Below are 144,179 nucleotides of genomic sequence, written 5' to 3'. Positions count from 1 at the left end.
AATTTACCAAATAAATATATACATATAGCAAAATTATAAATTCTATTTAAAAAAAATTCTATTATAAATTAAAACATTACATTAATTAAAAATCTTTAAGCTTAAATTTCCCACTCCAATGGGTGCAACAGTGGGGAAAGTGTTTGATAGTGGTGGGGTAAAAAGTACTATTCCCACTGCAGTGAGTGCAACAGTAGGGTAAGTGTTAGATAGTTAGGGATACAATTTACTATTCCCACTCCAGTGAGGGCAACATTGGGGAAAGTGTTGGATAGCGGAGAGGTAAAAAGTACGATTCCCACTTCAGTGAGGGCAACAGTAGGGAAAGTGTCGGATAGCGGAGGCGTAAAACGTACTATTCCCACTGCAGTGAGTGTAACAGTAGGAAAACTGTTGGATAGCGGAGGGGTAAAAATTACTATTCCCACTCCAATGAGTGCAACAGTAGGGAAAGTGTTGGTTAGCCGCGTGCAAAAATTACTATTCCCACTCCGGAAAGTGCAACAGTAGGGAAAGTGTTGGATAGCAGCGGGATAAAAATTCATGTTCTCACTCTCGTCAGTGCAACAGTAGGGAAAGTGTTGTATAGCAGAGGTTTAAAAATGTATACTCTCACTCCAATGGGTGTAACAGTAGGGAAAGTGATGGATAGCGGAGGGGTAAAAATTACTACTTCCACTCCAGTGAGTACAACAGTAGGGAAAGTGTTGGATAGTGGAGGGGGTAAAAATTACTATTCCCACTCCAGTGAGTACAACAGTAGGGAAAGTGTTGGATAGCCGAGGGGTAAAATTTACTATTCCCACTCAGATGAGTACAGCAGTGGTGAAAGTGTTGGATAGCGGAGGAGTAAACATTACTATTCCCGCTCCAGTGATTGCAACAGTAGGGAAAGTGTGGAATACCAGAGGAATATAATTTACTATTCCCATTCCAGTGAGTGCAACAGTAGGGAAAGTGTTGGATATCGGAAGGACAACATTTTCTATTCCCACTCCAGTGAGTACAACAGTAGGGAAAGTGTTGGATAGCCGAGGGGTAAAATTTACTATTCCCACTCAGATGAGTACAGCAGTGGTGAAAGTGTTGGATAGCGGAGGAGTAAACATTACTATTCCCGCTCCAGTGATTGCAACAGTAGGGAAAGTGTGGAATACCAGAGGAATATAATTTACTATTCCCATTCCAGTGAGTGCAACAGTAGGGAAAGTGTTGGATATCGGAAGGACAACATTTTCTATTCCCACTCCAGTCAGTGCATCAATAGGGAAAGTGTTGGATTGCAGAGGGGTACAATTTACTATTCTCACTCCAGTCAGCTGAAAATTAAAGCTAAACCAAATTTTTTTAAAAAAAAAGTAAATATGTTAAAAATAAAAACATAATTTACCGTTTAAAACTTATCACAAATACCTACAAATATTATATAAAATAAAATATAAAAATAATTTTCAAACAAATAAATATTTTTATTTAGAAAATATTTATTAACAAAAACATTAGTTAATACATACATTTAGTCTATTCAATTCCTACAGTATAACACCACACAACTGACAACCAAAAGGAAAAATAAAAAAATTGTATTTGCATAATTAACATAATTAGCAATTAAACAATATTTTTACCTAAAAAACAAATTTAAACACTTAAAATGTGATTACCTTCCAACCCTTTACACCTATAATCCCTACAACCCCTACCTCAAATTAAACTGTAAAAAGATGAATTGCACAATTTAAAAGCTGTTTCAATTAAATAACTAATAGTATTAAACAACTCATTATAAAGAAAGTAAAATTAATTTACTCCACACCCTTCACCCCTATAAACCGAAAAGCAACACATGAAAATAATTAAACAATTACACTAATTAATTATCAATTATAATTTATTCATAATGATCAACTAGTGATTAATTATTTGAAAATAAATTACTTCCCACCCTTAAACGCTTTAAACCCACAACCCACACCTAAAATTAATTGATTAATTACCATAATTAATTGTCAATCAATAAAGTAAAATAAATTAACAACTAATTAATAATTAATTAAAAATAAATTACTTCAAAAGCTTTACCCCTTTAAACCCACAACCCACACCTAAAATTAATTGCATAATTACAATAATTAATTGTCAATTAATAAATTAATATTAATTAACAACTAATTATTAATAATTAAAAATAAATTATGTCCCACCATCACCCATGTAAACCCCAAAACCTGCCCCTAAAATTAATTACACAATTACCATAATGTATTGTCAATTAATTAATTAATATTAACTACCAACTAATTAATAATTAATTAAAAATAAATGACTTCAAAAGCTTTACCCCTATAAACCACACAACCCACACCTAAAATTTACCCCAAAAAAATAAAAACAGAAATAACATTATAAAAAGTCAATAAAATATGAATAAATAAATATATTCTTTAATTTATTATAATTTAATTACTTCCCACTCTATTCCCCCATAAACCCACAACCCGCTAAGGAACTAAAAAAAACAAAATTTAATTAAAGTAAAATGTATAACTAATAAAAATGTCACACATATATTAAAGAACATAAAGAATGTGCATGCAAAAAAATACATCACATACATTTAAAATATATAGTAAAATACAGAGCACTAAGATATTTAAACAACTATAATTTTGCAAATGATGTTAATGACTTCTATTTATTTTAAATCGACATTTCTTAACTTAAAGTTGATATTCTTGATCACGATATTTTTGCTTTCGATATTTCTGTCACGATATTTAAAAATCGATATTAGTGTAAGTCGACATTTAAAACTCGATATTTTAGAGGATTAAACGAGGTTACTATGTAATCGATTGTGCTCATAGAAATCCTGTTCAATAAATGTCAGTGGTAAATTTGGCATGTTGGGTGTTGTCTTAAAAAGTGATCTGCTTCTGGTGGTGGCTTTATTGAAGGTGTTGGTATAGCATTTTGCTTGTATTTATTTCATGGAAGATCTTTAGTATCATGTGGCCATCAGGAGTTCTGTTTCTCTTCCATTTTCTTACCTGTTTATGAATCGATCATTTATTGTCAGCAAGATCTTTAGAATAACAGGGTACTGAATGCTTTGGCTTGCATGCTGGAATTGGAGTCTGGATATTCCTATATACTTTCAAAAAAGTGTTCAGAGGGGTGTTGATACTGTTGGTGGTGTTGATTGTGTGAAATTTGACTTCAAGAATTAGGTTGTGAATGGATGACTCTTTGAAATTCTGAAGCTTGGGTATTTTCTTTTGATACCTTGTTAGCAGAGCTGTAGGGAGTCCTTCGGCAGACATTTGCAAGGCTGCAGCTAGGTAGTTGCTTGCTCATTCATGTAATATTATTGGTGGCATAGGTGCAGTAGGCATTCTTGATGCAAGGTCTGACTAAGGGGTATATTCACAAGAACGTGTGTTAAACATCACCAAAAAATGATAACGCACCTTTACACATTGCAGCCTATCATAGGAAAATAACCCCGTGTCAACATGGAATTCACAACACCGTGGTAGCATGCGATAGTCCGCCGAAACCACAGCCAATGTCCGTGATACAACCACCTTGAAGGAGATAAAAACATAAATTGCAACGCGAAAAAACACCTAATGGGCCAAAGCCCGATGAGGAAATCAACAATAAGCAGCACCTGGCCTGCAATACACACATGGCAGATGGGAAAAATCACTATAAAAGTAGAAAAAACACACAGACACAAACTGACCAACACCAAAGCACCATGGAGGCAACCGGAGCAGGCTCAGAGGACGAGTGCAACCCCACAAGCACACCGGATGACCAGCCTGGGACCTCGGGGACAGGTAAGGGCAAGGACAAGAAGAGGAAGACGAAGTTCAGTCCGCCGTAAAACAGGATCCTCATAATGGAGGTGATAGAACACCATCAACAACTTTTCGTCACCTCCAAAGTGTCATTGGGCACCAAAAATGGGATATGGCGGGACATCATGGACAAGGTGAATGCCGTCGGGGAGCACAAAAGGTTAATGGACGAAGCAAAGGGGCGATGGATTGACATCAAGTGGAAGACCAAGGAGAAACTCGCAGCCAACCAGAAGGCAGCAATGCAGACTGGAGGTGGGAGCCCAGCGCCACAGCTCGTGCTGGATGGCCATGGAGGAGCTGGTGTCGACAGTCATCAATGTGGAGACTGTGTCCGGAATTGAGGGACCAGGCACTGCTTCCCAGTACACAACACAACTGCAACAGGGTGAGTGACCACCAGGTACTGGGGGTACTGGTGAAGAGGCCCACAATGGCACACATGCACAATCAAGCAGATCACAGTGCACACCCACAATGACTCTGGGTCATGGCCCTGATCTACACACTGTCACAATGTACAATGCCATGCTGTCTGTATGTCAACATGTTCCATGCGGCCACACACATGTGGACATATTGTAATACACCATCTCCCCTTCACATTGCAGAGGCAAGGTCAACACCTCTGCACAGCAGTCCCAGCCACTCTTCACTGATGACGAGGAGGACAACCGCAGCATTTACACCCAAGCCCTCCAAAACATCATGGACATGATCCACAACTCACCTCCAGGATAAGGGCAGCCAAGCTGCATCGAGGAGACCCCACCCACTACCCAAACCACCCAGCAGGAGTCCCCCAGGAACAAACCATGGCCTTCCACCGCCATGTGCTTGAGGGCCAGAGGGAGACGGCTGAGCAGGTGCGGATGGGGTTCGGTGTCATGACTAATAAACTGGATGCCATCCATGGGTGTCTAGGTCCCATGAGGTCCCAGCTCCTATCACTAACGGACACCCATGGCCTGATCCATGGTCTCCAATGAGCCCTGACTGACATCGCTGGAGTCATGACGCAGAGAGAAGACCACCTGTCTGCTAAGACTGGCTCCAGCGATTCCAGACGGGAGCTGGCACACATGCGGAGGCACATGGAGGACATGGTGCGGATGTAGGCGGTAAGGATCGCAGCCACCGCTGCCCATCAGCAAGATGTAGCTAGGATCTACCATGCCCTGCAGATCCTCATCATGGCATTGCTGCCACAAGGCATGACGCCTATGAATGCTGCTGCCCCACACTGTCCACATCTCCGCCCCGGGTAAGTCAATGCCTCACAGTGTGGCAGGTGTATCCACTCCGGCTCCTGATGTGTCAGTGGCACACAGTGCCGCAACCAGTACTGCAACACCCACAGGGGGGTAGAGCACACATCCAAGGATGAGGACATGGCTGTGATTGTTGTCATAAGGAGGCACTAGCATTCATTTCCGCCAACTGGCCTGTTTCTGCTTGGTGCCGCACATGGCCCGATGACCTTCCACCGACCGCGATACACTCTGCTGTACTCACCTTGGACCACGACATGGACTGCCATAACCTGTTTGATGAACAATGGCACAGCAACCAGACTGATGACTGTACCCTTCCTCTTCCGCAGTGCTTGGCATCTACGGATGGACTCTGGCTGGCCTTCCACGGGCCATATTGTATAGTGTGCTTGGCATGGTCCTGCACCTCTCCAGCTGCAACACTCCGCTCGATGTGCAATAAACATCCAGTACCGCACTGGTGTGTCATGTCTTTCTTCATCCATGTACAAATGTGTGAATGAATGTAGGGAAAGTGATTCCCCTTAAGCCAATGATGCCCATCTAGTGGGATGCCCATCACAGTGTACTACATTGCCTATTTTGTTCCGTGTGCCATGGACACTGCAACAGGGACACACGCATTAGTCACTTCCTGGTCTGGATATGGACTGAACCATGCCCAGAGCCCCCGAGTCATAGTTGCAAGCCCTGCGCTGGTATGGTGTATGCCAGGCCAGACCATTCCGCTTACGCTCCAAGGGGGGTCCACATAGATACCTGTCTCAGGCATACACGCTGGTGGTGTGCAGGTCTCTGGTCTAGTTGTCAGCATGTCATGGCCACTCCCTGAGGGCAGGTTTGCACACACACCACACCCATCCGGCACAGGCATCACAGGCCATGTGACCCGCAAATATAAGGGGCCGACAACTTCACATTCCCCTCTGCTGGAGGTGACTGGATGACGGTCGCTCCACGGTGCTCAATCATAAAGGGCCCATGAGATGTTGCGCACAGTGTTAGTGGCACCCAAAACCTTGCGACTGTCACGGGCCTACCAACATGTGGCGCTGATTTGTGTTGCACAAGGTTAATGGCACCTAATGCCTTGCTGCCGTCACGGACCTACCACCACATGACGCTGACTTGTGTTGCACAGGGATAGTGGCACCGAACTAGCTGAGTGGGTGTGCAGCCTGCGATGATGACATGTGCACTGATGTGGTCTCCATCATTGATGACTTAGGACTCATCATCATGTGTGGAACCTGCTGGGCCACAGGGCATGCCGCATGATGTGGACTATGCCATGGTGGTGGGAACGGGCCTGGAGCATGCACGGGCACGTGGTGGGCCTACTGGTGGACATACCGGCGTAAGCCATTGAGCAGTGGGGCCTGTGTGCACAGGGGCGGTGGTGTCTCTCTCTCTCTCCCTTCCTTTCCTTCCCTCTCTCTCCCTTCCTTTCCTTTCCTTCCCTCGCTTTCTCTCTCTGGCTCACTTTCCTTCTCTGTTTCTCTGTGTCTCGCTCCTCTGATGTGCGCATGACACACGTCCTGCTTTTGTGCTTTGTTTTCCAGGCTGTGACTTCAAAGTTGTCCCTGACGGACCCAACAGGATTGTTACGCATTGTTGTTTTCTGTTGTGTTTCAATAACGTTTTTGGTTGTTACTTCAGTGCTGTGTGACTTTCTCGTTCTTCTGGCCACACATGTGTGTATTTATTTTGGCAACGCGAGTCATCATACGATTTTTGTGGCTCTTGTGTCGTGCACAATATGTGTATGTCGGGGGAAGGGTTCAGGGGGACTTGGGTTATTGGCGGGGGATGTTTTAGCCCTCATGGGTATCGGTGCTGCATGGTCATTGTCTCCATGGCATCTGTGGGTCTTCAGGTGTGGCTCTTGGCTGGACTCCCTTTCATGCTGTGGGTAGTCGTCCTGCTTAGCACCAGCAGAAGGCAGGTGTTAATTCCCTGCTGCTACTGCGGCTTATTGCCTGTTTTGTGGCACTTCGCAGATCTGGCATTTTGTTGTGAAAGTGGTGTTGTGGTTTTTTTCATGTGTTTTTGCACAGAAACGCCTACTCTGCATCTCATTAGGGTTAGTTGGTGATGTCCACTGTGGAGATACATTTTGGGGCAATTATCACGGAAATACTGCTGATGTCCGCAGTTTGCACCAGCTTGTGAATGGGGTGTTAAATCTATCTCCACTTTTGATGCGGTAAGGTGGGGATAAATCGGAGATAAGTCCTTGTGAATATCCCCCTGTAGTTGGATATTGGTGATAAGTGCCATAATGCATGTAGGTTATGTTAAACAAGGGGTCCAAAGCTGTACAATCTTTAGTGCGCTTCAATAGGGCAAGGAAAAGGAAAGTTTGTTGTTTGTGTATTACTTACTAGTAATCTTTTGCCAGCATGTACTTTTCTTGCTTGAAATGCCAGACAAGTAGTACAGTCTGTCACGGGGTGACTTCTACAAGGGATTGCAGAACCCTACCTCGACTTTGCAGACCTGCAGCTGGGCATTGCGCTAGCCAGCGCTTCTTCTCCTGGGCTCTTCGGTCCCCCCCGCCGCCGCCTACACCTCGCGGCCGCCGAGCGGGGTGACTACATGCCCCAGAGTTCCTAGCAGTCCTGCCTACACACGCCGGCTAACGCGCACGGAGGCGCATAAATCACCGGCGCTCCCCTGCAGGAGCGGGTGACTTCTACAAGGGATTGCAGAACCCTACCTCAACTTTGCAGACCTGCAGCTGGGCATTGCGCTAGCGAGCGCTTCTTCTCCTGGGCTCTACGGTCCCCCCCGCCGCCGCCTACACCTCGCGGCCGCCGAGCGGGGGGACTACATCCCCCAGAGTTCCTAGCGGTCCTGCCTACACACGCCGGCTGACGCGCACGGAGGCGCATAAATCACCGGTGCTCCCCTGCAGGAGCGGGTGACTTCTACAAGGGTTTGCAGAACCCTACCTCGACTTTGCAGACCTGCAGCTGGGCAGTGCGCTAGCGAGCGCTTCTTCTCCTGGGCTCTTCGGTCCCCCCCGCCGCCACCTACACCTCGCGGCCGCCGAGCGGGGGGACTACATTCCCCAGAGTTCCTAGCGGTCCTGCCTACACACGCCGGCTGACGCGCACGGAGGCGCATAAATCACCGGCGCTTCTCCCGCGTCGCGGGAGGGCCCGGGCAAAGGGCGGGCCCTCTTAGGCCCTCAGAGGCCTGAGGAGACTGGACTGGGCCGGACCCCCTGGCTGAGTGACTATATACCTCAACTGTTGCAGAGTAAGTTGCTCCATATATTCTTCTGTCCGGCTGTCTTTTGGCTATACATTACCATGTCTACCATCGTGACAAGCCCGGACATTGCTTTGTCTGAAAGACCTGGGGGTTTGTTGAATGGAACCTTGGATAATTATTTTATTAAAACATTTGCTGATGGTTCTAAGGAACAATTCCTAGCAGAACGGCGGGCTGAGCGCCGGCGCTCGATTGAACGTTATAAGATTAGGACTCTGTCAGAGCCAATCCCTGCTGTTAATTTCTATAATGAGCTTTGCCCTCATACTATTAATGATATTTCATCTATGGACAGTGTGCCCCTTTTGCTTAGAGAATGTTTGGCACCCTCTAACTGTCCCAATCAATCTGTTGTTGGTATCTCACCTCATAATTCTTTTAGTACACCCTGTGCATCTAAGGTGTTGATTTCACCAACACCTATGCCTGATAAGATAGTACGAGGTAAGACTAAGAGGACCATGCAACACAATATCTATGGCACACCGCCAACCAAAAAGAGACGCAAGAGGATGGAACTTTCCAAAACAAAGCTGAGTCATTCTGATTTTGGGAAAAAGCATAAGCCTACTAGCACCAATGTCACGGGCACCACAGCTGTCATGGAAGATGTAGGAACAGTGTTAGCTCCCTCACCATTGCCTCCACCTCTATATTCAGACAGTGAGGCTAACAGCGAACATGATCGAATGGTTGATGGGCCACAATCAGCTCATACTAGTGACCTATTGGATAGTATTGAACTCATAATGAGAAGTTATATACTAGCAATAGTAGAAAGACTAAAAAGTATGGAGGATAGATTAGGGAAAATAGAGGCAGACCTGGGAAGAAAGGGAAATTCCATCAGGTTAGTAAAAAACAAAGAGTCAACAACTGTACCAATCTCTTCTCAAGCCACTACATCCGCCCATAATCCTCTACCTGAAGTCACTAAAGTAGCATCTTCTGCCACCATTTCACTCACTAATACAATACCAGCTGTACCATCTGCCATCAATCATCCATTTACAAGGACAACACCTGCACCCAAGTACCCCCACATTCATAATACAAATCAGCTAAAAGTACCTATAACAAAGCCGATAACAAAATCTAACCGCACTCCCGCCATTTCTGTTAATAAGCCTGTAAGGGATATGGGTATTCCATCAACTGGGCCACTGAGAATGGAGGAGGAAGGTTATAGGCATCCTAGGGGGGCACAAGGCAGGAGACCACCAACAGAACTCCCGCCGGAAGCTGTACCATATGTGGTGGTTCTCACCGGGGTACCAGGGTTGACTGAGAACAAGCGGGAAGGTTTCTTCCAATTGAAGAACAAGATAATGCATTGGCTGACTTTATACAGACCAATAGCTAGCAACATTAATGGCGATATAGTCCATGTTCGCCGCCTCCAGTGGCTAGGCGGAAGACCTAAGGACATTGGGGGAGACATGGTTGTAGTTAACTTTAGGGACCAAAATGCAGTTCAATATATACTAAACTGGCCACAGGGCAATGCTAACAACTGCATCACCCCCCACCCTTTAACATATTTTTATCCGAGATTTGTAGTATTTCCATCCCAAACTATACATAGTCATGCTCTCTCCACCAATTACTTTCCAAACATGGAGAACACTAGGAATTCTGCTTATGTATCATCCAGTACCAGCTCTTGACACACCTGGGTGGAACACCGTACCCCCCAGATTTAACACAACTGCACATCGTAGAATGGATTATCGCATGCCATTCACGCCACTGGAGACAATGAACAGGTACGACATATTCAGTGGTCTGGATGAATGCGATTGAAGTCTACAGAATAGAGGGGAAGGGAGTGGAGGTGCTATTTTTCCTGGTTTGGATGGAGCCGAGGTGGATGAAGGGAAAGGAGTTTCCAGGGTAGATATTTTGGAGAAGTGTGGCTCAATGGTTGGAGCGGCAGACCCTGATGCAGAGGTCTAGTCTGAGACCAGGGTTCAATTACCCGCCTCGGCGGGCCTTGGGCTCAAAATTCCACGGACCTGATAATTCTCGCCTCGGTGCCTATTCCAATCATGGAGTCCCACTCTGCAACTCTGAGCAATAGCTTGCTTAATCTCCACAAAGGCCCCCACAACGCTAAGGATGCCTGGCCTCCACCTTGGGGGTGCCCAGGAGTGGACACCTCACAGGGAAAGCCAGGATGGGTTCCACAGCGGTATTCGTACAAGCGCCTTGAGACCCTTGCGGGTGAGTAGTGTGCTATACAAGTATCAATTTACAATTTATCAATTTTATTTATATTTTAATCACTGCAATTAGCTCAGCAGATGAAGCATTAAATTCATCCCATTATCCCCGGCACGAATCGGGAATCCCAGACTTCAACAACGACCCCAATATAGTGGGAGAGATAGTGAATGTCACACCCAACTATTCTATTGAAAATGATAATCAATCTAGTTGCTCAGTCATGTATGAATCAATCAATAACGCTATCAGAGCCAGGGAAACTGAGATTGCTATACCCAATCTCTGCACAGGTAACGCCAATTTCACTAGTTCTCCGGTCGAGGAAAGAGAAATAGTGACAGAGGATTGCAGGATATTAGCCAGAATCAGTTGGGGCAAAATCAAAATGCTCTCCACGGGGCAGCTTGCTTGTGGGGTAATAAGGTCCACAACGTATTACAGATACACATGGGGGGTCAGTTCTTGGCATCCTGGAATGTGGCAGGCCTTAAGAATAAGATGGCTTCCAGGGATTGGGCCATCTTTATTGACAATTATATGATAGTCACTATGCAGTAAACTTGGCCAGTTGAACCACAATATAGACCAGGGTACCTTCATTTTGCGATAGTAGCAACCCATTCTAGTAAGGGAAGACCAATGGGGGGCCTGACCACATGGGTCAAGCAGGATGACAGATATACAACAACCCAACTTGTAACCAATTCCAAGGACATATTGGTGGTTAAGTTAAAATCCCCCATTTTCGGTGAACTCATTATCTTTAATGTATATGCCAGGGGAAAACCAGGGGGGAAAATGTCAGAGGTAGTTGAGGCACTGGGACATTATGTTAGAACCTGGAGGGGAGGTGCTAATGTATTAATATGTGGAGATTTCAACTGCTCCTTCGAGCCCCTGGATGACAACGACCTAGAGCTCACAGAGCTTGAAGATACTTGCTGGCAAATTCCCCCATTAAATATACCCCCAATAAAAAGGTGGACCCAAGCAGCCCTTCAACTCAAGACCTTTAGTCTTGAATGTGGGCTAAGAGCAGCAAATGGGAGAACGCGTGGGGATAAGCAGGGTAACCCAACATTCAATATTGGCTTGAGCACAAGTAGAATCGATTATATATTAGTGACTCTTGAATTTTGGTCCTCTGTCTGCGACATGACTATAATTCAACGAATAGAGAGTGATCACAACCCGCTCAGCCTTGAGATATTGCTCTTTAAGGGACAAGAAACACCGAAAGTCGATACAGTAGATAATGATATCGTCATGACAAATGATACAAGGCGGCTAAGATGGTCTGAGTGTCTGGGCAATCCCCATTCTATTAATGAAATGAATGTTTTGGTTAAAGAAGCAATTGCAGAAATACAGGGTCAGTTATCCCACGAAGATAGCGACATCAGGGTAGTCCATATTCACTCGACCCTTTTTCTTAAACTTAGCAAATTTTTTAGTATTCCTAAGAAGAACCTTTCTGGCAAAGGAAGACGGAAACCCGAGTCATGGTATGATAAAAATTGTAGGTCAGCATATAAATCCTTAGCGCTAGCAGTGCGATCTACTGACAGGGAGGTCATACAGGGCGCTAGAAAACATTATAAAAGGATGCAATATGTTGCAAAAAAAGCCTGGGACAATAAATATTGGGAAGAGCTGTTCGAAGCAAGTAAGTCTAGAGATATGACGGGCTTTTGGCACCTTGTGAGATGGGGCAAGGGGAATCAAAAACCACAGCCAGAAAATCACGTCCCTCCAGAACGCTGGATAATGTATTTTAAGTCCCAGTTTGCTAACGTAAACAGCGTACCTATAACAGCTCTGGACATTATCAGCTGTTCCATACCTACTAGCCCACTAGTGTTCACAAGGAAAGATGTTGAATATGCCCTCAATTTAATACCCAAAGGCAGAGCCCCGGGCCTAGACAAAATTCCAGCAGATCTCTTTTTATATAATAAAGAAGTCTGGGTCCCGTACATAGAATTGTTAGCAAATGCCATTGCGAGAGGCACCGCCTTGCCGGACACATGGCGGGGTGCCGAAATTATACCTATTTTTAAAAAGGGAGACCGCGCAGATCCAGCTAATTTTAGGCCGATTAGCCTGATCGCCTGAATTCAAAAGGTTGTGGCTAGGATGATACTTCTTAGGATCCAGAACTGGATAGAGGAATCGGGGGTCATGTCTAATTTACAGGCTGGCTTCCGACCCTCTACCAGTACAGTTGATCAAGTTTTTAGGTTTTCCACAATATACTGGAAATGGGTGATTTTAGGGGGCGGTACACTCTACGCAGCCTTCGTCGACCTGAAGGCAGCGTTCGACCTTGTTCCACGAGACAGGCTATGGCGAGCGCTTCATGAACAAGGCATGCCTTCTGAACTGCTCGCAGTTTTGATAAAATTCCATGATAAAAACTACGCGCAGGTGAGATGGGGTAACCAGAGTCAGGTGACCGATAGATTTCCGACAGCAAGAGGCGTCCGACAAGGATGTGCATTGGCACCCACATTATTCACGCTATACATCAACCGGGTCATAGAATATTATAGGGACTCTTACACAGATGCACCTAAACAGAACGGTATCTCGGTCCCCCTGTTAATGTTTGCCAATGATACCCTTCTAATATCTAAAACACAGGAAGGGCTCCAGAAAGCAATCGGCTGCTTTGAAAAATTCTGCAACGACTATGGTCTATTTGTCAATGTATCAAAGACAAAATTCATGGTAATGCATAAACATAGGAACATCAGGGGCAGAGTTTTCATGAACGGGGAACTTTTAGAACAGACGGATAGCTTTAGTTATCTGGGCATAACACTAGGTTCCAGGCTTCAGTGGAAGCCACATATGTCATTCTTAACTTCCAAGCACGCACAGTTGACTGGTGTTCTATTAAGAGAGTTTAAGTCCTCAGCTATCAAACCAATGGCCCCAGTACTTAAAATTTACGACACTAAAGTGAGTATGTGCTGCTCCAAGAACCTGTAGGTGAACATTTGAAACCTGTTGAGTCGGGTGCAGAGTTATGAATGGCGCTTTTTAGTTCAATTTGCATCACTGCGTATTCAGACTCAGCCCTGGGCATATCTAGGATGGAAATTGTGTGTGCCTGCCCCCTGGTTGGGTTGTTGTTCCCCCTTACTGACTTGATAAAGTTTTCTCCTTGTTGATTCTCAGATTGGCAAGCCCTTGTTGTTTCGCAAGACACCATACATCTCGATCCCTCTCTCTATTTGGTTACTTTGGTTACTTTGGAAATAGTTGGTGATTATAGCCTTACACGTTTTACCCTTTGGTTTGCTAATATTAGGAAGGCATAGTGTAAGCTGTCACATCACCATGCTACTGATTTGTTAGAATCTTTGAAAATCTTGGGCCTGCTGAGGTGTAAGCTGCTTGACAAGACGTTGGGCAAATTCAACTGTCTCTGCTGTAGGGCCTCCATGATGGAAGCTTCTTTGGAAGATATGAAAGGGATTTCCTTGTCAGGCATGATATTGTCCTATTTGGAATGAGTGGATTGATTTTGAGTGCTGAAGAAGGATTTGATAACGGTTGTACTTTCGTGGACCTCTCTATGTCCAACCAAGTGGCGTCAGTGACTGATACCTGCATGGGCCTGCTGAGACAGCTGCGGAGACTTGCCCCCTCCTCTCGACTCCAGCTCTGCAGATGATAGTATCATCCACCATCCTGTCCAGATTAGGCTACGGGAACGCCCCCTACATCGGCCTACCGGAAAAACTAACCAACAAATTACAGGTGACCATGAATGACGCAGTTAGGCTGATCTTAGGCTCCCCAGAAGAGCACATGCGACACCTCTCTTGTGCAAGATTCATTGGCTCCCAATCAAACAGAGGGCCAAATAAAGGGTCTTTGTATTGCCCACAAAGCGATCTACGGGCAGGCCCCGACCTACATTAAAGAGCGTCTCACAAACTATGTGCCTGGCCGTAAACTCTGGTCCGCCGAGAGCTGTCTGTTGGCAGTTCCCCGGTTTATCACAAAATCCAAGGGAGGCAGATCCCTCTCTGTCCTGCTCCCGCAACTCTGGAATTCTCTACCCGATGACCGCCGTAAGGAATGTGCTCTCCTCCCCTTCAGGAAACGCCTCAAAACGCTGCTGTTCAGGGAGGCATTAGATTCTATCAAATCTTCTATAACACGTGCTCCTGGGGACTGCAGTGGGTTCTTTGCTTCAGCCTCCTCTCTTAAAGCGCTAAGAGACCTGATGGTGATTATGCGCTATAGAAGCAGCAGTTAACATAACATAATATAACTTTCTTCATGTAACTGATCAGAGTGCTTGAACTGATGCATATCAAATGCAATCTAGCTGTCCTGTCCAGTCAGGGTGACGCATCCTCCTCACCATTTTGAGGTCCTCTCTGCAGATTGTACTCTCTTCTATTTTCCTGCTCAGGAAATTATACACATTTATATTGTGTCTTTATATTCTTCAGCTGAATGTGATGAGTGATCCGAGCTCAATGGGTTACAATTGTGAAACGGTTGTGAGTGATGTGTAGCAATGGTAAGACAGGAGAGTCATGTGAGTTTGAGGCATATCACTGGTGATATTGGTGAATGATATGGAAGGGAGAGGGATTAAGACTGGTGAGTGATGTGAAAGCGCTATGTTAGCGATAACGAAACTATTGAGTGTTGCGCGATAGCGCCTGGTAGCGATAGAGAGTGGTGAGTAATGCAAGTGTGATGGTTTGTGATAGAGAGGATCCGGTGAGTGATGTGAGAATGTGTTGGATAGCAAGGCGAGACTGTGGTGAGTGATGTGAAAGAGTGTTGGGTAGTGAAGTGATGAAGAGACTATGGTGATTGATGAGCTGGACAAAAATGGTAAGCGATGTGTATAAGCCACGTTGTGCGTGGTGATGAGGCGACCTGGTATTAATGATGCTCAAATGTGGGAAGTAATGAAGGTGAGACTTTGATGAGTGACATGACAGTGTGACAGGTAGCAATGGTGTGACTATGGTATGTGATGCATGGTGATGGGTAGCACAGATGAGACTGTGGTGAATAATGTTAGAGAGTTGGGAATCAATGGTGAGACTGTGGTGAATGATGTGAGACTGCTAACTCAATGGTCAGACTTGTTAGTGCTGTGACATTGTGATGGGTAGTGATAGAGCGCGCAGGTCAACCGACTATGATCTTTACCATATGCACAATTGGGCCCATAAATTCAATATACCATATTTACTAATCGGGTAACCTACACTCCACTACCAGTAATGCAGATTCTACTAACTAATTCCTTTTTACCTTGGTCTTACCAATCCTTGTCCTTGGCACCTATGACCACTATGGATCAGGGAGCTAGCTGCAAGATAGGCAGTCTAAAACAACCATGTATAAGATTTGCACTCTTTATAATAACCACAGACTCAGGAAGTTTTGAAAACCTTTATATAGTCTTCATTAATATTAGAGAGCATGACGTTTACAGCAAGCAAGCTATCAATTACCAAAATCATGAAAATCGTATAACCATGCAGAAAATAGATTATGCCAACCATTTAGTACTCTAAAGGGAAGGTAAGAACAGGGAACATGCTAGTAAGAAATGTTAGAAATTAGACTTGGTGTAGGGTGTCTAAAGGACGGGGAAAAAATAAGGAACATGCTAGAATGTAAGGAACTTGAAATGACGAAATTTTGCAATAACCATGTATCTACAAGGAAGGTAAGAACATTTGGAACACGCTAATACTTCAGAGCAACCACTTTAATTCGGCTATAGGAAGGGTAAAGACAGGGAACATCTATTTCATGAGACGGTACTTTAGTATCCAACTATAAGGTAAGGAAAAATGGAACATGTTAAAAAGACACTTTCACGACTTCAGTATTTTATCACAAGGGAAGGGGAAAGAAAGGTACATATGCAATTATAACTTTAGCAAAGATTGCAGGAAAAGTAAAAGGAAAAATGGATGCAAGTGTGTTTCCCTCACAGATTTATATTTACCTAGAACAGTGTGGAGACCAACCCTGGCCACGGGTCAGTTAAGGACAGTAGGAACCCCAAGGAATGCAGTCACCAGTAGGCCAGCAGGTGCAGAATAGAAACCCAGGACAGAAAAACCAGATTAGGATCAGGACAGGACCACCAAAGTTGAGACCAGCACCCGCAGTTCAGTTGCAACGCCTGCGCTACACCTTCTCTGCAGCTATTAGTCAAAACCCCGATTGGGTTCTCGAATTCCCCAGCAAAGTGCTTCGCCAGCACTTAAGGTTCTCAAAACCCTGATTGAATCTATGAGTCTGCCTGACAGAGTGCTCCGCAGCACCTCTGTTCTCGACCAGCTATTGAGTGCGTTGGGTCAGTGACAGGTCAGCTATTCGGACAAGTCGGACGAATTCCCTAGCTAAACCTAGGCTAGTTATACTGTTTTCAGGTCAGTGTTCCACCCCGCAAATGTTGCAAGGGTAAGAATCCCCAATTTCGATTGGACAAAAGAAAGGACAGGTCATCACACCTCCTAGGATTTGACTTTCTCAAGCCCCTTATTAGAATTTTAATACCCACCCAGCGAATTTTGGGTTCCCATGACACATGCTCCTCACATAACAATAGTGAATTTAACTTTGCATACAATGTGTACAATTTAGTTTCTTTGACTAGGTGAGAGAGCTTCTTCCCAGGAGCATCTTGGCTGGGACTGCCACTTGGTAAAGTTCCAAAGGTCATTGCTGTGCAGACTCGCAGATCTCACGCAGACTCAGTTTCAATCAAAATGGAGTACAGCAGGGGATATCAGGCTATATTTTCGTAATGTACCATGAAATGGAAAAGAAACAGTTTTAGAACATGAAAAAAGAAATGCACTGTATACCATGAATCTCTATACTACTCCCATTACTTTACAATAACTATAGCTTTAGTGATTAATGCAGAACGAACAGCGTAGTAAAAGCAGCAATGCTAGCTTCAGGCATGTGAGAACACAAAGCAGCCATCTTAATTCTACTGCGCAAGTGCAAAGAGTTTCCCACCAGAACTGCGAGTACGTCACGTCACATGGGTATGACCGACGCATGCGCAGAAGAAATTCCCGCGTAGCAGCAGCCATTTTAATCTGCAAGCGTATTATTATTAGTAAACACATAGGCAAGCTTCACTGGGACACCCAAAATGTCAGAATAAGGGGTAAATTAATAAGACAAACAGATTAATTAGTTTATTAGGGTTATTTGAGGTTCATGAATACAAGCAAGGCGCATTACGTGCGAATCCTTGCTCCATCAATCCCCTCTTTGATGATATTTTATATCATCACCAATTAATGGAACCAGATGCCAACTTCTCACATCTCACCCAGTTCAATCTCTTCAAACTTTCTCTTTAACTTTTTCTCAGTATCTTTATTAGGGTGAGAATTTTTCACCCTTTTTAAATCTGATTATTCAATTCTTCTAATTCGAGCTCATCAACATTTATTTTCCCTCCTCGCTTATTCACAGTATATTTCTTTTTGTGTTTTCGACATTTGCAGCAAATTATTATTATAAACACTAATAGGCCTATTCCCACTATTGGCATCAGTATTTTACTCACAAGACTCTTACCTAGGTTAGAAAACCAACTACCTACAGCGAAGAGACCATCAGTAAGTCTCTTCCATGCACTATCAACCTCCAGTGGTTTAAGCTCTTTTTCCAAATTTGTAATGTTTCTCACATACCCTTTAATTTCCACACTTTTGTTGGGTATGTAAGTGCAACAATGTTGCGCTTTCAACATTCTGCAGACTCCGCCCTCTTTTGCCAATAACGTGTCCAGGGCAAGCCGATTTTGTAAAACTATAGATCTGACCGCCACCAGGTCGGTATTGACTATCAGGAACCCTCCAGCAGTGTCAGTTGATAACGGATCTGCCACTGTTGACAATTTGCAAATTCTGTGTGTATTCAGAGCCACTCCCACTGTATGTATCAATGCACTACAAATATCACCTACTATTTAACCAACACTTTCTCTTTTACTACGTACTAATTCATTAGTTCTTCCAGTGCTTCCAGTGATTTTCCCCACATGGTATATCTTTGGGAAGACAATACCAAAATAACAGCTTCCGTAAATGGTCGGGCAATTTGAAATAAGCCTTGTTCCCACATATATAATAAATTCCAGGAAACACAGGCTCTGACCCCTCTTTGAAACCCCAACCCCCAATTACCTTGTAATTGTGTTCGCATTCACTGGAACCAATGAATATATTGTTATAATAACTGGTTCTTTCTCTTTGAAGACAAAGTTTCCCTTTCTTTTTGAAATCCAGCAACATAGCAGCATTAGCCCCACCATTTGAGGTACTCTCTATGCTTTCAGCCCATTTAGGGGTTTTCTGATTTTTGTCTTTTGCTTTCTTTTGGAAACTTTCTCTTCTTTTCTCTACCATATTTAGAAACATTTTCTCTTTTTCGTGTAATGAACAGGTCAAGTTATCTTTGTGTGCCTCATCTACATTTATTTTACCTACAGTTAGAAAATATTCACTCATGTACTTTGCTACATCTCTTGTCGTATGTACAGGGTTTAGGTGTCGTCGCACAAAAAATATCACATCAAAGTTTGAGTAATAATACTGTAAAGGTCCTCTTCTATAGAATAAGCTAGTTAGTATACTACAGGAGATTCCATAGGTTAATGGCAAGTGGTGGTACGTCACACTTTCAGGAACCGAAGTGGGCAGCTTCATACAGACATAACAGTCGTCTACTTCCATAGCTTCTACATAATGTACTAACAGGTTTGCGAAAACATTTCAATTAGTTTTGTTCTTGATCTTATTATGATGTAATCCTTCCTCATCTGGTACTTCTAAATCTCATTTTGTTTGCTTAAGGCTAAGTGTCTTCTCTGGTGCATCTAATCTTTGTGGTGTATTTCTAGTGTGTGATTCTACAGTGTCTTTTGGTAGGTGATTATTTGGGTAAAGGTTCGGGCCTTTACTCATCATAGAAGGAATAGCTATTGTTAGTCCTATCGAAGATATCAGTACTATTGCTACACTACATAAACATGCTTGGCAGCATGTTTTTAAACAACTTCGTCTCGGTCTCCCATTCACAGAGGAATCAGACATTTTGACTCAAAAGAAGCTTCAACCCCTCTTAGTAACTCTGTACAGCTTGCTTACTCAGGGTAACTTTTCAAGTTGGTTTCGCTCCTTCTTCGGCCTGGTCAATAATCAATTCTTCATCACTTTCGTCACTTATTTCCAGATTTTCAAATTCTTCCAATACAAAGTAAGTTCATTCAGGACTCTGATACTTGTTATTCAGTTTCTTTATACGGGCACTTCTTCTCTTTGCTTTTATCGAAGCTGGGTCAGTTTGACTTGAGACTTCATTTATCTGCTCAGGTTCTTCGTTTATTGTCTTTAATCGCAATCTTAGTCTTTTTACAAATCTAGGTACCGAGTCACCTTTTCTGAGTTTTTAACTGGCACTGTGTCTTGACTTTCCTCAAACACTCTTTTATTTTCATTCAGTTGTGGCACATTTGTTTCAAGTTCGTCTTCAGTATTTCTCCCTAACTGACTAGGTCCAGGTCTTATATTGGTTTCTTCTGCCTGGTCCCTAAACTGGCCTTGTTCAGGTGTATGCTGGATTTGTCTTTGTTCTGTATCGTTCTCTTCTTCCTGAACACAATTGTCTATTCCTATCTGGTCCTGTTCAAGCACTTCGAACTTTTGATTTTCTTCTGCTTGAACCTCCGCCCTAATTTCTATCTGTCCCTCTTCTGGCTCAGGAGTTCTTGGAGGAGTGTCGATTACCTGTTCTTTCCCTATCTGGTCCTCCTAAGAATCATATTTGATTTGGATTTCGATGATCTGAGTATCTTCTTCTATACCTGTCTCGTCCTCACTATCCCACTGTCTATCTAAATAGGTTTCTCTTCTTGTTCTCACAGGATCTATAGTCAGGGTCGACTATGGGGATCCAATCATCTTGACTGGAGCTCGGTTGTTCTTCTTCTTCAGCTACTTCAGGACCGATATCTTGGGACCCCTCAGCTGCACAACCTTCAGCCTCAGTTTCTTCAGGTTCAGTCACTTTCTTTGTATGGCTGGCATGGATCCAGCGAGGTACTCCTGCACACTTCACAGCTGTGGTGGTAACCAGAATCACTTGTCGTTGCTTTCCCCACCTTGGTGCAAGGCAACTTTTCCAAGTATGTTTCTTTATTACGACCCAGTCACCTGGATTCAGGTCATGTGCTGGAGTCGTTGGCCTGGCGACAGCATCTTCCCCAACCTGGTGAGAGATAGAACGCACTTGGTCAGACAGTTCTTTGCAGTATTCTAGTACCAAATCTTATCAGTTTGTATCCTTGCACCCATGCTTGCCGCATTGCTCTTCCCATCAGTATCTCATGGGGACTCAAGCCCGTGTTCTGGTCTGGAATACTTCTAAGTCCCATCAACACAAGGGGCAAAGCATCTGGCCATTCCATTTGAGTGAATTCACAAATTTTTCCCAATCTTGATTTGATAGTGCCATTCAGCTGTTCTACCACTCCAGAAGCCTCTGGGCGATATGCACAGAGCAGTTTTTGCATGATTTTGAATGCTTCACAAATCTGTTTTATCACTTCATTATGGAAATGCCTTCCTCTGTCAGATTCAGTTGTGACTGGAAAACCGTACTGAGGTATAAGTTCCCTAAGTAACAACTTAGCTACAGTGAGGCTATCATTCCTGCGTGCAGGGTAAGCTTCCACCCATTTTGAAAATAGCATATAATTACAAGTAGGTATTTCATTCCTCGACAAGGGGGTAACTGAATAAAGTCAAGTTGTAGTCGAATAAAGGGGCCCTCTGCCTTTCCAATCTTTCCTGGTAACACTACAGTTTTCTTTCCGGCGTTAAATTGCTGACAAATCAGGCACCTTTGGCAGAGTGCCTCTGCTATGTTTCTGAATTTTGAATTGAACCATGTCTGCCGGAACATGCGAATCATCGCATCTCTTCCCAAATGTTTGTCTCCATGTATCAACCTAGCCATAGGAGCAAGCAGACAGTCTGGCAACACAGGCATACCATCCAAGTAAACAATGACACCGTCTTCCACCCTCCTCTGACAACCAAATTTTCTCTAATTTTCCTTTTCTTGTGGCTCGGCTGTGTCCTGTAGGTCTCTCACTTCCTCCCATGTATTTATTCCTTCCAGCATCATAAGTTGGCAGCTGTTTCCGTTTTCCCCCAACCTTTATATTGATTGCTATTCGGTACCTTGCACAATGTTGGGCTAACTGGTCAGCATATCGATTACCTCCTGTCACTTTGTCACTTTGTCATCGCCAGATTTGTGAGCAGCACACTTGACCAGAGCCAATTCTTTTGGTAACTGGATTGCTTCCAGTAAATCCTGCACATAATTTCCATTTCTGATAGGGGTGCCTGAGGAAGTCAGGAACTCCCTTTGCATCCACAATTGTCCAAAATCCTGCACAACCCCATAACCATACTGGCTATCAGTATATATGGTTATCTTCGAGTTCTTCCCAAATTTACAATCTTTTGTCAATGCAACCAATTCAGCTACTTGTGCAGACTTGACTCCATGTAAATAAGATGCTTCCACTGGACCTCATAAAGTACACACTGAGTATGCAGCACTTAGGCCTCCTTCCTCATGTCTCATGCATGAGCCATCTACAAACAGCTCATAATCTTCATTATTCAAAGGCTCTTCGTTTATGTCTGGGCGTGGTTTTGTACTAAACTCGGTTAGATCAATGCAGTCATGTTCAACTTCTTCTCTCACTTCTGCTGAGAATGAGTTAGGCAGTAAGGTTGCCGGATTCAGAATATTACACCTAGCAATGGTTATGTTTCCTGCACCTACAAGGATTCTCTCATACTTAGTCAGCCGACTTGGTGTGAGACACTGAGTTTTAGTTCTTGTCAACAGAATCACAACAGAATGTGGAACATACACAGTTACTGGATGTCCCATCACAATGGACTCAATCTGTTCAAGACTCATGCATGTTGCAGCTACAGCTTTCAGACATCCAGGTAATCCAGCTGCTACTGGGTATAATGTGGAAGAAAAATATGCCACTGGACGTCCAGTTAAACCATGAATTTGGGTCAGGACTGAAAGTGCACAATTGTCTCGTGTGTCACAGAAAAGTGCAAAATCTTTTGAATAGTCAGGCATTCCTAATGCAGGAGCTGTAGACAGACATTCTCGCAATTTTACAAAAGCAGTCATGCTTTCGTCATCCCATTCCACAGGATCTTTTACTCCTTTCTTTGTCATTTTTATCAATGGTCTTGCTAGGACTGCAAATTCCACAATCCACTGCCTACAGTATCTACACCTCCAAGAAACATTCTGATTTCTTTCTGGGTGTTTGGCAATTCCATGTTTCGAATTATTCTAATTATTTCTCTGGTAACTTTCCTGATACCTCTCTCTATCTGGTGCCCCATATATTTTACTGATGAGGTACAGAACTGTAGTTTTTCTGGTGACACTTTATGTCCTCCTTCACCTAAATGGTTCAGTAAGGCAATGGTGTTGTCAACACAGTCTTTCCTGCTCTTAGACACCACCAAGAGGTCTATATATTGCACCAGGACTGAATTTCCGGGCAATACCAGAGTTTCAAGGCACTTTTTCAAAATGTGATTAAAGATCGAAGAGCTTTATGTGTACCCCTGAGGAACACGATTCCAGACGTAGACATGGCTGTTGAATTCAAATGAGAAAAGGAATTTGCTGTCTGGATGTAATGGAATTGAAAAGAATGCCTGACATAAGTCAATGACGGTAAACCATCCAGCATTCCATGGTATCTGGTATAGAATCACTGCAGGGTTTGGCACGACAGGACAGCAAGGAACAACGATTTTATTAACCTTGCGCAGGTCCTGTACGACCCTGTACTTACCACTAGGTTTCTTTATGCCAATTATTGGTGAGTAACAAGGACTGCTCAACACTTCTTGCAAAATGCCTGCTTCTAGTAATCATTTGATTTCAATAGCAACTCCTGCTTTAACTTCTGCACTCATTTTGTACTGTTTGGTATTTGGGTAGACTGCATCTTCTTTTATGGCTATTTTAATTGGGTCAACATTTGCCATTAATCCTACATCTTTTCCAGTAAAATCCCATACCTCCGGTTTCACTGTCTCTTGGAGTTCTTCAGGTAAGTCTTGTATTGTCAGTCTTTTAATTTCTGAGTCGGGTCTTGCTAACATTAATTTGTATATTCCGTCTTCATCTGGGGTCTGAATTTCAACACCATTTGGAGTGCAAAAGATGGTACAGTTCATTTTGCACAACAAATCTCGTCCTAGTAAGTTCACGGGACTGGAATCACAAACAACAAATCTATGCATTTCTTTAAAATTCCCTATTTTAATCTCCATAGGTTCTGTAACTGGGGTACTAATTAGCTGATTAGAAACGCCCACTACTTGGATCGCTTCTCCCGAGAGGGATAGGTTTGGAACGTCTGCTGTTCTCACAGTAGAACAGGTAGCACCAGTGTCCAACAGAAAGGTGACGTCATTTCCTTCAACCTTTCCTTCAATGTATGGCCCTGACTGGTGAACCGGCAAGGAGGCACCAAGCACGCACTCCTCGTCCTCCCCCCTCAGGCACCGTCATTAGGTATCGTCAAAGAGGAATGTGTCATTTAACAGAAATTGTGAAGTTGCTTCATTTCTATCCTACCTTCCTTCCCAAGCTTCTGTGTCTTCACTCTGTTGTGCTTTGCGCCTTTAATTTGGCCTAGGTGCACGAGGCAACTGATTCTGTTTTACCTGCTGCTGTGTCTTCCGTGGAGTCTCATTCTGCATCTGTGGATTTAAATCATTAATTTGCACATTACCATTCTGCACAGCCCTACACTCGTCCCTCCAGTGTCCTATCTTTCCGCACCCGTGGCAGGGAAATTTCTTCCTTGCCTCTTCTCGGCTCATTTTTACTCTCGGCTTTCCCCCAACCCCGGGGCCTTGACTCTGATTATTAGTCATTTTGCTTAACTGCTGTTCCTGGAGCTCTGCTAATTTTACCTGTGCCCACATGACCTTTTCTTTCAATTCTTTTCGTTTGTTTTCTAGCTCATCCTCACAGTACTTAGCATATTTAAGAACTTCGTCAATTGGTTTAGCTTGCCAACAGATTTTATTGTCTTTGATTCACAGGGAGATCTCAGGCCTTAACCCTAACACAAATCGATAAATGAAATGGGTCATGTCCTTCATCTCTATGTTATCCAGGCCACTGTACGTCTTGAAAACCTGTAACAGTCGTTCATAATAGGAGTGTGCAGTCTCATCTCGATTATGGGTACTTTTATCTCTTCGGGTCCAATCAGTTTCTTTTGCAGGCACCTTTCCTTTCAGATACAACATTACCTTATTGTATTTTCTCATAACATCCCCTGAAGGAGCCCCTGTCTTTGGGTCTCTGGTGTATTCTTCACTAGGCCAATCAACAGCAATTTTACATTCTGTCCATAAATCTACGGGAACTACAACTTCGAAGAAACCATCTAGATCTTTCAGGAGGCATTTTTGAACTTTCACAAATCTCTCGACCTGTCTGTACCATTCTACAGGTTTTTCTCGCAATTTTGGGAAGTCATTTGTAAAGGACACAATATCCTATCGGGACCATGGAACATGTACATATCCTCCACCTGGCACTTCTCTCATAGGATATAATTTTTCCACCTTTTCTGCTTCTTTTAGAACATATTCAGAGATCAATTATTTTCATCTACTATCTTCCTTTTTCTTGGCCCACCTGGCTTTCCATTTTTCTAAATTTCCCCATTTTTGTAACAGGTTTAGCAATTCTCTTATTTGTACCTTTTTCCCTGACACATTCATGTTCCCCTAATCTTTGTCTGAGAATTCTGCTCTGTAGGGTTTTTGCAACACTTTAGATCAGCTAATGTCTATTCCCATACTAGCTGCAGTGTCCATTAATTTCTCATGGTACACTCTGGTATTACGAGTTATACTTTTGCAAATAAATAGTAACTCTTCTTCACTAAGGGGTGTTTAATCTGTCCAAACCCACTTTCCCAGCCATTAGTTCCTCTAATTCTATTCTCAGCTTGTATATATCCAATGGTTTTGGCTGAGGATTTGGTTTCTCTAATTCTCGGGTCCATCTGTCGATTTCTTCAGGAGTCACTACCGTAGCACTTCTAGTACCGGAAGATGACTCAATTTGAACTTCTCTCGAAGTAAAAGGAGTGTTCTTTCTCTGTGAACTCCCTTCTGGTTCCCTTATCGGTAAATCCATCAAGGAAATCACAGATTCACATTCACTTGCCTGATCGTCTATTATCAAGGGCTCTTTTCTCGGCTGTACTACAGTTGGGGTTACAATTGGAGTTTTCGGACTAGCTTGCTTATCCCCGTACAAAGGAACGACTAGGCCAATAGTTAATGGAATTGTCAGAGCTTCAGGACTGGTATTTAATTGGGAAATGTTCTGATTTACTTCTGTTCTTTGGTTAACTAAAGTCTCTCGTTCTCTGTCCTGCAGTACCTTATCCATGGAGGTCTCATGTACTATCTGCAGAATTAAAGGAGGGCCATAACTCGGGGCACTTGGATTTGTCATACTTGGTCCCTCGCCATAATTAGGTTTCAGGAATGGGTTTCTTGTGCTATGGGATCTTGGATCCTCATTATAAGGTGGTGGATTCTTCATTAACAAATCCTCCAGATATTCATCGTCTGAATCACCAGTGGTCATTTAAATGCTGTGTTTTCCCACGGGCTCTTCTACTGTTATTACAGGGTTCAGTCCTTCTACCATCATGTTCTGTCTCCATTCTTTCATTCTTTTTTCTCTGGTTTCTTACTTTACCTTCGGATAAAATTTAGCTAACCCTTTGTCAATTCTGGGTCTGTCTCGCTCAAAAGCCTCTATTTCCCATTCTTCTAATGCCTCATATTGCGTTAGTCTAGGTCTGGGATGCAAATCATTCATTCGGGTCCTCAGATTAAACAAAATTCTCCCATTAAATGTACCTTCTAAGGGAAATGCTAAAATTCCGTCATCTTTAGTGTATTCCACCCAATTTTCCAACCATACGCAAGCATGGTAGCCTCTGTCGAATAACATAAATGATGCGGGAGTATTAGGTGGTGGAATAATAACTCCTTCTCTAGTTTTGATAGGCTTGTCTTTCTTGAAATAATTCTTTACTTTGTCTACAAATGTCATTTTTGTCTTGCCTCAGTACATAATGCTATTTCTAGCATTTTTCCACTGATCCCTCACAAAACCTTGATATCTCGGGTCAGGTCGAATTTCTGGATGAGTTGGATACCACATATATTTTCAAAAATCACTTACTTTGTTTACAAAATCACTTCTAATACTAGCGCGTCTTTTATTTTTCTGCAACCAACCAAATATGCGGTTTCAAACAATTTCAACCAATGAGTGCACAGCTTTCCTCGTAAACGAGTTCCCACACTCCTGGGCTCACTCCTCCTTTACAATGCTATCTCAACTACACGCCCGCTGTCTTGACCAATACCAGCGCAGCACTGAGTGACGTCAGCGCAGCTCCGCAACTGACTCCCTCCTTCACAAGGTACCGTAAAATTCAATTCTTTATTTAAAGTGCAAGTGCTCTGTTTATTTTACAACGCAAAAACATTTGCCACTGTTCTTGAGTGTCTAGAAAGAAAAGATTTGTTTCACTGCAAGTAAATCCCTTCTGTTTACTTTTCATATACTGCGAGTAGATCCCTTCTGCCTACTCTTCACACAAGCATTAGAGAACCTGCTACTCCTTTGACTCATCCACTCTGGGATATATACTAAGTCAAAAGTTTCACCAGCCAACCCCTTTGCTAACAATCAAGCTCAGATGAACCAGCTACTCCTTCCGTGTGACCCTTACTAGGTTATATCACAACAGAAGTTTTGTCTGCAAACTCTTTGCTATCATTTATTCATACATTTATACAGAAAACCCTAATTAGTGCTTCTAGTTCTGCCCAACCTGCACCAATTTTCCTTGAGCCACTGACCTCACTGCGACGTGGCTTCTATTCTACCACTCGCTATTCTGCCCCCGGGGATTCCAGACAAACATATAACAATCACTAACGAGTTTTGGTAATACATAGATCAATATAGCAGCATATCGGAGAAAATTTTAAAACATTTCATAACATTTCAAACTATTAAAAAACACAATTTTTAATTTGATCGATCGATTCTTTATTTAGCAGCAAGTTTTAATTTTTCACAGTTAGCAGCAGTTTACCTACCTACCTATCTTAACTAGTCCCTAACCATCCCTCTGCTACCAGAAAATTACTGATAGAGCGCGCAGGTCACCGGACTATGATCTTTACCATATGCATAATTGGGCCCATAAATTCAATACACCATATTTACTAATCGGGTAACCTACACTCTACTACCAGTAATTCAGATTCTACTAACTAGTTCCTATTTACCTTGGACTTACCAATCCTTGTCCTTGGCACCTATGACCACTATGGATCAGGGAGCTAGCTGCAAGATAAGCAGCCTCAAACAACCGTGTATAACATTTGCACTCTTTATAATAACCACAGACTCAGGAAGTTTTGAAAACCTTTATCTAGTCTTCATCAATATTAGAGAGCATGACGTTTACAGCAAGCAAGCTATCATTTACCAAAATCATGAACATCGTATAACCATGCAGAAAATAGATTATGCCAACCATTTAGTACTCTAAAGGGAAGGTAAGAACAGGGAACATGCTAGTAAGAAATTTCAGAAATTAGACTTGGTGTAGGGTGACTAAAGGACGGGGAAAAAATAAGGAACATGCTAGAATGTAAGGGACTTGAAATGACGACATTTTGCAGTAACCATGTAGCTATAGGGAAGGTAAGAAAATTTGGAACACGCTAATACTTCAGAGCAACCACTTTAATTTGGCTATAGGAACGGTAAAGAAAGGGAACATCTATTTCATGAGACAGTACTTTAGTATCCAACTATAAGGTAAGGAAAAATGGAACATGCTAAAAAGACACTTTCACAACTTCAGTATTTTATCACAAGGGAAGGGGAAAGAAAGGAACATAGGCAATTATAACTTTAGCAAAGATTGCAGGAAAAGTAAAAGGAAAAATGGATGCAAGTGTGTTTCCCTCACAGATTTATATTTACCTAGAACAGTGTGGAGACCAACCCTGGCCACGGGTCAGTTAAGGACAGTAGGAACCCCAAGGAATGCAGTCGCCAGTAGGCCAGCAGGTGCAGAATAGAAACCCAGGACACGAAAACCAGATTAGGATCAGGACAGGACCACCAAAGTTGAGACCAGCACCCGCAGTTCAGTTGCAACGCCTGCGCTATACCTTCTCTGCAGCTATTAGTCAAAACCCCGATTGGGTTCTCGAATTCCCCAGCAAAGTGCTTCGCCAGCACTTAAGGTTCTCAAAACCCTGATTGGGTCTATCAGTCTGCCTGACAGAGTGCTCCGCAGCACCTTTGTTCTAGACCAGCTATTGAGTGCCTTGGTTCAGTGACAGGTCAGCTATTCGGACAAGTCGGACGAATTCCCTAGCTAAACCTAGGCTAGTTATACTGTTTTCAGGTCAGTGTTCCACCCCCCAAATGTTGCAAGGGTAAGAATCCCACATTTCGATTGGACAAAAGAAAGGACAGGTCATCACACCTCCTAGGATTTGACTTTCTCAAGCCCCTTATTAGAATTTTAATACCCGCCCATCGAATTTCGGGTTCCCATGACACATGCTCCTCACATAACAATGGTGAATTTAACTTTGCATACAATGTGTACAATTTAGCTTCTTCGACTAGGTGAGAGAGCTTCTTCCCAGGCGCATCTTGACTGGGACTGCCACTTGGTAAAGTTCCAAAGGTCATTGCTGTGGAGACTCGCAGATCTCGCGCAGACTCAGTTTCAATCAAAATGGAGTACAGAAGGGGACATCAGTATAGCTTTAGTGATTAATGCAGAACGAACAGCGTAGCAAAAGCAGCAATGCAAGCTTCAGGCATGTGAGAACACAAAGCAGCCATCTTAATTCTACTGCGCAAGTGCAAAGAGTTTCCCACCAGAACTGCGAGTACGTCACGTCACATGGGTATGACCGACGCATGCGCGGAAGAAATTCCCGCGTAGCAGCAGCCATTTTAATCTGCAAGCGTATTACTATTAGTAAACACATAGGCAAGCTTCACTGGGACACCCAAAATGTCAGAATAAGGGGTAAATTAATAAGACAAACAGATTAATTAGTTTATTAGGGTTATTTGAGGTTCATGAATACAAGCAAGGCGCATTACGTGCGAATCCTTGCTCCATCAGTAGCATTGATGAGTGATGTGAGGTAATAGTGCTATGGGTAACGATAGTGATACTGAGGGTAGTGATATGAGACTGCTGAGTAGAGATGCTGAGACTGTTGAGTTATATGAGGGCATAATGGTGAGACTTTGCTATGTGAAGTGTATTGGATAGCAATGGAAAGACTGGTCAGTGATCTGAGAATGTGATAGGTAGAGATGGCAAGTGATGTAAGAGTGTTATGCTGTAAGAGTGGTGATTCTCTTGTCAAAGAAAAAGCACCATTTCTGGTTTGTTCAAGTACGCATTTATTGTAGTCTTCATGAAGCAGAGACCCCATTCACTATTAACCACTTCCAACTACCATCAAATTCCAAGAGCCAACCTCTTTTGGCAACCACCCACATTCCATGTTCCAAGCATCATCATATGGATACCACACACTATTCCTGATTAGATACAGAACACCACAGATGCGTAGTGATAATGGTGATAGTAATGGAAGAATGTTTAATCTACAACCACTGATAAATATTCAGAGAAACATAAGTGAATTTGCTAAATTGTGGTTAGTCAAACAATGCAGGTCTCAAAATTCAGAGCCCAAGAACATAGTTTTACAACTATGTTTGAGCAATTAATGAATTCCTAAAATGACTGGTTAACTGGGAGTTACAATTAGATCAAAAGTTTTTTTTATGCATGTTTGAAAATCGTACTTTGGACTTCTTGTGTTGGTCTCTCAACTGGTTCTAAAGATAAGGGTGCACCATTCCCTGCCTTTACTTTTACTTGACACTCCATGATGGTTGGAATATTATACATTATGAGGCAATTAATGTCCTTAACTATCCAGTTCACCAGCTTCACAGGATAGGAAAACTGAAATTGAGAATTTATGGGTATATTTATAAGCCCCTATCACCACCACAATGTCACTTTTAGTGAAGCTGTGGTGGTGACAGGGGCTTCTCCTTATTTACAAGGCAGTGTTAAGCCACTTAATTTGGCTTAATGCTGCCTTGTAAATAAGGAACCCTTTCACACTGTACTTAGCGTGTAAGGGGAGGGCAATGGGTGTTGCTGTGGGACTTCCACTGGGAGACCCATTGATTTTGATGCTGCCCCCTATTTACAAGGGTGGGGTAAATAGTAGGCTGCGTCAAATTTAAGACCAGGGAAAACCTTTTCTTAATAGAGGCAAAATTAGGAGAAAAGGTTAATTTCTCCTCATATTTGCTTTTACTATGGGGCATATTTACAATGAAGTGCCGGAGCGCTGCGTTAGTCAACTTGGCTTCATGCGGCGCTCTGCCACTTCAGAAATGCAGGGCTGCACCATATTTACAAGAATATGGCACAGCCCTGCATTTCCTCCTGCGCTGGTGCTACATTTAGCAGCCTAGCTCTAATGCAGGCATCCTTGCACCATAGTGCAATGGTGTCTGCGCTGAGGGGAAGATTGTTTATGTGCACAAAGGTCTTTAAATGTCGGTTTGTAACTTTTCTGTGTGCTGCTTAATGCAGCAGACATAGTAGTTGCAAAACGTAATTTTTTGGGTGGATTGTTTATGTGCAGAAAGGGGACCTTCCTGCACATAAACAATGAAGGGCGTTTTGCTGTTTCTATGTGTACTGCACAACGCAGCACACATAGAAACAGCAAAAATTAGGAAAAATAAAGCATTTCTCCTCATTACGCCTTGCTAAGACCAGCTGGCATATTTACTAGAGAAGTGGCAGAGTGTGGTGCTAGCCTTCTGTGCTTAATGCCACGATCCGCCACCTCTGAAATGCAGGGTTGCCCAGTATTTACAAGACTACAGTGCAGCCCTGGGATTCCCCCTGCACTTGTTCTATTTTAACTGTTTAGCACGCACTCTTGCACCATAGTGCTAGGGGGTCTGCATTGCAGAGCAATGGTTGTTAATGTGCAGGAAGCTGTCCCTTCCTGCACATAAACAATCAGAAATGGTGCTTTGTAACTTCTGTGTGTGCTTTATGCAGCACACATAAGAGCTGCAAAAACTCCTGTTTTTTCAATGATTGCTTATGTGCAAGAAGGTCAACATTTCGGCACATAACAATCAATTGTGTTTTGTTGTTTCTATGTGTGCAGCACACATGGAAACAGCATAAACGAGGAGAAATAAAGCATTTTGCCTCGCTTTGCCTGTTTAATGCCAGGTTTTCCCTGGTCCTAAATTTTGCGCTGCCTCCTATGTACGCCACCCTTGTAAATAGGCAGTGTCATAATCAATGGGTGTTGCGGTGGAAGTGGCTTAACGGTGCCTTGTCACCACCAAACTAAAAGTGATGTTGTGGTGGTGATTGGGGCTTGTAAATATACCCCTATGTGTGCTGTGTTTTGCAGCACACATAGATGCAGCAAAACGCCATTGACTGTTTACGTGCAGGAAGGTCCCTCTTCCTGCACATAAACAATCCAAAAAAAGACGTTTTGCAACTTGTATGTGTGCTGCATTAAGCAGCATACATAAAAGTTACAAAACGCAATTTAAAGATTGTTCTTCCCCTCAACGCAGACACACTTGCACTATGGTGCAAGAGTTTCTTTGTTGGCGCTAGACTGCTAAATTTAGCATCAGCGCAGGTGAAGTGGCAGAGTGTGGTATTAAACCAAGGAGGCTAATGCTGTGCTCTGCCACTTTGTTGAAAATATGCCACTCAGGGCCAGATGTAGCTTGCCAATTACCGGTTGGTAACGGCCGATTTTGACCGTTACTGACCGGTAATTAGGAATTGACATGTAGGGGGCCATTGATTTACAGAATCGGTAATTTTACTGATTCGGTAAATATACAGAGTCGGTAAAATACAGAATCGGTAAAATTACAGATTCTGTAAATCAATATGTAGGTGGCACTGTAATCAGTGCCACAGGCCCTTACCGAATCGTTATTTACCATGGAATACTATTCCATGGTAAATAACGAATTACAGTGTACATGCACATCTGTGCATGAACACCTGTGCCATGTGGCACACAGACATGCCCTAAGGGCATGTCTGTGTGTCACATGGCACACAAGCTCGAAACAGGGGTGCAACAGGGGGTCAAAGTGACACCCTGTCCCCCTTGTAAAATCGGTAATTTTACCGATTCGGTAATTACCGAATCGGTATTACCCATTGATTCCTATGGGCTTCAAAGCCCATAGGAATCAATGGGAAATACCGATTCGGTATTTACCGAATCGGTAAATACTGAATCTTACAGATTCGGTAATTGTAATTTAAAAATTACCTACATCTGCCTCCTTCCAATTTACCGATTCATAAACACCGAATCGGTAAAATTCGGTATTTATGAGTCGGTAAATTGGATTTACCTACATCGGGGCCTTAGTCTGTTCAAAAGGTAAAATGGCATGAAAAAGGATAAATCCAGGAGTCAATGTTAATTGCTTGATGTGGGGGCATGACATTGATGACTCGCTAATTTCCCCTGTCTTAAGGGTTCTTTAGCTCTTCCTTGAGGCCTTTCGTAAAAATCCTGACCAATGTATACTCAATCCAATCAGAATTCCTTGACATAGCCTTAAACTTAATTATGCAGGTTTGAAATTCATGAAGCTTTGGCAAAATTCTAGAAGTTCATCCTGATTGGAATATTGTTGAGCTTCACCTTTGATTAAAGGCACTTAAGAAGGCATCACAGTTATCAAGCAATGGAGTTCCTTGGCAAGTTGATAAGTTGCCCAAGCCAAATCATTCCTCGTCATGGTTTTATTCACAAACCCCACCTTGGCACAGTCAGAAGCATAAATGTGTGTTTGAAAGGGAAGTGCACAGAAGTGGATATTCATCATGCTTGTTTACATAACCATTCCTAGTGGTGATCAAGAGTAGCTTGCTGGAGTACTGTCGAAGAGGATAGTAGAGAGACGTTATCAGTAGGCATTACCTACACTTGAGCTGTTAAAGTATTAGTATTAGTTATTCTTGGACCTGATCCATTGTCTCACATGGCTGATGCTTTTGAGGCATCCCAATCTATCAAGCTCTGTTCTAGAAGTAGTTGAAGTTGTTGTTTCATGGTTTTTTTGAGGTAGGGTTCAAGGCTCTGATTGTGCTGACTTCGTGTTCATGACACCAGAGACTAGAGCTAAAACAAACAGAAAACCAAAATGAAAAATTATTCCTAGAGATAAAATTTCAGGGATAAGATAACCTCTGGTTTAGGCAGCAGGCTGGGTGATCAAGCAGAAACCTCAGCAGGAGACGATTGTAATGAGTAATCCTGACTTCGTTGAAATTATAATGACACATTGTTATATGAAATCCAATTAAGACAAAAATATCTTTACAATACAAACACGTCCCAAGTGCTCAGACAAGGGTGTGGTGCACATCTCGGCGGCCCAAAGGCAGAGCACAGCTGAGCGGCGCTTGTCACAGACTGCTCATGGCTCACAACAGCTTTCGGAAAGACTGTGGTGTTCTGCACCCACTGCAGTAAGGACTGCAGCTTACAGGAGTCACCGATGACAAAGGAGTGCGGTGCTCGGACACCTTATCCAGGTAAGCTCAAAGCCTCAGATACAGTGCCGTGCCAGCCCTGCTATGTTTCGGAAAACCATGTATATTGGTGATAAGCGCCGTATGCATGCGGCTTATGTGAAAGACTTGTAGTCCTCGACTCTTTAAATAAATCCTGAATTACTTTTGAAATTTGGCAACTATGTTACACAAATGGCAGAAGTTACCGTCTTCACAACTATATATATAAAAATATTGGACAAAGGTTGGGAGGGGACACCTTACTGGAAAATTATAATAGAGGGCTCAGAGATTCTCATCTTAATTTTATTTTATTTTTTAAATAATGCATCTGTAGCACTAGTCCCCTGCCAGGCTATATGCAGCCAAACTTAGTGCCGACTGTCTTTGCTGGCGATGCCAAGAACCTGAATGTGATATTGTTCATATGCTGTGGGCATGTCAAACAATTCATACTTCTTGGTTCAGGATTGAGAAATATTTGAAAGTTTCCTCTCTCCCATTACGCTTTCCCTAATAGTACGAATATCACATTTAAGTTTCAAACATACCCTCATGTCCATACACACTTATAAATCGTTTTTCACGGCCCTCGGCCTGCTCAAAGTCAACATATCATGTTTTTGGAACACAGGTGTACTTCCGACCATCGAATTCTGTTTTAAAGATATGTATAAAGTGGCAAAATTCAGTAAAATGATTTATGAACTAAATGATAACTTGCTACAATTTGATTGTATTTGGGGTCCTTTTCTGGATTAAGGATGACTTTAACATGGTTACCCCATATGTTTCTTGGATCATAAATACGTAGGATGTTTTGTTAGCTCAAGTGGTATTTTACAAATTCATTGTGCTATGTAGAGATGATTGATATCAAATGCTACCCTATTCTTACTTGGATTATCTTCACATGTATCATTTGTATTTTATGTATGAAGATAGTTATATGCTGAATATACCCTGTATCTTTTTGAAATGCCAATACATAATTGGAGCAGAAAAAAAAAGAAAGGTGGTAACCCTACCTCTGCCCCAGTCAGCTGTGAACTGCCTTTCCCCTTCTCATAGTAGCAGTGCTCTGTGGAGGATGCTCTCCCTGAGGAGGGCCCCATCCACTCTTGTAAGGGGCCTGGCAGTCTCGATTGACTCCGAAACAAATTAGTAGTGATTTTGTTTCTCTTCACTTGTTGTAGTGTGGTGTCAGCTCACACTGTAGCTGCTTACGAAAAAGACACACAGCACAGACAAGCGGAGGGGTCCCCCTTCCTGTATAGAGAACTGGGGGCTCCCGCATCTGGGGGCTAGGAGAGGGTCCTTTCCAGCCCAGGTAGAGGCCACAATATACAAAACATCCCTAGATGTGTTTAGGTGTTGCCTTGCCTCGCAGTCCAAATGATGGTCCTACTTTCTAATGGAATTGGTTCATCCTAAGGAAATTGTTGAATCGTGTAAAAAATGACAGTCAGAAAAAGAAAATACATTTTTCACCCACCGCGTTCGAATGAAACTTAAAAAATATATGCAATGAGCTCCCTGAGTACGGAAAGGTAATTAAAACAGGAGGGACGGAAAAGGAATGCTTAATCAGTGAGTCACAAGGATGAAAGCTCTTTATTATCTGGCCTCAATTAAAAAGGGAAATAAACAGGCAACAACTCGATTATTATAAAACCAAATGGCAAGCGATGCTTCTTTTTAAACTTTTCAGAGAATGAAAACATACAAGAGTTAAGCAAAGTTAATGTGTAAACAGCACCATGAGCACCAACCTCACGTACTAGTAACATTCAAACAAGGCTGCTTACTTATGGCCCAGGAAGGGCGATTGGCCGGCATACTGAATTGTGATCATCTCACCATGGCAAGCAGTCCAGTTACCAGGTGAGGGCGTGTCGAAACCACAAGGAACAGGGATTGGCAAGAGGCCAACAGGTCTGGTTTATAATTGAAAGTACCTCTTTAATCACTGATTAGTTTAGGCCCTGAATAAGCCGTCACACATGTACTCTGTCACTGGTCTTTGCACACTTACTTCTATTCATCCACCCAGTGACTTATTGTTGCATTTACACACTTGCCCATCCTCAATAATACAAACAAATAAACACCCCAAGCATATGCATGGTATATAAAGTGAATTAAAATCGGTGTGCATACACGTGCACTACAAAAAGAAAACTAATAAAAAGGGAAGTGGGTAGCAGTCTTACAATGGTTCTGCATATTGTGTGTCATTGTTTGAAAGTACCAACTTAACTGCCACACTTTGAAGCATGCGTTGGCCAATTTAGAGTGGTAAAAACAGTATGTTCAGTACCACACCATGATAACCGTCCAATAAACATCACAGTGGGTGGCATTCTTCGAATGTTAACGTTTATAGTGATGTTGTTGCCAGCATGTAAATGCATACATCGAGATGCATGAAAATGTGTGGCAGGCAATACAGGAATGAGCATCATCTTGAAGGACACCCACCCCAAAATTGCAGACGTGCATCATCACACATGCTCGTTGAGAAACTGCATAATGCTGCAAGCTAGTGCACGCGTTGTGACATACATATATTTAATGATGCATTGCGGCCATTTTATTATACGGTTCAAACATGGCAAACAGCCATGTTACAACATGAAATTAAAATGTGAAAAGAAAATGCAAAAAGGGGCCCAGCTACCAGGCCATTTAAAAAAAATGTATATATATATATGACCTGGTAGCAGTCAAATGCTGCAGGGCCGCTGGGCCCCTTTTTTCATTTTCTTTTCACATTTTAATTTCATGTTGTAACATGGCTGTTGTATATATATATATATATATATGCTAATAGACACTCTGGGGCTCAATGCGAGCTTTCGATAGAATTTGCAAAATGACAACCATCCAAGGGAAGAAAAGTAAAGACTGCATCATCCATAATGCAACGTGTTGCCTCATCCTGAGCGACCCAATCAGGGTGCACGATGGTGTTAATTAGGATGCTACAGCCTCATGTTCCTTTAACCGTGACTGCCTCTGATGAAGAGTTAACCTCGAAACGCGTCAGGTGACGGTTTTGCTGTTAAGACGGAGTACGTTTCAACTTGCACCGATAAAGGCTTTTAAATGGGGAAAGAAGCGTCTGTGGTTTCGAGTGCGGCTCAAGTTTTTGGATACCCCAACGAGCACGGTGTTTTGGGCGGCGGTCCTGCCGTCGAGCTAGTACCACCCAAGAAGTATGGAGCGACAGATCCCGATGGTACGGGGCTCGATGTTGAACTACACACTTGGATTGAGGCTGAAAGACACTCCGGGGCTCAATGCGAGCTTTCGACGGTTTCGCTGTTAAGACGGAGTACGTTTCAACTTGCACCAATAAAGGCTTTTTAATGGGGAAAGAAGCGTCTGTGGTTTCGAGTGGTGCTCAAGCTTTTGGATACCCCAACGAGCACGAAATATATATATATATATATATATATATATATATATATATATATATATATATATATATATATATATATATATATATATATATATATATATATCTGAGGATCATGTTGCTGAGGGGCGGAGCTCATATTCGCACCTATCCAGCGCGAGTGGGTGCATTTTAACTGCATAGCGTCAGGACTTCCGTTCACACCACCGCAGGCGCTGACGAGGCCACACCGGCCGAAATGCATTCGCCATCATTCTGTCATTAAAGGCTCTGCCATTGAATTCCCCTTTGAGGCTCCTGCTTCTTCCATTGGAGGGAGACGATTACTTCATATAAACCGCGCGCTTTCCAGAGGCGCGTCTCAGGAGCCCCCCCATCCCAAGTGGCCTGGAGATTCTGGAGTTTGCCTAGGCACTGTGTGTTTCTTCATGTTCTGAATCTCTCCAGACTCGCCGGCAGTCCAAGGATTTGCAGCGTCACAGCGAGACATTTGTTCTCAGCCAGGGCGGGTTGTATGCACCTCCTGCTCACGCTATTATTTTTTGTTTGGACTTACGGTTGATGGGGTCTTGGGGACTCAAGGCGGGACCCTTTTTGTTCCAGTTTGCGGGATGAACGCTGTGCAGAGCACCTCTCCCACAGCTAGTTTATTGGATCCCACCAATACCATCCCCCAGCACCACTCACCTGGGAGCCACTGTTGCATCCTGGGAAATGGAGTCCGAAGATTGAAACGGACCCTACGCATCATCACCTTCACCTGAGGATCTTGTTGCTGAGGGGCGGAGCTCATATTCGCACCTATCCAGCGCGAGTGGGTGCATTTTAACTGCAGAGCGTCAGGACTTCCGTTCACACCACCGCAGGCGCTGACGAGGCCACACCGGCCGAAATGCATTCGCCATCATTCTGTCATTAAAGGCTCTGCCATTGAATTCCCCTTTGAGGCTCCTGCTTCTTCCATTGGAGGGAGACGATTACTTCATATATATATATATATATATATATATATATATATATATATATATATATATATATATATATATATATATATATATATATATATATATATATATATATATATATATATATTCACTGAAAAAACCATAGGTTATAGACCATATATAGTTAGGAATTAGCATTTACAAAACCTTGAAAATTCACTGCAAAAACCATAGGTTAGAGACCATATATAGTTAGCTGGACATTTTATTGACATAAAACCAATGAAATTCCATATATAGTTAGTTGCACTAACTATATATCGCGCACCCGCAATCCACTGCTGATGATGTCACATATTACATCATTCATGACATGGTCAGTGACATCACTGATGACATCACTGATGACATCTCAAATGACATCACTGATGACATCACTCGGGCGGGCAGGCACAGAGTGTGATTCTCAGGGAAGAGCAGCGCAGATGGGGGGAGGTTTATTGCCCATGCATAAGACAGAGAGCGGGGGTGACCAGTGCCTGGGGAAGATGCTTGCGAGGGTGAGGAGCCATGCTACGAATCGACAGCGTGCAGAGAGTGGGTCTGGTCAAGACATCTAAAATGGCTGCCGTGCACCACAAAAGTGTGGCATTTCAAAAAAGGCAAGATGGCGCAAACAATGTTTTTCAACACTTCCTCATTTCCTTCGAATCGAACGTTAACAGACGTTGGAGCATATTACCAAAGTTAAGCGATATTTATCGCTAACGATGCTTACCAACGAATTTTTTACCGCTAAGCATCGTCAGAAATTATCGAAGATAAACCTTGCTATTATCAAGGTTTATCGCAAATGCGATAATAAACGGCCGCAATGCATCAATATCGCTAAAAACTCAGCGATATTCATGCATTTCCGAGCTAATGCTCTTAGCCATGTTATCCACCTCCCATTGGATAACATGGCTAAGAACTGCTCAGGGCAGGTGTTACTTTTTGGAGATATTCGCGCTTAGCGCGAATATCTCCAAAAGGAGATAAATATCTTGCATGTTGTAATGCAAGTTATTGTGGTATATGGAACTCATACCATAATCTCTCAGGAAAGCAGAAACTGATCCTTTTGGGACCGCCTAAAAAGGCCTAGGGGGTGAGGAGTACTCTACTTTGCCCCCTTTTCACGTTCCGAACTATTTTATTTTACTCTCTTCTGTAATTACACAAAATAGCAGCGATAAGATGCATCGGAGACACACAGGGGCATATTACCAACAACTAGCGAAAATTTTTGTCTCTAACTTGTTTAGAGACAAAAATTATCGCCGCACATCGGCGATTTTTATCGCAGATAAACCTTGCTATTAGCAAGGTTTATCGCAAATGCGATAAAAAACGGCAGCAATGCATGAATATCGCTGAAAAGTCAGCGATATTCATGCATTATCGAGCAAATGCTCTTAGCCATGTTATCCACCTCCCATTGGATAACATGGTGAAGAACTGCTCAGGGCAGGTGTTAGCTTTTGGAGATATTCGCACTTAGCGCGAATATCTCCAAAAGTTGGTAATAGGAGATAGCGATGTTAGCGACTGTTTCCAGTCGCTAACATCTTGGCACGCCCACTTTGCATGTCATTAGTGATAAATATCACTGACATGCAAAGCGGGGCCCAAGATAGTCGCTATCTCCTATTAGCTGTCACTAACTGGTGTTAGCGACAGCTTGGTAATAGGGAGATAATTTTATCTCCGCTTTCTTGGCTTTTAAAGCCAAAAAAGCGGAGATAAACCCCCTTGATAATATGCCCCACAGTGAGAGAAAGGAGGCCGGAGATGAAGAAGAGATGTCAAATACACATTGGAGATAATATAGTGGCAGAAGGGAAGTAAATATGAGTAAACTTACCATGTAACATAAAAATGTTGCACTCTATACTATAAGTCTCATTTTATACTACAATCACTTCGCTACAACCTCATAAATTAAAAATAAAAATGAATAATGTCTCAAACAATTTTTGATTTCTAAATATAAATTTATTCTTCAGAATTTTCTAAATTTGAAAGAACTAGTAACATGTCCTCATCAGCAATGTCCTCATGAAAAGTCTGCAATGATGATTCTTGTAACTCTATGGTCTCCAAACATTCGATAAATTCGCCATCAAGAGATTGATCAAAAAAATCATTCAAGTCATCTCCTCCTTGTGACAATATTTCATTATTGGTGCTGTCAATTTCAATCAATGTAGTGGAATCATTCAAGTCATCTCCTCGTGACAATATTTCATTATTGGTGCTCTCAATTTCAATCAATGTAGTGGAATCATTCAAGTCATCTCCTCCTTGTGACAATATTTCATTATTGGTGCTGTCCATTTCAATCAATCTAATGGAATCATACAAGTCATCTCCTCCTTGTGACAATATTTCATTATTGGTGCTCTCAATTTCAATCAATGTAGTGGAATCATTCAAGTCATCTCCTTGTGCCAATATTTCATTATTGGTGCTGTCCATTTCAATCAATCTAATGGAATCATACAAGTCATCTCCTCCTTGTGACAATATTTCATTATTGGTGCTCTCAATTTCAATCAATGTAGTGGACAATTCAAAAGAAATTGCCACGGTCTCTTCATTGTGAGCCATTTTATTTTGAAATTGCTTGCTGTAAATTGCAGAAAAAAATAATCACTTTCATTTATCGTTTTTAGTAATACATAATATAAAACTAACTTTATCAAGTATTTAGTATAACAGAAGGACTGCAAATAAATAACAGAAAACATTTTTCAAATTATCTTCAAGTGTACAACATAGTTCCCCTTACAAATTAACAACTCACCTTTTTAAAAGTAGGAGAAGTGTTAGTACTGTGTAAATCAAACACCAGAAATTCACCACCAAAAATTCCTCACAAATGTACCTCAGACAGTAGTATCACAAAATGGCTGTGGTTTCCTCTCATTTGAAATATATACATAACCAATTAACTTTCATCACACACAAATACAAAACCAAACTAACATTTTAATTGGTTCTAAATTTCAACACTTTCAAATGTGTTTTCCCCATGCAATTTTCCATAGGACATTTACATACGTCTACAGCCTGAATGGCTGAACGGAATTACACCAAACTTGGCAAAATGGTACATCAAACCTAAGAGGTCAGGAAGGATCTACTATGCCCCCTTATGGTCATTTCCCCCTTCACTTTGGCCTCCTCTTGTCTCTCAATCCTACCGAGAGACAAGATGGCGGCCGCTACGGACTGTTTGGAATGTTGACAGACGCCGGAGAACCAATCAGCTTCGCAAAGCTCCGTAACGCGAAAAGTACGCGAAGCGGAGCGCTGTTACAGATATATATCTTTTTTTGAACGTTAATTTCTCAAAATCCACTGGAGCACATATATTGAGACCTAGCAAAGGCACATCGGGCTACCAGTCCCTAATATTTTGCCAAGTTTTGTGCAAATCCATTCAGCCGTTCGATTATTATTATTTATTTATTTTTGCCCCGCGGGGCCCTTTTAAAACCTCCACATCAAACGTAGGGGGTCAGCGAGGATCTACTATTCCCCCTTATGGTCATTTGCCCCTTCGCTTTGGCCTCCTCTTGTCTCTCGATCCTACCGAGAGACAAGATGGCGGCCGCTATGGACTGTTTGGAATGTTGACAGACGCCGGAGAACCAATCAGCTTCGCTTCACAAAGCTCCGTTGCGCGAAAAGTACGCGTCCTGGAGCGCTGCCCGGTCCGCTGTTACAGATATATATCTTTTTTTAAACGTTAATTTCTCAAAATCCACTGTAGCACATATATTGAGACCTACAAAAGGCACATCGGGCTACCAGTCCCTACAATTTTGCCAAGTTTCGTGCAAATCCATTCAGCCGTTCGGGCTAAAAGTGAGGCCAACCGCCCTATGGAAAACTCAATGTTAAAAACACGTTTTGGGACCCCCCTTTTTTCTCAGCCCCCCCCTTGACGAACCCCCCCAAATTTTCAAGGGCTGCTCAGAAACAAAATGTGCCATTTTCCTGAAAATTTCAGCCAATTCCGTCCACAAACGCCAAAGTTATTAGACATAGAATTTTCAAAAATCCCATAGAGAAAAAATCCTAACTATATATACCTACTGGCGACCGCCAGTAGGTAATATATATACACACACATATATATATATCTATATCTTTATGTATGTATGTATGTGTATATATATATATATATCTATATATATATATATATATATATATATATAGATATATATATATTCACTGAAAAAACCATAGGTTATAGACCATATATAGTTAGGAATTAGCATTTACAAAACCTTGAAAATTCACTGAAAAAACCATAGGTTATAGACCATATATAGTTAGGAATTAGCATTTAAAAAACCTTATTTTACTCACACAAAACCATTGAAATTCCATATATAGTTAGTTGCACTAACTATATATCGCGCACCCGTAATCCACTGCTGATGATGTCACATATTACATCATTCATGACATGGTCAGTGACATCACTGATGACATCACTGATGACATCTCAAATGACATCACTGATGACATCACTGATGACATCTCAAATGACATCACTGATGACAACATCCAGTGATTATGTGTTTCTGTAAAGTTTAAATATGTTTTACATATTGAAGAATGAGTGGATGTATAAGTGTCTGAATGAAGGTTTTAGTAGGTGCGTGATTGACTGTATGAGTGAGTGATTAAATGCGTCTTACTAAATGCACGGGTTAGTGACTAAACTGTCTGAAAGTGTGCATCAGCATGTCTGTTGTTGTGCAAGCTGCTGCATGTGTTGATCAGTAGCTATATAAGTAGCTATATGGGTTATTGATTGGTTGCACAAGTATTTGTATGGGAGACTGAGTGTGTGTATGACTGGCTGGGAGGTGTGTGACTGTGCAGATCAATGTGTACTTGTATCAGTGATTCTATAAGAGAGTAAGTATGTGTTAGTATATGTTTTAAAATGTAAGGTACTCTATGTTTAACTGTGTAGATTAGAAAATGGAACTGTGATTGATTCTTTACAGGACTGACTAGGTGTGTGAGTAACTCCATGGATGAGTGGCAGAGTGTGAGTGTCTGTATAGGTGTATGAGTGCATATGATAGTGTTGTAAAGATGAGTGATTGTATGTATGAATGATTGTATGGGTGAATGAGTGAATGTGTGTGTAGACGTAGGAATCAGTGAGTGCGTATGTAGTAACTAGTATTGGTGTGTCAATGGTTTCAAAAATTATACTCTGTATTTAACACTGGGTGTAACAGAGGTTATATTAAAGTGTGAGGAGATGCATTGTATTGTCACATTAATGATATCATCATTGATGTGACCATTGATGTCAAATGAGATATCATCAGTGATGTCATTTGAGATGTCATCAGTGATGTCATCAGTGATGTCACTGACCATGTCATGAATGATGTAATATGTGACATCATCAGCAGTGGATTACGGGTGCGCGATATATAGTTAGTGCAACTAACTATATATGGAATTTCAATGGTTTTGTGTGAGTAAAATAAGGTTTTTTAAATGCTAATTCCTAACTATATATGGTCTATAACCTATGGTTTTTTCAGTGAATTTTCAAGGTTTTGTAAATGCTAATTCCTAACTATATATGGTCTATAACCTATGGTTTTTTCAGTGAATTTCATTGGTTTTTTAACAGCTAATATCTGTAGCTGTAAAATTTATTCTTCTTTAAATCCAAAAATATATTTTATATGTTTATGAATAATTATTTTTTTAAATATTTTTTTTTCTTCGTTCCCGCTTCGCGAATCGGGAACCTTACAGTAAAAAAATGTTCAGAAAAATAAAAAAAAAAGTTCTTTTCAGAACTACCTCCCCGTTATTAAAAAATTGGTACAATATTTGGAACTGTGCCAACCTCTATTTCTCTTAGTTCGCTTCCTAGTTCGCTCGCTGGTACGCGAACTGGAAGCGAACCAAAAACAGTAAGTATAAGAGAAGGAAACACACACTTATGTTAAAAGAAAGACAGCTATAGGGGAGTAAACTAGAGATACTATTACCCATAATCCACTACTGATGATGTCACATATTACATCATTCATGACATGCTCAGTGACATCATCAGCAGAGGATTGCGGGTTTTTTGGCAACATGCCTTATCGACGGTTTAATAACGCTGCCTTTTGCTTTATATAAGTTTTCAAATTGTATGAAATATATACCAATAGGTCTTTATGAACCTTTAGGTAGTGCTTTTGTTCATGAGGTCTGGTCGCTTCCATACACATACAGATGTTTCAAAGATGATCAAGAAGTTTATCTGAATGGAGAGGAATGCACTGAGACGCCAGATCATTCACTAATGTGTAGGCACATACAGTTACACGATTCATGCAACAAACACCGACCAAATATGGCTTGCGTGATGCAAGGCACGCCAGTTCCTGCTATCATCCCCACGTTCAAGTTGTTGGAAAATGGTAGTTATTTGATGCTCAATAATGAAGATTGTTCTGAGTTAATTAAAAGTATTCCTTTTATCGTAACAGTAAGTGAACGGGTTATTTGCTGCAGAAATGTTCTATTTCCTCCCACACATGAACATAGGGAGTTTTCAATCTGGCCACAAATACCAACCTTGGGACACGTTTCAACGGCATGACAAGAATAAGAGCTCTTTTGTCTCAGAGAGAGGTGGCCTTGAGTTCGGCCCGTGAAACTTTCGTACTTCACATAGCGAACACCCGTACACAGGTTTGCCTTTCAATTTCAGCAACATATTTCCGACTATCTTTAACGCATCCTCCACAAAATCCCTGGCACACTTTTTTAAAGTTGTTACCAGTGGTCTCGTGACTTCATTTGAGAAAATCTTTGGAGTCATCCCTGCTCCTTTTCATTCCATTTTCTCCACTCTGGTTCGTGGATTGCATTTTTACTTGCATTACCAGCGGACGCTCTTGTGCTTTTTTACATTTTTAAATATGGATGTCCCTCCTATGCAACCTCCGACCCTGCAGCTGCTGACACTATTCCGCAATCGCATGCTAGAATATTATGGCACAATGCCGTTGGCGATATTAAGCACGGCATATGGATTATCTTTTCGGTTCTCCTACTTCACCTGTGTCCAGCCTGTATTTCACTGCCTGACCTGTGATTTCGATTGGGCCATTGATTTGTGTCTCTGCGGACCGGTTTCTCCTGACGTCGACTTTAATCAGCTGATGACTCCTATCATTACTCACGAGTTGATTTGTCCTGGCGAAAGGATTATGGCTGTGGCATTGATGCATGGACTACTTGGTCCCTGGAATTTACTGGCGGCAGCACAGTCTTTCTTGGAACACAGCTTTCTTGAAAACCCACCGAGCTGTCCTCTGATGGTGATAGAGGATCCGGTGCTGGGAGAGCACGTATGTTCTTTTCCGCTTTTAAATTGGATGGCTGAACTGTTTTCGGATGAAGACGGTGACTTCCTGTTGGAGGCTGTTGCAGCTTATTTTGCATACACAGTTATGTCATAGACCTTTTTCATGTTTCATATGCTGAGTACTAGCATTTCATTGACAATTCATTGACTTAATTGTCAAGTTTTTATTATTTACCTTGCCTATTGGCTTAAGACTCGATAAAGTACTTGGCTGTTTTATTTTTCTTTAGCATTGAATTTTCCTAGTTTTTAATGCTTTACCTTGCGGACCGTCCACATATAAACTTGCAATCTGCTCTCATGAGATGGCACTTCTATTATCTTATTCAGTTCGTTTCCGGATCATGGGGAGGTGTCATCTAGGTCCTGGATATCTTTACACCGTGTTAAGTTAGCATGGGCTCATTACCGGTTTAAACGCCATTTTTCCTTTTTTGCAACTTCTGCACACGACATTTAGTTGTTGCTTTAGCTTTCCACCTAGTAGTTCATCGTGGTTTACATGAGAATAATATGTTATTGGTCTACTATCTGCTTTACTTGTTAAACTATATCTGTACAGCGAGTGCTAAAGTTTCAAGAACAACACGGTACAGAATTGTTATGAGGTCTGATCTCCACGACTTCATACTCATAACATAAGTGCAACTTCTGCCAATTCTGGGCATGAGGCGGGTTTTATATTGCTTTGCCGAACACACATACACAACAGTTGATGCGGTTCACATGAAGAGAGAGCTGGTGTATGCTGATGTGATTCCTTCAAATCTAAGACACTAAAGTATGGGCACGCCCTAAACCAACACAAAGAGACCTTCTTAGCAAATAATATAATATGTGTATTAGGGAGGGTGAGATATAAGCAGCCGCGGGCCGTGGAGGGAGTTACGGTGAGGCAGGGAGGCGGGGAGGGGGAGAAGCAGGGTGGAGCCCTCTCTACCTTGCCCCTCCCCCTCCCCGCCTCCCTGCCCCACCGTAACTCCCTCCACGGCCCGCGGCTGCTTATAAGTGTTGCTAACTCTTATTCATTTACAGCATGTTAACATACTGTCACCATTCGCTTTTTATGTACTAGTAACTATGCTGGTAATTTTGCTACTGATAATATGTGTACTTGTATTCTCCACCCTGCTTCTCCCCCTCCCCGCCTCCCTGCCTCACCGTAACTCCCTCCACGGCCCGCGGCTGCTTATAAGTGTTGCTAACTCTTATTCATTTACAGCATGTTAACATACTATCACCATTCACTTTTTATGTACTAGTAACTATGCTGGTAATTTTGCTACTGATAATATGTGTACTTTTATTATCTAAGGTACTACGCCTGAGAAGACGGCATTAGTAAATAAACATTTCAAATACACATGTATTCTTCTTAACTCCATGTTCTGGTTTCTAAGAAATATATAACGACCGACTGTTCATGAGTTCCACGTATCCTGAGGTACTATAAGTTCATATTCTGGATTGTCTAAACATTGAGAGTTTGTTATATCCAATGTGACACTGTACCTAGCTTGCTAAATAGTTTTTGATTACTAACGTGAGTTTTGGGACACCCTAATTCGCCGAGGTTCCAATCCTCTGTCCACAGTTCTGTGTGAGAACAGAAACCCTGCGACAGGGGCACCCCCGACCCTTGCTGGAGCTTCATCACACTTGCGATACAACTCCAGCAATGCGCCACCTTTACGGCACAGATACATCACGCATCTGTGCTGTTTTTGCCCCGTGATGCGCCGCATTGTAAATGCAGCACACCATAGGTGACGGAACAGCGGCACAGAATGACTAACACATCCCTGGTGATGCGCCAGTCATCATAAATCTATCCCTATGCTTCTTATCTTGTTAGAGATGAACCGCCATATGTATCATCAAAGTTATTTGCATTTCCTAAATAGCGAACTTTAAGGAATAAATAGCGATTCTTTACCATTCCTAGTTTGCGATGAGCTATTTGCTAATTAGCCGAATGTAGCCCAATGAAGCCCAATGTAGCCCAATGTAGCCCAAAGATGGCCGCCAGACACACAAAAAAACAAATGTAGCCCAAATATCAGCCAGATGTAGCCCAACTATAGCCCAGTGACAGAATGACCAATCAGCTTCGCAAACCTCCGTTACGCGAAGCGGAGCGCTGTTACAGATATATATCTTTTTTTGAACGTTAATTTCTCAAAATCCACTGGAGCACATATATTGAGACCTAGCAAAGGCACATCGGGCTACCAGTCCCTAATATTTTGCCAAGTTTCGTGCAAATCCATTCAGCCGTTCAATTATTATTTTTATTATTTTTTTTTGCCCCGCGGGGCCCTTTTAAAACCTCCACATCAAACCTAGGGGGTCAGCGAGGATCTACTATGGCCCCTTCTAGTTATTTCCCCCTTTGTTTTGACCTCCTCTTGTCTCTCGATCCTACCGAGAGACAAGATGGCGGCCGCTACGGACTGTTTGGAATGTTGACAGACGCCGGAGAACCAATCAGCTTCGCTTCACAAAGCTCCGTTGCGCGAAAAGTCCGCGAACCTGAGCGCTAACCGGTCCGCTGTTACAGATATATATCTTTTTTTAAACGTTAATTTCTCAAAATCCACTGGAGCACATATATTGAGACCTACAAAAGGCACATCGGGCTACCAGTCCCTACAATTTTGCCAAGTTTCGTGCAAATCCATTCAGCCGTTCGGGCTAAAAGTGAGGCCAACCGCCCTATGGAAAACTCAATGTTAAAAACACGTTTTGGGACCCCCCTTTTTTCTCGACCCCCCCTGGACGAAACCCCCCCCAATTTTCAAGGGCTGCTCAGAAACAAAATGTGCCATTTTCCTGAAAATTTCAGCCAATTCCGTCCACAAACGCCAAAGTTATTAGACATAGAATTTTCAAAAAACCCATAGAGAAAAAATCCTAACTATATATACCTACTGGCGACCGCCAGTAGGTAATATACATAAAGAAATCCACAATCCTGAATTGCCTTCGTCACGGCAGGAACCAGGTACGGACTACAGCGTGCTTTAGTAGTTTAAAGTACAATTTATTGCAGAGATATCTACTCCTTACATAGTAGCAAGTTCCCAGCATTAAGTGTTTCGACAGTAAACACTGGCATGATCTCATGCATATACACATATATATATATATATATATCTATACTAATATAATAAAGAGAGAGCCCAAACCTTTGAGGCGGGTAATCTCAGGAACCACAGCACCAATCACAACACCCAATACAGCGTTAGAAAGGGCAGGTGCAGCAGAAGGACATAGGCTATGCAGACGCCCACCATATACATTTAAAGGGTAAAAGAACCGTGCCAGCAAAGTAGTCCTGTGTGGGCGTGTCTGCGTTGTGCTGTGGGCATGTGCTGGGAGCGTGACAAACGCTGGGAGCGTGTGGTACATTCCGCCCTTCATGCCATGTCTCATATCGTGTGCTAATCCCATCCTGCTCCCTTTAAATACCCCTGCACCCCATAATCATAACCCACCTTTGCTCCTTAAAATACCCCAACACCCTTAAACACTAACCCATCTTAACCCTATAAATACCCCTGTACCTCAAAATCCAAACCTACCCCTAAACCCTAAAAATGCCCCTGTACCCCAAAACCCAAATCTAGCCCTGAACCCTAAAAATACCACTGTACCCTAAAACCACCCCCGAACCCTTAAATACCCCTGTACCCCAAAACCTAACCCTTACCCTGAACCCTTAAAATACCCCTGTACCCCAAAACCTAAACCTAGCCCTGAACCCTAAAAATACCCCTGTACCCCAAAACCCAAACCTAGCCCTGAACCCTAAAAATAACCCTGTACACCAAAACCTAAATCTACCCCTGAACCCTAAAATACCCTGTACCCCAAAACCCAAACATAGCCCTGAACCCTAAAAACGCGTAAATGTATGCGTGGTAAAAGCATATAAAATGTAATGCCATGTGTTATAATGGCATTGCGGAGTCATGGTAGTTTCGTAATGAAAGTATGCGGAGTGATGGTATGCGGAAAGAAAGTTGCGGAATAATGGGTGTTTACCCTCCCCGGTAAGTACATTGGTGGCATGGTGGCCCACATCTCCAGCAACATACTCATATTTTTTCACCACCCATTTGAAAAATGCACAGGTCTCTCTCATTGATGGCCAGCACCGACATACACTTTTAGACACACCTCCCACCACAAGTTCTAGAATTGCGAACTTTAGAGCTGGGGAGCTATGTTCGAATCTCGGTATCAGCTTAACATCCTGTGATTCGAGGCAAATTGCTTTGCCTCCTCGTGCCTACCACAAATGAATGTGTTCTTCTGTAATGTAAATTGTGCTCATGCCATGTTGTCAAGTTTGCGCTATATAATATTGCAAAGAAAAATAAAGTAGGGAAACTCGAGTTCACACACTACTGAACGTGCACTCTTAAGTGCATCAGCAGTGCACTGTGAATCGGAGCGTTTCACAGGCCTGTCACAGATAAGAAATGCTATGAAACGAAATCCTATAAAACAATATACTACTGGCCGGCAGCAATTCATACCCAGACAACGTCGTGACGGGCTGCTAGTGTATATATATATATATATATATATATATATATATATATATATATATATATATATATATATATATGTATATATATATATATATATATATATATATATATATATATATATATATATATATATGCCAAAAACCTCTGTCTCGCTCGCGCTGTAGCCTTTCTCCTCGGCTGCGAACAGGCACAAACCAAGGAATTGGATGCAAAGTTATTTTATTTTCAGTGCTGTCGTTTATATATATATATATATATATATGCTGAAGACTCAGTCCGAATCACCGAGCCCCCTGTCATAGGAGCGTTACGATGACCAGAAATGAGGAGTTGACCCAGGAGATGCAGGTGAGCAATTAGATGTTTATTTCAAGAGAAGCGCACCCTGCCAGCATGACGTTTCGGCCTGCCCAGAGGCCTTGATCACATGATGCCATGGGGGGCGGAATCTACTTTTAAAGTGCAAGTGCAATTAATAAATTACCTATGATTGGTTGATACGACACAAGGCACAGTTGGCAATGAAAAAAGATTATGCATATGGAACAACAATACAAGTTGAGGAGCATGACACTGATAAAAGACAGTGAACTTCATTAAAAATTCTCTGACTGTACAATGCTAAAATCACTTTGTTACATGACTTAATTCATGATAACACCAAAGACCTGTAAAGCAGCAATTATGCCGATAGTGCAAATACGCAAATAAGTGCCGTACAAGATAATGACATACCCCTCATGTGAATGGTCTAAATAGATGTATAATACAAGAGAGCATGACTGTAATACATATTCAGTAAGAGAACTGGTTTGATGAATACATTTTTTACCAGTTCCCATAAATCCAGACCAATGCGATTTTTTGCCCTTGATTAAATTAGTGCAAAATACGCCGTTGTGCAACACTGTATATATATATATATATATATATATATATATTTTCCGTTTTTTTTCCCCACATCCGTTGTTTCACCGGGGATTGCAGCGCTCTCACAACAAGTGCGTCTCCCTGCCGCGGAACCATGTCGCTCAATTATTTCACCACAAATTCCTCAGTTGGAAGAAAAACATGACGCACTCCCGTAGTCTTATCAGCATACGTTGTTTAATCTTTATCACATTTTCATTACAGGGAAAAGCGAGATGACCTATGTGTTTTGGTATCCCAGATACCTCAAACCCGTAGGTCATCTCGCTTTACCCTGTAATGTAAATGTGTTAAAGATTAAACAACGTATGCTGATAAGACTATGGGAGTGTGTCCCATTTTTCTTCTAACTGAGGAATTGTGGTAAAAAAATAAATAAATATATATATATATATATATATATATATATAGATAGATAGATAGATAGATAGATAGATAGATAGATAGATAGATAGATAGATAGATAGATAGATAGATAGATAGATAGATAGATAGATAGATAGATAGATAGATAGATAGATAGATAGCTATAGATATATAGCACTGTTTTAACATACAGGTCTCAGCACAGAGCAAAGGAGAAATTTGGAGGGAAAACAGAATTGTCACCAAGGAATGAGAGGGACAAACTACAGAGGTTGGACTGCAAATTCCCACAATTCAACACGCTAAGTGAAGGCAATCATGAGCAGAGTAAACCACAAGTTTAAAACACAACAAAGGTGATCCTTCGGGATCAAGTTCGCACTATATAAAACTTTATAAATAAACTGACTCTGACTGACTTACTGACCCTGGGCTCTGCCTAACCAGGACCAGTGATATGCTGAAAAACACTTAGAATACAGTGAAACCACCTACATACACTAAGGTACACTATGGTTTGGGGTACCCGTGTGATTGACATGACCAACCCTATAAGGCCCTTGAGCATAATAGGGCAGGAGGATTAAAACTACCTCTAAGTCAGAGGTACAGAAAGAGGCACGTGAAGTGCAGAAAGAAGCAACAGAGGTGCCGAAAGAGGCAAGAGAGGTGCAGAAACAGGCAAGAAAGCTACTGAAAGAGGGAACAGGGGTTCAGAAAGGGGTAAGAGAGACACATAAATTTACACGAGAGGTATAGCAAGAAGCAAGAGCAGTGCAGAAAGAAGCAAGAGAAGTGCAGAAAGTAGCAAGAGAGGTGGAGAAATAGGAAAGAGGGAGTGGAAAAATGCAAGAAAGAGGGAGGAGAGGTGCACAAAAAGGCAAGAGAGATACAGAAAGAGGCAGGAGTGGCGCAAAAAAGGAAGAGAAGTGCAGCAACAGAAGTGCTGAAAGAGGCTCAATGGGTGTAGGCAGGAAAAGTGCAGAAAGAAGCAACAGAGGTGCAGAAACAGGCAAGGGAGTTGCAGAAACAGACAGGAAAGGTACAGAAAGAGGGAAGAGTGGTGCAAAAAGAGGCAAGAGAGGTGCAGAAAGAGGGAATAGGGGTGCAGAAGTGACAAGAGGAGTGCAGAAAGAAGCAAGTGAGGTGCAGAAAGAAGCAACAGAGGTGCAGAAAGACGCAAGAGAAGTACAGAAACAAGTCAGGAAAGTACAGAAAGAGTCAAGAGAATTGCTGAAAGAAGCAACAGAGGTTTAGAAAGAAGCAAGAGAAGCGGAGAAAGAGGCAAGTGGGGTACAGAAAGAAGCGAGAGCAGTGCAGAATGAACTAACCGAGTTGCAAAAAGAGGCAACAGGGTTACAGAAAAAGGTAGGAGAGGTGAACAAAGAGACAAGAGAAGTACAAAAAGAGGCAGGAGGGGTGCAGAAAGAAGGAGGAAAAGTGCAGAAACAGACTGGGAAGGTGCAAAAAGAAGGAACAGGGGTGCAGAAAGAGGCAAGAGAGGTGCAGAAAGGGAAAAGAGGGGTGCAGAAAGAGGTTAGAGGGATGCAGAAAGACACAAGAGAAATGCAGAAACAAGCAAGAGAAGTGCAGAAAGAGACAAGAGAACTGCTGAAAGAAGCAATACAATAGAGGTGTGAAAAGAAGCAAGAGAAGTGCAGAAAGAGGCAAGTGAGGTGCAGAAAGAGGCAAGGGAGATACAGAACGAGGCAAGAGTGGTACAGAAAGAGGGAAGAGAGGTGCAGAAAGAGGCAAGAGAGCTGCACAAAGAAGCAAGAGAGGTGCAGAAAGAGGCATGTGAGGTGCAGAAATAAGCTAGAGCAGTGTACAATGAACCAACAGAGTTGTAAAAAAAGAGGCAACAGGGGTGCAGAAAAAGGTAGGAGAGGTGCACAGAGAGGCAAGAGAGGTACAGAAAGAGGCAGGAGGGTTGCAGAAATAAGGAAGAGAAGTGCATAAAGAGGCAGAGAACTGCTGAAAGAAGCAACAAAGGTTTAGAAAGAAGCAAGATAAGTGCAGAAAAAAGCAAAAGAGGTGCTGAGAGAGGCAAGAGGAGTGCAGAAAGAGAGAAGAGAGGTGCAGAAAGAAGAAAGAGAGGCACAGAAAGGAACAAAAGAAGTTCAAAAAGAAGAAACAGAGGTGCAGAAAGAGGCAAGAGGAGAGCAGAAAGAAAAAAGGGGTGCAGAAAGAGTCACTAGGGCTTCAGAAAGAAGCAATAGAAGTACAGAAAGACACAAGATAAGTGCAGAAAAAAGCAACAAAGATGCAGAAAGAGGAAAGAGGGGTGAAGAAAGAGGCAATAGGAAAGCAGACAGAAGCATGCGAGCTGCAGAAATAAACAAAAGAAGTGGAGAAACAGGAAACAGATGTGCAGAAAGAGGCAAAAGGAGTGCAGAAAGAGAGAAGAGGGGTGCAGAAAGAGGCACAAGGGATTTAGAAAGTGGCACCAGGGGTGCAGAAAGAAACAAAAGAAGTGTAGAAGGAAGGAACAGAGGTGCAGAAAGAGGCATGAGAGGTGCGGAAAGAGGGAAGAGGGGTGCAGGAAGAGGCAAGAGAGGTACCCAAAGATGCAAGTGAGGTGCAGAAAGAGGGAACAGAGGTGTAGAAAGAGGAAAGAGAAGTGCAGAAAGGAGCAACAGAGTTGCAGAAAGAGGCAAGAGCGTACAGAAAGAAGCAAGGAAAGTACAGAAAGAAGCAAAACAGGAACAGAAAGAGGCAAGAGAATTGCAGAAAAAGGCAGGAGAGGGGCAGGAAGAGGAAGGAGAGGTGTAAAAAGAGGCAAAAGGGGTACCGAAAGAGGCAAGAGGGATGCAGAAAGAAGCAAGAGAAATGCAGAAGGAAGCAACAGAGGTGCTGAAAGAGGCAAGAGGAGTGAAGAAAGAGGGAAGAGGAGTGGAGAAAGAAGCAACAGAGGTGCAGAAAGAGGCAATAGGGGTACAGAAATGGGGAAACAGTACAGAAAGAAGCAAAAGAGTGGCAGAAAGAGGCAACAGAACTGCAGAAAAAGGCAAGAGAGGAGAAAGAAGAGGCAGTAGAGGTGCAAAAGAGGCAAAAGGGATACAGAAAGCGATAAGAGGGGTGTATAAAGAAGCAACAGAGAGGCAAGATGAGTGCAGAAAGAGGGAAGAGGGGTGCAGAAAGAGGCACAAGCAGTGCAAAAAGAAGCAAGAGAGGTGCATAAAGAAGGAAGAGAAGTGCATAAAGAAACAACAGAGATGGAGAAAAGGGAAAGTGGAGTTTAGAAAGAGGGATATAGAAGTAACCAAGAGAGGTACAGAAAGAAGGTACAGAGGTGCCGAAAGAGGCAGCAGATGTGCAGAAAGAGGGATGAAGGGTGCAGAATGAAGCAAGAGGGGTGCAGAAAGTAACAAAAGAAGTGAAGAAAGAAGGAACAGAGGTGCAGAAAGAGGCAAGAGGAGTGCAGAATGAAGCAAGTGAGGTTCAGAAAGTAATGAAAGAATTGCAGAAAGAAGGAACAGAGATGCAGAAAGAGGCAAGAGGAGGGAAGAAAGAGAAGAGGGGAGCAGAAAAAGGCACAAGGGGTACAGACAGAAGCTAGAGAGGTACAGAAAGACACAAGATAAGTGCAGAAAAAAGCAACAGAGACGCAGAAAGAGGGAAGAGTGGTGGAAAAAGAGGCAAGAGGGAAGCAGAGAGAAGCATGAGAGGTACAGAAAGAAACAAAAGAAGTGCAGAAAGAGGCAGGAGTGTCCAATAATAGAAAAGAGGGGTGCAGAAAGAGGCACAAGAGGTGCAGAAAGAGGCACAAGGAGTATGGAAAGAAACAAAACAAGGGAAGAAAGAAGGAACAGAGGTGCAGAAGGAGGCAAGAGAGGTGCAGAAAGAGGGAAGAGGGGTGCAGAAAAAGGCAAGAAAATGGCTGAAAGAAGCAAAAGAGGTGCAGAAAGAGGCAAAAGAACTGCAGAAAAAAGCAAGAGAGGTGCAGGAAGAGGCAGTAGAGGTGCACAAAAAGGCAAAAGTGGTACAGAAAGAAGCAGGAGAAATGCAGAAAGATGCAGTAGAGGTGCTGAAAGAGGCAAGAGGTGTGCAGAAAGAGGGGTGCATAAAGAGGCACTAGGGGTGCAAAAAGAAACGAGCGAGGTACAGAAAGAAGCAAGAGAAGTGCATAAAGAAGCAACAGTGATGCAGAAAGGGGGATGTGTGGTGGAGAAAGAGGCAGGAGGGATACAGAAAGAAACAAGAAAGATGTAGAAAGAAGCAACAGAGGTCAATTATGGGGCCCTCTAGGACCACGTGGGCTACTTACAACCTCCTGCTATGCCTTCCCAAGAATGAAGAGTCGGTCACACAGTAGAGAATACCAATAGGCATTTTATTAGCTATACTCTGCAGAGGGGTACATTCAGACCTACAGCCTAAGATGTTTGCCAAGGAATGGCTTTCCCAGGCATAGAAGTAACAATTATACCTTTCAGCAGAAACACAAGACACACCCACCCAGTAATTTTCCACAGAAGGCAGCAAGAGACGAAGAGGGGCAAACAAGGATGAGCTAAGAGTCTGAGGCCGGGTACACACTATCTCTCTCTGGCAAGGTCATTCTATTTGTGCCTACTGCTGAGCCAGTGGGAGCAGGCTCATATCATGGGAAAGGCATGCAGAAATATAAACAATATATTCACTAGTACAGCGATGCCATCCTTAGGAGTAAATGCACCCCAGCAGCTTTCTGCTAAAACAAGCAGTACATATAATACAACTTAGTTCAGACACAGTCTAATATGGCTTGCGAAATACAAAATGGGCCCACAGGCACTAACTTAAGCCTGCATTCTATTAGGACAGCTCAGTGGGTTACGTACAAATGGGGCAGTGGCTACTAACTTAGCCGTATAATGCTGACCTAATATAGCACAGTGCAAGAATAACACAGCAAGGGAAATTTCAGACTAACAGACCCTCATTTTAGCATTATATGTTAAGGAGCCTTATATGCCATCAAGTAATTGTCTTTACATTTCTCATCAGGTTGGGAAATATCTGTTCACATGATCAATATATTAATACTCAGAAATGGTCAAATGCTCGTTATTAAGCACGGAAACTGTAAGAGACATGTTGTTCTAAAAAAAGTATCTACTTTAACACTCATCAACCCTTTGATCTCTTTCTGAGCCATGATCTGAGTATTTGTATTGCAAGTATATCCTTTACTTAGGAGTTGAGGTACCTACTCAGCAGACACAACAGGCTGGGGAACAGTGCATACAAGGGCCTGTTTTCCCTGTATATACTCTTACATTGTAGCTGATGGAATGTGCGATAGGTAGATGGGGTACAAATAAAGTGGGAAAACCAGAAATGGAAGACAACATTTGCAGACCATCCCCTCAGATGCTAAGTATGAACTTGTAATCTACGGGCGAAGTGAATATTATGATACAGAATTTTAGACTGGCCTATTGTCATGTTCGGTCTGTAAATGAAGTCATATGTTCTCACCCACCTTAATCTCCCCCGCTCCTCGATACAAAAACAAACTGTCATATTAACTATACATTCATTTGCAGTGCGGGAATCAATAAATGTCATATCTGGGACTGGAGAACAGAATCGAAGTTACACCAATCTAGACTCTTATATCATCATTTTATGTCCTCCTTTGCTCCTTTGTGCAAGGAGCCAAAGTAACAAATACATGTTCACAAGAGAAGCAGGTGCTGCATGAACCTAAGAGTGCACAGGATACTTCTCATTCAGAGAGTAGGATGTTCCTAACACTATTATTAGCACAATAACAACTAGGATTCAACTTGCACTTCAATTGGGTGACTAAAAGGATACCTGGTGATTAGGAGAGAAGTGTAACACAATGGAATTGGTGACCAAAGAACAGGATTGGCAAAACTCTTCTTTCCAGTGTCTTTCAGAGAGCCATCGCTGGTAGGCTCCTATTGTTCATCTGGCGTAGGTGCTGTTGAGCTACTTGTCTAACTCTTTCCAGAAAAAATCCTCTTCACTCAGGATAGGGCACCCTCCCTCCTTGGACGACACCCTCAACTAATCCTGACCAGTGTTCAGATCAGTGCACCAATATCTTTCCCTACTCTATCGCTGGTGCCTTAGACAGGGCACCTACACCCTATTCTTCATCCATGAAATCCATCCCTACTAATAAAACGTTCCTGCCGTGCACTGTCCTTCCATCTGGGCACAAATGACACTTCAATACGGACATGGCACGACGGGGCCCCTCTCTCTATGACTGCAGGGTATCCTGGACCTATTAGGGGGTAGAATCGTGAGTTTTAATTAACTGGCAAGGATATAACATCCTGCAATTGGTTGTTGTCTCTCCCAACACCAAGTAGCCGGGTAAGCCTTAATTCATTTGCTAAGCCCTTGATGCCCTTGATGAGGTAGATTGACTTACATGTGAGGAAACTACCACTTATTATTTAGATTCTAACTGTAATAAGGAGGAGCAAGCGGTGATTGCATTACAACCCATGTGCTCTAATCCCCCTATCACGCTAGCCACCAGTTTAGCCCAGCAAATACCCTCTACACCGGCAAGCGATTGCCTGGAACCTCAAACCCTCAATGAAACTAATAACCATACAAACAAACCTGTCAAGGAACCAATTAAAATTCTTAGTTGGAACCTTGCAGGTATCCATCGGAAATTGGCCCTACCCGAATGGAACGACTTGGTCGAGGCACACAAAATCTGCCTCTTCCAGGAGACCTGGAGCATAGAACCGCTACATAGGGTTGGTTTTGTAACCCATTTTGTTCCTGCTGTGAAAGCAACGCAAGGGAAGGGACGTCCCTCAGGGGGACTTCTTATCTGGATAAGCATCTCCCTTAACTGCTGCATAACATCCAGGCAGGTTAATAGCCCAGATATATTGGGGATCCTATTAACTAATCCTAGTATGGGCTTATCCCTTGCCCTATATAATATCTATGCCAGAGGCACTAAAAATGGGTGTACTTCCATGGTGATCTCCGACTTGGAAACACAACTTAGAGACCACGAGGAAGCTGACCATATCTTGGTAGCAGGTGACTTTAATTGCACCTATGAGCCACTTCCTATGGAGGATAACTCAGATCTTGGTGAGAAGGACAGCAAATGGGGTATCCCTGCACTTACTATCCCCCCGATAAAAAGATGGTCTCGTAGCGCAATACAGCTCAATGCGCTGACATTAGAATTCGGCCTAAGAGCTATGAATGGTCGCACAGCCTCAGACCGCCTGGGTGCCCATACGTTCAACAGAGTAGATCATTCCTCAAGGATTGATTATATTCTGTTAGACCTAAAACTTTGGGGATTGGTCCATGATATGGTAGTGATACCTACTGTTGAGAGTGATCATAACTCACTTTCTCTATCTCTAACGAACCCCTGGCTTAGTAATGAACCTGCAGTCTTATTCAAATGCCCACATACAACTACTGTTTCCTCCTGCGGAAGACGTCTAAAGTGGAATAAAATCGCTATGGACGCTACTAAGATCTCCACCATAGACGAATTACTTATGGCCTCACAAATAGAACTGGATAATATTAATCCAGTTTTGTTAACTGAAAAGGCAACACCTATCTTTGAAGCAGTTGTTAAGTCCATAGGGGAAGTCTTTTGGGCTAGGGGCTCTGCAGGGAGGAACTTGTCCCATCTTAAATCCAGGGGAAAACATGATTGGTACACCCCAGCATGTAGACGGGCAAAGTCTCTCTTATTAGAGGCCGTTAAAAGTAAATCCCAACCTCTGATACAGACTGCTAGGAAAAAGCATAAGACTATACTGGCACACGCTAAAAAAGAATGGGAAGAAGAGTACTGGTCTACTCTTAAAGAAGCCAGCTTCAAAAAAGACCCAAAAAGTTTCTGGGATACAATTAGAGCCAGAAACAGGCCAGATAGTGATCTTATCACATGTAACATTTCAAGCCAAGCGTGGGTTAACCACTTCTCCAAGTTATACTTCCGACAAGTGATCTGCCTTCTATTGAGGCTCCCGATGATGCTGAAGGGAGGTTTGTGATTCCAATAACGAATCAATTAGTTTGGAGTACTGTCCCCGACGAATTTGGTTTTACAATTAAAGAGGTAGAATATGCTGTAAGTACCATCAAGCCCCAAAAAGCCGCTGGACCGGATGGTATTCCTGGCGATCTCCTGAAGTCAGATATTCCAAAGTGGGGTAAATTCATTTACTCCTTACTTGTTGCCATCTGTAAGGGTGCTCCGATCCCCTCGTCATGGAAAGGGGCGGAGGTGGTCCCCATTTTTAAAAAAGGTGCCAGAGAAGATCCGTCCAACTATAGACCGATCAGTCTGTTGGATATTACTCAAAAAGCAGTTGGCAAGGTTCTACTGGTCAGAATATTGGACTGGATAGAAGAAAATAAAATCCTTTCCGACTACCAGGCAGGATTTAGAGTGGGTACTGGGACAATCGAACAAGTTTTTAGGCTTATGATGGTGTACTGGAAGGTTTGTGGTTAGAGGCAAAGGCAGTCTTTATCTCGCGTTCATCGATTTAAAGACTGCCTTTGACCTTGTACCGAGGGAGACCCTGTGGAGAGTCTTGGCCGACATGGGGTTGCCACACTATTTACTTTCATTACTGGTTAGGCTGCATGAAAATAGCTTTGCCCAGATTAGGTGGGGTCCAGGAGGGGAAAAAACTAGCAGTATCCCGGTAGAGAGAGGGGTCCGCCAGGGATGTGTCCTTGCTCCCACCCTGTTTTCTCTTTACATCAACGGGGTGGTTGAGCATCTGCTAGAACATCCTTCAGATGAACCATCCCTGGCTGGAGAACGTATACCTACCCTCCTCTTTGCGGATGATACGCTTTTAATATCGAAATCCCCGATAGGCCTCCAAAGGCTTTTGAATAATTTTCAATCTTTTTGTACTAAACGGGGCCTCGTAATTAACACGGGCAAGACTAAATATCTTGTGTTGAATCCCCCAAAAAAATTAGCACGCCCTCCAATCCTGAATGTTGAACCTTTGGAGAGAGTGGAAGTGCTTGACTACCTCGGCATTCGTTTATCTCACAAAATGCAATGGTCCCCACATTTGGATAAAATGTTATTATCCCACAAAAGGATAACAGGAGCTATTCTGAAAGAGCAACGCTCCTGTGTAATTAGACCAATAGCTGTTGTTCTTGATATTTATGCAGCTAAAGGGGTTAGTTCTGCTCTGTATGGGGCGGAGCTTTGGGGCTCATCCATTACCAATGATTTGCCAAAGTCCGAAAGGAAATTTTGCAGGGCGATTATGTCACTTCCTCAGGGTACCCCTACGGTCCCATTAATGCTCGATCTAGGCTGTCGCCCTATTGAAGATCTAGCAAGATTACGTCCACTCCTACTATGGGCACGATTGTGGCGAGTGCCCGAACTTAGTAAATATGCGCAAGGCCTCTCAGAAATTATGTCCTTGTCAGGGTGGCTCAAAATCAAATGGCTGAGTGACATTAAAATCTTGCTACTCAATTTGGGCCTAAAAGATTCATGGGCTAATAGATCTTCTCCTCCAAAGGCAACCCTTAAGATACTTTATTGGAACTGGATTATGGCACAACGAAACACTAATCCTTCTATGGGCAGACTCACCGAAGAGTTCTTAAAATTTAAGGACTTTCCAAAATGTGAACTTTATCTGGACGCTATTGGCAAACCATTTGATAGGGCTCTTTATTTTAAATTTAGAGCAGGAACTTTGCCGCTGTACACTTTTTCCTCAAGATGGAAATTGCCTGCACAAACTGTAGAGCTTTGCCCAGTATGTCTAGCTAGACCAGAGACATTGGCTCATTTTATGTTTGAATGTGGAGAGTACAATTTACCTAGTAAAATATGGCTTAAACATCTATGTCTCCAACTGGGCACTAGGTGTCACTCAGAAGCTATTCGTATATTAATGTCTGATAGCCGTACCACCTATGCTTGTGCTCTCGCCAAATTTTTATCATGGGCTTGGTCAATCCGAGCCAAAAGGCTTAAATCAATTGTTTAATTTTTCCTTTTAATTAACTCATGATGTGAATACTGAACTCTTTTTAAAAATAATTGTCTATGTGTAGATTCTTTTTGTAATCTGTTTTATCCTTGGCTTCTTCTACTGTTCCCATGAATTTTATGTGAAGCTTTTATGATAACCTTTTTATCGAAATAAAGCCTTTTTGACTTGACTTGACATTTGCTAAGCTCTGAGGGAAAAAATAAAAAATAATACGATCATACTCTGAATCATTGTGTCTGTATATTCCTATATTAGTCATCTGAAGAACTTCAATTATTGTACCTTCTTTTTATTGTTGTTGTTTTAATGGTAGTATTTTAAACGAGTGTATTTATTGGTCCTATGGAGCAATTGATATTCAAGCGCTATCTGATATCATACCCTTTATTTGTATGTATCAATGAATTTCTATTTAATCAGCTTTTTTTTAACATGATTCATGAATGTTTATGCTTTTATGATATCTTTATCGAATAAAGCAAATACAACAACAGTATAATGCTTTTCCTACACTGCAGTTGCGTAAAGGGCCAGAAGATTTGCCTCCAGTTACCCTGTGTGCCTGTAACTTTGGCCCCTTGAGTGAGCTGGCCATAAAAAAAAAAAAATCCACCCGCGAGCGAATTTGCGAATTTTGCAGCAATTTTGCAAGATTCGTGGATCGCGAAATTGCCGCAAATCCGTACATTTTGCGAGCGGAACGGATTTTTGGCCCATGCTTACTGACTATGTGCCTTACTTTCAACTTAGACCCACCCAGTGCCCACCCAGCAGGGCCTACTACAAACATTCTTTTATTTCATTTTCAACATTTTCTGCAACCACATTATTCTATCCCACATCATCTGTTACAACCCAGTTACTCAGACTAACTAATAAAGGACTTGTGATGTCTCTACAACTGTATGTAGTGTTGCGGTAACATGAACAATGATGGTGGTGCCACCTAGGCAATCAAACGAAAGCCACCGGTATATAGTTCCCCTCAAGGGTCAGATAAGGGAACATTATTCTAGTCTACCCGTCCTTTCATCTCCACTTCAATTCCTATTCCATCAATTTACAGACGGGAGGGGCAGTAACATGGCCGACTTCAAGGTGACACATTTTTCTAATCATGACAATTTTTGCGAACAGTGTTGCCTTATAGCCAATTAGACATGCACTGGTGAGGTGCTGTGTCTCTGTTTTTTAAAGGGCATGTTCACAGCAGCCTGTAAAATGAGTGACTAAAGCGAATCCAACCGATTATCTTATGGAAATGGCCACCAGCATGGCCATTCCTAGACAGCTCGAGCGGGCTCAAAAGACAAAAAGTGCACAACAAGCCGTCTTGTGTACTTACAACACAAACAGCATACAGCAATATGTGTACCAAGCACAGGAGCCAAAGAAGAAAAACGCAGTTTCAAGAGTTAGACATTCAGAGCTAAGGCTCATGCACCCCATGCACCTCATTTAATATGCTAGTTACCCAAGGAGCTAATCTCTTAAATCCCCTTTTGATAGTAGGTTACCTAAGCAGGTGACCTCCTGTTGACAAAATGTACCCCATTTGTAACTGGGCATGAGCAGACAGACTGATCCCAAAGGCAATGTATAAAGGATTTGTACCAATACGCACAGTAATACAGTAAAGACACTATAAAAGGACACTACACCAACAAGACAATCAATAAACAAAAAAGACAGAAACACACAAAAATATTGAACAAGAAAAATCTGCATCCAAACACAGACCTTAATGACCATACCTACTTAAAGAGGTATTATTAAATTCTGAGCTCATTCCTATTCTCTATCTTATACCTATGAAGAATATACTCATTAAATGTTACAAAAATTCCCCATTACGGCCTATCAGTAAGTATGGGCGAAATTTGCGAATTCACAATCCGCGAATTCACGAGAAAGCGAATTCGTGGTCCGCAAAATCCGCGAATTTGTGCGAACTTTTTATGTTTGCATGTTCGCGGGGTGCTTTGCGTGTTTGCGAGTTTTTTTTAAGCACGGCGACCGTGAAGTTACCCATGCGGTCGTACATGGCCGCGGCCATCTTGTTTTCAGTGTTCGCGTTGCGTATTTCCGTTTCCGGGCGCCAGTTGCATGCTCGTGTTGTGCATTTACTACGTGCGGGCCGCAATTGTGTGTTCGCGTCTGTTTTTGCGTGCTCGCAGGGAAAATATCACGCAACCTTACCGACGCGGTCGCAATGGGCGCGCCCATCTTGTTTTTCATTCATTGCTATGATTCTGGGCATGCTTTTTCAATCATCCCTTAATCTTTGCAATACTTTGTTTCTTTGAACTTTTTAAAAACATTGTTTACTCATTATCTATCTCTTTATTTTTCTACATCTATATTTTGTGTTTTTTTCTACTTTTGGTTAATTTAAAACTATTTTTTTAACTCTTTTCTTTTATTTACTTTTTCCCTATTCTTTCCTATTTTATTTTCCTTTCCTGTCCAGGACCATGGCAAAGGGGAGCCGGGAAGAACCTGAAGGGGAAGGGTCCCGCACCCCTTACCCGGCTCCCTTGCGGGCGCTTAAGGGGGGAGGCAGTAACTGCCCGGGAGATCTTCAGCGCAGTGGAGGTCGCCGCACTGGTTTTCTTTGTCCAACACCACCTCCCCAAGACCGTCGCGGCAGGCGGCAGGCCTGGTACCAGGTACGGGCTCCAGGAGCGTCGCCAGCTATGGGGGAAAGTGTGCTGTGCCATGTATCGGGAGTCTGGGGTCCGGCGCACCTACAACCAGGCGACGCACCAGTGGTCCGACATCCTGGACCAGGAACAAGACCTGCTCGACCTGCTTGGCATCGAGATCCCTGGGCTTGGTGAGTAGTAGTAGGTAGTATTTAATCACTACTTTGTTTTCTCCTGCTCTGTGTTATGATATTGCAATTTGTTTTTTCCGAAGAGCAAGAATGCTGCCGATTACATTGCAGGTAAATTATGTTTCAAAAGCTTCTGTGATTGCAGGTGCTCGCCTGCTCACTGGCGGTGCTACAATGCTTACTTGTTTTCAATTTTGTGCTCATTTGGCATGGGTGATTAATTATGAATGAGTGTACTTTACAGAAGTGCGTAATGCTAGACACTAGAGATTACATTGCAGGTAAATTATGTTTCAAAAGCTTCTGTGATTGCAGGTGCTCGTCTGCTCACTGACGGTGCTACTATGCTTATTTGTTTTCAATTTTGTGCTCATTTGGCATGGGTGATTAATTATGAATGAGTGTACTTTACAGAAGTGCGTAATGCTAGACACTAGAGATTACATTGCAGGTAAATTATGTTTCAAAAGCTTCTGTGATTGCAGGTGCTCGTCTGCTCACTGGCGGTGCTACTATGCTTACTTGTTTTCAATTTTGTGCTCATTTGGCCTGGGTGATTATGTATGAGTGTACTTTATAGAACTGTGTAATGCTAGACACTAGAGACTCAAGTCCAGTCCTTCCTTTGTACTCCTGCCACTCAGAAGAGATAGTGGTGGTGGATTGATAGTTTGAGTATATTAAGACTGGTTATTTAGTAAGAAACATTTTAGTGGTCTGCAATCATGACGGACTGTGTCTGTCACTTCGCGTTCTGTGGAGTGCTACCTACCAGTCCTAGTAGAACCTTTTTGTGGATTGGTGTCACTACAACGCATGCTTTTACATCGCATGCCTTTACAACGCGGTTTTTACATCGCATACCATTACAACGCATAATGCTTTTAGGCGCTGGATAGTGAATTATTTAATTTACTATTCCAACTCCAGTCCCCGTGGATAGCAGGGAAGGTGTTGGATAGTATATTAAATACATTCCCTATCCTAGAGCGCCCCCCAGCGCATTGCGTTGTAATGGTTTGCGTTGTAATGGTTGCGATGTAATGGTAGTGCGTTGTAAAAAATTCGTTGTAAGTGATGTTCCCCCCTTTTTGTAGTTGGTTAAGTGAGTTACATAACTTTCCAAGTAGACGGTCCGCGAATCCAGCAGTAGTAATATCCTAGTAGACCACATCAGATAGGTCAATAAATAATTTGTTATTGGTTTTTTTAAATGTTTAATTTGGGTAACAACAATCATCCATGTTTGTGTCTTTCTTTCATGTTGTACATCAGCTCCCCCCCAGGGGCAAGAGGACAGAGGAGGAGGTAGCAGCGCCAGGGGAGCAGGAACAACAGGAAGGCCAGGATAGGTCCGCCGAGGGCTCCTCTTCTGGCCCCAGTAAGTTTTCCTGTTAATATTATTAATTATACTTCCCTATCTTTTACAACACCTATTTATTCCAAACGTTCCTCATAATTCTATTTTTTCCTAAATCGTATTTGATCTTCTTGTAGACTGTTTCTAAATTCTTATCCTGCCTCTACTATGACTCTCTGTGCTACTACTAGATTATTATTAGTCTGTCTGTTTAGCTAGCCAAGCTTGCACAGTTGACAAAAGGTGTACTGTTAAACAAAACTCCTATTCAGCGATAGCTCTAGGCACTGAGTGCAGTCCTCTGGGTTGTCCATAATGTCTATTGAAATCTTCTAAATGTTATGCTTTGACAATTGATGCGTAATCAAGAGAGAGAGGTAGGACCAGAAAGCTAGTCCATGTCCCCGGTTAATATATGATTAAATCAAAAAGAGACTAGCTCAAGTTACTTTTAGGGGAGGGGGAAGACTCTGATATGTTTTGTCACGGAGTGTGAACACCCAGCAGGTGTGTTCAAAAAGCCCTCACCCACCAACCTGGTTGGTGGCATGCTTCATCATCGGGCCCACCCAGTGGCACCTAGCGTGCCCCGGGTGTGCTTCAACGCCTGACTACAGCGGAGCTGGTATTTTACTGAGTGTGCGGTGAAGATAGTTAAGGAAGTGATGTTAAAACGGCTGAACGGTGGTCCCAGTACCCGAAGGTAAAATTAGACTTTAATACCTGGGCCTCCGTTAGCGGTTAAAAATAAGGCAAGGGGATGTAAGAGGCGAGTTACGACCTCTCACATCCAATGGGTCAACATGTTTCAGCCAGTGCCTTATGACTAGACTGGCTTTCTTCAGGACCTAAAATAAGTGAGTGCAAATTACCTAGTGGGGGTGTAGGGGAGACTATGTGTCTACACGCCCTAAAGTGTATCTACGTGTGAGAGGGGGATTCCCTTCTCAAGACCACCTGTACACATAACATGGAAGGACAAAACAAAACACACAGGGAGAAGGTAGAGTCATTAGGATGTACAGTTTTACGCACATCTGATGCCGTCACTATAGCGAGTGCTGGTGGGCTATAGGCGGCTATGGTGTGATGGTATTGGTGGTACCATCACAGTGGGAATCGCACTGATAACTCGAAAGTGAGGTGTTTTAAGAGACGGAGTAAAACAGGGTGCATTAGTGAAAATGCGGCGCAAGGAGGGATTCTTACGCAAGTTATTTGCTCAGTCTGACCTCAAGGTTGGGAGGTGGCAAAGGCTTGACCCTGGGGGGACAAACATTTACCATACTGATTAGGGAGCCCTGTTAGGAAAGAAAATAGCGCTTACCAGGAGTCGTGATGGTGGTTTCTCATACTCACAGTACTTCTGGGTTGAGCCTGCTCTGGACCTGTAGTGCCTCCTTCGCATACCGGTGGGGAATGAGTGTTTTCCCAGGTCTTAAGTAGTCTTGTTAATTGGTCTAATTAAGTGCACCTGTGATGGAGGGCAATGGTGAAAAGACTCACAGGCCTGAGTCATGCTGCCTGGAGTAAGTATGGGCGCCTTAGGTGCGCGCGCGCTTTAACGCCCTGTCGCGCTGGGAGGCATCGTTATGGGCCACTGGGGAACTACCCAGGCGCTCGCGTCTATAGTTAGCGCATGCGCGATAGGTCCAAGTGCAAGCTCCTCAGGGGAACGCCCTGGAGGGTAGTATTAGTTGTACGCGCATGCGCATTAGGACCGGGCTGGTCTGCGCATGTGCGGCGTATGCCGGATGATCGCCCGCGCATGCGCGGTGTATTATTCACTGGGCTCATTTTATTTCGTCCATTGAGTGGACCTGGGGTTATAAATGATTTCGTTTCGTCCATTTCATGGATGTCGGGCATATAAAAACATGTAAACAAGTGTATTGTGAATAAATGGGGGACAATCTTTAGCAATTTTCAGGAGAAAGACTGCTTAGAGGACTGTACATCCTAATGACTCTACCTTCTCCCTGTGTGTTTTGTTTTGTCCTTCCATGTTATGTGTACAGGTGGTCTTGAGAAGGGAATCCCCCTCTCACACGTAGATACACTTTAGGGCGTGTAGACACATAGTCTCCCCTACACCCCCACTAGGTAATTTGCACTCACTTATTTTAGGTCCTGAAGAAAGCCAGTCTAGTCATAAGGCACTGGCTGAAACATGTTGACCCATTGGATGTGAGAGGTCGTAACTCGCCTCTTACATCCCCTTGCCTTATTTTTAACCGCTAACGGAGGCCCAGGTATTAAAGTCTAATTTTACCTTCGGGTACTGGGACCACCGTTCAGCCGTTTTAACATCACTTCCTTAACTATCTTCACCGCACACTCAGTAAAATACCAGCTCCGCTGTAGTCAGGCGTTGAAGCACACCCGGGGCACGCTAGGTGCCACTGGGTGGGCCCGATGATGAAGCATGCCACCAACCAGGTTGGTGGGTGAGGGCTTTTTGAACACACCTGCTGGGTGTTCACACTCCGTGACAAAACATATCAGAGTCTTCCCCCTCCCCTAAAAGTAACTTGAGCTAGTCTCTTTTTGATTTAATCATGCTTTGACAATTCCCATCAATAAAATGTCAATGGCTACCAAGAATAAGATACTAGTTTACTTTTGATTGGATAGGAGGACATACTACTACTATTGCAGAGACTATTCTGCACTAACAGAACTATAGACAAGAAATAGGGCATTGGTTATAAATTATAATAGGCGCAGTTAGACTTTCCACAGTCCTCAGTCCTTTCCTCAGTCATAACAGAAATTGAACCCCCAATCTCCTTACTGACAAGCTAGTATGTCAGAGTCATTATTTAGCTCCCGAATGCAGCGATGATCCCCAATGATTATACAACCCAGAACATAAGACTATGGAGTCAGAGTCCCGACCTCTCAGAGTCACGGACTCACGCTTGCAAATTGCATACCCTTTCACTCACTCACTCATGACCAAAAACCACAGAGTCTATGTAAGTTTTAAAGCTTTATTAAAAGTAAAACAACTAGCTCTGTGTGTACTCTGTAAAAATTTAAATTGTGCACTATATAAAAACATTTCTTAAAATCAATGTCATATAACAAATGTTGAACGACTGAAAAGTGGCTGATTTCACACATTAATTGTGGGAGAGCCCTCACCTGGTTGGAACTTAAAGTTTTGGTGGGGATGAATCGTTGACGACTCCGACTAACATATGATGATGATCTTGCTCTTGTTCGTAGAAGGGAAGCTTCTGTCTGTTATGAGAAAAATAGTGCGTGTTAAAAAGCAAGCATTCATCAGTTGTGTCAAAAAGTGTAGCATCACATGTTATGGCTAAGCACAAATAAAAAACACCCTTCCCTGAAGAAAGGGAACTTTTTAATTTAGACTAGAGAGTCACAAATTATTAAATGTGTTTATGTAGTACTAGTAACCTTTTTTCATTCCTAGACAAAATAGTGAGTGGTGTATATGACATCTAAAAATATAAAATGTTTTTTCTAGGCGTAACACCATTGGCAGAGCCAACCACCAGTGCCGGGGCCAGCGCGGAGGTGGGCATTCCAAGGTCGGATGCGGTGCCACAGCCAGCAGGAACTGCTGCGGGGGATGCCACGGTAGTGACGGGTAGTGGTAAGCTATTATATTCCTTACTTATTGAGATTGCAGAGTGGGCTCTCTGCCGGGGTATATATGTTGTACAGTACTAGTACAACATTTTAACAAGGAGGGGAGAGAGAGTATCTGTGGATTCGTAGTCCCTGGCAAGTTTACATAAACAAAAAGAATCCACTCTTATGGCAAATGGGTTTCTCAACTGTGGTTGGGAGCACCCACTGTTGTTAAAATACCCCTCACACACCAAAACCACCCTTGGTGTCATGCTTCATCATTGGGGTCTTTGCATTCTTCTACGGGATGCGGCGTGCTATGACCTGCGACTACGCGGGAGCACTTGTTCACTGACTTAGTGTGGTGTGTGTGAAGGTATTTGTTTTTGTTTTTATGTGCGTGAGTGGTGAGGTTATCGGCGAGTGATGTTAAAAAGTGCCTGGCTTGTGGGGTAAACACAAAAAAAAAATTAATGGGCCCCCGGGCTGGCGCTATTAAAAGGGGTGAATTAATGGAGGTGTGAAATGCAGGACAATGTGTTATTTACAAAAGTGAGATATGGTGCAGGTTATGCAATGTACCTACAAATTGGCTTTTTGTCGCTATTCAGCTGACTGTTATGGGTTAATTTTCAATGCCTCATGAGCCTCAGGAATGTAGGGGTCTGTATGCCGGTTCGCTACGATGCCTCAGAGAAAATTCCTCTTGCCTGCGCCGTACGCGGCTCCACTGCGAGTCCTCATACGGGGAAATCAAGAGGAACAAATACCTTCACACACACCACACTTAGTCAGTGAACAAGTGCTCCCGAGTAGTCGCAGGTCGTAGCACGCCGCATCCCATAGAGGGGTGCGAAGACCCCAATGATGAAGCATGACACCAAGGGTCCTTTTGGTGTGTGAGGGGTATTTTAACAACACTGGGTGCTCCCAACCACTGTTGAGAAACCCATTCGTACAGTACAAGTACACTTTACTGTTAAAAAGACTTACAAATTTAGAACTAAGTTTTTGTCAACCTGGTAGAAGACACTCACCCTTGACTTCTCATTAGCAATAGCGGCGGGAGTTGACGAGTAACCAATGGCCTCCTCTAAATTTGACTTCAACTCAGCTGTGAAAGTTTTATTGAGAAGCCAAGTCAGATCAGAGATGAACTTGATGGATGGGATGAACGAAAAGGGAAAGAAGGGTGTAAGGAAGGACGAGCGAGTAAGAATTAATGACTGGCAAAGAATGATACATGTTTTTGAATGCTGCCCGAGGTGGCTGGGAATCTGATGCATGGCCGGTTGAAGGCTGAAGCAAGGATGGGTGGAAGGAGAAAGAAAAGAGGACTGCCTGGGTGGGTGAAACAGAAACTGGATGTGTGTGCAATATATCCTTTGGTTCAAATTCAAATGCAAGTCAAACACGGATACATGGCTGGCGTTTTACAAAATAAATTAAATAGGTGGTTTTTGGGTGAGAAAAAGTAAGGTTTGTCCAGTTGAGAGTCAGACATTAAGAAGAATGATTGACATTTACTTTGAATGGATGGATAACTGCCTGGATGGTATCTTCCTCATAGTTAGCATAGGTGTATGTAGAGAGAGTATACGGTCACTGGATTATTAGAGTGTTACTTTGAAGAGCATGTAACACCACACGTCCGTGCCAGAGTAGCAAAGCCGAGGAAAGTAGAAGTTGTAATTTTTCAGAATACTACCATGACTAGTAACATTAGTTTGCAAGCACAGCCTATATCCGGCGATTACGGTGACCACTCACTCACTACCTCTGTTAATAATTTTTACAACTCTATCATTCATGTGTGGCCTATCGGTGTTCACTCAATCGAAAACAAAGCACCTAAATGTCAGCCCACATGTAAGCAAATATCCTGTGAAGGGATAGATGGTCATATTATTTATATTCTTCATTTTCCTTATGTAGTAGTCAGGGGCAGGGCTGGGTGAAAGTTAAATTAGTTAAGCAGTAGCCCTTGTAACAGAGTATGGCCAGTGCCACCCGTAATAGAAAAGTAAGAGCTTCACCACCTGCATGTACTGGACTGGTAACAGTAACGCAAATCTGTGTCATCATGGCTTGCGTCACTTTTTTTGGGTGCAAAATGACTGCTCTGGCATTATGCCGGCTTCCACAAGTTTACGTACCAATTTCGCTAAACAAGAGAGAAGAAGAAGACTGGTGTACTGTTTGAGTCTAATGTAGTGAGTCCATATAGTGCTAGTAGAATTCCTGAAACTTCCACTAATGTTAGAGCAGAGAGCGACGAAATGGGAGGTTAAATGGATACGTGCTACAAATGTTATGTACTGTGCTGGCAAGTTGCTAGTGCTACTGTGACACAACTTTCTGATGAATTTTTTTGTGTTAATCTTAAAGAGCATTGGTTACCGTATGTTTTTCTTTCTTCATATAGATACTCCTTCCAAACTAACAAGGAAGGAGTTGGCTAGACGGGCCCGGCAACGGAAGCTGGAGGCAATTGTCACAAAATATCGGTGGCTGGTGGCCCAGGAGGAGGAGGAGGCATCGCAGTCGACATCGACAACAGCTGCATCCTCCTCCTCTGCCCCTGGGTCATACGGTCAGTGCAATCCTCCAGCGGTACAGAGCCGCAGTCTGGCAGCTACCCGCCACCGCCGGGCATTAAAAACAACAGTTGCCCCCCACAGTACATGCAAGTGCAAGGGTCGTGTGCACCGCTTTACCCTGAGAGTGTCCAACCTTGAGCAGGAGGTGGCGAGGGCGAAAGCCCTGCTCAAGGACCTACGGGGAGAGCACCGTGACCACCTGGCCAAAGGACACCGCTGGCGGAAGTAGAGAGACTGTCCCTTTTTTAAAGACTTTTGGGGGGGTGGAAATTGGGCATTGGGGTTTTTGGACTGGGGACATTGATTTCATGGAAATTGGTTGGGGTTAGGGAGGGGGGTGGGTCGGGTCTTCTTGTGGGATAGTTTATTTTTGTTGGGGTTCAAATAATTATTTATTTCAACTTAAACATAGCATCCGTGTTTTTTTGTCTAATTGTCTAATCGCCCAAATTTGTACAAAAGTGCCACTGACAGAGTTACTGAATTCAATTGTCCTACTACTTTACTAGTACTACCGTCAGTCTCTCCTCTCCTCCTACTCCATTCGTTTTCCTCCCCCAAAATGCTTATCTTACCTGTGATTCGTGTTTGAGAAAAGGGCTAGGCAAAGGGCTGGCCGCATGGCAAATGGCGATTAAGGTTGGCAATGGAATCCTGGACAGATGAAATGTCATCGTTGTGGTGGTAGTAGTAGTGGTACACACTGGCATTAGCAGCATATGAAAAAAAAAGAAATTAAACATTGAGTGGCCTGAGTGTAACATTAGAACAGTACAATAGATAGTACAGTACACAAGAACAGTGCCATAAACTGTAGCCTAAGCAATGCTAAAGTATTAAAAATATAAGTACTAGTTGAGTGGAGTATGGCTACTACAAGAAATAGTACTGAAGGTGAAGGACACAGCAGCCTAAGCATTCGATTTCTCACGTGTAGGAGGAGGATGTTGTTGATGATCAATCCACTTGATGGCGCAAATGAAATTCTGATTTGATTTGCAAATACTCATGGGTGTGTGTCAATCAGAATAAGAATAAGAATATATCCTCGGATTCCTTCACCAGCCTTGGAATTGATTTTCTGTTGCTTTGACCTTATCCTCCCCAGCAAGTGTGTGGAATTATTGTTGTCATTTAGTCACACCTCAATGAAAACCACACAGCCCGGGGGAAGAGGGTCAGGGTTTGAAAATTGGATGGGAATGGGGGTTTTTGGGAAAGTTTTGTGGAGAGAGGAAAAAACACAGCATGGCAAACAACAAATGAAGAAAAACAAATCTTTGGATACGAAGATATCCTTAAATCTTTTAAGGGACATAAGGGAAGTGCACTACTGCATGCATGAAGTTGTTTGCTAAATGGATGGTTAGGTTACTGAAAAGTAGTACTTACTACAACTTACTAACTATGAAGAAACAGTTTGACAGTACAGGGCTGCAGTAATTACGCAATTTCACTTGCCTTTCTGCCCTCAGAGAGAATAAACGCTTGTTAGTACATTAAATTAGTTTTAAAAATAGCAAAGAAACTCATCAAATAGCTGGAGGGATGAATTTGAAGCAGAGAGCAAACAAACACACAGAGTCACACTCGTAGAAGTTCACAACAATAACATTGTTTAAAAGATAGGGAGAAGTGAAGAGGATACTGTAACTGTATGTTGTAGTTGTCCTGTTCAATTTGGGAAGTTGCATGCATCCAGCCATTCCTCTTATTCGCGGTACTCCTCCATTCCATCTGACGCTCCGTCGATTAATCTTGGTGACCAGACACACTGTCCACTGCCTGCCTGGCGGATGCGGAACTGTGGATCGCTAATGGTAAGCCTGAGTTAATCGTTTATCTCATCGCACAGGGTAAAAGCCGGCCTGTAATTCTTGATGGAAAAACAGGAAGTGATCTTAAAACATCACGGAGAAAAAATATAAGGTACGGGGTATAGTGCAAAAATAACACTTTCAGTTTCAGAGGTGACAGTATTACATACAACCATCATTACTAAAGTGCGTACTCTGAGTCTCCTTTTCAAGGATAGTAATTAGCACACAGCAGGCCAGGGCCATGCAGACGGTCAAGGCAGGCACCACTGAGTGAAGCAACCTGATGTAACATACCTCTTTGACACAGACAGACAAAGCATAATTGTATGCAGCAAGCCACATAGCCGCAATTTTACATGAACTGCTTTCTGGACTCTGGCATAACAACACTACACTGGCTCGACCACTCCATACCACGACTAGACAGATATGTAGTTCTGCTGTAGTTGTTGTTGACTTGTTTACCTGTTTGCCACCCACGAAATGGCCATAGTTCTTCCGTAAACTGACGATAATGATCCATCCATCCCAGTGAGTGACTGTAAAGAAAAAAAATATTATGTAACTTTGATCATCAAGACTCATCATCATCATGGTATATTGGCAAACCCAATGTTGTTCATGCAGCAGTCACAGTCTACACACACAGTGAGTCCAAGGACATTTTGCATATTAAAAAATGCAACGTAGTGGCCCCTGCAGTAGAAGTACAATTTGAATTAAACAAGGTAAAAACAGAGTAGACTTGAGTTACATTTAGTGTGTAAAAGATTAAATAATAACAGAAGACATATGATTCATTTCATGCACAACAAAGAAACAGCAATTGCTTTCATCAGAGCCAGACAGCCAGTGTTGTCCACTGCATGCCATCTCATCATTCATTACCTGTTCCACTTTTTGTCTGCATCTTGTTCTTAAAGTGAAGGCCCACAGGGGGGCAGCCTCTCGTGTCAATTTCAGAAGTAACGGCAGCAATCAGCATAGAGTCAGTAATTCCAGTCACACTTCTTTTGAGGGGACTTGTCTACGAAGCAACAGTTTCTTGATTCTGCATAATCCAGCCATCTGCCTTGAGGGAAATGGATAGGGGGAGTCTGGAGGAGGAGAATAGAGGAGCATGACTGAGTTGTGAACTTGTGAACTTCAGGAATGCAGACAGCGGCACCTTCAATAAGGAAATAAGATGAAGACAGTGCTGCCAATGGATTTGTTGTGATTAGAGTTTTGTTGTGGTAAAAGTTGCAAAACAAAGAAAGACACACAGGAATAAAAGTGAATAAGGACGAAAAAAAGGAAGTCAGTTTCAGACCTAGGTGTCAGGGAAGTAGAGCTCGTACTCAAACTCTGTGAATTGAGACGGGAGTAGATCAGCTAACAGAGAAGAATTTCCGTCACCTAAGTCGGTGTCCTCTTCTGCAGTGCTGATTCATCTTGATCATTGTTAACCTCTCCACATAGTTGGGCGAGAGGTGGGTCTTTTTTGAAGTTACGATGGCACCAGCAGCACTGAAAACACGTTCAGAACACACACTTGCGAGTGGGCAAGACAAATAATTTAGAGCCAGCTTGGTGATCAGTGGCCATTGACCCCTTTTCCCATACCAATATAGCAATGGGTTGTGATCAATGAAGACCTCTGTTGGGTCATCCAAATAGGCCTGCACCATCCACTCAAGGTCATGCAGGGGTGCTCCACTTTGCATACCATCCGTGGCCTTTGCATCAACACTGGAACGAGCAAACCCTTGATGAGTTATCCAATCCGCTTCCGACAAAATTATGGCTGGGCCTGGTGCAGGTGTGGATGATAATGATACGGTTGCTGGTGTCGGTAACGGCTCTGAGGAAAAGTGACTGCCTTCGGCCACAGAAGTGGACCTTGACGCAGGGTGGCCTGCTGATTCAGTAGTACTTGAGGTGGTTTCTACAATTTCCTTCCGCTCTTTTTTGAACCGAGTGTCTGACAGAGCTAGCCAATGTTTGTACTTTGAAACATCTGCTTCAGTAAAAGGAATGAATGTATTGCTGGCCAGTGCCTTTTTGTACCGTGGATCCAGAATAGTGGCACAAATGTAATATTGTTCTGTATGTATTTTTTAAGCCTTTCATTGTCCACTAGGCGGGTGAATAAGCTCTCCGCCAACTGATATGCATCTTGTTTGTCAGTATCATCTTTGAACATTGTAGACATCGTCTTCAGTTGGTGCTGTAGCATGCGCAATAGTGGGATAGCTTTGCCCAAAGTCCAGTCCTCCCTGCTGACTTCACGCGTGAAGACCTCAAAAAGACGAAGCATGTCTGTCAGGCTTTTAACAGGATCCCATTCCTCCACCTCTAGCCTCATGTCTTTCATAGAAGAACTCTGTGCAAAGACATTCTCATTGATTAACAAGCACTGCTCAAACAGACGCTCAAGCATGTAGAAGGTTGAGTTTCAACCTGTTGCCACCTCCTGGATGAGTCCTCTGACTGGCACTCTACGGACACGTTGAATGATCCTCAGCTGCTCCCGGGCCTTAAAAGAATGGCTGAAATGTGTGCAGATTCTTCGGCAGGCGGTCAGTAACTTGCTGACTTTGTTTTCTTTTTTCAAGAAATCTTGAACAACAATGTTAATACTGTGCGCCAAACACGGCACTCTGAAATAGCCACCATCATCCATAATACTGACATTATCCATGTGAACATAACCAATCATGCGCTTTCTTGGATGCAGCCATTTAAAGACCTTACTGTTAAACTCCTCCAAAATGTTTACTGCAGTATGAGATTTCTCCATGGCAAACATGGCTACTGTTGCATGTTTCCGACTAGCTTGAAAAATGTTGGGACTGTCAACACCTGCAGATATCTTGTCTCTTACCCCTGCAAAAGAGACCCAGTGTGCAGTGATGCACATGTAATCAAGGGCTTGGAAACTGGTCCACATGTCTGTTGTCAGGTGGATAGTGTGAACAGCACTCTTCTGCAAACATGCCCGAATCACCTCCAGCACATCCTGATGTAGTGCTGGAACCGCAACTCTGGCAAAATAGGACCGGCTAGGAACCTTCCATTTAGGGCAGACTGTTGCCACAAATTCTAGAAAACCCACCCCTTCCACAAAAGAAAAAGGGACAAGGTCCAGCGCTAACATTTTAGCCAGCATTGCATTATAAAGACATGCCATGGGGTGGTTGCGTTCAAATGGCGCCTCCGACCAAAACATGCTTTAAATGGTGGTCTGGACCGTTTTCATACGTGATGATGATGATCTTGACTTCTTCAACCCAATTAGGCTCATTGATGTACTTTTTCGCATTGGTGTCTCTACCAGACTCTTAGTGTGCCTCATAGATATTGATGGGGTAGAGGGTGTGGGCTGTACCACTGCAGTGCTGCTGCCAGGGATACTGTGTGTACCAGAAAAAATGTCTGTCGCTTCTTCACCTCCCCCTGCACGATCAGCCCCTTGTCATCATCAGATACAATATCAATGGATACATTTGGATTTGTTGTACTTTTGGCTTCCCGGATCTTACTTAGGTGCGCCTCCCACTGGATAGTGTGGTGTGTTTGGAGATGACCTCTCTGGTCTTCGGTATCATAGTTGGTACCAAGCTTACCCCGACTAACTACAGTTTTACAAATCGAACAAATAACTAGGTTTTCCGCCTTTTTGCTAATACTAAAGAAGTCCCAAACTGGAGAGTTGAGATTTCTGGTGGTGGTGGTGGAGGTGCTACTTTTAATGCCAGATGAAGTGGAGGATGGGCGTGGCCGAATTTGACTCTGTTGTGCACTTACAGTTACAGCACCACTACTTGAGGTAACGGAGGTCGAGCTGGACGGAGGTCCCTGCCGGCCCTTCTGAAGAGAAAATATGGCAGCTGTAGGTCGTGTTGGTGTAATAGTTACCTGTGTTGGTGGTGGTACCAGTGCCACGCCGCCCACATCCCGCTCAGCAGCAATTCGGGATAGGTAAAAATGTCTGTCTGCTGCATGCCCGCTTGGGCTGGAGTGATGACTGGGTCGTCATCGTCAGACTGTTCATCAGCAGCAGAATACACCACTTCTAATTCTTGTTCGTCATCATCACCCGTAAGTGAAAGCCTTGGGAGAACCTTCCTTTTAGCTACCTTAGTCGGCTCATGGCGTGCCTCCCTCTCAGACTGCATTGGTGGGTTCTAATCAAGATCTAGAAAAACAGTGATGGATTAAAACCATGATCTATTGACTTGGTAAGAGTATTCTGCATCATTCAGAAACTCTGTCCATCACCTTTTCCAAAATCGATTTTATCCACACCATGTGTGGGAGGGTATACTCAGACGTGAGTCCCTTGCTCATTGCACCATCAGGATTCAAGCAAGCCGGGCCGAAGAAGGCTGTGATGCCAGAAACCGGTCCCCGGAAGCTTGTTTCCTTCCCAGTATAAGAATTGGCTTGGTAGTTTGGTTTGCCCTGTTCCCATCATGCACTGGGACAGGAACAGACTAATTTGCATATAGCCAGGTTCTGAGCTGGGATGGTGCAGTGAGCTAAAAAACAGTGATGGATTAAAACCATGATCTATTGACTTGGTAAGAGTATTCTGCATCATTCAGAAACTCTGTCCATCACCTTTTCCAAAAACTAATCAAGATCTAGAACATCAGAAGGAAGGGGGCTTGAAGAAGAACTTGTACTAGCCCTCCTTGACCTTTCTTGCTGGGGATCTGGAAGACAATGGATCATCAGGAGGAGTGGCTTGCTCGGCTGATACCTCCGCTTGAATCTCGATTTCCTGATGTGCCCCTACTTCTGGAGGAACAAGCATTGTGGGCAGTTGTGCCTCTCCATGCGCCTCTCCATGCGCCTCTACTTGCGCCACTCCTTGCGCCACTCCTTGCGCGACTCCTTGCACCACTCCTTGTGCCACCCCTTCTGCCACTCCTTTGCACCTCTTCTTGTGCCTCTCCTTGTTGCGGCTCTGGTTGATTACTCGTCAGATGAGTTACTCCCTGCGTTGATTGGATGCTACTTTGCAATAAGGCAACACCAACATCACTGGTTGATGGTGAAAGAGCAATTAAAGAGGCTGCCTCTGCGGCACTCATGGACTTGGGCCTAACTTGGCGTGGTGGCACTGAGACCAATAAAGCGGAGGTGCTACTCCCCGCTTGGTCCCCGGCGGACATCGCTGCTGCTGGTGTAGTTTTTTTTCCCAAAAAAAGTGTCTGTCGGCACACCAGTCTCCTTGGTAAGTGGCGCCACTTGCATCTTCTGCTCCTTCTTACTGACAGAGGCACTGGCAACTTTCTTGGTAGAGGAGCTACGGCCACCTTTCTTTGGACCCATCTTCTTCAGATGCCACTACAGCAGGACACGAGTTGCAGAGTTGTCTGTGGCCACCACACATGACGTCACATGACGTTGTGCACACCGCAGCAGGACTTCTTCCTGGCACTACAGCAAGTGATGAGGATGATTTTGTCACTCTTTGTGCACCTAAAGCAAAGGAAGTCAGAGCAACATCAGATAAATAAATGTTGCATATGTTGTGCTTCAATTAATGTTTGCAACTAGGCATTTATTATTATTAACACAACACACCCAAAAACGGAAAGACCCAAAATAAAAATTGCAATTCTAATCCAAAAATGGATGTTTAAATTAAAAGAAGATAGAGAGACCACACAGAGAGAGTTGTTTAATGCACCACAGAGTACCCCTGGGCATAATGGATGAAAGCAAGGCAGACTGGTTGCAGGCCTATGGCACAAAGCACACTGCCTGGCTTCAAAATGGCCCGTAGACCCCCACCCACATGGCCAGGCCCTGGACCAGGCCTCAAAATGGCCCCCACCCACATGGTCAGGCCCTGGACCAGGCCCCAACAACACCCAAAAAATCGAAATACACACAAATATATCACCCCAATCCAATGGCATCCATGCCCTAAATGATGTTCAAAATCAAGAGAACACACAGAAAGACTAAGCCCATGCACCACTGACTACCCCTGGGCATAATGGATGAAAGAAAGGCAGACTGGTTGCAGGCCTATGGCACAACGCACACTGCCTGGCTTCAAATGGCCTCTAGACCCCCACCCACATGGCCAGGCCCTGGACCAGGCCTCAAAATGGCCCCCACCCACATGGCCAGGCCCTGCACAAGGCCATAAACAACACCCAAAAAATCGAAATACACACAAAAATCACCCCAATCCAATGGCATCCATGCCCTAAATGATGTTTAAAATCAAGAGAACACACAGAAAGACTTGGCCCATGCACCACTGACTACCCCTGGGCATAATGGGTGAAAGCAAGGCAGACTGGTTGCAGGCCTATGGCACAAAGCACCCCTGTCTGGCTTCAAAATGGCCCCTAGACCCCCACCCACATGGCCAGGCCCTGGACACGGCCTCAAAAAAATGGCCCCCACCCACATGGCCAGGCCCTGGACCAGGCCCCAACAACACCCAAAAAATCTAAATACACACAAAAATTTCACCCCAATCCAATGGTATCCATGCCCTAAATGATGTTTAAATTCAAGAGACCCCACAGAAAGACATGGCCCTTGCACCACTGACTACCCCTGGGCCTACTGGCTAGTGTGGCTTTAACACGCACCCCAAAATTAAAAAAAACTTCTACATACAACAGTGAGCTATTCAATTCCATGTCATCCATGCCGTAAATGATATTTAAGTTAAAGAAACTCACAGAAACAGTTGTATCATGCACCCATGTCTAACTCTGGGCCTACTGGATACTGTGGCTACCCACAATATATTTTAATTATTTTTTTTAAAGTTGTGAAAAAGTTTATAAATTGTAGTTGCAGCAACTGCAATGCTCCAAACAAACAACACCAACTTACTTGTACAATTTCAACTCCAAAAGTGATCCAAACAAAAAGTCCTCAAATAAAAATATCCAGCAGCAGCCACAAAGGGTAATCCTTCCAGCTCCAGATCCAAATGAAAAGTGACCAGGACATGGACAAAGCACTGCTAGACAGGAACAGGAAGGGGCACTTCTTTCCTTCCAAACCCCCAAAAATGCACTCCTTGCACAAAAACGTGCAGACAAATGTCAATCTGAGGAGTTATTCTGATCCATATCATCAATTTCTGAAGATTTATGCTGCCAGCGATAGATTTCTTGTGCAGAATTGCAATTTTTGTTATTTCGGGAAAGCGAGAAGTTCAAATCTCCCGCCGGAAGTCAGCTGCGCGGCGTATCTACGTGTTCGCAATTGTTTACTCTCGCGATGCAGCGGTGGCGCAAAAGATGCGCCATGGTGCGGGTTATTTACAACGTGACGCATCTCCCAGATGCGTCACGTTGTAAAGCCCTGCGCCAGAAGGAGGCGTTCCATCGTAGAGTGGGGCGTTCTGACGCAGGAACGCCTCCCAAAAGTGGCTGAGTGAAATCTACAAGATTTCACTCAGTCACTTTTGGGCCCATGCTGCGTCAAAACCCTGCGCCTGATTGAAGCAGGCGTAAGGATTGACGCAGCATTGTGGAGATACGGCCCCCCAGAGCATTGCTGGAACTGCGTCGCGCTTGCAACGCAACTCCAGCAATGCGCCGCTTTTACGGCACAGATGCATGATGCATCTGTTCCGTTTTTGCCCCATTGTGCGCCGCATTGTAAATGTGATACAAAAGGGGATGATGGACGGAGCGTTTGAGCAAATCAAACACTCACCCCCAGTCAACTGATCTGGGTTTAATCCATCACCATTCTTTAGCTCACTCGGCCACCCCAGTTCAGACATGGCTATATGCAAATCAGTCTGTCATCGTCCATCATCCCCTTTTGTATCGCTTTGTTCGCCCTAAGTGTGGCAGGGTATGCTCAGACGTGAGTCCCTTGCTCACTTGGCCATTGGATTCAAGATAGCCTGGCTGATGAGGATTATGAATCCGAAACCGGTCCCAGGATGCTTGTTTCCGGTCCAGGGAAGACATGGCTTGGCAGTTCGGGCTGGACTGTTCCCATGAGGCACAGGGTCAGACTGATTTGCATATAGCCATGTCTGAACTGGGGTGGCTGAGTGGGCTAAAGAATGGTGATGGATTAAACCCAGATCAGTTGACTGGGGGTGAGTGTTTGATTTGCTCAAACGCTCCGTCCATCATCCCCTTTTGTATCGCTTTGTTCGCCCTAAGTGTGGCAGGGTATGCTCAGACGTGAGTCCCTTGCTCACTTGGCCACTGGATTCAAGATAGCCTGGCTGATGAGGATTATGAATCCGAAACCGGTCCCAGGATGCTTGTTTCCGGTCCAGGGAAGACATGGCTTGGCAGTTCGGGCTGGACTGTTCCCATGAGGCACAGGGTCAGACTGATTTGCATATAGCCATGTCTGAACTGGGGTGGCTGAGTGGGCTAAAGAATGGTGATGGATTAAACCCAGATCAGTTGACTGGGGGTGAGTGTTTGATTTGCTCAAACGCTCCGTCCATCATCCCCTTTTGTATCGCTTTGTTCGCCCTAAGTGTGGCAGGGTATGCTAAGACGTGAGTCCCTTGCTCACTTGGCCACTGGATTCAAGATAGGCTGGCTGATGAGGATTATGAATCCGAAACCGGTCCCAGGATGCTTGTTTCCGGTCCAGGGAAGACATGGCTTGGCAGTTCGGGCTGGACTGTTCCCATGAGGCACAGGGTCAGACTGATTTGCATATAGCCATGTCTGAACTGGGGTGGCTGAGTGGGCTAAAGAATGGTGATGGATTAAACCCAGATCAGTTGAGTGGGGGTGAGTGTTTGATTTGCTCAAACGCTCCGTCCATCATCCCCTTTGTATCGCATTGTAAATGTGGCGCATCCAAGGTGGCGGAGCTGCGGCACACAATAACTGGCGCATCCCTGCTGATATGCAGGGATGCGCCAGTTATTGTAAATCTGCCCCTTGGACTCTTTATATTCTCATTCAAAAGAGTAGATGCCAAGGTATTTCATCATTCATTCCTTCACTGTTAGTTTTTAAACGGTCCACCCATCTTTGTTCTTTTCCAAACAAAATTCCCTCTGCATTATTATTTTTAGTGATTAGGATCTCTATAATTTCATCTCTTCTGCTGTGTGGTTGAGGTCAAGAAAATGTTTGCTCATTTTTGTTGTTACTTTTTTAGTTTTGATGTTACTTTTATGCTCATCAATTCTTACTTTGGCTTTTCGACACATCATCCCAATGTATCTTACTTCACATGGACATGTGATCATGTAAATTACATGGGATGAGTTACAATTTGTATGTTGTCATTGTGTCCAGAGTAAGTTTTCAGACAATTAGAGAGTTTTTGTTGCAGAGGTTAATTTGCATACAGCACAGGAACCGCAGTCACTGTATCAATATTCCAAGATCTCGTAAGGCTACCGGGCTCAATTCTTATTTGGGGTCATGTATGGACCAGCAATCGACTTCCACACTTAGCCTATCAAACTGTGTATTAACAAAAAGTCAACAAAAAAGAGCTTGTAAAGCTAGGCATAGTGTGAGTAAGCAAACTGGCCAAGAAAAGACAAAAATTTACCCAATATTTTCAAACCTGCTTAGTCAAAACACTAACTAGCAAAGCATCAAAATCCCTCCTGGGGTCTCATGAGGTTTTACGTTACATTCGCAAGATCCAATTGTAAGTTTTATTAAATCCCTTCAAAGTGTTTCACCCTTATGCTCTCAAAACACCAAAGTACACTTAAGTGAAGGTTCCAAACAAATAAAATGTGACAAAGAGTGCATTACCACTGTAACAAAAGCAGGACACCTCAATTAATTCCAAAGCTTTTCTTCGAGACAACATTTCGTATCGTAAACAAGAAAAAATCAAAGATCTTCGAAATGAAGGATACAAACAAAAAATTTATAATGAGGATATTATAATCCCGAAAAATCGGCTTGGTCATAAAAACGCAACCAACAGACAAGACTGCGAAAACAGAACTTCACTAAATTTGCAAATTACATCTTTGAATAGTGAAGGAAATTCAAACGAACACTGTGTGGTAAGCTCTCAAACTAAAGTACAAGAAGATCAGAATAAAACGAAACCGGACAAACTGTTATTAACAAATTCAGATAAATCTCCATTTAGTTTAAGTGCAAATACGGAAATGGAAAATTGGAATAAATTAATAATATTCCTAGAAAAACAGGGACAGGTCTGTGAGTTTCCAACAGACACATCTAATTTACAAGATCTTGTAAGTACGAAAGAAAGTCATAAAGTAGACAAAACTTTAAGTGCAACAATAAGTGATGGAAAAGTGAATGTATTACAACAAGAAAGGGTCATCTTTGACAACATAGCACAAAATAGAAACAAGGTCTATAATACACAGATGGAACAGAACAGTTGACTTCAAACGGGGATTCGACAAAGTGAACCGGAAGAATCATCTAATAAACTGATCTTTGAGCCTGAATACCAAACTAAGGGCAGATTGGACTCTTTAAACAGGTGAAACCTAATGAGACCGTTTAAGGAGATACCAAATCTGCATAATATTACAGCAGCAGATCTCTTGACAGTAGAATTTCTGTAAATGGAAAAACATCAGAAAAAGAGGTGACTCTTACAACCTGGTCCCCAAAGTAATTAACAGCTCTGATTTTCTCAGTAAGAGCAAATTTTGAAGCACGGGGTATTTCATCATCCTATAAAAAAAAATATATCTGTACCAACTTTTATCTGATGTAGTGACCCCAAATACAATAGGAAATGAGATTCATCGAACAACTTGCTTAAGGGGGGCCAGAAGCACCACTCCCAAATACACAGACTCTTCAAACAACACACTGGAGATAACAAACCAGAACCAAACTCGTTTAAACCAACAGTCAGAAGAAGTTCACAATTGGTCGTGGGTTCCCCAGTTTCTGAACCGTCAACGACCCTGATGAATCCAACAGTGCTCACAGGAAAAAGCCAATAGTGGCATACTCAGGTATGCCCAAGGACTATACTATTAGAATCTGCTCATGGAACATTCAAGGGTTCAGAGAAATGGGCCAAGACCCTGAGACACAAGTTTTTTACAAAGGTTTGACATCATCTTGTTACAAGAAACGTGGAACCTGACACCAAATTCTATTATCGAATATGTAGAATTTCATGTTGCGGCAGAAAAAAATTATAAATATGGGCACCCAAGGGGTGGGCTGTCAACTTATGTAACAGAAAAATTAGTTTGGCAAATTGAAGAACTTGACAGTGGTGAAAACTGGCTACAGGTTGTGAAACTGGAGAGCAACAACCTTGCAAACACAATGCCTTGGCAGCTAATGATTTTAAACATATATATCTACCCCAACAAAAAGTGGAAAAAGGAAAAACTGGTATGCTTGATTAACCTAATTAAGGTTTTGCAGAAAAGGCCATCAAAATTATGAGATGATAATCACAGGTAACTTCAACTCCAACTTAATAGAGAGCAAGATAAATAAGAGAATGTGTCAAAAGGAGCTGGAGGTTAACAAATTGAAAAATTACCTTGACACTTTGGGATTATATATTCTGAATGGTAAAACAAAGGGAGATGAACCAGCTAGGATCACCTTTTTAAGTGGGAAGAAACAATCAATCATTGACTATACCATGGTCAGTAACGAACTTTACCTCACAGTTGATTCGTTCTGTATACAGTCCTCGACCATTTGGCGCAAGTTTTGATCATCAACGCAAACCTGTTTCAGAAAGAGAAAATAACTGCACTAACAGAAATCCCGGTAACACACAATCTGAAGAAACTAAAATGGCACAGTACGAACGTCACACAAATAATGGTCGCTGTACATAAATACATAAATGATGGCGGGTCACAGTGTACTGAATCATTAGAAGACATTTGGGAAAAATTAGGAAAGTTTTTTTAAAATAAATTTCTGGTACTCCTGGGACGTCAAGGTACACAAAGAAGAACTTACGAACCATGGTTCAATATACAGCTCTGCGGCCTAAAAAGGGAAATTACAAGGGAGCGAGAAAAATAGCTACTGCTGTAAGATCTGTAAAATCAGTAACAAACAACAATATCACAGATATGAGGAAGAAATATAGGGAGAGGTGTAGAATGGCAAAAAAGGAACGCATGGAAAAGCTCTGGGAGAAATTACTTTGGGCCAGCAAGCTGTCTAACAGTTACGAATTCAGGGGCATAATAAATAAGTTAACAAAGGGATCAGGAATGCCTTAAAAAGCAGGAATAAGCGAGAAAACATCGGAACAACATATACAAAATGTATACAGTAATACAAACAACAAAATGATAATGATTTTGGGATCTGGGCCGGATGCTCGGCAGGAGGTAAAGCATAGAAAAATTCAGCCCCCTTTCCAAGGAAATAACACAACTTGAAGATATCTCACTCCTCCACGATAAGGTACAATTTGAAGATAAATCACAGGAACCAAATGATAATGGCTTAAACGCCTTAATTAACAACAATCAACTAAAAGAATTATTTAAAAAACTGAAAACGGAGGGTGCAATAGGGCCAAATGGGCTTCCGAACGCAATCTTTAAATAGGAACCGGACTTTTGGACAAACTATCTCATGCCGTTCTTTAATTATTTGTACTCTCAAAACAAGATAAGTAATTCTTGGAGAAGGAGCTAATTTCATCCTATATATATTACAGGCTTATAGCCCTGACGGACGTTGATGTAGAACTTTATGATTCCTGTTTATTGCTACATCTAAAAGAAGGGATGGAGGAGAAAGGTATAATTCCCAAATATCAAACCGGTTTTAGGAAAGGAATGGGTACAAGTACAAACTTGGCAGCAATAGCAATCCTTAGGGAAAAAGCAATTTCAAAGAAATCAGGTCTATTTGCATGTAATATCGATTTAAAATCAGCTTTTGACAGAGTCCCACGTGATCGACTTTGGACAAAATTAAAAGGATGGGGTGTACCACAACAACTAATTAACTCCATAGTAGCCCTCCATAGCAAAACCTCGGCCAGGGAGAAGCTGGGAGATGGCAGTATAGTATCATCTAAGATCGATATAAATAATGGACTCAAACAGGGTAGCATTTTGGCTCCAATCCTTTTTAATTTGTACCTTGCTGACCTGCACATCCATTTGTCAAAAGTAAACGGCCATCCTCTGAAATTGGCAGAAGACCACATACAGTACCTGCAATATGCAGATGACATAGTGGTCTTGAGCCAAACCCCAATTGGCTTACAAAGAGTTATTGACCACCTGACAAACTACTTCGACCATCAAGGGCTGGAGATAAACAGGAAATAAAGAAAGGTGGTGCGACTAGTGGGCCCAAAACCCGAAATATTCATGTGGTTTGCCAAGGGCAAACAAATAGGGAAAGTTGGCACTTACAAGTATTTGGGCATCAATTTAGGGCGATGCATGTCCTTTACTGATCAAAAATGTGCAATAGGAGCAAAGGCTCAAACCCTAACCTATGCATACAAACAGTTGCAATTGAAATTGAGTTGCCCTTCATATAGCCATCTCTTAAAAAACAATGGCAGCACAATTACTTCCAGGGCTGGCATACGGATTGGAAATATGGCATGGCCAGGAATTTGGAGTTTTTAACGATTTACAGACAAAGGTGTACAAAGCTGTTTTTAACCTTCCCAGAGCAATGTCACCAGCACAGATCCGCCTGAAATTTGGACTTCAAAACCAGAAATTCAAGAGACAATCTGTTTTTGTGAAACTATGCTGGAAACTTTGCTCCTTGGAACCTGGCACCTTGAATAATCAATGCAGGACCGAAATAAAAGCCCAGTTTAATGAGAAAAAAACTCACTCATTGGCGAACATCTAAGATCAGCTCTGGTGGATTTGAGGCATGGGGCGGTAAAATAGAGGCATGGGACGGTAAAATGGAGAGGGTGGCGTTCAACAGAGTGTGCAATGGCGCCGCAAAGAAATTATCTTTTTTAGACGATAAAAATACAGTGGCAAAACGGCAACATTCTTTAATAGTGATAAATTCCTATGTAAAACTCAAACCGCAAGACTACGGTTTGGAGTACATGCAACCAAGGATTTGCAACTTGGAAAGGGAAATATCAAACGCAACTTGTCGACTATGTGGATATCATAATGAATCCCTATGCCACGTGATGTGTGTCTATCTTAGAGTCAACGAAGCTAGATGGAGGTTTTTTGAACCACCTGTAGGCAGACTATTACAAGCTGGGCGGGGGGATCATCGAACATCTTAATTTGTCGAGGGGTAAATTTTTTAACTCTGATTGACTCACTTTTAAAAAAAGCGGACATTGAACATGAACATTGAATATGAACATTAAATACGGTTACTAATGAGTTGGAAAATCTTGTATATACCCAGACATAATGATGCACTTTATTGTGACACTGTTTCTTATTTATATTGTAATAATTTTTAGTGTCATGCTTTATGGTTGTAAAAAAAAAAAAAGAATTTCTTCTTCAGAAACACACCCACTTAACAGTTCGTGTCTGAAGCTGGAAAGCTGTAAATACAAACACACTACTCTCTTTCGGGAACTCCTGCCTCCCCCCTTTTTCATAGAGAGAGAGAGCACATTCAGCGCTGCTGAATTACGAGGGTGTATTTCACCTCTCCTTACTGCACCTTTAGAATACGTGTCTGTTGAGCACAAAGATACATTACCGTGATCATCACAACACTGTTTTCAATTTAAATGTGCATCCCTTATTTCCATTTTTCTCATGTTGCACTCTTCCTATGTCAAAACAAATGTACATTCTCGCTAGTATTTCTGATCAAAGCATATTTCTATTTATGTATTATTATATTTTTTATTATTCCAAATTTAAAGTGTCATCCTTCCAATGGGCATCAGCAGAACACAATGACAACAAGAGACCACATTAAGCTCATTCCAGACATTTTCAAGAAGGGACCACACTCATAATTTTGCCTGGCAAAGGAAATTGCAAGTACTTTTCCCAAAGACGTTCATCAACAAACAACAGTTGATGGACAGAATGCAGAACAATGTCATACATTGTTAATGTTAATGTTAATGTTAGTAGGTATTTGTAAGCGCTCGTACGCCCGGGGGCTTCATGGCGCTGTAGAAAGGAACGAACGCAAAGGTCACAGAAGAGGGGGAGCAGCTCAGCAATGCGCCTGAGTGAAAAGCCAGGTTTTCAGGGAGTGTCTAAAACTGAGGATGTTGTCATTCAGTTTCAGATGAAGGGGAAGGGAGTTCCAGAAACCAGCTGCAAGATGGTCAAAACAGCTACCTCCAAGGCGTTTCCTCTTATAAGATGGGACAGTCAGAAGGGATTTGTGGATAGACCGGAGGTTACGGGAGGGAGTGTATCTCTTAAACATGTCTCTAATGAAAAGGGGGCCAGAGTCATGCAGAGATTTGAATAAAATGCACCCTGTTTTAAAAGCCACACGCTGCTCCACGGGCATCCAGTGTAGCTGTTTCAGGCCAGATCTAACAGACTGCCTCTTAGAGAGGTTCAGGAGGAGTCTGGCAGCCTGATTCTGAACCAGCTGAAGGCGTTTTAGCTCTCCAGCTTGAATGCCAAAATAAAGACTGTTGGAAAAGTCTAGTCTGGACAGAACCAGGGAGATGACAATCTGAGTGAGGGCAGCTGGGGAAAAGAAGCTGGCGATTTTCTTGATTTTCTTCAGCTGGAAAAAACTAGCTGAGACAACTGCTCCTACTTGTTTTTTGAGAGAAAGGTCCTCGCTGATGTGTATTCCCAGACTCTTGAACGAGGAAGACTTGGATGGAGGGGCTCCCATACTGGAAGGCCAGAAGCTGGGGTTCCAACTAAGAGCACTCTGTCCCGGCAAGACCAATTCGGTCTTGCCAGGGTTAAGTTTCAGATGACTGCAGTTCATCCAGTTTAAAATGTGGGACATAGTATTTTGAAATTCAACCACAGCGTCCTTGGTGTTTAAAGGAAAAATGAGCTGCAAATCGTCTGCATAGTTGAAAATTGTCACTTTGGCCCTCCTAAGGGAGTGCAAAAGGGGACGTAGATATAAATTAAAAAGCAGGGGTGATAACATTCACCCCAGTACAGAGATCAGTTCATCAGACTGTGTCAAACAAAAAAACCCTCACAACACAGCTTGCTGAGGCAAGCCATCCTTACCTCCACATTAAAAGCACAGTCACTTCTCACACAAACAAGCATTTCACAAGCACCACCATCGACGTCGGTCCACACAGCACAAAGCACCCAAACACCACAATCAAACCACAAGTCAGCCCGGAGACTGCATCAGAACAAAACAGTTAAAAGAGTGCACCAAGACAAGTAGACAACCCGGAGACTGTACCAAGTTCAGGAAGATAAGCTCTAGCCCAGGCCTTTTTCAAGCGTAGACCAAATTATCAGTTGGCCTGGAAGATTGTGTGCAAACAGTCTGTGTCTTTTGAATGGTCTGCAGACCCGCCTAGTTCAAACCAAGATAGCCCAAAAGACCGTACCAAGACACGGCACATCTGCTAGTGCTGTTCAAGCAAGACAGTCTGAAAACTGCACCAAGAGGGCAGGTCTCAGCCCCAGACCTTTTCAAGAGCAAATCCAATTACCAGTTGGTCTGGCACATTACCTGTGAACAGTCCCAGAACATTTCACAAAGAATCCACCTACCAGTTGGCCCAGTAGACTGCTCACAAGCGTTCTATACCCCTCAAGGGTCTGCAGACCCACCAAGTCCAAGAAAAGACAGTCCGCAGACTGTACCAGACACAGCCCACGGGCTTGTGTCGTTCAAGCAAGGTGCCATTTTCCAAGAATCAAATCACTCACCTGGTGCACACAGGTCGAGTCAAATTATTCTCCACTGCTTACTCTTCGGACCAAACGGTCAACTCCAAGGTTCGCCTTCTCAGGACCCCAGCCGGTGAACACTAGCCAAGAATCTGCCTTATCAAGAGCATGGGGCAGCTGCGAGAACCAAGCTCAGTCTTATGGATGTGGGGCACGATCCGCCCAACCAACCAGATACCACCACAGCCCCTGCGACCCGATTACCGGTGAGGGGGCCACACTTCGCAGGGTCCCTGTTCGGGTGCCAACTGAAGGACGGGGCTCTCTAGGGCCACATAGGTTACTTACAACCTCCTGCTATGCCTTTCCAAGAGTGAAGAGTCGGTCAGACAGCAATAGGCATTTTATTCGCTATACTCTGCAGAGGAGTCCATTCAGACCTGCACCCTAAGATGTCTGCCAAGGGACTGGCTTTCCCAGGCACAGAGGAAACAATTATACATTTCAGCAGGAGCACAAGACACACCCACCCTGTAACTTTCCAGAGAAGGCAGGAAGAGACAAAGAGGGGCACACAAGGAAGAGCTAAGAGTCTGAGGCCGGGTACACAGTATCTCTCTCTAGCAAAGTCATTCTGTTTGTGCCTGCAGCTGAGCTACTGGGAGCAGGCGTGTCTCATGGGAAAGGAATACAGAAGTATAGACAATATATCAACTCGTACAGCTATGCCCAACATTAGGAGTTAATGCACCCCAGCAGGTTTCCACTGAAACAAGCAAAACTTAGTTCAGTCACAGTCTAATATGTACAGTGAAATATAAAATGGAGCCACCTGCTCTAACTTAAGCCTGTATTCTATTAGGACAGCTCAGTGGGTTACCTACAAATGTGGTAGTACTGAAAGAAGGTACAAGGGTGCTGAACAAGCAAGAGAGGCACATAAAGAACCAAGTTAAGTGCAGAAAAAAGCAACAGAGATGCAGAAAGAGGGAAGAGGGGTGGAGAAAGAGGCAAGAGGGAAGCATAGAGAAGCATGAGAGGAGCAGAAATAAACTAAAGAAGTCCAGACACAGAGAACATATGTGCAGAAAGAGGCAAGAGGAGTGCAGAAAGAGGCACAATGGGTACAGAAAGAGGCATGAGGGGTGCAGAAATAAGCAAAAGAAGTAAAGAAAGAAGGAACAGAGATGCAGAAAGAGGCATGAGAGGTGCAGAAAGAGGAAACAGAGGTGCAGAGAGAGGCAATAGGAGTACAGAAAGAGGCAAGAAAAGTGCAGAAAGAAGCAAAAGAGGTACAGAAAGAGGCAGGAGAACTGTAGAGAAAGGCAAAAGAGATACAGGAAGAGGCAAGAGAGGTGCACAAAGAGGCAAAAGGGGTACAGAAAGAGACAAGAGGGGTACAGATTTCCGCTGAAGCAAGCACAACTTAGTTCAGTCAGAGACTAATACGTATTGTGAAATATAAAATGGAACCACCTGCGCTAACGTAAGCTTGTATTCTATTTTGACAGCTCAGTGGTTTACCTACAAATGTGGCAGTGGCTTCTAACGTAGCCTTTTAATGCTAACCTAATATAGCACAGTGCAAGAATAACACAGCGAGGGGGATTTTAAGACTAACAGAGTTGAAGAATGAGGGAAGAGGGGTGGGGAAAGAAACAAGAATGGTGAAAAAGCAGCAACAGATGTGCATACAGAAGGAAGAGGGATGGAGAAAGAAGCTACAGGGTACAGCAAGAAGCAAGTAAGGTGAAGAAAGTAACAACAGAAGTGAAGAAAGAAGCAAGAGAAGTACAGAAAGAGAAGAGGGGTACAGAAAGAGGTATAAGGGTTGCAGAAAAAAGCAAGAGAGGTAAAGACAGACACAAGATAAATAGAGAAAAAGGCAACAGAGATGCAGAAATGGGTAGAGGGGTAGAGAAATAGACAAGAGGGAAGCAGAGAGAAGCATGAATGGTGCAGAAAGAAACAAAAGAAGTGCAGAAACAAGGAACAGATGTGCAGAAAGAGGCGGAGGGGTGCAGAAAGATTAGAAGGGTGCACAAAGAAGCACAAGGGGTACCAAAAGGGGCATAAGGGGTGCAGAAAGAACAGAAAAAGTGAAGAAAGGAGGAACAGAGGTGCAGAAATATGCAAGACAGGTGTAGAAAAAGGAAAGAGGGGTACAGAAAGAGGCAAGAGGGGTGCACAATGTAGCAAGTGAGGTGCAGGAAGAAGCAACAGAGGTACAAAAAGAAGCAAGAGAAGTGCAGGAAGAAGCAACAGAGGTGCAGAAAGAGGCAAGGGGATACAGAAAGAGACAAGAAAAGTGCAGAAAGAAGCAAAAGAGGTACAGAAAGAGGCAAGAGAACTACAGAGAAAGGTAAGAGAGGTGCAGGAATAGGCAGGACAGGAGCACAAAGGCAAAAGGGGTAGAGAAAGAGGCAAGAGGGGTACAGAATAAAGCAAGAGAAGTGCAGAAAGAAGCAACAGAGGTGCTGAAAGAGGCAAGAGGAATGCAGAAAGAGGGAAGATGGATGCAAAAAGAGGCAAGAGGGATTCACAAAGAAGCAAGTGAGGTGCAGAAAGAAGCAGGAGACATGCAGTAAGAAGCAACAGAGATACAGAAAGGGAGAAGTGGGGCGGAGAAAGAGGCAAGAGGGATACAGAAAGAAACAAGAGATGTGGACAAAGAAGGAACAAATGTGCAGAAAGAGCAGCAGGGGTGCAGAAAGGGGGAACAGGTGTGAAGAAAGAGGCAAGAGGGGTACAGAAAGAGGCACACGGGATACAGAAAGAAGCAACAGAGGTGCAGAAAGAAGCAACAGAGGTGCAAAATGAGGCAAGAGAACTGTAGAGAAAGGCAAAAGAGATGCAGGAAGAGGCAAGAGAGGTGCACAAAGAGGCAAAAGGGGTACAGAAAGAGACAAGAGGGGTACAGATTTCCGCTGAAGCAAGCACAACTTAGATCAGTCAGAGACTAATACGTATTGTGAAATATAAAATGGAGCCACCTGCGCTAACGTAAGCTTGTATTCTATTTGGACAGCTCAGTGGGTTACCTACAAATGTGGCAGTGGCTTCTAACGTAGCCTTTTAATGCTAACCTAATATAGCACAGTGCAAGAATAACACAGCGAGGGGGATTTTCAGACTAACAGAGGTGAAGAATGAGGGAAGAGGGGTGGGGAAAGAAACAAGAATGGTGAAAAAGCAGCAACAGATGTGCATACAGAAGGAAGAGGGATGGAGAAAGAAGCTAGAGGGTACAGCAAGAAGCAAGTAAGGTGAAGAAAGTAACAACAGAAGTGAAGAAAGAAGCAAGAGAAGTACAGAAAGAGAAGAGAGGTACAGAAAGAGGTACAAGGGTTGCAGAAAAAAGCAAGAGAGGTAAAGACAGACACAAGATAAATAGAGAAAAAGGCAACAGAGATGCAGAAATGGGTAGAGGGGTAGAGAAAGAGACAAGAGGGAAGCAGAGAGAAGCATGAATGGTGCAGAAAGAAACAAAAGAAGTGCAGAAACAAGGAACAGATGTGCAGAAAGAGGCGGGGGTGCAGAAGGATTAGAAGGGTGCACAAAGAAGCACAAGGGGTACCAAAAGGGGCATAAGGGGTGCAGAAAGAACAGAAAAAGTGAAGAAAGGAGGAACAGGGGTGCAGAAATATGCAAGACAGGTGTAGAAAAAGGAAAGAGGGGTACAGAAAGAGGCAAGAGGGGTGCACAAAGTAGCAAGTGAGGTGCAAGAAGAAGCAACAGAGGTACAGAAAGAAGCAAGAGAAGTGCAGGAAGAAGCAACAGAGGTGCAGAAAGAGGCAAGCGGATACAGAAAGAGACAAGAAAAGTGCAGAAAGAAGCAAAAGAGGTACAGAAAGAGGCAAGAGAACTACAGAGAAAGGTAAGAGAGGTGCAGGAAGAGGCAGGACAGGAGCACAAAGGCAAAAGGGGTAGAGAAAGAGGCAAGAGGGGTACAGAATGAAGCAAGAGAAGTGCAGAAAGAAGCAACAGAGGTGCTGAAAGAGGCAAGAGGAATGCAGAAAGAGGGAAGAGGGATGCAAAAAGAGGCAAGAGGGATTCACAAAGAAGCAAGTGAGGTGCAGAAAGAAGCAGGAGACATGCAATAAGAAGCAACAGAGATACAGAAAGGGAGAAGTGGGGCGGAGAAAGAGGCAAGAGGGATACAGAAAGAAACAAGAGATGTGCACAAAGAAGGAACAAATGTGCAGAAAGAGCAGCAGGGGTGCAGAAAGGGGGAACAGGTGTGAAGAAAGAGGCAAGAGGGGTACAGAAAGAGGCACACGGGATACAGAAAGAAGCAACAGAAGTGCAGAAAGAAGCAACAGAGGTGCAAAATGAGGGAAGAGGGGAAGAGAAAGAAGCAAGAGGGGTACAGAAAGCGGTAAGAAAAGTACAGAAAGAAGCAAAAGAGGTGCAGAAAGAGGCAAGAGAACTGCAGGAAAAGGCAAGAGAGGTGTAGAAAGAGGCAGGAGACGTGTATAAAGAGGCAAAAGGGGTACAGAAAGAGGCAAGAGGGGAGCAGGAAGAACTAAGAGAAGTACAGCAAGAAGCAACAGAGGTGCTGAAAGAGGCAAGAGGAGTGCAGAAAGAGGGAAGAGGAGTGCAGTAGGAGGCAAGAGGGGGCTTCAGAAAGAAGCAAGTATAGTACAAAAAACACAAGATATGGAGGGAAGAGGGGTAGAGAAGGAGGTCAGAGGGAAGCAGAGAGAGGCACGAGGGGTGCAAAAAAAACAAAAGAAGTGAAGAATGAAGCAACAGAGGTGCTGAAAGAGGCAAGAGGAGTGCAGAAAGAGGGAAGAGGAGTGCAGTAGGAGGCAAGAGGGGGCTTCAGAAAGAAGCAAGTATAGTACAAAAAACACAAGATATGGAGGGAAGAGGGGTAGAGAAGGAGGTCAGAGGAAAGCAGAGAGAGGCACGAGGGGTGCAGAAAAAAACAAAAGAAGTGATGAATGAAGGAACAGAGGTGCAGAAAGAGGCAAGAGAGGTGCAGAAAGAGGGAAAAGTTGTGTGTAAAGAGGCAAGAGGGGTGCACAAAGAAGTAAGTGAGGTGCAGAAAGAGGAAACAGAGGTACAGAAAGAAGCAAGAGAAGTGCAGAAAGAAGCAACTGAGGTGCAGAAAGATGCAAGAAGGGTGCAGAAAGAAGCAAGAGAAGTACAGAAAGAAGCAGCAGAGGTGCTAAAGAGGTAAGAGGAGTGCAGAAAGAGGGAAGACAGATGCAGAAAGAGGCCCAAGGGGTTCGAAAAGAAGCAAGAGAGATGCAGAAAAAAACAAGAGAAGTACAGAAAGAAGCAGTAGAGATGCAGACAGGGGGAAGTGGGTTGGAGAAAAAAGTGATACTGAAAGAAAAAAGAGAAGTGCAGAAAGAAGGAACAGAGGTGCAGAAAGAGGCAGCATGGGTACTGAAAGAGGGAACAGGTATGCAGAAAGAGGCAAGAGGGGTGCAAAAAGTGGGCCGAGGGGTGCACAAAGAAGCAAGTGAGATGCAGAAAGAGGCAACAGAGGTTAGAAAGAAGCAAGAAAAGTACAGAAAGGACCAACAGAGGTACAGAAAGAGGCAATGTGGACATAAAGAGGCAAGAAAAGTGCAGAAAGAAGCAAAAGAGGTGTGGAAAGATGCAAGAGAACTGCAGAAAAAGGTAAAAGAGGTGCAGGAATAGGCAGGAGAGGTGCACAATGAGGCAAAAGGGGTACAGAAGGAGGCAAGACAGGTGCAGACAGAAGCAAGAGAAGTGCAGAAAGAAGCAACAGCGGTGCTGAAAGTGGCAAGAGGAGTGATGCAAGAAGAAAGTGGAGTGCAGGAAGAAGCAACAGCGATGCAGAAAGAGGCAAGAGGGTACAGATAAAAGCATAAAAAGTGCAGAAAGAAGCAAAAGAGGTACAGAAAGAAGCAATTGAAGTGAATAAAAAGCAACAGAGATGCAGAAAGGGGGAAGTGGGGTGGAGAAAGAGGCAATAGGGATACAGAAAGAGAAAAGAGAGGTGTAGAAAGAAGGAACAAAGGTGCAGAAAGAGGTAGCAGGGTTGCACAAAGAAGGAACAGGTATGCAGAATGAGGGAAGAGTGGTGGAGAAATAAACAAGAGAGGTGAGAAAGAAGCAACAGATGTGCAGAAAGAGGGAATAGGGATGGAGAAAGAGGCTAGAGTGGAAGAGAAAGAAGCAAGAGATCTGCAGAAAGTAACAAAAGAAGTGCATAAAGAAGGAACAGAGGTGCCGAAAGAGGCAGGAGGAGTGCAGAAAAAGAAGAGGGGTGCAGAAAGAGGCACAAGGGCTTTAGAAAGAAGGAAGTGAAGTACAGAAAACACAAGATACGTGCAGAAAAAAGCAACAAAGAAGGAAGAGGGATGGAGAAAAAGTTAAGAGGGGTGCACAAAGAAGCAAGTGAGGTGCAGAAAGAGGCAACAGAGGTACAGAAAGAACTAAGAGAGTACAGAAAGGAGCAACAGAGGTGCAGAAAGAGGCAAGAGGGGTTGAGAAAGAGGCAAGAAAAGTGCAGAAAGAAGTAAAAGAGATACTGAAGAAAAAAACAAGAGAGGTGCAGGAAGAAGTAGGAGAGGTGCACAAAGAGGCAAAAGGGATACATAAAGAGGGAAAGAGAGAGATGCTGAAAGATTCAAGAGGAGGGCAGAAAGAGGGAAGACAGGTGCAGAAAGAGGTACAATGGGCGCAAAAAGAAGCAAGAGAGATGCAGAAAAAACAAGAAAAGTACAGAAAGAAGCATTAGTGATGCAGACCAGGGGAAGTGGAGTTGTAGTGTAGTTCCTATATTTCCAATAGGCTCTGCGCATTGGAATAACACAAACGATAGTTTAGACGTAGGACCTAGGTCGACTAGGTCTCTATTGAATATGTTAGACTTAATTATGAATGCCAGCTAGCTCAGAGGTCACTTGAAACTTTCTCGAGTACACAAGAAGGGATTAGTTTCTGACAACCGCATAAACATGACAACTTTGCTCCCTCCAGAATAAGGAGTATACCTCCAGAGTCGCGGAAACAATAGCTAACTATTTTACTCAGTCAATCGTGCATGCTTAGTTTCACCAGAAGCGCAGAGAAATAGAGAGACGGGCGTTTTCAATAAAAGAGGTTATTTATTGAACAGTCTTCTTTCTCATGCAAGAGAAGTGAGTTGCTACAATTGCAATACTTGTCATAAAGTAAAGTGCGTACAGTAAAAGGAGTATTATGAAATAATACTGTAAAAGCATGGTATGGTTTCTAAGCCATACGGTGTTTAAAATAGATAAAATATATACATTGATAAAATCATGAATAAACGTACTCAACTGGTGCTTCTAAGATACGCCTACCCTAACCTAAGTTTAGTACGTGGGAAGGAGTAAGCGAGATGCAGTTTGAGTTAAAATAGTTTCTGCCAAGAATCTGAATCAAGAATTCTCTACGGGTCTAATCAGCTCCGTTCCTTGTTTATAGAATGAAGGAGGTCTTGCATCTCTCTCGCAGGACTTGATTTCCCAGCAACCCGCAAGGGTGACAGGGAAACACTGGAGCTGGATTTCTCGGCAGGAGAAAAGACAGCGTCTCTCTCAGTGCGTCAATGGGAGGGTCGGCTTCCTTCGGCATTTGCTACAGCAGGGCGAGTAGATAGCCGATCTGCTCCAAACCACAGTGTCCTTTGCTAGGGCAGATGCTGGTATATTTATACCTGGAAGGTGCTGAGTTTGACATAAGGTCGGACATAAGACGTCACTAAGAACTCGCAGTTCTTTCAGGACTCCAGGAGTTCTAGGACAAATCAATACAGAAGCAGGGGGAATTCCCGGGCTGCTGTAGGCTTGGTTTGTTTAAGAACGCCTTGTGCTTTCTAGGAGTCTATGGGAGTAGCCTTGCCGTATTTGGACTGCATTGGCTATGACTTAATAAGTGTATGATTCCTATGCCTTTATAAGGATATGATTTGATATACCACATAAGGGCATAAATCGGGAATATTTAAATAGGGCCCTAGATACGTTTACAACACCCACTCTACGTATAATTTCCATCATTACTAAATACTAAGCAATTTTAAACATATAACTATGCATGCGTTTTCCACCCCACCCCAAAATACATAAAATGCATTTGAAATGGTATATACACAAAAAATTTGTATTATACTGTACGTTTTCAAGCAGTGGTATCATTCAGAAAATGCATTTTGTACATTGGAATGTTGACTGAATGAATTACGAAAATTACATTTATGAAATGGCTCTTAATACAGAAGAGAAGATCAAGACCATTTCATCACATATTTATACAAGACTGTACATGTGCTAGAGGCTAAGTCAAAATATTGTCTCTAGAGTTTCAAAAATAGAAATCTTGTTCTCTAAGAATAGTTCTACTTTAAGCAGAGTATCATGTGCCAAAAAGGTAAATATTTTGGGAACGGGGAAAAAATAATTTTGCTTTCAGGGAAAAAATAGTTCCATAGTTTGTTAGAAGTTCCGTTTATCAAAACTGAAGGTCGAATTCAGAGTTCAGGGAACGCTATGTGCTCGAGTTTTCAAAAGTTATTCTCGTTGTTAGGAGAGAACATTAACTCAGATAGGCTGGCAAAGAATTCGTCTACAACAGTAGGTGAAAGTTGGACCATGTCCGAAAAAGTAGAAATAGTGTATATGTGTGAAGCATTGCATACATCGGTGTCTAGATCAGCAATGGTCACAGAAGGTTGCACTTGTGTGCCGCTTTCATCTCGTACCTCACCGCCACCTATTCGTAATGGTGAGGTCTCAATGAAGGCCGTCATCAGAATAGGTAGCCGCTGGGGACAACACGTTGCATGAGCCGTTACCGAACCAAGCAAAGTATTGATATCCATAGGTACTGCTGATGGTAGTGTGAGACAGACGTCCAACACGCATTCTTCTCCGCAGAGCAGGCATCGTAGAACAGGTAGGATGCAATCTTGCCAGATTGGTCAGAATGAAATAAATCAGGTAGTATTCAGATCCCTTAGCCGAGCCAAGCCGAGGACTTTAGTAATCCGGTCTCGGTATCTCATTGCTAGGAGCGTTTCTTCCATGGTAGCCTGAGTCTTGTTTGTGGCTGGACTTGCCATTTCGGAGCAGAAGGAACAAAAATAAGATTCCTGCTACAAGTCCCAAGATGAGAGGCAGGCCGCCGAACACAGAGTGCACAAAATTCGGGAAGATGCTCAGGACTGCTTCAAAGGGTGCTAATATTCCCGAAAGAAACTGTCTTAAATACATGTGCGATGCCACTGGCATTAGACATGTTTAAGATGTGACTTAACATTTCTACAAAATGCACGGGGCAATTTGTCGATAATAATGCATGTATCTCTGCTGCTGTCCTTGCAACTTGCAGATCATACGTTTCTCTAGACGAGGTTAAAGGCACAGTTGTTTGTAAAAGAATGGATTTCATTCTGCTTAAAGTATCAATTTGAATAGAAGAGATATTCAGAGAAGGCCATATCGTTGCCTCCTTGTCTGGTTTGCTGTGTGGATACAATACTTGCATACAGCAAGTGACCCTGAAAGTTACACTGACGAGATAGGACATTCCTGGCACCATACCACAACAGCTGCAGTCACTTATTATAACGTAACTGCCGTTGGAAAGTTGTCTGAAAAAAGGCTCTATTTGTGTAGCAGCGGTGCCTTGCAGGTGGCACGAAAGGTTATTTGATGAACCTTCGCAGGCTCCATGCAAGGTAGGGGCATATTATCAAGGGGGTTTATCTCCGCTTTTTTGGCTTTAAAAGCCAAGAAAGCGGAGATAAAATTATCTCCCTATTACCTAGCTGTCGCTAACACCAGTTAGCGACAGCTAGTAGGAGATAGCGACCATCTTGGGCCCCACTTTGCATGTCAGTGATATTTATCACTAATGACATGCAAAGTGGGCGTGCCAAGATGTTAGCGACTGGAAACAGTCGCTAACATCGCTATCTCCTATTACCAACTTTTGGAGATATTTGCGCTAAGCGCGAATATCTCCAAAAACTAACACCTGCCCTGAGCAGTTCTTAGCCATGTTATCCAATGGGAGGTGGATAACATGGCTAAGAGCATTAGCTCGGTAATGCATGAATATCGCTGACTTTTCAGCAATATTCATGCATTGCGGCCGTTTTTTATCGCATTTGCGATAAACCTTGATAATAGCAAGGTTTATCTGCGATAATTTCTGACGATGCTTAGCGTTAAAAAATTTGTTGCTAAGTATCGTTAGCGATAAATATCGCTTAACGTTGGTAATATGCCCCGTAATTCCTTGACACAGAAGTGTACCGCTCAGTGAGTTTTTACAGTTGTTACCACTAAGAAATACCTCTTTTTTCCCCCCACTGTACATCTATGTGTATAAGGTAGATTCCAGGTTGACTTGATGTAACCTTTACCGAACCTTTCATACAGGCCTGCTGGTATGTGCTTTTGGCAATATTGAAACTGAAAAGTCGTTATTGGAATTGTAATTGTGCCATGTATTATCCATTCAATGACAGGTCTTTCAGAGACTGTCAATGGCAATCTTTCTAGTTTTTCAATGCTCAGCACTGAATAGCCTGCTCCTTTTTATGCCAAAGAGATTTGTTTATCAGTAAGGTTAAAGATAGAAAATAATGACGTTGTGTTGATTAGACGCCATGGCACGTAGCCTGAACGGAGATTTTGTAACGTCCAGCCTAACTGTACAATAGAACGTAATTGGGACTGGCCATGTTGTAACATTAGCATATCCTGTTCTATTATATCAATAGCAGATGATACAATGCTGTCCAGTGAATAAATTCTGGAGGACAGAGTCGTTAACCCATTGTCCACTACAGACAGTGTTTTTTCCATATTAATTCGATCAATTTCTCGTATTTTTCAGCAGTTTCAATTTGCGTTACTTTCCAAGCTTCATTGTAAGCAGCGTATATACCGGCGTATATGAAAGGTTTTTGACGCTGTTTGCGAGGTCCCAATAAGAAATCTCGCCAGTCAGCACCTTCTTTAAGTAAAGTCAAGTGTTGCTTAATTTCAGGCAGTGTAGATTTCTGTAGCCATTCGAGGCATAGTTTTCCTACACTTTATGTTGTAATTATCCCTGGATGTTGTCTCTGGGAATATCTTGGGTCTGGCCTGTTCTGTATGAACCCCTGTGTTTTGTTCAGGAATCTATCTTGACAGTTATTAGTGTCTGTGGGCCAGATCAACCATTTTCTCCAATCAGGATTAGTTCTGTGTTGGTGTAAAATATGGGATACGTCTATCTCCATATCTGTAGTGCAATTACTATCAGGTATAGGCTTTGGTATAGACGGTTTGTTTAAGTCCTTTATCTTGGCTAGGCCAAGACAGGTTGTTTGTTGAATGGTGTCATTCAGAAACATTATTTGTTCTGGGATCATGCAGGCTCTGAATAATGATTCTAAACCTTGTACCTGCCATTCTTTTGTACCCCAGACTATTTTTGTCTCAATGTTGTTTTTCCAAAATTCAAAACCAAATGTAGACTTTTTTTCATTAAATTTTGTAGAATATATCAATTTAGTATTTGTCAACATGTGTTTCATTCCTGTCTTATTTAAAATCGTAAAATAAAACGTTTCTGGATCAGTGTTATTAAATCCTGAGAAGTATGGGAACTTCTAATAAAATGTTTTCGAGCTGCCTTTTGGCAGTGTTGGACAATGTTCCCATTGATTATAAGCAAAAACATTTCTAGGATTAGCAGATTTATGCAAATAGTGATGCCCATAATGATTAAAGCAATACATTTCTTCATAATCTGATGAACCTTCTAAATAATCATGTTCTGTACATTTTCCTGACATTTCTAAATCTGACATGATATTATTAATATTTTCAAAGTCCCAATCATCAGAGAAAGTACTAGGTGATACAAAGTCAGTTAATGAAACCTTGAACTGGTATGGATATTTCAATAGTTCAACCGGGCCATAGATGTCGTAATCAGTAGCGTCCCATGCTACACCACCAGGTATAGGAATGGCTGTGATGTTTACTGATGATAGTTCTCTTTTTTCAATGTGAGAAGATCTGTGAGGCTTTAGAACCAAGTTGATGTTCTGACTTGCTGCGTCCATTGTACTGTATTTTCCATCAATCATTCTTCCCAAGCTTAAAACCAAAATGAGCCAAAGTAGGAGGAAAAGTACACCTAACACAATCCACAATTCAATCCATGGTGAAATCAGATATGTTTCTCCCAAGTTGATGAAAGAGTTCAGTTATTTTTTCTTTGAAAGTTTTATTTGCTGGCTTTTCTTCATGTTCACTTGGATCCTCAGAAAAGTAATCGAAATTGATGAAGTAGCCAGATGCAGTTCTGTCAATTGTTGGAATTGCTTCCGGATTTTCATTAGTCTTTGGATTTGTATAGTCAGACTCTACATCATTGTAGATTGGTGTTTCTTGACGAACTGTTGCAATTTGGGTTTCAAGAGGCACAAGTTCCATGGCTTTGTTGCATAGTCCTTCTTTATTTACTGCAGGTTTATCAAATGTGATTAGTCTCTCAGTTTGAACCTCTTGAATTGTAGCAAGGTTTGGTCTTCTGCTACATCTTGGGAGTCCACTGGGCCTACTACTTATTATTGGCCACATGATTGTGGTTTTACCAGGTCGATTGATACAACTCTGTTCTCCTTTTTATCAGCAAGGGGCGGTAGTACTACTGATCTTGTTCCGCTGATAGCTAAGACAGGTACTGCTTTTCTGTTAGAAGGCCCAAATTCCTTCTTCACCGCGATCTTTTCTCTGACCAGATCCCCAATCTTTGGAATCCAGACAGGTCTTGCTGGGACAGGTGGTTTTTCTTCAGTGGCCATTGGCTTTAGCTTTGTATTACTTAGACTTCTTCTTTTTTCATTTAAGTCCTGTAAAACAGCCAAACGATCTTTGATATCAAAGGTTTTTTGTTCCACCACTGAAGTCTGACTATCGAGGTCTTTGATTATCATTCTAGTACCAAACAAAAGTTCATACGGAGTGATTCCACCCAGAGAATGTCTTGGCAGATTATTAAGACTACTTTGGACTCTAATTAGATGTTTGACCCACCCATCACCCGAACCTAATACCCTTGCTGTTATAGATTGCTTTATGTCACGTTTTTTTCTTTCCACTACCGCATTTCCTTCAGGATGGAATGGACTAGAGTACCGCAATGCAATGCCCAAGCTGGCCATGGCCTCCTTGTAAGCTCGAGAGCTAAACGCAGGACCCTGGTCAGAATGTAGCATGCCAATTGCGTATGTGCCGATAAAGGCTCGCAAATCTTTTATAACAGTTCTGGTGTCAGCCGAGCGCTGGGGCCACATCCAAATGAATCTCGTCTTAATATTTATGGGATCGCATTTTTCCGTGTGGATGTCTGCGTGTAGATAGCCTAATGCTGTCTAATAGAGGTGTCTGGGCTGGTATCTGGTTCGGTTCACAACTGCGATCTCTATTGCAGTCCTGACAATCCATTGCAAAGTTATAAATTTGCACGCTCATACCCGGCCACCAGTATTGTGATTGCAATTCTATTCGAGATTTCAAGGTCTCTTGGTGCCTCAGACCCATTCCCATGTGTGCTTCTTGAATCAAGTAAGCCCTCCGGTTCGTGTTTGGAATTACTCTGTCCCCCACTCCAGGGTTTCGAGCAAAAGGAACGGAGTTCACATCAATTATGTATGTATTATCGAGTGGATAATTTAGAGGTAATGCCGCATATTTGCCTTTTAATGAGGCTTTTACTGCCAGCATGGTTTCTCCATCTATTTGTTTTTTTGAACGCTTTTTTGTAGCTACGGAAGCCGGTTGAACAGCTGCCGTTGTGGCTTTGTTAGCCAATGAATTCCCTGCAACGTGAACGCCATCACGTCGAAGACTCTGCGTATGTATCACGTGAGTCTTTCATAGTTCTTTCTGTAAAAGAACTACTTGTTCCCATAGTTTTTTATGCTTTATTGTGACACCTGTCTCATCTTTGTAACCGTTTTCAATCCAGGTCTGCATGAAATTATTGTAAGATTGGACGCAATAATACGAATCGCACAATATTAGTGTCGGGAATTCGTGATCGGCATTCTCAAGCGCCATCTTTAAAACTCGTAGTTCAGCTCGCTGAGCTATACAGTTTCTGAGTGATCCAGTTTTAGTGACCATTGGTCTGAATTTACCTATTCGCCAGCGTCCTTTAACAATCGCGCATGGTGCATTGTAAACTTGTTTATCCACAACGAAGTGTTGTGCAGATACGTCTGTGTAGATTACACAGGTGTACTGTTCGAGAGGCAGAATTTCGATTGACAGAGGACATTCATGTGCGTATTCTAGATGTTCTAGCTCTTTCATTTTGGGATCAAATGCGTGTATCACGTCTGTTGCAGCAAGAGAATTTTCCCATTGCATCCATTTTGGATCTAATGCCATAGCATTTGGAATGCTCGGTCTTGTTACTGCCTCAAGGGCTGATACTGGTGTTAAAACAGATATGCTCTTCCCTTGTGCTAGGGCTTTTTCTTTTGATACAGCAGTTTGTACCGCAGTCAGAATTTTTTCAGTAGAACCGAATTTCATTTCATCTTGTGTGTACAAGTGTGATTTATAAGCTATTAGTACAGTTTCTCCCTCATTAGAGGTCAGGTACGTGAATCCGCATCTTCCTGGGATGACTCGGATTACAAGATTGCGTTAGTTTGCGCGTGTTTGCAGTTTTGTTTTAGATAACATGTCTGTTTGTAATGATCGTAAAATGTTTGAAATCAGGTTTTATTAATTCTTAGAGAGGTTTAATCATCTCTGCGTAGTTTAGAATGTAAGTTCTTCCGAAATTCAGGAAACCTAGAATTGATTGTAAGTTTTTCAGCGTTTTTGGACCTTGGAGTACTGCACACTTCTCTAAGAAGTTTTCTGCTAGGCTTTTGCCTTCACTTGATAACTCATATCCTAAAAATAGGACAGTGAGGTGGGCAATTCGTGACTTTTTAAAGTTGAATTTGTACCCTTCAGATGCGAACCTTAGTATTATGGTGTTCAATCTTTTCAAGTGTGTCTCCAGGTCATCGTCTGTAAGATAGATGTCATCGACATAAGACAATGCCTCATCATCATACATTTGCGGTAATTCTGTTACCCTGGCTGAAAATAATCCTGGGCTGTTCTTGACAAAATTGACAAAATTGCCTTTGGGCCCCCATACTGGAGAAAGCGGTCAAATACCTGCTTTCTGGTGCAATGTTTTGACAGAAGAAACCATTTGAAATATATAATGTTGTTTTATATTTTTTGCGCACGATGTCATTCACGTATTTTGTGGAAAAGATCGAGACTATTATTGCCAATATTAATCCCCTGGTGAGGGATGACAGGGAAGTTTTTCCCCTAGAAAGCTCATCAGGAAATCGGCTTGACTCCTGGCCATATATTTCCTTGGGCACCCTAAAATCTTTGGCTACTTCTATTAAATCGGGCTCACCGTGCGATCCCCTCCCAATCAACATTCTGAGCCAATTGGACGACGTTGCTTTGGGGATTATTGCCGAGACACTCAATGCCTCCATTCACCTGGCAACCGTCCCGGCGTCCTGGAAGCACGCCATGGTCAGCCCTCTGTTGAAGAAGCCTTCTGCTGATCCAGAGGTGCTGGCAAACTATCGCCCGATATCCCTGCTGCCTGCCTTCTCAAGAATCTTGGAGAAGCACATCCATGGTGTACTTTCATCGTACACGGAGAATAACAACCTACTCCATTATTCCCAGTCGGGTTTCAGGGCAGGCCATTCCACCGAATCTGCCCTCCTGGGAGTCACGGAGAAGATCAGGGGACTTTTGGACGACGGGCAAACGGTTGCTCTCGTCCTGCTTGATCTGAGCGCAGCCTTCGACACCATCTCCCACAACAGACTGCTTGCCAGGCTGAGTGAAGATGGTGTCGGAGGGACTGCGCTGGACTGGATTAGATCTTACTTGAGCAACCGGACGTTTCAGATCTCGTCCTCACATGCCCAGTCGGACATTTTTTTGTCACCCCACGGCGTGCCTCAGGGCTCAATTTTAAGTCCGTTATTTTTCAACCTGTATCTCCGCCCCCTCGCCGATCTAGCAGAGCGGGTAGGTCTGGAACTCATGACCTATGTGGACGATTCGCAGATTATCTTTTCCCTCACCAATTCAGAGTCTTCATCCCCCTCTGTGCTGAAGCTAGGTCTTCAGGAAGTCTTCAGCTGGATGTCAACAAACCAGCTGAAGCTCAACGGGGAGAAGACGGAGATTCTTCTCCTGGGGAAAAATCGTGATCTGTGGCAGGACTTTCATTGGCCGCCATCTTTGGGTGCTTTCCCCACCCCGGCTACCCAGGTTAGAAATTTAGGGGTGTGTATCGATGACTCTTTATCGATGAAACAGCAGGCTAATAAAGTGGCTGGTACTTGCTTCACGATCCTTAAATGGCTGCGGAAGATTATCTGGATGCTGCCTGTGGATACCCAGAAGACCGTAGTCAATGCACTAATTACATCTAGGCTTGACTACGGTAACATTCTATACCTGGGCTCCAATTTAGCCGTAACCAGGCGGCTACAGCTGGTCCAGAACTCCGCAGCCAGGTTGTTGTGTAAGATCCCTAGGACAGCAAGGATCTCGAAGCACCTTAGAGACCTACATTGGCTGAAGGTTGAGAACCGGGTCCGGTTTAAGGCCTTGACTTACATGTTCAAGATCAGGGCAGGAACTGCACCAAAGTATCTGCAAAAATTGGTCAGGCCCCATGTTCCTGTACGTAATCTCCGTTCCTTAAATGGAGCAATTTTTGTGGTTCCCAGATTTAAACTGGCCCGAATGGGGGGAAAATCTTTCTCCCATCTGGGACCGGTTCTTTGGAACTCCCTCCCCTTAGCCTTACGCAAAGAGGATAATTTCGCTAGTTTTAAGAAAAACGTTAAAACTTGGCTGTTTAATAAATAATTGTGGTCTTTGACAGCTGCTGCTCTCTATGTTTCGATTTCTTAGCCCTGGCGCCGGGAAACCCTTTGTGGGTATCTGTGCGCATTACAAGTGCAAAAAATAAATAAATAAATAAATTCATTAGTGCTGCACTGTGTGAGTTTTGTACTGCAAATGTTTTGCAACAAGAGTTCAGGTGTCTGTAGTCTAAAACTAGACGATATGAATCGTCTGGCTTGGAGACAGGAAACAAAGGATTGTTCTTTTGTGAGGTGCATGTTTCAATCACCCCCTGATATTCAAGTTGATCTAAGATCTCCCTGACTTGTTTTTTAGTTTCTTGCTTAACAGGATACTGCCTCTGTGCAGTAGGTTGATTTTTTAACTGAATTTTATGGTGAGGAGAATCCTCATCCCATCCTACATGATTTTTGTATAATGCAGGGGCTTGGGCCACTGCCCATTTTCTAGCATATGTTTATTTTTTATGAATTGGAATGTGATTGGAGAAGGCAGGCATAATCATTTCCTCGCCATGTGGGCACTCCCTGACAAATTCTGGTGGCCAGTCTTTCTCTGCTAGCAGGATATCATAGTCTTTAGATAGATTCTCCCAAAAGAGATCTCTTATTTTCCTAGTTTTGTCCCCTTCTATACGTAATGTTATTTCATATAATTTATGGGGTACACTAACTCTGGTGTCTACAGTTTCCACTTGAATGTATTCATTTGTGTCCACTGTCTCCAGAAGATTCATCAGGATCTTGCGAGCTATGGTCACTTCTGCTGGGCTGCCTAGCATTGTCTGGGCCCATTCTCCGTTCTTGAGTTGTGTCCTGAGAATCCTCTGCAAGTTTTATTTTAATACTAGCTACCTTCTTTTTGGGAAATTGCAAGTTTTTTACTTTGATGAGCAGGTTCCTTGTCTTTGGACTTCACGCGCTCTTCTTTATGTTCTGACCATCCTCTTCTTTCCGATTTCTGTGAGGAAGTCTGAAAAGATCGAGAGGGACGTGTATCATTATCTTGATATCTGTCAGGTTTTCTTAAAATATCCCTATTTCTAAGGTTGTACTTTTTTCAGAGGGCTCCCATTGTGGAGACCTGTCCCCTCGTCCTGGAGATCTATTTCTCCGTTGGGGAGACCTTCCTCTGGACTGAAACTGTTTTTATCTGGGAGTAATTTGTTTATTACCCTCCCACTTCTTTTTTGGAGTAATGAGATTATTCTTAATAAAGCTTTTTTCAGGATTTTCAGTTAGTTGTGGTTTTAGTGGTTTCCCACCCAAACTATCTCTACCTAATTCTTCATAGGATTTTTCAATTATTCTGGCAAGTTCAAAAGGTTGTTCTGCCATATCTGTTTCTTTACATTTTTGGCAGATCGCCACAGATGCTGCTTCTCCTTTTATGTTGGCTAATAGTATAGACGAGACTTGCTTAAAGTCTTTCAGTAATTTCATACCTAGATTTAAAGCAGGCTCTGGGCCGTATTCATTTTGAATGTGTCTTAATACGTCTGGTATAACCGCCATAGATGGAACACCATGTGTTTTTGTGTATATTGAAGCAAAGACTGTTCCCCAAGTGTCACAGTCCTCCACATGTGGTGCGATCCCCATTGGTAGACAGATTGTCAGAATTATGTGTTTTTCACGAGGTGTAGTATCAGGAAATACTGCCTCTATCTGAGTAATTTTTTGAGCTAACCAGAACGGAATTTGTTCCCGTTTTGCGGGTAATCTGCCAATGACTGATTGTATAGTCTGTGGTGTAATTTTATTTGTGTTCCCCTGGTAAGGGGTGTGCTGTGGAATTTTTATTGCTGGTTGAACTGTTAAAGTCAGCATGACATATTGGACCAATTGTCTATGTATTTTAATTAGTTGTTTTAGCTGAACTAAAAGTTCTCCGCTTGACATTTTTTCAATGTCAGGATGTGGTGTATAGCTGGCTAGAACCGGCCATGTGGTTCCTGGTCTACCTAGTGGATCGAGCCTGGTAATGTGATTGTGATGTTATAGGGCGCCATTAAACCAGAGCTGATGCTCTTGGTACGTTAGTGGAATTTCAACATCCTCGAAAGGGACGCATTCCTCTGGAAGTTCCTCTGTTTTGTAGTAGTAGAACTCGTGTGTCGCAGCATTTGCTGCTGGAAAAGTTATCAATGAATAGAATACCTCTGTCTGCCGATATTCATGGGCCTCTACTGCAAATATGACTGTACCACCTCTTGGTGATACTCCATTTTCTATAAGTTTTATAGTTATAGTTTTCCTCATATTTGCCTGGATGAATATAGCATTCGGGTCATTTTGTTGGAGAGTTGTGTCATCTAGGACTACTTGAGCTGCTATTTTAGCTCTCTCCCTTTCGTCTTCATTATCCGTCATTTTTCTGACAGAAAGTTTGCACAGCAAGTTTCAAGGAAACAAAGATTAGGTGCACAATATTTTGGAACACTGTATCCTTCAACGTTGACTAAACCGAAAACTAATACATAGGATTCTCTTCCTACTAAGTTTTTAGCGGATATTAACCTTTCACCCACTCCAGACGTCTATTGGAGTATTTACGGGAAAAAAGGGGTCTGTGTGAAAAGCATACTGAGTTACTTTAGTATCTAGCGTTAAATTATCGCCTTACCAAATGTTGGGCGCCATGTAGTGTAGTTCCTATATTCCCAATAGGCTCTGCGCATTTGAATAACACAAACGATAGTTTAGACGTAGGACTTAGGTCGACTAGGTCTCTATTGAATATGTTAGACTTAATTATGAATGCCAGGTAGCTCAGAGGTCACTTGGAACTTTCTCGAGTACTCAAGAAGGGATTAGTTTCTGACAACCGCATAAACATGACAACTTTGCTCCCTCCAGAATAAGGAGTATACCTCCAGAGTCGCGGAAACAATAGATAACTATTTTGCTCAGTCAATTGTGCATGCTTAGTTTCACCAGAAGCGCAGAGAAATAGAGAGACGGGTGTTTTCAATAAAAGAGGTTATTTATTGAACAGTCTTTTTTCTCATGCAAGAGAAGAGAGTTGCTACAATTTCAATACTTGTCATAAAGTAAAGTGCGTACAGTAAAAGGAGTATTATGAAATAATACTATAAAAGCATGGTATGGTTTCTAAGCCACACGGTGTTTAAAATATATAAAATATATACATTGATAAAATCATGACTAAACGTACTCAACTGGAAGCAATAGAGGTACAGAAAGTAAAAAAAGAAGCGCAGGAAGAAGGCATGAGGGAAGCAGAGAGAGAGAGAGAAGAGGGTTGCAGAAAGAGGCAAGAGGGATACAGAAAGAAACAAGGGGTATAGAAAGAAGGAATAGAGGTGCAGAATGACGGAAGAGGGATGGAGAAGGAAACAAGTGAGGTGTGAATGAAGCAACAGATGTGCAGAAATAAGGAAGAGGGATGGAGAAAGAAGCAAGAGGGGTACAGAAAGAAGCAATAGAGGTAAAGAAAGTAAAAAAGAAGTTTATAAAGAAGGCACCGAGGTGCAGAAAGATTCAGAAGGGTTGCAGAAAGAAGCTAGAGAGGCACAGAAAAACACAAGATAAGTGCAGAAAGAAGCAACCGAGATGCAGAAAGAGGGAAGAGTGTGGAGAAAGAGGCAAGAGGGAAGCAGAGAGAGAGAGAAGAGGGGTGCAGAAAGTGGCATGAGGTGTGCAGAAAGAAACGAAAGTAGTGAAGAAAGAAGGAGCAAAGGTGGTGAAAGAGTTAAGAGAGGTGCAGAAAGAGGGAAATGTTGTGTAGAAAGAGGCAAGAGGGGTGCACAAAGAAGCAAGTGAGGTGCAGAAAGAGGCAACAGAGGTACAGAAAGTAGCAAGAGAAGTGAAGAAAGAAGTAACTGAGCTACAGAAAGAGGCAAGAGGGGTACATAAAGAGGCAAGAAAAGTGCAGAAAGAAGCAGCAGAGGTGCTGAAAGAGGCAAGCGGGGTGGAGAAAGAGGCAAGAGTGATACAGAAAGAAGAGAGGTACAAAAAGTAACTAAAGAAGTGCAGAAAGAAGGAACAGAGGTGCAGAAAGAAGGAAGAGGAGTGCAGAAAGAGAGGAGGGGTACAAAAAGAGGCACAAGGGGTGCAGAAAGAAGCACGAGGGGTGCAGACGGAAACAAAAGAAGTTAAGAATGAAGGAACAGGGTTGCAGAAAGAGGCAAGAGAGAGGCACAAAGAAGCAAGTGAGGTGCAGAAAGAGGTAACAGAGGTGCAGAAAGAAGCAGGAGGGGTACAGAAAGAGGGAAGAATAGTGCAGAAAGAAGGAAAAGTGGTACAGAAAGAGGCAAGACAACTGCAGAAAAAGGCAAGAGAGGTGCAGGAAGAGGCAGGAGAGGTGTACAAATAGACACAAGGGGTACAGAAAGAGGCAAGAGGGGTGCAGAAAGAAGTATGAAAAGTGCAGAAAGAAGTACCAGAGGTGCTGAAAGAGTCAAGAAGAGTGCAGAAAGAGGGAAGAGGGAAGCAGAAAGAAGCATGTGGGGTGCAAAAAGAAGCAAGAAAGGTGCAGAAAGAATCAATGAAATGAATGAAATGAAAATAAATTTATAACGCGCTGGACTCAGCCCAATGGGCATCAAGGCGCCTAACATAATATATTGAAATAACCATGCAATGCTTAATGATAGGCTTTCCCAAAATACCAGGTCTTGAGAGCTCTCTTAAAGAGGGGCAAGGATGAAAGGGAACTTGAGCTCGCAGGGGAGAGCATTCCATAGTCGAGGGGCCACTGATGCAAAGGCTCTACCTCCCCATCTTGTCTTTTTAGTGCGGGGGATAACAAGGAGGTTCTGTTGAGAAGATCTGAGACATCTGCTGGGTACATAGTTAGAAAGCAGAGATCCCAGACCGTCGGCCGGTCCTGCTGTAAGAGCCTTATGGACTAGGCAAGCAATTTTAAAAGAAATGCGTTGCTCAATGGGTAGCCAATGAAGATTCTTCCTGGCTAATGTGGCAGAGGCGGAGCAAGGAAGGTCCAGAACAAATCTCGCTGCTGCATTCTGTGTTACTTGTAGGCGATGTACCAGTCCCTTATTAATCTCAGTGTACAGCGCATTGCAATAATCTAAGCAAGATCCAACCAATGCTACCACTGTTTGTTTTCTTGCCTGCGGGGATAAGTAGTGAGCTATTCTACGAAGGATTTTTAGAACTCCCCAGCAGGTAGCTACAGTTCTATTGATCTGTAGGCTCATGGCCAGCTCAATGTCAAAGATGACCCCCAGGTTTCTTGCCGACTGTGACGGTGTCGGACAGGTTCCCAGTGATGGCGGCCACCATTCACTCGACCAGGCGTCCCTGTCCTTTCCGAATATCAGCACCTCGGTCTTGTCGCCATTCAGCTTCAAGGAATTGAGCGTCATCCAATCGGCAACAGATTGCATGCAACTCCTGAAGCTGAACGCTGTGGTGCTGACAGACCGTGACAGGGACACCATGATCTGAGTGTCGTCCGCATACGACACTACCTCCATCCCCTGAGATCTTACTAGTCTAGCAAGTGGGGCCACATAGATGTTGAATAGGGTCGGACTTAGAGCCGACCCTTGTGGAACCCCACATTGCAAGGACTTTACAGGGGAGAGGTATTTGCCCATTTGGACCCTCTGCTCCCTAAGCTCTAGAAAGGAGGATAGAAGGTTAAGGGCGGGGCCCTCCACCCCCAACACCCTCAGTCGAGATGTTAAGACTGAGGGAGAAAGGGTGTCGAATGCAGCGGTCAGATCCAATAAGACCAACATTGTGGTCCGTCCTTTATCTACATTCATCCTGATGTTGTTGGTCACAACAGTGAGTGCAGACTCTGTGCTGTGTAGTCTTCTGAAACCATGTTGAGTCTGATCAAGGAATCCCGAGGAGTCCAGGAAGACAGACAGATGATGGTTCAGGTGCATCTCAAGCATTTTGGCTGGGGCCGGTAGTAGAGAAATAGGTCTAAAGTTTTTTAGCACTGCAGGATCCAAAGAGGGTTTCTTCAGTAACGGCCTGACAATGGCCCTTTTCCAAGCCGAGGGAAATACACTGTGCTCCAAGGCACCATTCATAACCTCCAAGATGAAGGGAAGGAAGGTGTCCCTGCATTCCTTCAGAGTTTTAAGCGGACATGGATCCAAGGGAGAAGAGGACTTTGTCCTATTCAGCAGGAGGTTAAGATTTTCAAAAGTGACAGGCGGGAAATTGGTAAGGGTCTTGTCATGATCCTTTGACCATGTTTCTAAGATTGACAAATCCGTGGCTATATGTGTTCCCAGATGCTTCTTCTGTATTTCCAATTGCATGGAAATGTCTACAATTTTCGTGTGAAAGAAGCTTGAGATGTTGTCACAGAGCTCCTGAGAGCCTATTATAGGATCAGGTGTCTGTAATGAACAAAGGGAGTCTACGATTTTAAAAAGTTCCCTAGATGATGTCAAGGATGTAGTAATGTTGGAGAAGTGGTCTTGTTTGGTTTTGATAACTGAGGCCTTGTATATCTTTAGAGAACTTTTGTACAGCTCTCTATCCTTAGTGTCCCATGTCCTCCTCCATTGTCTTTCCTGTCTTCTACATCCTTGTCTCATCAACCTAAGTTGCTCCCCAAACCACGGGGCAGAGGGTTTACGCCTCGCAGCATACCTAGGGGTGGCAGGAGCTAAAATATCCACAGCCCCAGAAATGTAATTGGCTAGTTCCGAGGCTGCCTTCTCTGGGTCTGAAGTCAGAGAAAGGGTTCCAAAAAACGGGGCAAGGGAATCATTAGTGATATTTTTGTAATTTCGCTTACATTCTCTTGAAGAATACTCCTTCATGGGAAGCTCTGTACTAGAGGTGGTAAGTACGATAGGTACTGCTAAGTGGTCAGTCCAAACTAGCTGTTCCGGTGGGCCTGTCATGATCCGGGAGTTATTAGAAAAAATTGCGTCCAGCGTATGGCCTGCTCTATGTGTGGGTTCCCTGACCAGCTGTGTGAAACCGCAAGCATCTAGAGGATCAATTAAGGATATAGTATCTTTGGATGTGATGTCCTCTAGATGAAAGTTAAGGTCCCCTAGTATAGTGAAATGAGGTTTGCCTACGTAAGGTTCTAATAATCTAAACAGGTCACTGCTGAACTGTGATCTCAGCCCAGGGGGCCTATACATCAGAATCCCTGAGAATGACGCGGATGGTGATGTTGAAATACAGAAATGAAGGGCCTCAAAGGGATCTGATGGTTTTGACAGAGCATTAGTTCTACAAGTGAGATGCGACCGGTGAAGAATAGCCAGGCCGCCACCTTTACGCTTAACTCTGTCTAATCTCTGTAAGGCATAGTTCTCTGGGATGGCTAGGAGGAGATCATGTCCCGATGTGTCTGTGGCCCAAGTCTCCGTAATAAAAACCCATGCTGGATTCCTAGCTGTCACGAAATCGTGAAAATAGATGTTATTTTTGATGATGGAACGGGCGTTGATCAAATAGCCTTTCTCAGCAGTGGCCTCATTAAGCAGTTGGCAAGGAGACAGAACATTGTTATTAAGTTCGGGGATAGTGGATAAGTTAAACCTGCATGTACCACATAAATATCCTTCCCGAAGAACTTCTGGGATATGTCTATGATGGCAGGAGCGCGAGCAGGGTTTCATAGCAAGCAAATCTTGGATGGTATATGAGTGGGTTACCTTGGAGGAAAGCTCTAGATTCCCCTTACTCAGCCCGCCCTGCAACCCGTCCTCAGCGCGGACGGGAGCAGACGGGCTGAACTCTGACGTAACTCCGGCGTCGACCCGGCGATCCCGCTGCGCGTGACCGCTGCGCGTCGCCATGACCTCCTTTAAATGCGCGGGCGGAGCCCTTGTGACGCCTAGAGCGTCCGGATCGCCTTCCGGCGTGCCTCGCCTGTAGTAAGATGGCCACCGCCTGGCTTCTGAGTGTAACTGGAGTAAAGTGTAACCCGCAAAATAGCGGTGCGTTTTAGCTTCAGGGCAGCTATTTTATCGTGCAGGTATGTGGTCAAGAATTTTAAAAACAGGGGAAATGCAAAATCATACAAAATGAAATATACAAATCGGGTAATTTTAAAAACGCTTAAAATTCGGCAAAGCAATCTTATGCTGTCTTCCTCAATCAAAGTAACCAGAACACTGGATTTACCCTCCTTTAAATGCGCGGGCGGAGCCCTTGTGACGCCTAGAGAGTCCGGATCGCCTTCCGGCGTGCCTCGCCTGTAGTAAGATGGCCACCGCCTGGCTTCTGAGTGTAACTGGAGTAAAGTGTAACCCGCAAAATAGCGGTGCGTTTTAGCTTCAGGGCAGCTATTTTATCGTGCAGGTATGTGGTCAAGAATTTTAAAAACAGGGGAAATGCAAAATCATACAAAATGAAATATACAAATCGGGTAATTTTAAAAACGCATAAAATTCGGCAAAGCAATCTTATGCTGTCTTCCTCAATCAAAGGAGAAAAGAGAAGTACATAAAGAAGCAACAGAGATGCAGGAAGGGAAGGTGGGGTGGAGAAAGAGGCAAGAGGGATACAGAAAGAAACAAGGGGTATAGAAAGAAGGAATAGAGGTGCAGAATGACGGAAGAGGGATGGAGAAGGAAACAAGAGAGGTGTGAATGAAGCAACAGATGTGCAGAAATAAGGAAGAGGGATGGAGAAAGAAGCAAGAGGGTACAGAAAGAACCAATAGAGGTAAAGAAAGTTAAAAAGAAGTTTAGAAAGAAGGCACCGAGGTGCAGAAAGATTCAGAAGGGTTACAGAAAGTAGCTAGAGAGGCACAGAAAAACACAAGATAAGTGCAGAAAGAAGCAACAGAGATGCAGAAAGAGGGAAGAGTGTGGAGAAAGAGACAAGAGGGAAGCAGAGGGAGAGAGAAGAGGGGTGCAGAAAGTGGCATGAGGTGTGCAGAAAGAAACGAAAGTAGTGAAGAAAGAAGGAGCAAAGGTGGTGAAAGAGTCAAGAGAGGTGCAGAAAGAGAGAAATGTTGTGTAGAAAGAGGCAAGAGGGGTGCACAAAGAAGCAGGTGAGGTGCAGAAAGAGGCAACAGAGGTACAGAAAGTAGCAAGAGAAGTGAAGAAAGAAGTAACTGAGGTACAGAAAGAGGCAAGAGGGGTACATAAAGAGGCAAGAAAAGTGCAGAAAGAAGCAGCAGAGGTGCTGAAAGAGGCAAGCTGGGTGGAGAAAGAGGCAAGAGTGATACAGAAAGAAGAGAGGTACAAAAAGTAACTAAAGAAGTGCAGAAAGAAGGAACAGAGGTGCAGAAAGAAGGAAGAGGAGTGCAGAAAGAGAGGAGGGGTACAAAAAGAGGCACAAGGGGTGCAGAAAGAAGCAAGAGAGGTACAAAGAGACACAAGATAAGTGCAGAAAAAAGCAATAGAGATGTAGACGGAGGTAAGAGGGGTAGAGAAGGAGGTCAGAGGGAAGCAGAGAGAGGCACAAGGGGTGCAGAAAAAAACAAAAGAAGTGAAGAATGAAGGAACAGAGGTGCAGGAAGAGCAAGAGAGGTGCAGAAAGAGGGAAAAGTGGTGTAAAGAGGCAAGAGGGGTGCACAAAGAAGTAAGTGGGGTGCAGAAAGAGGCAAGAGAGGTACAGAAAGAAGCAAGAGAAGTGGAGAAAGAAGCAACTGAGGTGCAGAAAGATGCAAGAGGGGTGCAGAAAGAAGCAAGAGAAGTACAAAAAGAAGCAGCAGAGGTGCTGAAAGAGGCAAGAGGAGTGCAGAAAGAGGGAAGACAGATGCAGAAAGAGGCACAAGGGGTTCGAAAAGAAGCAAGAGAGATGCAGACAGGGGGAAGTGGGGTAGAGAAAAAAGTTATACATAAAGAAAAAAGAGAAGTGCAGAAAGAACAGAGGTGCAGAAAGAGGCAGCATGGGTACTGAAAGACGGAACAGGTATGCAGAAAGAGGTGAGAGGGGTGCAAAATGTGGGCTGAGGAGTGCAGAAAGAAGCAACAGAGGTGCAGAATGAAGGAAGAGGGGTGGAGAAAGAAATAACCGAGGTGAGAAAGGAGCAACAGATGTGCAGAAAGAGGGATGGAGAAAGAGGCAAGAGGGGTACAGAAAGAAGCAAGAGGGGTGCAGAAAGAAGAAAGAGAAGTGCACAAAGAAGCACCAGAGGTGCTGAAGGAGGCAAGAGGAGTGCAGAAAGAGGGAAGAGGGGTGTAGAAAGAAGCACATGGGGTATAAAAAGAAGCAAGAAAGGTGCAGAAAGAAGCAAGAGAAGTACATAAAGAAGCAACAGAGATTCAGAAGGGGGAAGTGGGGTGGAGAAAGAAGCAAGAGGGATACAGAAAGAAACGAGAGGGGCAGAAAGAAGGAACAAAGGTGCAGAATGATGGAAGAGTGGTATAAAAGGAAACAAGAGAGGTGTGAATGAAGCAACAGATGTGCAGAAATAGGGAAGAGGGATGGAGAAAGTAGCAGGAGGGGTACAGAAAGAAGCAATAGAGGTACAGAAAGTAAAAAAAGAAGCGCAGGAAGAAGGCATGAGGGAAGCAGAGAGAGAGAGAGAAGAGGGTTGCAGAAAGTGGCATGAGGGGTACAGAAAGAAACAAGAGTAGTGAAGAAAGAAGGAGCAAAGGTACAGAAAGAGGGAAAAGTTGTGTAGAAAGAGGCAAGAGGGGTGCACAAAGAAGCAGGTGTGGTGCAGAATGAGGCAATAGAGATACAGAAAGTAGCAAGAGAAGTGAAGAAAGAAGCAACTGAGTTGCAGAAAGAGGCAAGAGGGGTACTTAAAGAGGTAGGAAAAGTGCAGAAAGAAGCAACAGAGGTGCTGAAAGAGGGAAGAGAACTGCAGAAAGAGAAGAGGAGGACAGAAATAAGCAACAGTGGTGCAGAAACAGGCAAGAGGGGTATAGAAAGAGGCAAGTAAAGTGCAGAAAGAAATAATGAGGTGCAGAAATAGGCAAGAGAACTACAGAAAATGGCAAGAGATGTGCAGGAAGAGGCAGGAGACGTGCATACAGATGTGAAAGGGGTAAAGAAAGAGGCAAGAGGGGTGCAGAAAGAAGGAAGAGAAGTGCACAATGAAGCAACACAGGGGATTAAAGAGGCAAGCGGAGTGCAGAAAGAGGGAAGAGGGGTGCAAAAAGAAGCAACAGAGGTGCAAAAAGTAGCAAGAGATGTGCGTAAAGAAGCAACAGTGATGCAAAAAGGGGGAAGTGGGTTTGAGAAAGAGCCAGAAGGGGTACAGAGGAGGCAAGAGAAATGCATAAAGAAGCAGCAGAGGTGCTGAAAGAGGCAAGAGTGGTGCAGAAAGAGGGAAAAGGTGTCCATAAAGAGGTACCAGGGTATGCAAAAATAAGCAAGAGAGATGCATAAAGAAGCAAGAGATGTGCATAAAGAAGCAAAAGTGATGCAGAGAGGGGGAAGTGGGTCAGAGAAAGAGCCAAAAGGGATACAGAAAGAGGCATGAGGGATACAGAAAGAAGCCAGAGAAGTGCATAAAGAAGCAGCAGAGGTGCAGAAAGAGCCAAGAGGAGTGCAGAATTAGAAGAAGGGCTATGGAGAAAGAGGCACGAGGGGTGGAAAAAGTAGCAAGAGCAGTGCAGAAAGATGCAAGAGAAGTGCAGAAAGAAGCAACAGATGCAGAAAGAGGAAGTGGAGTAGTGAAAGAGGCAAGAGGTATACAGAAAGAAATAATGGAGGTGAAGAAAGAAGGTACAGGGGTGCAGAAAGAGGCAGCAGAGGTGCAGAAAGAGGGAACAGGTATGCAGAAAGAGTCAAGAGGGGTGCAAAAAGAGGGAAGAGGGCTACAGAAAGAGGCACAAGGGGTAAAGAAAGAAGCAAGAGAGGTGCAGAAAGAAGCAATAGAGGTGCAGAATGAGGGAAGAGGGGTGGAGAATGAAACAAGAGAGGTGAGAGCGAAGCAACATATGTGCAGAAAGAGGGAAGAGGGATGGCGAAAGAGGCAAGAGGGGGGCAGAAAGAAACAAGTTAAGTGTAAAAAAACGGCAATAGATATGTAGATGGAGGGGTGGAGAAGGAGGTAAGAGGGAAGCAGAGAGAAGCATGAGAGGTGCAATAAAGAAACAAAAGAAGTGCAGAAACAAGGAGCAGTTGAGCTGAAAGAGGCAAGAGGAGTGCAGAAAGAGAGGAGAGGTACAGAAAGAGGCACAATGGCTGCAGAAAGAGGCACAACGGGTGCATTAAGAAACAAAATAAGTGAAGAATGATGGAACAGAGGTGCTGAAATAGGCAAGAGGAGTACAGAAAAATGGGAGCAGTGTGCAGAAAGAGGCATGATGGGTGCAAAAAGAAACAAGAGAGGTGCAGAAAAAAGCAAGAGAAGTACAGAAAGAAGCTATAGAGATGCAGAAAGGAGTAAGTGAGGTGGGGAAGGAAGCAAGATGGATACAGAAAGAAACAAGAGGTGCAGAAAGAAGGAACAGAGGTGTAGAAAGAAGTACAAGGAGTGCAGAAAGAAGCATGAGAAGTGCAGAAAGAAGCAACATCTGTGCTGAAAGAGGGGATGGGAGTGAAGAAAGAGGAAAGAAAAGTGCATAAAGAAGCAAAAAAGGTACAGGAAGAGACAAGAGAACTGCAGAAAAAGGCAAGAGGTGTGCAGGAAGAGGCAGGAGACATGCATAAAGATGCAAAAGGGGTACAGAAAGAGGCAAGAGGGGTGCAGAAAGATGCAAGAGAAGTGCAGAAAGAAGGAACAGAGATGCAGAAAGGGGCAAGTGGGGTAGAGAAAGAGGCAAGCGGGATACAGAAAGAAACAAGAGAGGTGCAGATATAGGAACAGAGGTGCAGAAAGAGGCAGCAGGGGTGCAGAAAGAGGGTAAAGGTGTGCAGAAAGAGGCACGAGGGGCGCAAAAAGAGGGAAGAGGCCTGCAGAAAGAGGCACAAGGAGTAAAGAAAGAAGCAAGAAAGGTGCAGAATGAGGGAAGAGGGGTGGAGAAGGAAACAAGTGAGGTGAGAAAGAAGCAACATATGTGCAGAAATATGCAACAGAGGTGAAGAAAGAGGCAAGAGGAGTGCAGAAAGAGAAGAGGGGTACAGTAAGAGGCACAAGGGGTGCATAAAGAAGCAAGAGAGGTACGGAAAGAAACAAGATAAGTGTAGAAAAAAGCAATAGAGATGTGGATGGAGGGAAGAGGGGTGGAGAAGGAGGTAAGAGGGAAGCAGAGAGAAGCATGAGAGGTGCAGAAAGAAACAAAAGAAGTGCAGAAACAAGGAACAGTTCAGCAGAAAGAGGCAAGAGGAGTGCAGAAAGATAGAAGAGAGGTACAGAAAGAGGCACAACGGGTGCAGAAAGAAACACAAGAAGTGAATAGTGATGGAACAGAGGTGCTGAAATAGGCAAGAGGAGTACAGAAACATAGGAGAGGTGTGCAGAAAGAGGCATGATGGGTGCAAAAAGAAGCAAGAGAAGTGCAGAAAAAAGCAAGAGAAGTACAGAAAGAAGCAATAGAGATGCAGAAAGGAGTAAGTGGGGTGGAGAAAGAGGCAAGAGGGATACAGAAAGAAACAAGAGGTGCAGAAAGAAGGAACATAGGTGCAGAAAGAGGTACAAGGAGCGCAGACAGAAGCAAGAGAAGTACAGAAAGAAGCAACATATGTGCTGAAAGAGGGACAGGGAGTGCAGAAACATGGAAGAGGAGAGTAGAAAGAAGCAACAATGGGGCAGAGATAGACAAGAGAGGTACAGAAAGAGGAAAGAAAAGTACATAAAGAAGCAAACAAGGTACAGGAAGAGGCAAGAGAACTACAGAAAAAGGCAAGAGATATGCAGGAAGAGGCAGGAGACGTGCATAAAGATGCAAAAGGGATACAGAAAGAGGCAAGAGGGGTGCAGAAAGAAGCAAGAGAAGTGCAGAATGAAGCAACAGAGGTGCTGAAAGAGGCACGAAAAGTACAGAAAGAGGGAAGAGGGCTGCAGAAAGAGGCACAAGGGGTGCAAAAAGAAGCAAGAGGGGGGCAGAAAGAAGCAAGAGATGTCCATAAAGAAGCAACAGTGATACAGAGAGGGGGAAGCGTGTTGGAGAAAGAGCCAAAAGGGATACAGAAAGATACATGAGGAGTACAGAAAGAAGGTAGAGAAGTGCATAAAGAAGTATTAGAGGTGCTGAAAGAGCCAAGAGGAGTGCAGAAAGGGAGCACGGGGTGTGCAGAAATAGGCACGAGGGGTGCAAAAAGAAGCAAGAGAGGTGCAGAAAGATGCAAGAGAAGTGCAGAAAGAGGCAACAGAGATGCAGGAAGGGGGAAGTGGGGTAGAGAAAGAGGCAAGGGGGATACAGAAAGAAACAAGAGAGGTGCCGAAAGAAGGAACAGAGGTGCAGGAAGAGGCCGCAGGGGTGCAGGAAGAGGGTACAGGTGTGCAGAAAGAGGCATGAGGGGTGCAAAAATAGGGAAGAGGCCTGGGAAAAGAGGCACAAGGTGTAAAGAAAGAAGCAAGAGAGGTACAGAAAGAAGCAACAGAGGTGCAGATTGAGGGAAGAAGGGTGTAGAAAGAAACAAGAGAAGTAAGAAAGAAGAAACAGGTGTGCAGAAAGAGGGAAGAGGGATGGAGAAAGAGGCGAGAGGGGTGCAGAAAGAAGCAAAAGAGGTACAAAAAATAACAAAGGAAGTACAGAAAGATGGACCAGATGTGCAGAAAGAGTCAAGAGAAGTGCAGAAAGAGAAGAGGGGTACAGAAAGAGGCACGAGGGGTGAAGAAAGAAGCAAGAGAGGTACAGAAAGAAACAAGATGAGTTCAGAAAAAAGAAACAGAGATACAAAAAGAGGGAAGAGGGGGTGGAGAAAGAGGCAAGAGGAAAGCAGAAAGAAGCATGAGTGGTGCAGAACGAAACACAAGAGGTGCAGAAACAAGGAACAGATATGCACAAAGAGGCAAGAGTAGTGCAATAGGAAAGTAGAGGGGTACAGAAAAAAGAATGAGGAGTGCAGAAAGAAGCAAGAGAGGTGCAGAAAGAAGCAGCAGAGGTGCAGAGAGAGGGAAGATGGGCGGAGAAAGAAACAAGTGAGGTGAAAATTAAGGAACAGATGTGCAGAAAGTGGTTAGAGAGATGGAGAAAGAAGCAAGAGGGGTGCAGAAAAAAGAAAGAGAGGTGCAGAAAGTAACAAAAGAGGTACAGAAACAAAGAACAGATATGCACAAAGAGGCAAGAGGAGTGCAAAAAGAGAGAAGAGGGGTGCAGAAAGAGGCATGCGAGGTGCAGAACGAAACAAACAAAGTAAAGTAAGAAGGAACAGCGGTGCAGAAAGAGGCAAGAGAGGTGCACAAAGAGGCAAAAGTGGTACAGAAAGAGACAAGAGAAGGCACTGGAGTGGATCACCTCCTTCCTCGCTGGAAGGACACAGAGAGTCCGCCTACCCCCGTTCAGGTCAGAGGCCACTGGAGTCATCTGCGGCGTTCCTCAGGGCTCCTCGCTCAGCCCCACCCTCTTCAATGTCTACATGAGCCCCCTTGCGGCCATCGCACGCCAACACAACCTCAACATCATCTCCTACGCCGACGACACACAGCTGATCCTCTCCCTCACCAACGACCCCGCCACCGCCAGAACCAACCTTCACGAAGGGATGAAAGACGTAGCCGAGTGGATGATGACCATCCGCCTGAAACTGAACTCAGACAAGACGGAAGTTCTCATCCTGGGCTCCTCGCCCTCCGCGTGGGACGACTCCTGGTGGCCCTCCGACCTGGGCACCGTACCCAAACCAACAGACCACGCACGCAACCTAGGCTTCATCCTGGACTCCTCACTCTCCATGACCAGACAAGTCAACGCCGTGTCCTCGTCCTGCTTCAATATCCTGCGCATGCTACGTAAGATCTTCCGGTGGATCCCCACCGAGACCAGGAAGACGGTCACCCAGGCCCTCGTCACCAGCCGACTGGACTACGGCAACGCCCTCTACGCCGGAACCACCGCCAAGCTCCAGAAGAGACTTCAGCGTATCCAGAACGCCTCAGCCAGACTCATCCTCGACATCCCCCGACACAGCCACATCTCCGGACACCTGAGAGATCTGCACTGGCTCCCGGTCAACAAGAGAATCACCTTCCGTCTCCTCACCCACGCACACAAAGCCTTACACGACCAAGGCCCGAGATACCTCAACAGCCGCATCAACTTCTACACTCCCACACGCCAGCTCCGATCAAATAGCCACGCCCTCGCCGCCGTCCCCCGCATCCGAAGAACCACAACAGGAGGAAGGTCCTTCTCCTACCTGGCCGCCAAGACCTAGAACTCCCTCCCGACCCACCTCCACCTGACCCGGGACCACCTCGCCTTCAGGAAGCAGCTCAAGACCTGGCTGTTCGAGCAGTAGCAGATCCCCCCTCCCCAAGCGCCTTGAGACCCTCCGGGTGAGTAGCGCACTATACAAATGCCATGATTGGAGGGACCGTTTTCTTGCATAATCTGTCATACTCAATTTACTTGTAGTGCAGTAATTACACCTCGTCGGCTACAACTCTCTCAATGCCAGCAAACTGCACTTGACAATTCGATTGACTCAACTCTGTCTTGCAAGAACCTACTGTGCAATGTTCGCTCTTTGGCTGCCCACGCCACCCAGGTCTGGGATTTGATAACATCAGAAAAACCTCATCTATGCTTTCTAACAGAGACGTGGCTGAAGCCCCACTCTGTTCCAGCCATTACTATGGGGATACCACAAGGATACAAATTAGTACGGGTGGACAGACCCATCAAAACTGGTGGGGGACTGGCTATTGTTTTTAAACAAGACCTTGAGGTTGTGGTTACTGAGACCTTATGTAATTCACAAATGGAGCTCCTCATCTTTACTATAAACCCTAATTCGAAAAATATAAGGAAGGGAGCATTAGCCTATCGACCCCCTGGCTCGCTTGGGATTTTCTCTCTCCAACTTGTTGAAATTCTGGCCCCACACATACAGATTGATTCTGACTTTCTCCTGGTAGGGGATTTTAATGTCCATAGTGAACTTTCTTCTTGTGTGGAGGCGCAGACTCTTTTGGCAGATCTAACCACTCTAGGTCTACACCAAGCTAATCAGGGACCCACGCACTTAGCTGGTCACACTTTGGACCTTGTGCTATATAACTCCGCCTCCATAAAGTGTTTACCTCCCTGCCAAGTGGATTGGACGGATCACTCTATTATTGAGTTTTACACTCGATCCACTTATGTGCCTAAGGGAGCACATAAAATATTGGCCGATGTTAGAAGACCCTGGAATAAATTGAAGCCTGAGAGCTTTAGGGACAACTTTATTGAACCCAACTGGCCTGAATATGGGAACAATGTTAATGCTGCACTAACAGCTCTCAATGAAGCAGTAGCTATTTCCATTAATCTTGTTGTTCCTTTTAAAACATATAAGCCCCGTCCTGCCCCAAGACAAGAAATCTGGTACACAGATGATCTAAGGCAATTAAAAATTGCGGCACGGAAATCGGAAAAATTATGGAGAGCTACTCATAAGGCTGAGGATAAGGTCTTTTATAGGACCACACAGAAAAATTACCATAAAGCAATACGCTCTGCTCGCAAACATCACATAGCAGACCAAATAACAGCTGCAGGTAATAATGTGAAAGTCCTTTATCAGATCTTACAGACCTTTGTTAAACCCGCAGCCTGTGAAACTGAGGACGTTGAGTCCCAGGTACTTTGCAACAGTATCTCGCAGTTCTTTGTAAGGAAGATTGAGGGTATTTATGCAAGGATTCTGGCCTCAAACTCCTCTCCTAATATCTCTAGCACTGTGGATAGTGTGGCTCCACCTTACCCCTGCACAACAGGAGTTAGTGCTAATAAACTGGTTGAATTCCCCCCTATATCTATCGAGGAAATCTATACTCTTATCAACCAGACTAAGAGCGGTTGCCCGTCAGATATTGTTCCAGCCCGGATGATGTCTCTCCTAAGGGAAGATCTAGGAGTAGGAATTCAACAGGTGCTTAATTTATCTATAGCTTCAGGTGAGGTTCCCCTTAATTGGAAGCGTGCCTTGGTGAGGCCTTTACGTAAGAACAGCTCCATTCCATGGACTGACCTCACGAACCTGAGACCCATCTCTCTTCTCCCTTTCCTAGGGAAGCTGGCCGAGAAGTTTGTTAATCGGCACTTATCCAACTTCATTGAGAGTGTAGGGGGACTAGATCCCTCTCAATCGGGTTTCAGGCCTAGGCACAGCACCGAGACCGCCTTGCTGTCCGTCACTGACAATCTCCGTATGCTTCAGGATAAGGGGTACTCCGTTATCCTGGTGCTATTAGATTTGTCAGCGGCGTTTGACACGGTGTCACACGAGATCATGACCACCAGACTAGTTAACATCGGTCTGGGTGGCAAGGCGCTGGCTTGGCTGAGGAGTTTTTTTAGCAAGCGCACTCAGAGAGTTATACTGGGTTCCTACCAGTCAGAGGAGGTGGTGATCTCAAAGGGGGTGCCACAGGGCTCCTTCTTGAGCCCTACATTATTTAATATCTACGTGGCACCCCTAGCTAACATCGTGAGATCCCACGGGTTTATCCCTGTATCGTATGCAGACGACACACAACTCCTCTTTCCCTTTAAAATCTTGACTCCTGAAGTGCGCCACTCCTTTGCTCAAGGGATGAAAGAAGTAGCACGCTGGATGGCAGTAAATCTCCTTCAGTGCAACGTCTCCAAGACGGAGTTGATGCTTTTTGGGGAAGCAAAACGACTATGGACTCCGGACTGGTGGCCTTGTGATCTTGGCCCAGTCCCAGAGCCAAAAATGGTAGTGAAAGATCTGGGAGTCAAACTGGATCAGGAGCTTACTTTAAAACATCACGCTACTTCTGTAGTAGGCTCCTGTTTTCACGTTATTGGTCTTCTCCGTAGGGTGTTTCCCATGCTACCTGATTCCACCAGAAGAACTTTGGTTCAGTCACTCGTGTTGAGTAGACTGGACTATTGCAATGGTCTGCTGCTAGCCGCCAATGAAGGGGTCATCGCCAGACTTCAAGTTGTGCAGAACACGGCTGCCCGCCTGTTTCTAAACGTCCCGGCCAGAACCCCCTCAAAACCCCTTCTAAAAAAACTCCACTGGCTTACCATAAAACAGAGAGTGCTGTTTAAAACCTGTTGCACTATCCATAAGTGCCTGTCTGGTAGTGGCCCGGAGATCTTAACAGGGAAATTTTCCCCATATATCCCCGTAAGAACTCTGAGATCTGGAGACCATGAACTACTATGTGTCCCCAGATTCTGGAAATCACGACAAGGCGGTAGAGCTCTGTCAGTGGCCGGCCCGAAACTCTGGAACGAACTCCCCCTGGAAATCAGAGCTTGCAGGGATCATCTTCCTTTCAGGAAAAAACTAAAAACTTTTTTATTCAACTATTGATACTTGCAGTATGATATTTACACATGACAGGGCTATTTGCTTTCTGACGTTGCCAATGGCGCGGAGATACTCCCTAGGGAGTCGATTCCCAGCGCGGTATAAGCTTGCAAATAAATAAAAAAATAAATAAATATTGATTGATTGATTGGGGGTGCAGAAAGAAGCAAGAGAAGTACAGAAAGAAGCAACAGAGGTGCTGAAAGAGGCAAAAGGACTGCAGAAAGAGGGAAGAGCGGTACAGAAAGAGGCTCGAGGGGCGTAGAAAGAAGCAGGAGAGGTACGGAAAGACACAAGATAAGTGTAGAGAAAAGCAAAAGAGATGCAGAAAGGGGGAAGAGGGGTCAAGAAAGAGGCAAAAGGGAAGCAGAGTGTAGCATAAGAGGTGCATAAACAAACACAAGAAGTGCAGAAAAAAGGAAAAGATGTGCATTAAGAAGCAAGAGGAGTGCAGAAAGGGAGAAGAGGGGTGCAGAAAGAGGCACGAGGGGTGCAGAAAGAAACAAAAGAAGTGAAGAAAGAAGGAACAGAAGTGCAGAATGAGGCAAGAGAGGTGCTGAATTAGGGTAGATTGTTGCAGAAAGAGGCATGAGGGGTGCACAAAGAAGCAAGTGAGGTACAGAGAGAGCCCACAGATGTTCAGAATGAAGCAAGAGAAGGGCAAGAGGGGTACAGAAAGAGGCAAGAAAAGTGCAGAAAGATTAAATAAAGGTGCAGAAAGAGGCAAGAGAACTGCCGAAAAAGGCAAGAGATGTGCAGGAAGAGTTAGGAGAGGTGCACAAAGAGGCAAAAGGGGTACAGAAAGTGGCAGGAGGGTTGCAGAAAGAAACAAGAGCGGTGCAGAAAGAAGCAACAGAGGTACTGAAAGAGGCAATAGGAGTGCAGCAAGAGGGAAGAGGGGTACAGAAAGTGGGTCTAGGATGCAAAAAGAAGCAAGAGAGATGGAGAAAGAAGCAAGAGAAGTGCATTTAGAACCAGAGTGGGCAGAAAGCCGGAACAGGGGTGCAGAAAGAGGGAACAGGTATGCCGAAAGAGGCAAGAGGGGTGCAAATGGAGGAAAGAGGGGTGCAGAAAGAGGCACAAGGGGTACAAAAAGAAGAAAGAGAGGTGCAGAAAGAAGCAACAGAGGTGCAGAATGAGGGAAGAGGCGTGGAGAAAGAAACAAGAGAGGTGGGAAAGAAGCAACAGATGTTGAGAAAGAGGGAAGAAGGATGGAGAAAGAGGCAAGAGGGCTGCAGAAAGAAGCAAGAGAGGGGCAGAAAGTAACAAAAGAAGTACAGAAAGAACAGAGGTTCAGAATGAGGCAAGAGGAGAGCGGAAAGAGAAGAGGGGTGCAAAAAGAGGCACAAGGGTCACAGAAAGAAGCAAGAGAGGTACAGAAAGACACAAGATAACTGCAGAAAAAAAGAAACAGAGATGCAGATAGAGGGAAGTGGGTGGAGAAAGAGGCAAGAGAATTGCAGAAATAAGCAACAAATGCAGAAAGGGGAAGAGGAGTGAAGAAATAGGCAAGAGGGGTGCAGAAAGTAGAAGAGATGTGCAGAAAGAGGCAAAAGAAGTGCAGATTAAGAAAGAAAGATGCAGAAAGAAGCAACAGAAATGCAGACAGAGGCAAGAGAGGAGGAGAAAGAAGTAAGAGTGGCTAGCACACCATTAGTACCAATTTAACACCCACACTTAGTAATAAGTAATAGGTGACCATTCTACGTTTACCAAGGACCTTCCACCATGCTGTAACACTTGCTGCATTTTTGTCAACGTTTAATCCGTTTCAACTAGAAACAAGGCTTTTTTTGTTCAAATCTGCAGATTAGGCAGCAGATGACGAATTAGGTGGCTAATGCGGAAAATGTATAATTGTGCAAAAGTTGGTGCAGCTAAACAGTCACATAATTCTAATGGCCCTCCTCATATCTCTGACTAGGTCCAGAAGTGCTCCTCAGTGATTCCTTCTTTTTTTGTCTCATTGAGTTCATAGTTTAGCTTCTATGGAAATGAAGAAGACTAAACCTGAGGTTACCACTCTACAACACAGACTACCATACCACATAATTACTCTCCATAACACATAATCCCACTCTACATAATTCCTATAAAATAAATACCACATACTTTCTATCCACATAATTTCACTGCACAACTTCCCACATAATTCCACCACACACAACGTACATCCACTCCATTCCAAAAAACATTATTAAAAAAGCTTTTACATTTACATCGCCAATAGTTCTTACTCTCCCAAAGGCAAAACCTATTACATTGCAAACACTTCTTTAACCAGTAGTCAAGTTTGCAGAGTGGTGGAGAAAGGATGCTGGGTAGGACTTACAGGAGGTGCCAGGAGGGCTTCTTGGCCCCCAAAGTCCTTCAGGAGTAACTTGGACTACATCCCCCATCCTGTAGTCTACCAGGAGGCACGTTTGCAGAGTGGTGGAGAAAGGGGAGCATGGCCTCTGAAGACATCTTAGCAATCCCACTGTGTTGGACTTACTGGAGGTAACGAGAGTGTTAGTTGGCCCCCTAGGACATCCTTAGGGGCCAACTACTCTTCCTATTACCTACAGTAAGTCCCACACAGCAGGATTGCTAAGTTGTCATAGCAGGCCATGCTCCCTTTCCCCCCCACTCTGCAAACACACTTCCTGGCGTGCTCGTGGATGGGGATTAAAGTCCCCTTCGCTGCTGGGGGTTCTTAGGGGCCAACAAGTCTACCTGATACCTCCAGAATGTCCCAGAGAGTGGGATTGATGAAAGCTGGACACAGGCCTCGCCCCCTTTCTCCACCACTCTGCAAACACCCCTCCTGGCAGGTTCTAAATTGAGGGATTAAGTCCCCTTGAATACTAAGGGTCCCTGGGGACCAACTAGCCCACCAGGTACCTCCAGTAAGTCCCACACAGCTGGATTGCTTAGAGTGGTCTGATACCACTGTCCATTTTTACACCACTCTGCAAACCTTAGCCTACTATGGTAACAGAATGCATGGAACATACTGTAATCCTAATCTACTATTAGAAGCTGAATTTCACAGTAAATAAGTTAGGCCGACTATCTTTGTCTGAACATTTCATAATAAACAGTGCAGGCCTAAAGCCTTGGTGAGTGGCTAATCACCATAACCGACTCAGTCCTGCTACGTTGAGCATAAGCTTTCCTACGGAGCAAAAATTGCAATATATGCTTTCTTTTCAGCGGATGCACACAACTGCCCCCAACCAAAATCTATACTCATTATTTCAACATTTGTTCTGAAGCCAAAAGCCCTGTATCAGTATTGCCTCATAAAGTACGTTTTCTGTTGATCACATGAGGTCCACAACAGCTGTACGGTCACACCAGAACAAAGTATTCCGAGTACCTGTAGCATTAAAGAAGGGGTGCATAAAGATCCTGAGTAGGTCATAGACAGTATGACAGAGAAGTTGCAAGCAGAGGTGAAGCATGCATACTTAGTGTTACAAACACTGGGGCAACATCCTTGTTAGCCAGCCATTAGCCTTGTAAACAAACGTGGAAATATTAATGCAAAACTTCAGAAGTATAAACACAGACATTGAAGCACAAATTAAATGTTAGGCATTTCTGCTTAACACAGATGGCTGCAGAAGGTTACTTGATGACTCCAAGTCAAAGTGCATAACATTTGCAGTCCTGGGCATTACTTTTGTAAATCATTTTAGAGGACTGCAGTGAGATTGAATGAAGTAGCCCATACTAAAAGTCCCACAATGCATCACAGTGCGAAATGAAAGTGTATGACTTGAGCAACAAGGTATTTTTGTGAGATGGAGTTATAACTCTCACTAAAGTTCATTGGCCAAGTAGAGCAATAGCTTTTAAAGGAGTAAAGGTGTTTATTCACAAGATCAAAATGTAGAGCAGTAACTCATATATCGATACAAAATAAATGAAGGTTGTGGCACTTACAGAAGCAGAAATATGACCCCAAATATGTTTTAAGTCTGTGCACTACGTATGTTTTGTTCAGAATGACATGGGAGTCATTGGGACTATGTCGTCCTATGTAGACTGAACTTTCAGCGGTCTTCCCAAACCTTCAGGTGTCATTCCTCTACTGCATTGTTATAGTCCCCTATCAATGGAACCAAGGTTCGACAAATGTTGGTCTTCATCCGATGCTCTACTGGTAGGTTTCTGCCATGAATGTTGTGCAGAGCCATCTCTGTATTGCGGCTTGAGTCCATATTATATGCTGAGAGTCTTGAACAAATGGGCAAAGCAAACCTAGAAGTAACACAACGCAAAGTGCAAAACTGGTTGAAGTAGTCACAAGTTTCATGTGTCACTAGGCTGCCATAAAGAAAGATATAAATTGGGACTTGAAAGAGCAGGCATGCTACGAGAAGGTTGCAGAGGAGACATGAAGATGCAATAAAAGGGTAAATGATGGAAGGAAATGGATGGTGAATAGGGCTCCCAAGTTCAAATGTGGAAAAAGGTTTTATTATAAAAAACAAAGGCGATTTCCTGGCAGGAAGTTACAGAGTTTTGGGGCACTTCTAGAAGTTCCAATGAGGATGCTCTGTTTTAAGGCAATGTTATTTCAAGACCGAAGCTGCTGGAGTTTCTGATGTTGCAGGAGACTGCAGACAGTGTAAGAGCATGAGTCAGGTATTCACGGGTGCGAAGCTTAATTGCTTTATAGGGCATTTTTGCTATGTTTAAAGAAATGTGTGCTTCAGTGGGTTAACATGAAAAGTAAATGAGGATTGGTATTGTGATATGGTCAACTTTTTTTTTATTTAGTCAGCATCCTAGCAGCAGAGTGAAGAACAGCTTTTAAAGGAGTCACATGCGTTTTGGAGAGATCTAATAGTACTGAAGTCCCACAAGCCATCCAGGAGAGTGTTTATCTCTCCACTGCCAATTTGAGATCGTGTGAAGATAATAAGTATTAAGTTTTCCTAATCCACGCTCGCAGGATCTGAGCGAATTTGTATTATCGGGATGTGGGGATATTAAGGTGGGGGTTTTCACCAAGGATGAAGTCAAGGAATTCGGCCAAGGTTGCTTTTTAGACATCTTCTGAGGGAGTTTATTCATTTTTGTCTGATCTGATTTCAACATTTTTGGACGATGAATAGGACTTTTAGGAGTGCATATTACCAAGACCATACAGCCAATTTTGGTGCCTCTTGTTGTAAACTTTCTCTGCACAGGTGTGAAGAGCGTCTTCCATTGCACGGTGAACACTGGTAAGCCAAAGGGGCTACCTCATTTATATTCACTACAGTGGCAGCTGGCCTTTAACCACCCGACCATTCAAATTCAGAGTTGTCCACAAACTTTGAGTGGGAGATATCATGTCAAAGCACTTTTTCTTTTTGAGGATAAAGTAGCTCCATGACAGTCAGACATAAGGAAAATATCCCTAAAAGGCGTGGACTGACAACCAGATGCTCTCTGCACCATCAGGTTCTGCTGGTCTCTTCAACAGAACGCAGCATGCCAGGACAGGCAGGTAGGCTCTCTCTTTAAGGAAGAGGTGGAATCTTTAACCATACAATTATTCACAGTCATTGTGCAAATGTTGCTCATCTCTGGCCACAGGCTGCCTGCTCAGACTGGCTTGGACCAGGTCCACTGAGCACAAACATTTCCTGCTCCATTCAGTGGATGTCAATTCAAAAACAGGCATATGCACTTGACTTTACATTGGTTTATGCAGGGAAGTGGGAAACGAGAAAGGACACACAGACGCACAACAGAGAGAAGAGGAGCTAGGATAGCAGCTCAAAATTGTCAAGCATCCCGACGCACAACACTTGCAAGAAGCAGGAATCCTGGGCCAAGTTAAGACATACTCCCCAGATTTACAAAAGAGGCCTTGGGCACGCTACTTATAATCAGCTGCCATTACCTTATAGAAGTTGCCTGGTTATGGAGGCACAGCAGCCTTCCATGTTACTTTGGATGTAATCTGTCATTCTGACGGTGAGCACCATATCCAATCATGCAGAGTACTTGCCAGGAGCCCCACACTAAAACAAACCGTGTCAGAGAAAATGAGAAATTTAGCTGCAGTTTGTCACACGGACACTGCATCAGGGACGTTCAAACCAGTAGCCAGTATTATTTTATTTTTTTGTCTTTTTTTTGGCAAAAGTTATTACATGCCTGTGCAGTCCTGATATTCATTCGATCTTAATTCTGTGTTTTGAATATCTCATTGAATTAGTATCCACGTTACCTCTCACTAGTTGGATGACGTAGAACAAATATGAGCATTTTAAATCACCGCTCACGGATAGTTTTGGAGAGTACTCACATAGGGTGCATAAGAATCAGCTGTATCCTTTTTATTCTCACGCTATGTGGCCGACAGCTATACCAGCGTTGAGGCTAGGGCTTTCTTATTAATTATCGCAAACAAGAACATTGCTACCAATTTATGAGTTCAAGAGTGTTTTAAAAAGTGATGGGCAGAATGCTTGAATCAATCTCAGCTGCTGGTAATTACTCGGCTGCATCCCAGTCCACCATCACTGGACCCAAGCTATACCTGGCTGATGAGCCCTAACTAAGGCAATACCTGTTCTGGACTGCTTGTGTTCTCATTGAGGGAGGAACTGGCTTGGCAGCTCGGGCTGTACAGTTCCCATTGGAACAAGGTCAAGATTGAATTGCAAACAGCTGGGTTCAAACTGAGGTGGCATGTTATGTGCTAAATAATGATGGACTGGCTTGTGGCCCTGAGTAATCACCAGTGGCTGAGATTAATTCAAGCATTCCATCCATCACTGCCAAGGGTTACAGCAGTTGTTAAAGACCCTGAACCAGAGTGGCGAGAGCCTATAATGATGGAGAGGGCCTATAACAAATGGTATAGCCCGAGGCAAAATGGCTATAAGGCCATTATAACATTTCAACCACTGCAAATAGAATGTTCCAAACTAAAAAGGGAAAAACAGAAGATAAACATTAGAATGTTGGAGCAGAGGCTTACACCAGCTATTATTAGCCCTGAGCCCCCTCATTTTCTTCATTGGAGCTCCCAACATTCCGATGTTCTCATATAGTCTTTAAGCCCGTTGCTGAGCACCATAACAGTTGTTAAAGGCCCTAAACCTGAGTAAAAGGCCTGAGCGGCGAGGGCATATAACGAGCGAGAGGGCTTTTAACAACTGGTATAGCCTGAGGCAGAAGGGCTACAAAGCTATTAGAACACTCCAACCACTAATGGTAGAATGTTCTAAATTAAAAAGGGAGAAACACAGAGACAAGTATTGGAATGTTGGAGCTTTTGGCTTATACCATACATTATAAGTACACAGCTACTTCATTGTCTTCAAAGGAGCTCCCCACATTCCAATGTTCTAATGAAAATTATTTTCGCATTTTATATATTTTGCCACCTCTTTAGGCTGAGCGACAATGCTTTTTAAGATCAATGGTCTTAGATCCAGGGGTGTGCACAGTGAGAAGAACAGTTGAAACAAGATTCAGTAGTACAGACAATCCTCAAGCGTTTTCTAAAATGTTGGGTTTCTTTCAGATCATTAGGTCGTTCCGAGGTAATGGCTACTATTTCTTTTATATGAAATGTAAAAATTGTTGATTGTACTTTTCTAAAATGTACTTACAGTTTCTCAATATACTTCCACATTCTGATCGGAAATAGTTTTGGGCTAACATGCATTTTTTCTCTTCTTGCTTTAGGTTCATTGTTTTTTTCCAGATGCCTAAGATGTATTAGATTTTGTGAGAGCTTTAAAAGTGTACCGTCACGTCTTAACGTGTGCTGTTAGCTTTTCTACAAAGGAGGTTCATCACTGTTCATTACTAGTATCTCATGTTTGTAATGGTTTTAATTAACATTTAATAAATGCATTCAGTACTCATTTTCTCACTTGTAGGTGACCCATGCCTTCCATGTTTGCAAAGAAAGGTCAGTGGTATAGCACAGGACGTAGTGTTTTTTAAGAGGCATGTTTGTGTGTGTGATATCGTTGAGTGGTTTAGTCTTTCCAGGCTGTTGGTTGGTGGTAGGTGCATGGGACTAAACATATGTCACCCGAGCTCCTCAACGAGCTTCTATCTTATATCTTGATTTGAATAAGAAGTAAAAGAAATAAAAAGTAACAGAGAACTACGAGCCTGGGTACAGGCATCTTCCACTGCATGCATCCTTCCATTATCACACAAGACATGCACGTTCCCGGAATAAATGACTTACATCATGAGTGTGAGGTAAGACAGTGATGGGAGTCAGAAGATCCTACCGTAAGTCTTTGTTAAAACTGAGGCCCAGACACCAGTAGAAAAGCAGGGCCCCAGAGTTTGGCAGCAGGTACAAACTCTAGCTTCAATATAACTGTCGACTCAGATACTGCCATCAGATCAGAATCTGTCAATAAAACAGAGGATCCCAACAAGACAGAATTCCCTAGTCAATAAGGCAGAGAACTAGTGGCCCATCACATAGTACTAGGCAAGATGAGTGTTCACATTGGCTGTATGGAAAGTTTGTTGTGCCACCTTATTCAACACACCTCTCTCTGACAGCCAGTGATTTCACCTACACAGGTCAGGTGATACATTGTAGAAGCTTCTTCTTTGCAGCATGAGACCTGAGCGCACAGGGCCTAGTGCAACTAGTTGCCCCTGACTGCCCCTCTTGTTTGGCTTGCCTGACAGACATGGCTACAGGGCACACAATAGTCCCTCCTTTTCGTGTATGCAGACATTGTAGGGTACTACTCCATTGGTCTGTTACTCCACCCATTAGCAGTAAGGACTATTTAATGCAATTTCTTCCTACTTCCTGCCCAGTGAAAAAATGTACCATCCATGTAGACAGGAAGTACATTTCTCGTAATACAGTACACGCATTCCACCTCCCATTAATATGGTCAACAGGTGGGACAGGAATATTTGGGAAGATTGTGGGTCATGTGAAAAAATTGGCTTGCACAAGGTTGCACATAGGTAAAGGTGTCATATTCCTGGAAAGGGCTGCTAGCCTTAAATGAATAATTGAACAAGTTTATGACTATCGTACATTGCACTGTACACAATAGTTTTCGTTCAGTTTCACAGCATTACAAGTAACATTTGTCATTAATAGCCAACAGAGCTTGTGAAATCAAACTCAAAAGAGTAGTTGGGTAAGTAAGTTTGTTCCAAACCTATAACCCATAGTTTTTACATGGAGATCTGCAGCTAGCCCTTAACTTAGCTGCGTACGGCTAGGTGTCCAAGGAGGACACTGGTAACTACAGATAACACGCCTACTCTCTAGTGACAGTATTGAGTCCTAACCTGAGAAGAAATTATTACTGCAACAACACCATCATACGCACTGCACTGATATATTTTAGTTTGACTATCAGGAAAAATATTGCATCATACTTAGAACTTAAAGTAATGAAAACAGCTTAAAAGAATCTTATTGTTCCTCACTTCAAGGTTTTCAAGGTAGATGGATGACAAGTAGGTGTCAGTAGTTAAGGGAAGAATACTCATTTTCTGCAATTTTCTTTTTCCACAGGTCATCCAGTCAAAGTGACGTGTGCGTCTAGGGATGGCTGGGATTAAAGGGAGGTGCACCCTCGTAGGTGCTATCTTACTTATTATTTGCATCTTTTCTTTCTGCTATCACTACACTTATGTACATTACTTGATGACCGAGTACAGACTTCTTCCAGTGAATATCAACCACGAGCAAAGACTTCTTCCAGTGAATATCAACCACGAGCAAAGACTTCTTCCAGTGAATATCCACCACGAGAAAAGAAGAAGTGTAGAGAATAAAAAGAAAGTTACGGCTGATGGGGCATGGACTATGAATTCTAATGGCCGGCTAGGCAATGAGATGGGCGAGTATGCAGCGCTGTATGCTTTGGCCAAGCTCAATGGCCGTCCGGCTTACATAGTTCCAGAGATGCACAGCTGGCTAGCACCTATCTTCAAGATAACACTGCCACACGTGCATGAAAGTGTGGTTAAAAAGATAAAGTGGGAGTATTATGAGCTGCATGACTGGATGTCTGAAGAGTACAAGAACATCCGTGGGAAGTACGTCTACTTTACAGGCTATCCCTGCTCCTGGACCTTCTACCACCACATCCGACATGAGATCCTCAGAGAGTTCACATTCCATGATTTTATCACGCAGGAAGCAAACGAGTACTTGGAAAAAGTAAAGGGCTCTCGGAAGAACGTAACCTACATTGGGGTTCATGTTCGACGAGGGGACTATCTAGAGACGATGCCCAACATCTGGAAAGGGGTGGTAGCCCATAAAGGCTATTTGGACAAAGCTATGGCTTATTTCCGGAATAAATATGAAGAGCCTGTGTTTGTAGTGACAAGCAATGGGATGCAGTGGTGCAAAGAGAATATTAATAACTCCAGGGGAGATGTCTATTTCTCCGGTGATAGCAATGAGTCCTCTCCGGGAAAAGACTTTTCTCTCCTCGCCCACTGCAATCACACCATTATGACCATTGGCACATTTGGGTTTTGGGCAGGTTACCTAGCGGGCGGGGAGGTGATCTACCTCGACAACTTCACTTTACCGGATTCACCGTTCCTCAAAGTTTTCCATTATGATGCTGCATTTCTGCCTGAATGGATTGGTATTCCTGCGGACCTTTCACCTCTTCTATCAAAGAAAAATTGAGGATTAACAGTGATCCTTTGATGATTTAGGTCTAATTTTCCCAGCTGCACTAAAACTACGCAATTTATCTATTGCTTATTTGTGTACTAATTTGGGACTGTCAATGTGGTGTCAAAATATTTTTCTACTGCCATTTTTTAATTTACATTTCTACAGAAGAATATGAGCTAACTTTATTGCACCTGAATGTGCACTAAGCAAAACATGCCACATTGGTGTACAATGAAAATTAAGCTGGATTGTGGCATAGGATATCTGCCAAATGTTGTAAAAGGTATATCATGTTCACAGTGATCAGTGGTATTGGCGTGTAATGCTTTTTACAAGTGATATTATTCATCAAGCAAAAGTTGCACACATCTGTTTTACCTACACGTGTTAATCGGACACAAATAGATAAGCATTGCATAGCTGTAGCAATGAGGATGTAATGATGAAAAGTTCTACTTCTATTACACAGAACTTTCAGATTTTTCAGATCTGATGAAAAACTATATATGAGTGAAAACGTTATTTTTGTTGGCATTGTGAAGTACTCCATAAAAATGACCAATTGCCACGTGAAAAGTAACTATTCATCAGGAAATCAGGTGGACAGACGCGATGAGTATATAAAAGGTGACTGAATCTTCCACTGCGCAAATATGAACAGGTACACTTTATGTGGTCAGTGTTACTTGGATTTCAGCAGGAATATATAATTTCACACAATAATTAAAGTGTTAGCCTTTCAGTAAATTGGATGTTTAATTACTTAGCTAAAGCTTGTAACAAAACTGTTTCCGGAAGTTGAATTAGGTAGGCCAAACAGCCGACTCCATCATATGTGCTTGAAAGATAGCATTATGTCTCCTTGTAGATCTCCTGTAATTTATGAAGTAGAGTACATAACAAGGGCATTTCGTAAATATGATAATTAAAATATTCTTGCACACAGAAGGGAAATACATTGGCTGAATTTGACAATATAATCGACAAATTTAGCTAATCAAACATGAAGCTCCGAAACCGTTGACATACATAAGGCCATATGATTTGTTGAATTAAATTTTGGTACTCAAATCCGTTGACCACATCTTCTATGTCTAAATAAGATCCACTACCTTGAATCAGCCAATCAAATTAGACATTTGAAAGAGCACAACCTGATTTACCAACATGAATTAGTCCTTGAGTTGTAGGGGAAAGTAGAAGCCTGAGAAGTCTCCAAAACCTAACTTTAGTAAGTTGAAAGTGCAGAGCTCAAAAGGTGACAAAACAGCCATTTTCAGGTGTAGCATCAGCACTATGAAACTATCTTCCATCTTGGGATGTTTAGAAAGATTGCTCCAATTTTGAAAAAAACGTAAAAACGTTCTTGTTCAAACCACAACTGGCTTAGTAATTGTGCCCTCTGGCTGGTGGTAATCTCTTCTTGGTCTCTTCTGCAGTGTCTTTTAAGCTAAACCATATTCTCTTGTCTTCTTCTTCACTGTCTACCTCCAAGTATTTTTTCTAGCTCCTCATTTTATGTCTCCTGTATTACGTCCCTACGGGTGTGCCCAATTGCTGTTTCAATCCTTAGATGTACATTCTTGTTGCAGTTACATGGGATTTACTTTTGTTTGATATAATGATGCTATGCATCTTCCTGTTCTACTATGTAACTCACTGATTCAGATGGATGTTGATATAGTCTTAATTATTTTCTTATGCGATTTGCACAACGGGCTGTCCATCAGCATCAGATTTGGCCCCAATGGGGAATGCACAGAGCACTTTAAACTTTAGCGAGGGGTACAGCAGGGTTGCCTTTTAGCCCCTTTTTTATTTATATTCTATATCAACAGTTTAGAGCAGGTCTTGACTGTTGAGGATTTCAATGTCCCTAGAGTAGGTGGCCACACCATTCCTTCTCTACTGTATGCGGACGATACAGTTTTAATGGCCCGTACTACTAAACAAGCTTCTCTCTCCTTTTTATTAACTTTATGAATAGGCGTGACCTATCCACCAACTTTTCTAAATCACACGTGATGAATTTCAGCCCATTAAAAATTAGAACAATGAAGTACACAATAGATGGCCAGCACATTAGGAAAGGAAGATAAGTTCAACTATCAGGGAATACAACTGGATTCTGAGTTCAGTTGTCACTCGCTCAATAACCAAAAATGTTTCCTCTTTTAGCAGGGCGATATTTGGTGTCAAAGATTTTCCCAGCCGATTGGGGTGCGCTCAAATCCAATCGGTTTTGGAGATCTATAGGGCTAAATGTATCCCCTTAGTGTGCTATGGCAGTAGAATCTGTGGATACGGCCAGGTAGCCCCAATTCAAGTTGTAGAAAATATGTTTTTAAGGAGTCTCTTGGACTTTGGTCAAAGCAAACCTTATGAAATTGTTTATGACGAACTAGGTGTGGATTATTTAACTGATCAGCTCCGCCTTAGTCCATTAAAACTTTGGAACTCGATTTGGACAAAGGAGGAGATGGGTTTAGCAGACTGATCCTGCAAGACAGTTTACTATTAGATAAGCCCCTACAGATCCCATGGCTGGCATACGTGGCACGTAGTCTGAGGGCTATAGGGAGGCCGGATATGTTTGTCAACACTACAAGCTTAACTCACACAAATGGTAAATGGGTTGAATCTGCACTCATTGATAAGCACAGGTCAGAATGCGAAGATGTCGCTTTAACAAAACATTTTATGCGGCACGCGTTGCTGGTGAAAACAGTTAGAATTATTGATTGTATCTAACTTGGGATATGCCACGTCATCATCGCTGTCTGATGACGCATTTTAGATTCAATTTATTTCAACGACTGGTCCCCTATTAACGGCAGCTGTTTTAAACACTCAGATTTGCCCCCTTGTAACTATGATAACACCACGATCAACGGCACATTACATGTGGTTATGTTTTGCCCAAAATATAATTACCTGCAACATAATTTTATACATCCAATTTTATTACCAATCAATTTTAACCAAGTTAGACCAGCCTTACTTTTTTTTACAGTTGCTGAATTTGCCTTTTAATTGATTTTCTCTTGTACGTTTTCTGGTGGGAATCTTAAAATACAAATGACTATGACACTGGTATTCTGTATGCTGTTCTTATATGACTTGTCTTTTGCAATTTTATCCATAAAATCGAATAAAGATTATGATGATGAAAAAAACCTCACTGGATGAGGGATGAGTGTGCGCTATAGGAATGTGAATATAAATAAATATTTTTGATTACTTCTCCAGATACTCTTCATAATTGCAAATAGACATATATGAGCATAGCAATGTTTCAGCCTGGTCTCTACTCATAGAGTCATAAGAATGGACAGAGGTACAGCAACATAAACAGGAAGCAGAAATCTGCCTACAAGCGTGTCCCAAAAGTGGAGACAAATATGATATTACCACCTCAAAATCAGCACAATATAATCAATATACCATAAGGTAACATCAAGAGGTGACAGACAATAAAATATAAAGAGTTACATTACTTCTGCTTTGTTAAAGGTTGCTTTCCATTCATGTATTTTAGATGAGGCTAAACAACCACATGCAATATTTGACATAAAAAGCAAAAATGTGTCCCCTATGTTGTAACCATTTTTCTGAAACCTAATTAGTCATAATCCATACAATGAATCAATTATGTCTTTGATACAATCAGTATAATTAAACAACTGTTTGCAATGTTATAGATAATGCAAGTATCACTTGGCAATATCACTGTCATAAGCTATGCTGTTAGCTGTATTGTAATACTCTGTCAGACTGCCAGAGCCCTCCTCTGTACAGCAGTGGTTCTTAACCTTTTGACTTCTGTGTCCCCCACTTAACCATTCCTGGAATGCAGGGACCTCCACAGAATCATTATTGGAATCCAGGGACAGACACAGGGTTATTACTTGAATGAGGGGACCCTGGCCTAAGAAACGTTGATGATTTGAACTGCAAAACAATGCACAAAAATACATAAACAATCTTTCATCAAACAAATACACAAGTGATGAGATATTTTATTTAATTCAAACAAATAGAAAAAGAACATTTTAAATTAAATTTGAATGGGAAGTTTGTAGCTTTTCTAAATGTGATTGAAACCATCCATTGTCCATGGTATACTCTTTTTGATGAACTCACACTGCTCATATGAATCAATCTGAGGATACCAACTTAATTTGTAGCCTCCAACATTTCTTAGAATTTACACACCATTCAAACATGTTTTAATATGTACATTTTGCTTCTTTATTTATATACACTTTATTCAGAATCAGAATCAGAAAAATGCTTTATTCGATATTAGACAATTAATAAAATCATAAAAGCAGGATTAAAAAGACAAATCAATCAGATGAAAGTTAACAGCACAGTATATAAAAACATCTGAGCCAACACTACACAACCTTCAAAAATTAAAATCTATCCAGTTATACTTTTCCTTTTCCTCACAATACTTTTCAGAAGTCCAGTCACAATACCTATGCAATACATATTATCCAAAAATTGAAGATATATAAAGGCCGGGCGACATTGCCACCAGGCTTCCTTCTTCAGAAAAGGCATGATCCATCTTGTTCTTTCCTTGGAATAAAATTTACAAAATAAGGTCACATGCATTGTTGTTTGTACAGGTGTATTATCACAAGGACAATAGCAAAGGTCCCTGGACCAGTCATTGATAGCTGGAAATGTAACCAGACGATGGAAACTATTAAACCTAAACCTAGTGAGGACGTATCTGTCGTATCACACTAGGTAGGGTTGAATACAGTACGTGACCAAAGTCAATTGGTGCTGTATCACCAAACTTTTATTAATTTCCACCGCAATTCTAAGAGACTCAAGATGTGTCAAACATAAAACTCTTTCCTAGATGTAGAGCACATGGTTTCTGGATTAATATAAAAATCAGGTCTACCCAAATCATTTAAGAATTTCCTTACATAATTTAGCCATGGGATTTTTTTAACCTGATCCAGCCTCATAGAGTCCTTGATAATTTCTCGATTCAACCCTAAACTCGGGGAAGTCCAGACTCTATGCCAGAGCAAAATTGGTTGTATTTTATTTATATCAGATATGTGAGAAATCCCCAATTCACTGTGGCAATTATAAATGTAAAGTTCTGGGAAACCGCTAAAATAAACCTTAAAAAAGCAGTTTCTACTAACTCGATTGGGGAAGCATCATAAAAACCCCAAACTCCCGCCCCATATATTGCAATACTAATGCATTTTGCTTGATACATTTTGAGAAGGATCCCCGGGGGCCTTTTGCCCATTTTTTCAGAAAAATTCATCACCGCCTCAGTCGACCTCTTAAAAGAAGGGTCCTACCTTTGACCGCCCGTCCCCAGGATCCTGAATCCTCAAATAAAACACCAAGGTAGGAGAACATTTTGGTTGAGTCTATCCTTCCAGTCCCAGCTGTGATATCTCTACATTTAATTTTCCCCTTCCCACATGACATCACAATGTTTTCTTTACATTGAGTTTAAGGCCCCGATTATCCATAAAATCGGGGCTCTCTGTAACCCAAGCTGGGTTCTAACCATTAAAACAGCATCATCCGCGTAGAGAAGGGAGACAATCGGCTTGTTGTTAATTTGTGGAGGATCCCTAGCCCTGGTCACCAGTTCCTCTTCCAAAGCATTAGTGTATAGTGTGAAAAGGAACGGTGCCAGGATGCATCCTTGTCTGACGCCTCTCTCCAACTGAAATGGCTTTGGCTAACCTTAGCAGTGGCCCGCATATAATTGCCTCAAAAATTGGACTAATGCGGGATCATCTTTTAAAACCTCTAGGAGTTTCCACAGACTACTATGAACAACATAATCAAAGGCGGCCGTAAGTTCAACAAATATCACATAAAACGTCCGTGCCTTAGCTTGGGTATACTTCCCCATTAAAATACTAAGATATAAAACCTGCTTAATTGTACCCATCCCCTGCCTAAAACCGTACTGGACCGGACTTAAAACTTTATTATCTTCTGCCCACATTTGAAGCCTGTTCAAAACGACCCTTCCTGCAATTTTCATGAACTAATCTAAAAGGGATATGGGTCGATAGCAAGCCGGGTCTTCACGATGCCCTATTTTAAAAATAGGAATTATCACGGAGTCTGACCAAGAACTAATAAAACCCTTTGCACAAAATGCTTCTAA

The 144,179-nt window shown here is 43.2% G+C and overlaps 1 protein-coding gene across 1 annotated transcript; it reads left to right on the top strand.

The window, feature by feature from the left end:
• The first annotated feature begins 34,394 nt into the window (after positions 1–34,394).
• Positions 34,395–141,550, top strand: LOC144770495 (galactoside alpha-(1,2)-fucosyltransferase 2-like). The gene is made up of 2 exons (XM_078655052.1): positions 34,395–34,547; positions 136,883–141,550. The coding sequence occupies exon 2, from the start codon at positions 136,916–136,918 to the stop codon at positions 138,014–138,016; it is 1,101 nt and encodes a 366-aa protein (XP_078511178.1). The 5' UTR covers positions 34,395–34,547; positions 136,883–136,915; the 3' UTR covers positions 138,017–141,550.
• Positions 141,551–144,179: the final 2,629 nt, after the last annotated feature.

The sequence above is a fragment of the Lissotriton helveticus genome, chromosome 7, assembly GCF_964261635.1.
Source record: "Lissotriton helveticus chromosome 7, aLisHel1.1, whole genome shotgun sequence".
NCBI classification, from domain to species: domain Eukaryota; kingdom Metazoa; phylum Chordata; class Amphibia; order Caudata; family Salamandridae; genus Lissotriton; species Lissotriton helveticus.
The sequence above is the reverse complement of the archived record's forward strand: the minus strand, read 5'-3'. Positions and strand labels throughout refer to the sequence as shown.

Bases quoted from the DNA above. Each gene is read 5' to 3' on its own strand.
- LOC144770495 (XM_078655052.1), top strand. From the start codon at position 136,916: ATGGCTGGGATTAAAGGGAGGTGCACCCTCGTAGGTGCTATCTTACTT.